The following is a 143,095-nucleotide window of genomic DNA, read 5'->3' as shown; positions in this document are numbered from 1 at the left end:
CCTGAGCTGCCTAACATCACATCAGCAGCACTGCTTTGAGCAGAGAGTTGCACCAGGTGTCCTCTGAAGGGACCCTTCCACCAGAATTATTCTATGATCATATGACAGATTTGCTTCTCACATCCGTCTACGACATGGAAAGTAGGAGCAGATAGACAACAAAAAAGAAATCTCCAAAAACAAGTTATGTATGACACTACAGACTAAAAAAACACACCTTTAAGACTCGCATACCTAGGTGTGTTTAGACTGCACATGCTGATAGTTCCCAAATAAACAGTTGTGGCAGCATCAGAATTCTTCATGGGAATGACTGCTCACAGATGATAGCCTTAAGCAGCCCTTGGGCACTTCTATTTCCAAATCAGGAACCTAACCTTCATATTTAGGTCTTAGAAGTAGTATAAAATATCATGCAGACTTGTTCTGCACCTAGGACTGTCCAGTGCAGGACTAGCCATCAGCCAGATGAGAATTTCTCCCTCCAAATGGCAAATGCAGTCACCCTGCAGTTTTTCCTTGCTCAACAGGAAAGCCACAAACACTGAGCCATTTACTATGGTTTCACTACGTTACCCAAACAGAGGTGCTGTGCCATATTATTTAATACTGTCAAAAACACTGAACAGGAACATCAAGGGAGTAAGATTAAGTGTTTTCTGCACTATAGGTGAGACTCATCATTTCTAATGAGTTCATTTTGTTAGCATTTCACATCCAAATTTCCTCTCCAAATACCTAGGAGTCTTAGTAATATGCTTTTTTTAAAAGAAACCCAAACATGTCAGTTCGTAATATTGTCGCTCACTGGCTAGAGAAGAATATTGCTAGTGTTTGACCCACCTCTCTTACAACTTCAGTTCCAAAGTTAAAGGACAACAACTTAGGCTAGCTGATATCCCTAAAGAGATAAGTCAAAGTGAGTAAGAATAGTATAAATAGCAAGAAAATGGAAAGTGGATACAAAACTGAAAAGAGAAAAAGTATAGTAAAGAACAGCATTACTGCAAGGATCAGCATCTACTCGTGTTTGAAAAACTCCACACCGGTCCAGTTCCAGTTAAACAAAGCTGTGATTATCTAGTCCCAAAATAAAGCTAGAGTGTAATATGTGTAACTCAAACTGTAATACAAGTCACAGACAAGTTACAATCTATCTTCCAAAGTTTGGAATAAAAGCTTTGCAGCTGGCAGGCAACAAATGATGATATAGATGAGGATGCAAAGCGGGAAAAACGTATCTATTCGCCTCAAACCTTTGTGGGTAGGTATGTGACATTGTTTTCTGCCCCATCTTTCCCACAGAATAGGAAAGGTATTTATTTATATGAAGGAAAATATATTCACATTCTTGACCACTTTCTCAAAAACAAACAACCCAAAAAACAGAACCACAAAACAAACCACTTGGCAACCAAAACATCTCCCCCAAAAAAACAACTCAGATGTCATTAAGACACTTAGGGAATAGCCCAATTTTCAGACTAACTCAGCACACTGGACGCACGCCGGTTGTCGAGCCGCTTTGGAAGTCTGGCCCCGTTACGGATGCCGAGCCTTTACGGACGCAGCCGCGTGCGCTGCGCTCCTGTTGGGCAGTTCCAGCTCTTCTGTTTGTACATGTACCAGCTGCCAAGAGACACCTGCAGTACCGTACCTGACGAAAAGGGAGTGTTAAATATCTGTTCACGGGGGATCTTTGTTGAGAGCATGGGAGCTGATCTGTACATCTGCTTTCCTCAGCAGATGGGCATGTTTCACCGTCATTTCCCTTTTCAAGCACGTCTCTGAAGTGTGTCATCTTTGCAGTTTTTCCTTTGCAAAGCACCATGTTCTAAAATTGACATTTGTGAATGTAAATTATGAAGGAATTTCCAAGAGTGCTTGGAAATCTACTTCTCAAAGAGATAAAAATCCTAAGGAAGTCAGTGAATCCAAGTAGAGACTTCAGAAGTCCTTTCAGATGATCAAAAGCAGGATTTTCCAACCAGGCAGCTGTAGCTCATTAGATCCGCCATGGACCGTGAAAGCCACTTGCCAATAGTGCCGAAGGACTATTCCTCATTTCAATCTGTGAAGAGGACAGCTCTGAGATGGCGTTAGCGAAAAACAGTTCGGGGCTCTGATCAGAAGAGCTGAGCGTGCAGCCGGACGCCAACACCGCGCGCAAAGCTGTCGCGAGGGCAGATTGATGCCCCAGCGTTTCGCCTTCAGAGACCAGAGCTCCCATCCAGATTTTAAAGGGAAAAAACATTTTGGAAATAAAAATAAGCTGGCCATGTGGATGATAACAATACCACACAACCTGGCAGAAGCCTATTTCTGAATAGCAAGTTTTCTGCAATCCTTTGAGTCTTGCTAATCTGCAACTGACAGCAAAAAAAAAAATTCTGGGACTGGTCAGATCAGCTAAGAATCTCTCACAGTCCAGCAGTCAAGTTAATCAGAAATGCTAAGATGGTTCCTCAAAATAAATAAAAGATTAAGGCAAACATAAGGAAGGAGTCTAGAAAATACTGATTTTGTTCCTTTCAGAAGTTACATTCCTGCATAAATAACACCAAAAATAAGGTCTTTTAACCATAATACTTAACTGGATGGGCTTGGGCCACAGAAGCATTTGGCTGGCAGATGTTCCAGTTGTGGGTGTCAACTCAAACACAATGACTCCCCTTTTAGCTGGCTGCAATAACCTAACCTAATTCTAGTAATTGTTGTCTTCTGCATTAACCTTCCTCTTCGCTTCTAATACCTACAGCAGCACTTTGGACATTTTAATAACAGACTCCTCAGTTCCAGGCAGCATCGTGCTGCGGTCAGACATCACACAGCAGGTTACGCATCGCTCACAGAAGATAAATATGCCTCATGTCCAGGCCTTTACTTGTGTATACCATAACCTATAAATATTCCACTTGCCATCCCCAAGTACATCAGCTCTGGCATCCTGTATGCAATAGTGGCTAGGAAGAGTTGTCAGAAATCCAGTAGATGAACTAGAGATAAGATGATTTCTCCATTAGTGTCTGTTAATCAAACACATACACCACCACCCCCCAAGCCTCCAGATATTAGTGTAAAATCTAAAGCAATGAAAAAGACTTAACAGAAGGCATTCTCTCTTCATCCCTGAGAATCGATAATCCACTTTGTACAGTTCACTTGGATTCTATTTTTAACACTATGTTTTTACAGATTACCAGAGAGAGACCAAATAGTTTTCATTCCTAACATTACACCTCAGGAAAGCATGTTTGCAGAAAGTTGTATAAAAGCATGATGAATATACAGTAAATAACACAAACTAATCATATCATATACTTCAGTATTTTCTTAGTATTCCAGAAAAGCAGCAGATTATATTTTACAGTGGAGATGTACCGCAACATAAGCAATGTTGTGCTCACAATAGAGCTGGCTTTCCTGTAATGTTTTGCTCTAATTGAAATATGTTCTGTGAAAAGGACTGGCAGCACAGCCACAGTCGGGATTTTCACAGCCTAGATAAGCATCAATGTCCTTCTTGCATGGGAAAGTATTTTAGGAAAAATCTTTAAGAGTCTGATGTCAGGTAAGCTACATTAAATGACCCTTTATAGACTTTATTAAAAAGCCAGACTCTACAGTACAGAAACAAGTAGCAAACAGAATGATTGCTCTTATTGTACCACTGCATACCAAAGAGAATCCTTTCCAAGAGGGTACCAGAAAAAAAGACATTTGATAGCGAATTTTATGAGAGAAGGATAAAAAAAACAGGTAGTTCAACAGATTCCTGAAATCCCAGTAGTGGTCAATAAATCGACTTCTGCTTCACATTATATGAAGAGGCTGTACTTAGCAAATCACTGTGTAAGCTGCCTCAATAACAGCATTCCTGCTATCAAGTTTACTTGCAATGATTCCAACAAAGAAATTAATTTCTTAGATGACAAGAAAAGGTTATCTAGAATGGGGAAAACACAGGAGACAAAAATTTCCACTAATAAAACAAATACCAGACTCTGAAATGAATTTGAAGCTATCTTTTCTCCTCTGGAAGATTTGAAATCCCTGTAGCCCAAACACTAGAGCTACAAAGAAAACATCCTACAAACTGCATTTCTAAAAATACACGGAAAGCATAACGAACTAGACCTTTTTCCAGTATGTGATTCACTGAAGCATCCCCATACATACTATTCCTCAGGCCAGGCCCATAACAAGAAAACATACTTATACTGCAATCAAAATTCTAGAGTTAAAAGCAAACCTTACTTTGAGCTACTGGTTGATTTACTTCTCAAAAACTTTTCTACAATATAAAAAATGCAACAAGAGCTTTCCAGATTTCAGAATATACACTGTTCACGAGTATAAAGGTGTTTCTTACGGCTTCAGCAAGTAGTTTTATTCTCCTCATACTTCTCTTACTCATACAAAGTGAGCAAAATTACATGTTTTAAAACATGCCAACAGGAAGTCAGCCATAAACAGAAGACAAGACAGAAATTTGATTTTAAAAGTCATGATACAAAAATGTGGATTACCTTCCACCACTGCCCAAAGACCTACTCCCACCAGTTCTCTTAAAGCAATTCAATCAATCTGACACGTAAGAACTATATGATCTAGATATTGGCATCAAACAATTACCCTCTCTGCTAGGTGGACTGATTACAACACTTTACTTGCGTCATCAATTTCTACAGATGTAGTTTTAGCTGTAAAAGTTTGTTGAATTTCTGTATTTTACAGCTGCAAAGATTAACATCAAAATATTAATCAATTATAAACCAAAGCAAAGTAGTTCACCTAAAATAATAACCCAACGAGATTTAGGCCTTCAGCCTTTATCCCACCTTCATCTAGCCACAGATGCCAAAAACAGTGACAAGGCCTTCAAGGTCAAAATCAACCATTTAATGCTGTCGATCTGGCCTATTAAGCACAGGACCTCTAGGAAACATCATACTGATAAAGGATTAATGCGAGCTGAAGTCCCACAGGAAGTCATATGACTCTGCTAGGACATTTATAAATTAAGTGAGTGGCTTGAACGAGGTCAAACGGGAAAGAGTTAAGATCTAGGTTTCAATTTCCATGGTGATTAGAAGAAAAGAGCTTGCCTGAAGAGCTGTTTGGACCATTAATGCTCATTTTTAGCATCCTTTAGAAAACATGGGATATTTGAGAGACTGAGAAAAAACAATAACAGTTTTGTGTTTTGTTGGGTTTGTTTGGTTGGTTTTCTTGTTTTGTTTATTTTTTTAAACCTGATGACTTCAGTAACTATAATCTTGTCTGCCTGAGACTGATCTCAAAGTAACAAATTGGTCAATAGAGGACTCTGGCTGGAAAGAAATAGAGAGGGTAATATAATATTAATGACATGAATTTTCAGAAAATATATTCTTGGACTAGCTTGATTTTTAATTATAAGTTTATTGCTAATTAATAACAGATATAGCAGATTTTTGGTAAGGCAGCTGACTTGATGCAAAATGACATTTGATTAAGAAACTCAAAATTGACATGACACATCAAGCGGGCTCGAGACTGATAGGCCTCAAAACATAATTGCAGGCAAGGCCAAACACTAAATAAATGTTTCCAGCTTGTATCAATTAAACATCAACACAAAAGAGGATGGTTTCTTTTATCCGACCTTCAAGAGCTTGACCCTATGTTATTCAACAGTTTTGTCTGTGCCCTGATAAAAAGCACAAGATGATTACTGAACAAATTTACAGATTAGAGTGATAAAAACCAAGGATCAGTGATAGAAAACCATTTAGTTTGCTTGATTCTTCTTCACCAGGCAAAGATCATTGTTTTTAATGCCGCTAAATGTAAGAAAACATGTCTAAGCCACACTTGTGGTCGGAAACCTATCGTGAGAGCAGGTATTCTAAAAGGTCATCGCAGAAAAACATTTGTAGGGAGCTTCAGTGAGATACTGCGAGTAAATAGGACTATGGAGATAATTTTACTTTCAAATTTCCTCCAAAGCTAACATTACGCAAGTGAGGCTTAGTCAGAAAGCAGCAGCTGGTGGCAGAACGGGCTACGTGCCATACGGCGGCGAGGGAGGGCCCGGGAGGCTGGGCAGGCACCCATCGAGAGCGGGCATCTGATGGGCTCTCTGCCCTTCCTCCCTCTGAAGGCAAGTACCGGGGCAATGCTTGCTCTGCGAGGTTCCAATTTCTTCTACTTTTCCCCATAGCCTCTGGGTGCAAATTGAAGCCTCAGGAGAAAAATCAAAACAAAACACAGCACAGGAAACACATAGTTAAAGAATATACTATTTTGTGTGGGTGGGGGACTGACCTAAACCGTAAGGGGAAAGAATACGGAATGACCGAGCTAAAGGCAGGAACGCACAGCTTCTCCTGACGAAGGTGGCGGGACTCCAGAAATCAGCAAATAATCACGGAAGAGGCCACTGCCAGAAGCACATGCAGCACGTTTTCCTTTTTAAACACAAAGGCTACAAAAGTGCCAATTTCTTCAGTCTTGGCCCAAGATAGGAAAATAATCTGGAACCACTGGTGGTAAACTGTATGTTGTGGGATACAACAAACGAAAGAAAAACCCCTTGTGTCCTTTCATATATTTCAAGTTACCGTCAGCACCTTTCTCGAGTTACTGGGCACCTACTGTGTTCAAATTCTCTGCCACGTGCCAGCCTTTGCTCTTGATGGTATTAACCTTATTCCCACAACATTATAACAAAACTCAGAGTGCAGAAGACTACTTTGAAATTGCTTGACATCAACTTTAGCAAATTACAGTTGAACTTCAATATAAACTCAGACATTAAAAAAAATAAACAAAAACCTCCTCTAGAAAGCTACCAGAAGTTTAATTGAAACTGAAGTAAGGAAGTATTTGGGCTTCTCATATCTTCCTGAAAGGATAAATTGGACAAAAACCTCAAGCATCTGAAAGGCAATGAGGAAGCAGTTATGATGGTACACACCTCAACTCTAATCATAGTTCTCCAAGTAAGATCCTCATATGCTAATAACATATATTCAAGCTCTCCTGCTTCTTCCTTTTGTAACTTGCCTTTGCAGATAATGCAGAGTATTAATATTCCCTTTTCCTGAAAGGAACCTCCTGTCTCAAAAAGCTGTATTTAAGAGGAGCTACCTACATATGGTACAACTAAATATTTTGCTTTCTTCAGCAATGGAATTCCACTACTAAGTTTCACAGCTTTTTTTACCTCATGTATAGAAATACCACTTAATGCTATGATCTTACCTGTTAAAAACCTACTTAGCAAAGCACTCTTACATCCCACCCAGCTGCTGACAATCCCATGACAGGACATGAAGCATACCAAGTGCATCCAGAACATCCACTTCTTTGTTTTGATCATAAATATATAAAAAGGAGATAAAGAAAAAAAAACTTAAAAAAACATCCCACTGTGCTGTTTCAGCTAATCCCTCCATCTTTCTATAGAGTTGTATTCAGTGCATCACACACAGCTAAACAACTGAAGACCTGAAACTCCAAAACTCAAGGAACATAGGGAATGCACGAGGACACGTAAGGAGCGTGACAGAGCTGAGGAATTGCACCCCTACCTCCCGATTCCCAAGCCAGGGCTTTAGCACTTGCGTCTAAACCAGTGAGACCTAAGGCAGGCTGTTACGGATTCCGAGCAGGGGACAGACCCTCCATCGGCAGCCACCCCCACCGAGGGGACTCCTCAGGCTCCCATCTGGCAGCAGCAGTCACAGCTGAACCGTGTTGAGCCATTCAGCTGTAACTCTAGCCAAGATCAAGGCAGGAACACCATTACTTCTGCAGTTGTGATTAAACAATAGCTCTGATACAAGACCTTTTAATAACAGTAAGGGGAGGTCTCTGCTCCAAGAAGTACTACCACAACAGGACCACCTAGACACCTCCAAAACAACCTCCTCTCACCACAGCTGCCTGTGAGCCAGGACCCAGCTGCAACGAAGACATTCGTGGTTTTCCTGCCTGCCACCTGCCTCCCTCCAACATCAAAATGCAGCTTCAAAGTCCAAAGGGACACTCAAACAAAGCTGGAGGGACAGAGAGGAATCAATGGCAAAACAAAAACAAATAGCTTCAAATGATTTCCGACTCTTTAAAAGAGAGTTCTTATTTTTAGACTGCATACAAGTAGCTCAAGGTGCTTTTTCTTTCGTCCCCATGACAGTAGTTAAGTGAATACACCTGCCTCGCCTCGCTCCCTTCTGATGGTAAACAGGTCTTGCATTTCAGTTACAACATGGAATACTTCAGAGCAGCCCTGCGCCAAAATAGCACATTTCTGAGGGATGCAAAGGTATTCAATAAAAAGCTTTTAAAGGCGTATTTTTAAACTTGCAGCAGGAAAGCTTTTCTGTGTCAAGACAGTAATTCTTTTAACAGCATTGATCAAAATGTCATTCTTTTATGAGTGTACAATACCTTTTAATGGCATACAACAAGCCATTAGGGTTATACACCTCCGTGCAGCAGACAGCTTACTGGAAAATCAGGAACACTGGCCAAGATACAGTCACTGGTTTTATGCTTCTAATAAGGCAGAGTTTCTTCCAGTTTCCCCAGCTCTACTTCGCCCCAATACCCACAAGTGAAGTGATCCAAAAATTAAGTCGAACTTCTCATCATTTCCACCAGAGTTATTTTCACTGTAACCCACATTTTTTCCCCCCAAGAAATGCCTCTCAAATACTCTGAATATTCTGGCTTTCTAAAGTGGGATTCTATCACCAAGGTCAGATCTACTTCTTAGTTTTCCTCACCAGTGATCATACTTATCGCCAAATCAGCATTGACTGAGAAATCAAAAGGTGGTTGAAATGCACGTAACGGTTTTGATTTTCAGAAGTGGGAAAAAACCCACCTGCCCTTTCCTAACACTCTGAGGCCTGGGACAGAATCCGTCCACAAATCACGCAATTCTTTTCAAGTGCTCCAACCCTTCAAAAAGGGCAAGAGCACTGGTGATTGCATTTCCTCTGCTTGAATGGAAGGCAAGCATGGACTCTGGATGCATTCAGCAGCACTTTATAGCCTTATTTTAGCTACAGATATCAACAGGATAGGGAATGATTTCTGTCAACTCACCTTCAGGGGTTTTCACATGATGGGTAAGAAAATATTTATGGGATTTAATCATCAGTGTTAACCGAGCAGTGGTAGCAGTAAAAGAACTTTATTTCACTCTCTGAAATACTTGGAGATGATACCAAGATCTTCTCGGCTACTTTGAAAGTGTATCTAAGCCATTGGTACAAGCGAATGAAAGCAATTCCTGATTAAAACATAAGGCAAAAATGTAAATCAAAAAAGGGAAAACTGACTAGAAAGAGGCAACAGAAAAAATTTGAGGCTCTAAAAATCAAAAGCTAGAGTGAAATTAATTACAATTAGGAAAGTTTTAAGAAGCTGCTTGTTTCTTACCTATTCGGATCTGCGATGCAAAAGCAGTTGTTGTCCCTGACTTCCAGTTATGAGAGAGCTGCTCTAAGTCTTCTCTGTCACAGCAGTCACATCTAGAATTTAAAAATCAAAATTAATATCTTTTTTCTTTTACACAATCTTTAAACACCAATAACTCAATCAAAACAATTTATACTACAGAAGATGCCATTGTCTCAGACAGAATGCCACAAAGCCAACTGTGCTTATATCTGCCCTGCATTCATTATTAAACACACAGCCAGGCACAAACAGGTCTCCCCAGAGAATCACCAGGTCACCCACAAAGAGCACGACTTTGCTAGATGGTTCAACCGATACTTCAGACCAGAATGAGACACAACCCACACGCAGTGGCCAGGCACCTGGGCGTGCTGTGTTCAAACAACAAACACGTCACACGCTGGTGAACGTTATTTTAAGAGCCCAGCTGCAAAAATCTCAGGCAGCATCTGAAGCTGAGGACTGCCCAGGACTGCAGACCTGTGGCACAGGGGCTCTGACGCTCGAGCCACGGCTGGGTGAGAGGGGCAGCAGCACCCAGTGCTTGTAAGAGCTCCTGCCCACTGCGCGGGCTGGGGCTCCTCGCAGTGTAGTTACCAAGCCTGCCTGATCTTTCACTTTGGGATTTCTTACCTAGTTTTAAGCCTCATAACTTATAACAGTAACATAAACACTGAAATATTTTCTGGAAGGCAATATAACAGGAATACAAACGCTCTCTGAAGCAAGCTACACAAATTTCATAGTTCATAGGGATTGATTTCTCACTATCATGTACCAGAGAGTTCAGAATTGCTCTTCCATGGTTGTTATAGCCAAGAGAGTAAATACATATTCAAGTGCATGTTTGGAGTTTTTTTAAACAAACAGATGATTTACTAGGTTACCTGGTATATATCAGCAAAAACACATGCATTTTGCAATAGCAACTCATTTCATAGATTTCATGAAATTTCTTGTTGACCAAACTAAATTCTGTGCAATAAACATTGTGGCAGGTCAGGAGAACTGCTGTTCCTGTCCCCAGGGTGCAAAGAATCAGACTGTGAAGTCGCTTCCCCTGTGTCTGGGACCAGGAGCTGCCTTCTGACCTGGCACGCAGAGTTTCAGGATGGAACAAACTTTTCATTCTTGAGCATGAGCATTTCTAAAACACAACTGCATCGTAGTTTCTATTTAGAAACAAAACCAGTTTATGTTCAACAGCATCCTGATCTACCCAATGCTAAAGATATAAATCTTTCTTCTCATTTCAATTCAGTTAAGCACAGCCAGTGGGTGAGGAGCACTTTCTGGGCATGAGAAATATGGCTAAAAGTTAGTGAATTGTGCATTTAGCTTCCTGAGTAATAGCATCATTTTCTCTAGAGCTTGATCCAGTAAAAGCAACTCCCTACTTCTCTATTGCTTCAGTGACATAAAAATAAACTAAGGTCTTGAATTAAGGAGGTCAGCCAGGGCCAACGCAACCAGGAATCCATCTCATCCAGCACTTCAGCTTTTAACAGCCTGGTGTGTCAGTTTAAATCCACCCCCGAAAGCTTTCGACGGCAAGTTGGGCACACGCTTCTTCGAAACAACGTAGACACGTGCGAGCCCACTTTTCCGCACGGAGACAGGCCCGGCCGTGGCTCCCGACACCCCGCAGCGCCTCGCTGGTCAGGCCGGTCACCGCGGCCGGGAACCGCGGCGGCCGACGAGCTCTGCCCGCCGGCCTCTGCCGGGGCCCCGGCGGCCGGGCTCGCCCTTCCTAGAACGGCTCGGGAAATTCCCGGCCGGCCGGAGCCCTCCCGAGCACGGGCTGGGGCGCAGCCCGGCAAGTGGCGGACACCCGCAGGCTCGCGGCAACGCGGCGCCCCTCCCTCGGCCGCGCACCGCGCCGCGGCCTGGCCGCCATCGCCCTTCCCGGAGCGGCGGCAGAGAGCCCGAAGGGCAGCGGGGGCTGCCCGGGCCCGGGCGGGGAGCGCTGCCGCTCTGCCCCGGCCGCGGGGGGGACAGGAGGGCAGCGCCAGACACAGCGGCGAGCGCGCCCCAGCCCCAGCCCCAGCCCCAGCCCCAGCCCCAGCCCCAGCCCCAGCCCCAGCCCCAGCCCTTACCCGCACCGCGAGCCGCGCGGCCCCGGCGCCGCCGTTCGAACGAGCGCGCCAAGCGCTGCCCCCGCCCCGCTCCCCCGCGGCGGCGCGCCCCTTCCGCCCGCGCGCTCGCCGGCGATTGGGCAGCACAGAAAGGGGCGGCGCTTCCCGCCGAGCGCGCGTCAGGTTGCCATGGGGACGGGCGGGCGGCCCGCGGCGCTCTGGCCGCGGCGCCCCGCGGGGAACGGGCCGCTCCGGGCCGCCCTCCCCGGGCCCCAGGCCCCGGCCGCGGCACCGGCCCCCCGAGCGTTCGGCACCTCCAGATCTGCCGAGCAAGGCGCTCCGCCGGCGGCTCCCGCTGAAGGCGGGCAGGGCTGCTGCGAGCCCCTGCGCGCCGTCCGGTGCGGCGGGTGCAGCCAGCCAGATCGCTGCCCTGCTTCGCGAATGGCCTTATGTTCTGATAATCCTCCTAAAAAATGTCCTCTTGTTTTGGGGAAAGAGATAAAAGTTGCCTGCGGCCCTGTGACGTGGCTGAAGAAAGAAACTCTTCAAGCTCCCGCTCCCACCTTGGAGCCCCAAAGAAGAGACGGTGCCAGAACTGTCCCAGGCTCTGCACCAGTGCGACCAAGAACAGGCGCAGTTCTCCCTAAAGAGAGCCACAGGCCCCACCAGCCTGTTACAGCCTGCTGCTCCACCTGCCTCCGGTCTTGTCCTGATTAAGAAAAAGCAGGATTCCCACCCCGCCCAACCCTGGGAGCTTACCTTGGCCAGACACCCAAGCAAGAAGACTGAAGATCTGGGTAGCATGTAAGGGAAACACACAGCTGAATATCTACAACCCAAGAGCTGTCTGTAGAACAGCAAGGCTTGTGTCCTCCTCTGTCACACAGAGAAGCCACGTAAAGGCAATGCTCTTGGAATCTCAGGTCAGAGAAGTAACTGCCCTCCCTGTCCCACAGCCACGGCTTCCCTCAGCGCAGCTGCTGGAAAGCGGCCCTCCTAGGTCCCGTGTCAGATCGCCTCCCAAGCGTTTGTGTCACAAGCTGTAAAAGAAGTCAGAGCTATCATGGAGGCACCTGATTTATGTCTATTACAAGCGGTTGAAGCAGTCACTGCTGCCTCTAAGCCATACACAGATCTAATTCTAGATAGGGGAAAGCATCCAAATCCAGGAGATGCTGAAGCTGGCTTGCTCTCCCTCGTAAGAGGAGCAGCCAGTTTCAGAAATGGAAAGGTGGATGAAAAAGATGGCATTGGCACAGGTGGCATATAAGCCAAGCTTTGGAGCTGGAACACCTGCAATATTCAGGCATCTGTTCATGAGACAACACAGAAAATACAATTACAAATGCTAAATCATAGGAAACAAGGAACTACAAGACTGTCTCAATACTCTTGATAGAGAAGCAGGGAATGATCAAGCTTACTGAAATCCTAAAGGCACAAATAATGACAACGGAGCTGCAGGTCCTTCCAGCCATAGCTCCTTGTTAGCAGGGTGAAGTTTTGCTTGTCTGGGGGACTGGTCGCAATGATGGAACTGTGAAACTAAGTGAGACGAGCACTGGGCTGTGATCTTAGTAAAGAAAAATAGCAATGGAGATTCACTTCCTTTCCCTTCTTTGGAACTGATGAGTGGCTGCAAAGCAAGAGAATGCTTGGAACTTTGTCTTCTGTTTGAAGAGGAATGAAGAAAACCAAATATTTTTGTAATAAAAATTTAATATCCTTTTTTTATTTGACTTTGTAATCAAAGCAGCTTTATAAGCTATGCGCGCATGCATAGTAGTCCTTCACTAATCCTGCTAGCCTCAGGCATACACAATGCTTATGAAATAACAGGGCACTTCCTACTACAGAAGAAACTTGTACTTTTCTTTTCTTTTTTTTTTGTCTAGCCCATCATAAGGTCAAGCGAAAGAACCAAGTTCAGTGGGCCATCACTTGAGAAATATAAAGGAGCTCAAATGTAAGATGGTCCTGTACCCAAGTATATTGATCAAATACAAGATGGCATGAATGGGGTAACATTGCAGTACAGTATTGGGAACGAAAGTCCAGTTTGCTATTCTTTTTCCAGAATAGAATATCATTTTAATGTGTGAAATCCAGTGAGACAGCAAGCAAGAAAGAGTACTGTGGGGATCAGAGCACAATTATGGCCACTGCTGGGCACTGGTCATTGCAATCGTATTTCATAATAATTTCCACTACAACTCTTCTCCCCATCACTCATAACTGTCTAACAATTTTCTAATCAGAAACTTTCCTATCTGGAAAAATATATTTATAACTTTTTTCTCATAATATTCCTTCAGCTGAAATGTACAAGGGTCAAAAATTTGAAACTCGGCACAGCAGTGGTCCACACTGAAAAGCAAAACGTGCCTCTACGCCGTTTGGCTTTTCTTCGCCATTCAAGAGCGTATGAAATTCAGACTGTTTTTACTGAGCTGATTAAGAGAGTCAGGGACATCTGCTGCTAGTTGCTGTAGCCGATGCCTCAGTCAGGGAAGATCCTTTTCTTTCTCTTTCAAGGACACATTAATTCAGCCGCGTCTGCAGAAATGCACCATGGGTGTGCCCTGTTCTATTGTGCCTGATGTCAAACTAGCGCCTGATGTCAAACCTTGGGTGTTCAAGCAAGGGTGTAAGGAAGCCCGCCAGAGGCCAACTCCTAGTTTATTTTATTGCCACTAATAGACTAAGACCCATCACAGTCTGGAACCAAGCCAAGGCCTGAAACTAAAATTGCTTCCTAGTAAGTGATTTGCTCCAGTCAATGAATCGAGAGAAGACTTCCATTCTCATCCTCCTAGACCTACAGTCTTGGCAATGTTAATAGGATAGGCCCTGACCAAGGAGAAGTGGCAGGATGCCAGGACAATGCATCAAAACTATCTATCTTTCCTGGAGAGAGTCATCCAACAGGTTGTCAACAGGCACTGCACCTCTACCAGCTCTGTCCTCTGTAAGAGTCCTGCAAGAACCGCAGCAAACTGCCAGGTGGACTTGCGAGCCAGCGATACAAACCCACCTGCCAGCAATGATCAGATGATCTACAATGTTTGCCATTGCCCGAAGTGTATGACTCCACTGCCACAATGTCCCCTCACTGAGGCATAACGAGCTCACAAGTGTCTGACCTCGAGCAGGGCAGAGGTGGTGCCTACAGGCTGCAGAAAGCACAGCAAGCCATGTCCATCACCACTCCGTCTCCTCAGGTTGGAAGCAGACCCTGTGTGGACAGCCCCAGCGCTGCACCCGAAGCGTGCGCTGGGAATGCTTGCTAAGCCTGAGCTCTCCAACAGAGCAGCAAAGCCCCCCTGCTCCTGGTGCCAAAGGAGCTTCTTCCACGATGACAGGACTGAGCCCGGCTGCAAGGCTTAGCGGCCACAGTGGCCAGGACAGCAGGGAGGTGAGGACAGAGAGCTTCCCCTGAGCACTGGAGGTGTTGGAGAGAAAACCCTGGCAGCTGCTAGGCTGCCTGCCAGGCATGTTCCTCCCTTGCACACAGTCCACGTGCATTCTCTCCCCACCAAAGGGTGCCGGATGTGCAAACTCACAGCTGCAAGGAGGTGCCTGGATGTGCTGGTGCTGAGCGCAGTCACAGTCTTAAGAGGTTACTGGTGGGGCCTGTTTGTAGCATGTGTGCTCACAGCTGTGAGCACTTCTTCCTCTGCCCCATCTGTAGTGCTTCAGAATCTTAATGTTTTCTACTTTTACAAAATCCCCTCAAACTCCGTTAGAAAATGCGCCTTTACAAAACCAGCAGGGTTGCACAGTTAAACACCCAGGACGAGAACTGCTACCAAGTCAGGACTGTACACACAGCCCTTAACTCTGCCCCTTGCATGTCCGCATCGTTACAACACGAGCTGTTCCTCAGCTCACACAATAGTTTGCAGTTTTTTCAATCTTTTCTATAACCTTGTTTATATGACACCTTGTAGCGCTCTCTACCACGCAACGTAGCCCAGACAAAGAGTCCATTAAAGTAATTTATGTGAAAAATATGCAGTAAATCACAATTAGACAATATACAACTGGTGAAATAAAAGAACAGAATAATAGTGAGGATAGGCTACCACATTCAGGAGTTTAGAATTAAACTACAACATTAACCACTTCAATGCCAACACTGCCACCAGCCCTTATGTTTCAGTGGTACCACTCTCTGAATATAAAAAAAAAAAAAGGGAAAAACAAAAGGTAAAAAAAACCAAACCCATATTAACACTAAATGCTTTGCTTCTGACAACATACTAGTACTTTATATCAATGCATGGAGATTTTTTTACCAGGTGTGACTGCTACTTGCGTTCTGGTGGCACGTCGGGTCATGGGTCAGATTTCCATGGCTTTGTGCAGGGTGCCAGCACGCAGAGAGGTGGCTGCCCAGGGCAGGGAGCCCTCGTGCTGCGAGCCAGGTGGGACACCAGGTGTGAAACATGGCTAAAGCAAAGGAAACTCATAGGAGTGACAGCCACCTAGGCTGCAAGACCCCACAAAGATGATGTGAATTCAGAGCATGTATTTGTAATGACTTCTAAAAGTCTCAAATGTTTTCTTAAGAATACGACACCAAGCTGTGTGGTGTGGTGGACACGCTGGAGGGAAGAGATGCCATCCAGAGGGACCTTGACAGGCTGGAGAGGTGGGCCTGTGAGAACCTCATGAAGTTCAACAAAGCCAAGTGCAAGGTCCTGCACGTGGATCAGGGCAATCCCAAGCACAAGTACAGGCTGGGCGGAGAATGGATTGAGAGCAGCCCTGAGAAGAAGGACTTGGGAGTGCTGGTGGATGAGAAGCTCAACATGAGCCGGCACTGTGCGCTGGCAGCTCAGAAAGCCAACTGTATCCTGGGCTGCATCAAAAGCAGCGTGGGCAGCAGGTCAGGGAGGGGATTCTGCCCCTCTGCTCTGCTCTCCTGAGACCCTCCCCTGCAGCGCTGCGTTCAGCTCTGGGGTGCCCAACATCAGAAGGACATGGAGCTGTTGGAGTGGGTCCAGAGGAAGCCACCAAGATGATGAGAGGGCTGGAGCACCTCTGCTATGGAGAGAGGCTGAGAGTTGGGGTTGTTCAGCCAGGAGAAGAGAAGGCTCCGGGAGACCTTCCAGCACCTTCCAGTACCTAAAGGGGCTACAAGAAAGCAGGAGAGGGACTTTTGACAAAGGCATTTAGTGACAGGACACGGGGCAATGGCTTTGAACTGAAAGAGGGGAGATTTAGATTAGATCTAAGGAAGAAATTCTTCACTCTGAGGATGAGGAACAGGTTGCCTAGAGCAGTTGTGGCTGCCCCATCCCTGGAAGCGTTCAAGGCCAGGCTGGATGAGGCTTTGAGCAACCTGATCTAGCGGAAGGTATCCCTGCCTGTGACAGGGGGTTGGAACTAGATGATCTTTGAGGTCCCTTCCAACCCAAACCATTCCATGATTCTCTGATTCTGTGATTCTACGATTCTGTGATTTTTATTTTGAAGGACTCCAGACCATTTTCTTCCCACCACTTACCTGTTCTCAGCTGAACTCTCAGCTTCCCTGTGCACCCAAAAAAACCCCTAGAACACTGCAAGCACCTTCATAAAGGGTGGAGAAATACTGCTGCCTTCCCCAGCTGGCTCACACAGCAGCACTACATCTCTTCCACCAAGATCCAGTCTGACAGCCCCAAACCCACCACCCAGAGTCACCTCTGATATCAGGTCTGGCCATGGTCGCATGGGGTGCTTGGGGCCAGCTCTCAACTTGTGTAAATCAGAACAACCCCGTCCCCTCCAGTGCTCCTGCATTTGGGGTGAGATTAAAAGCTGTAACTATTAAAATGATCTTTTCATTTTCCTTCTGCTTCCTGGGGAGCAGTGGCATGTAGAAGAAAGTTGGCCGTGATTCCTATGAGGTGTGAGACAGTAACTAATTACTAGAGAAGAGGAGATAGAGCCGTGTAATTCCCTGGAATATCTGCTAAACCTCAGGACAGTTTGTGTATGTTTGAGCCCCTCTTCTACGAAGAAAAGATAAACACAATGAAAGACAGCAACGAAGCAAGCAGCAGCTCTGAATAGTAACTGGTCTCAGAGTTAATCCAGAACCTGGTAAATAAAGCTGCAGACAGTTAATAAATTAGATGAATAAAGCCTAGAAATAATATTTTACGGTAAGATTAGTTCATCTGGAGGGTACCTGGTGAACTCATAGGAAGTGTGGGGAGAGGGGTAGAGAAGACACTAAATTACCTTCAGCTCTAAATTATTTCTGCAGATCCTATTACAGGAGAGAAAGGAGAAATGGCTGCAGAACAAATCATATGAATTCCTGTATCCAGCGGTCCGACAGTCCCTTTAAAAAGCAGAGAGAGAGAGAGAGAGAACGCCTATGTGCGGTGGAAGCAATAAAAGACACATTTGTCCCCCATTCATCACCGTGTCATTTCTGGATGCATGCAGATATTGCTTAGCAGGGCTGGGAGTGGGTGGGAGCTAACGCAGCCCCTGACTCCGGAGCATTCCCCCCGGTGCGCCCCCGACGGCTCTTTTTCGGGGCCCTCGTCAGCCCTGCTGCTGCACCAGCCTTTGCGGGGTGGGCAGGACGGTGCCTGGCTGGCACAGCACGGAGCGGGACAGGCACCAACCACGGCATGCTCTTGCATGGTGCTTCTGATCCTGAATCCAGGCACCCCACTGCCCTGTTTGGGTACAAAAAATGGCAAATCCCGAGCTACAGCATCCCCGAATCGTCTGGTGCGGACGAGCAGCCAGCGCAGGGGGCGGCTGGGCAGGCACACACTGGCACCAGGAGCGCCCTATGGAAACTAACACAGGTAACAAAGAGGCTTATACTCTGCTCCTCTGACACAGAAGTATGCAATTGCTGCATTTTAATCCTGAAATATCGGACTCGAATACTCAGCCACTGTGGAGTCAAAGCTGCCTGTGGCAGCCTCGGCCCCTCGGGCTGCCCGCAGGACTCTGCTGTCCTGCGGAAAGCTGTGGCCGTGGGCACGGGGGTGCAAAGTGGTTGAGATAACTTTCAGGAAAAGGAACAGCTCTGTTGCACCGTTTCTTCAAGTCCCTGCATTTCCAGTCAAGATTCGTGCATATTTCCAGATGCTGCTAGGGCCTCATGGTAACTTTTTTTATGAGAGTAATTTACAGCACCTGGGAATTTCATTATTCTCAATGTCATGTCCTGCTTCACGGGATGTTGGTGCTCCTGCATCGCTCCTACTGCGATCTCTTAGGTCTTCAGCAGTTCAACTGTATGCCCAGTGCAAGAGACAAAGCGATCCACCTTCACCTGCCTCTCACACACACACTCACAGGCTCATGCAATCGCCTTTGGAAAATAATTACAGCACGGAAGCCGATCCTGTTAGATTAAGACAAATTAAGAATCTAATATATAGGTTTGCTGTCAGGTTCCCAGGGTCAGGGGTCGATACAGTATATTGCAATGAGGCTATAGGTTACCCCTGCCCCAATATTTTATCATAATAAACCAAATGGGAACGAAACACCCAGCAGTAGCCCATAAATCTATTAGCAGTGAACTGTCAATGTCCCCTATACCAGGGTAATTTGTTAATTCAGAGCTGGGTCTCTTTTTTCACTAGACCTTGTAAACTCCTTTCTGAAACATCAATAAACCATCTGCTTTGACTTGTTAATCAAATGACTTTATTCAGTCCAAAGCAATTTTTTCCTAATAAAAACAGAGTATTTATCTCCATGGCTATAAAAGAGGATTGTTTTCAACTGTTCACTTATAGTTAAGAAGCACATTTAGTTTGGATTGATTTCCAATGCTTCGGTCATATCTTGTCACTTCCCATTTCTTACACACAGCATCTCAGTTTAGCTCCGTAGCGGGGAAAGCACAACCTGACCCAGTGCTGGGAGTGGCACTGGGGGAGCGGCAGCCAGCGGCAAAAAAGGTCATGGAAATCAAACTTTAAAGGGCTGAACACATCCCCTCTGGCTCACGGGCTGCTCCCAGCTTTCTCCCAGTCTCTGAGCAGGCATCCCTGCAGCTGCACCCCTCTGCTCTGTCTCCGGGCAGTGCCGTTCCCACCCCCTCCCCCGGCCAGCCCAGGATTTTACTGGGGACTCCCTCCCCAAGGCCGCCCACGTTCCCTTGCCGCAGGTCCCACCGATGTTCTCCCAGCAAAGCCGAGGCATGAGCCCCGCCAGCCACATCCGTGGCAGCAGCTGGTGGGGAGCGGTGCTGCACGAGGGCTGTGGTGAGCTCTTCGCGCCCACCGTCCTGGCAGCAGCTCCGGGCACGTGGGCTGCCCGCACGGACGGAGGCAGCAGCATGGCAGCATGGCGGCACGGCGGCACGGCAGCACAGAGGCACGGCAGCACGGTGACACAGTGGCACGGTGGCACAGCAGCATGGCGGCACGGCGGCACAGTGGCAAGGCGGCATGGCAGTGCGGTGGCGCAGCAGCACGGTGGCACAGCAGCATGGCAGCAGAGTGGCAAGGCAGCACAGCGGCACAGTGGCATGGCGGCACGGCAGCATGGCGCCTGCCTTCCCGCTCTCCGGAGCGCAGGGGCGGGGGTCGGGGAAAGCCATTAGGACACCGTTACTGAGGCATGCAATTCCCTGGTGCAGCGCAGAGGGGGAGATGACGGGCAGAGGACCTGGGGGATGCATTAGGGAAGGAAAGCATGTTTTTAGTCTGGCCGGTTGTTTTCTTTTCTCCAGCGGTATGTCGCATCTGCAGCAGCAGCTGCTGAGTTCGAGCAGCCCTCGGGCACCCCGCAGCACAGCCAGAGCAGCTCATGCAGCAGGAGAGGGGCCAAGGCCAGCCCAGCCCCGAGCCCTTCCCCTGCAGCGGGACAGCGCTGGTTCCCGCGTCCTCCCAGACCCCAGCACGACACGGGCCGGCCTCTGCTGTGCCACAAGGCTCAGGCACCCATTTGCAGCAAACCCGCGGGTCCACCTTGGCTCGAGTGGAAGATGTGTCACAGGCCAGTGGCCATGACACGCAGGCTGTAGCTGGGGTCCTCCTGGGACATCCCCCCGGGGCATCCCTGGGTTCACACTTGGGGGTGGGATAGGCAGGGTGGGCAGCTTGCACCCTGTCGTGCCCGTCGCTTTGCAGGCCATGGACAGCTGGGGGCTGTGCCAGGGACATGGGAATTCTTGACAATGCCCGTCACTTGTGCACGTTGCAAAGGGTTGTCCCCAGACCACGGACGCGTGTCAGGCGGGGACACGGTGCCCACCCATGCAGAGATGCCGTGTTGTCCGTGGAGGGCCATGAGCAGCTGTCGTGGCACTGCTGCTGTGAACCCAGCTCTTCTCTCCAGCAGCTTCGAGGAACCAGTGGGAAACCCGTTCCCCGACCCAGTCTGATCCTAACCAGATCCCGCCCTTGTCAAGTACCTTCCGCTGCAGACTGAGGAGTTGCAGACCTTCTGCCTGCAGCTTCCCTAACAAATGCCTTTTGCTAAACACAAAAGGCAGTTTCTATGAGTGTGAGATCTCCCCAGCTGGGTGCAAACCCGCTGGCTGGCTGGGCGCAGGCTGCTATGGCGTCCCCTCCTCCTGCCGGCGCACTGCGCTGGGCGATGCGGCACCCGGCACCCCCGGCTCGGCAGCCTGCGTGGGCTGCACTGCGCTGCGAAGGTGTCTATGGGACCATCGAGGCACCTTGTCTGGCCTTTCCCAGGCGTCCTCGCGTGGTGCTGGTGCTGCACCGACGCTTGGCCGAGGGAGCTGCACCGAGTTGCTGCAGGTCAGCTGTGGCTCTGACCTGCTAAGGGACACATGGACAGTGTCACCTGCGTGCCACCTTCCGCCCAGCACTGCAGCCCAGGCTGCCACGGGGCTGTTCAGGGACGTGTCACCAAACGCCCGAGGGACATCCCGGTGGTGCCAGGGCCACCGTGGTCTGATGGAGGCTCATCTGCTGTCCCAGCTGTCCCGCAGCCTGCGCGAGCCTGGGGACTGTGGAGGCCACAGTCCTCGCAGAACCGTGTGGCCCTGAGCATGCCCGGGGCCACTGGCCGACACCGGCACCCTGCAACCCACCACCGGCCAGCACCGGTACCCAGGGACCCGCCCGCAGCTCCGCCCCAGCCGCGCGCCCTCCCCGGGGTGTGCGATCAGGAGCCCCCGGCCCCGTGCGGAGCGCCCCGCGGGGGACGGGCCGAGGATCAGGGCCATTTCTCTAACGCGTCTCCCCGCTGAGCCCCTCGCCGCTGCCGCCTTTGTTCCGCAGGGGCTGCCCGGCTGTGATGGGCAGGAAGCCGCAGTCTCCCTTTGTTCCACGGCCTTATTCAGCAATTTAGATCCATCATAAAAATCAAATATGCATGTTGCAATCGCCTTGCGTACAACAGCTTCAATTTTCGCCTTTCTTTAATTTGGACTCCATGGGAGAAAGAGGCAGGGCCAGGGAGCAAGGGGCAGCAGGAGAAGCACTTTGTGTTTTTGTTCAGCGGGCTGTGAAAATAGGGAGTAATGAAAATACAGAATTTTTATCTTTGCCTCATTATTAAAAAAAAAAAAAAGAGAAAGAGCAGAAATCTTTAATAAAGACTCTCTAGTAGAAGGGTAGCCTGTGCAAGGAGCAGCCTTCGTGTCCCCCTGTCCTGGGCACGACAGGCTCAGTGGGGCTGGGGGACAAGGGGTGGCCCCAAGGGCTGCAGCACGATGGCAGGGGCTGGTGACAAAGCTGGCAGCTTCCTGCTGCCATGACGCACGCAGCTGAGCTGACGCGCCATGGCTCTCTGCTCACAGACACGTTCCTTCCAGAACGTCGAGGTGCTCTTCTGTTGCTGAAAGCAAACATATATCCTTAAAAATTCTGCCAGCACCTCCCTGCGCTGCTTCCCCGGGGGCTGAAGGGTGCGGAGCTGTGGTGCTGGCAGGCGCAGCCATGTGCCCAGCTGCTCTCACTGCCCGTCCCAGAGAGGTGCAGAGGCACCGCTGCAGCAGATGTGCTGGGGGTGCTTTGCCTCCACTCACCCCACACCCTCCTATGGCCCCACGGGGTGAGGAGATGACTGCAGAGAGCCAGAGCTGCCAACACTGAGCGTACGGATCCAGACTGCACCCGCCCACCCGGAGCGCACTGGCGGGCGGAATGTGGACGTGGGCGATTTCCACCTTGCATCCACCTTTCTGTGAGAGGGGGACGTGCTTTCTTGGGAGCAGAGCACTGAGATCTGTTTTGACTTTCATGGCCTGGGTGGGAAGGCTGCCGACACGATCCAGGGGAACCTGCTGGGTTTGTGCCAGGGATGTTTCTGTGCCACTGTGGCTGTGGGAAACCTCACAGCACAACATGGGGCCAGTCTGCTGTGGAGCGCTGCTCGGTGCCATTGGAAAGCAGGAGGAGCTCAAAGGAGCAGAGTGAGCCGAGGAAGCAGCCAGCACAGCAGAGGGAAGTGCAGGTCCCCAGCAAGGCTGGGCTGTGATGATTGTGCCATCAGCCTTGTGCACAGCCGCACTCCCGCATGGCAAGGCTGTCACGGCTGGTGCTGAACCTGCTGCAGTGGAGCCCTGCCCCGGGAGCCCTGCAGCGGGGCACAGGCAGGCAGGGCTCACCGGCGCAGGGTGAGGGGACGAGCTGCACGCGGCTGTGACCTTCACTGCTAGTGCTAATGGAGCAAATGCTCACCTGTGCCCGGTGCCACCGTGCACAGTGCTGTCAAGGGCAGTGGGTCCACGGTGCATCTCCTGGCTGCTCGGCCGGGAGCCCCAGTTGCTGGGACAAGGTCTCAGCTGCAGCTGGGGCAGGACCAGAAGCCCCTGCAGTGACAGTGATGCCTGCTGCCCCAGCCCCGAGTGTGCCATCCACATGCATGGCTCCCTGCCATAGCACAGACCCCCTGCCCCAGCACAGCAAACTTGCCTCGCCATGGAGGACCTTTGCAGTGTGCCCTCCAGCAGCCGCCTGCACACCCAGAGCCAGATCCCAGCCCCACAGATCCCTGCAAGGACAGGGCACGGCTCCTAACGCATGGTCTCGCTCCTGTGTGGGGCACCACTGACGCCTGGCAGTGCCTGCATCCCCCCGATGCTGCGTGGCCCATGTGGCCATTGCAGTGAGGTTTGAGACTGTGCCGGGAGCCATGTCCCCAGGCCCTCCCTTGCCACGGGCACACAGGAGGAGCCCTTCCAGCTGCTGCTCGTGGCCAAGGGACCCGCGGTGAAGCTGGTCACATCCCGTGTCCTCCCCCACCGCGTGCGCTGATCAAAGGCGCTGCTGGAGCAGGAGGGACACAGCGTCACATAATGGAAACTGAATTTCTGCTTAAAAAAGAAAAGGCGCCGCTTTGCCAAAACACTCAGCATTCCACGCACACATTAACCCGATTACGGGAGGAAGGGGGGGGCTTTTCCTTGTCTCTGCCCTGCTAATAATTTTCTGTCAATTCTGATTTGGCTTTAACCTCCCTCCAACCCCTGGTGTGCCCGGCTCAGCGGTGCTGTGGCATCAGGAGGTGGCTGGGACCTGGCCCGTGCCTCGGCCGCGGCAGGTTTACCCCCCACTGACCCACTTTCAGCCGAGATCCACCTCAAGAAACAGGAGCGTGTTGGACGGTGCTCCCAGAAACCTGTGAGAAAGGGGGAAGTAACTGGGAGCACCCTGCCCAGGAAGCCCACCCATCCCAGGCATGCAGGGCCCTGCAAAATGGGACACAGAGACCAAACACCAGAAGTTCAGAAAACACCAGCAATCTCCAAAGCCACGATTCGAATCCACGCAAGCTCCAGCCCATCCTTCAGTCCCCGCTGGGCTCCCTGCCACGGCAGCGGGCTGGCCGGGCAGCCGGGCTGGCCGGGGAGCAGCTCCTTGTCCCCATGACACGTGGTGGGCAGCTGGGTGTCCGCAGCCCGGCCCCGCGTGTGGTGGGGTCAGGCCCGTGGCCGCGGGGCACACGCCCGGCCAGTCCTGCCCGGCAGCCGCAGGAGCTGCTTCTCACGGTGCGTGCGCCCAGGTGCCGGGCCAGTGGAGGGCAGTGGCAAGGGGCTGGGGCCAGCCTCCACCAGTGCCAGCCCAGCTGCAGCTGGAGGGGACAGGCTGCTCCACCTGGAAGCCCCACTGCCATAAACCCCCGGGCTGGGGCCGGTGACCCCTGGCAGCACGGCATCGCTGGGGTGGGCACTGGTGCCTCAGGGAGGCTGAAGCGCTGGGGCAGCAGGATAAGGATGCTGTGCATGTGTGCACGTGTGTGCCCAGCCAGGCTGGCACAGGTTTGACAGAGAAACCCCTCCTCCATGCTGAGAAAAGGCCCTTTTTCACTGTGACAATTCAATATAATTGAAAGTTTGCTTAGGAAAGAGAGTCTTTTTAACTGAACATGCTCACAGCTGAATCGATATGAATTATACGGCACAGAAGATGCCTGGGGTATTAAAACATTAATTAAGTAACATCATGCTACCATCTCACCAACAGCACAGTGCCATTTATAGGTACCGCTCGCTTGTCTCTGGGGTGCAGTGGGAAGTCTCTCTTCCGTCACCGCGGCAGCCGCGGGAGGCCTGGAGCAGCGCTGCTGCAGCTCCTCTGCAGCTCGGGCTGGCGCCTGGCCCGTGGGGCTCAGCAGGACGGCGGGCACGGATGGGTGCCTCCAGCCCAGTGGTCCCGTGCCTGGCCCCAGCGGGCACGTGGAAGGGTTCACACGGCCGCAGGGCTCTGTCTGTCATTTCTCCAGGGATGCCGACCCGCTGCCACCTGCACCCCATGGATGGGTAGAGGAGTGCCAGCCTGGTCCTGCCAGGGCATGAGCCACCAGAGCCAGTGCCGCGCAGCCCAGCTGAGGAACCACGTCCTTGACCCATGGTTGGTGCCAGTGCCTCTGCGTTGAGCTGCCGCCCACGGAGCCGAGCGGAGGCAGTGCCCACGCGGCAGTAGTTGGATTAGCTCACCACATCAGCCCGGGGAACTAATGCACCGATTCTGCAATATACCAAAATAGAAAGTCATTGGAGTGAAATCAGTGTCTTCACCACATCCCCTCTGGCAGAGCGTTAATTAAAATGACTCTCTAGTGCTTTAGATCATCAGGTGTACGTTGTTAACGAGCTTGGAGGAGAGAACGGGCTCCACATTTGTAGTTTAAGCGCTGATGGAGTTAACCCTTCACCACTGCTGGCACAGCCTGAGCCTGGTGGCAGTTTCTCAGAGCATCCGTCTGCATTAGAGCAGTCAGCTCTCTTAGCAGACTTCAGATGCCATTTAGCAAAGACGTTAGCGTGGGACCCTGCTCGGTTCAGCACAGACCTGGCTGCAGGAGCAACGTGGCTGCAGCCACCACGCTCAGTGGAGGGCTGTCAGGTCTGTGCCAAACTCCCCGTGGGCTGCGGTGGCCACGGGGGCTGCAGCACCAGCCACCCTGTGGGGTGAACGTGCCCTGTGCTGCAGCAGGTCTCCTGCAGCGAACCTGGGCAAGGCAGGGAGGTGTCCCACAGCAAAACTGGTCTCACTGGAAAGTTGGCACCTGGCAAGGTTGTGGGCTTCCTTTTGGCCTTGTTTTAGTCCAGTGATTTGTCACTTCATGCCCCAGACAGCTTTGCAAATGCAGCTCTTCTGTCACTTGGTGGCATTGAAAGTGTGTCCTTGATGCCTCACCTGGACGCCAGGGCCAGTGGCGGGGATCAGCAGCGCTGGCCACGGCAGTGGACTGGAAGCAAGGGAGAGAAGCCGGTACCCACGGCTGCTGGTGTGGGCATGGACCCTCTGTAGCACTGACCTGTGCAGGCTGGGCTGCACGGTGGCATTGCTGTGCCTGTCCCCTGCCCCAGGCTCCCCCTGGAATCAGCTGTGCTGCCTGGACATGGTGCTGCACACAGTGGGGTGTAGGGGAGAAGGGCTCAGCTGCTGGCTGCCAGCCCAGGAGCAGGATGGACAGGACAGGACAGGATAGGACAGGACAGAATATTTCAGTTGGACGGGACCTGCAATGATCATCCAGTCCTCTGCACGGACCAGCCTGCAGCTGCTGTGGTGTCCAGCAGGGCTGTGTACTGGGAGTGGGTGCAGGAGGGAGAGCGTCTGCCGAAGGCGTACTCCGTCCGTAGCCTCCGAGTGCCGCAGGGCTCTGCCTGTTGGGTGGGATGTGGCTTGCACCCGGGCCACCTGCTCGGGCCAGCGGAGCGCTGCCCACAGGGGCCGAAGCGGCCACTGCTGCTGTGCCAACAGCAACATGCAGACCGCGCTCGCGGGCAGAAGCACCCTCCGGCTGGGAACTCTGCTCCGAATCCACCGGCTGTAAGAGTGTACTAGTAAGAGCTAAACTCTTCCTTGTCTTCTAGGTGATGGCAATGAAAGGTTACCAAAAAATCACTCGTGGTCTCCTCTTACCAGAATCACGGCACAGAAAACCCTTTTTATTCTGGTCAGAGGTTTGTGCGATTTCCGCCGACGCGCCGCTCTGGACGGCTCTCGCAGAGGGTTTGTAGCTTGCAGCGCCCAGAAGCCATTTACACCTTTCTGAGCGTGAGCGTGGTGCTTCCCCAAGCGTGGCTGTTTTAAACTGGAATTCAACCCAGAATAAATAGCAACATTACACAACAAACTTACAAAACTGCAGGTCTACGGACAACAGTGAAGTCATTAACGCGGCACAGTGCAAGCACCGGTGGAAGGGCTGCGCCGGTGACCTCATTACTGCTGCGGTCCTGTCTGCCTGTAGGAAACACAGAATGGATTTTTCCCATTAAAAAAAAACCCAACAGCTGAGAGGCAATCCAGATCCCCACCTGTTCAGGATGACGCCAGGAGAGCACCGCGTGGGCCTGGCCTGGCCGGGGCAGCCTGGCCGTGGGGAGCTGTGGGGCACGGAGCCGCAGCGCGCGGTGCCGCCGCTGTCGCCGGTTCAGGATCGCTTCCTCCCGGGGCTGGCGCTGGGGCCGGCGCCTGGCCGGCTGCGTGCGGCTATGCCGCAGTACCAGGACTCAGCAGGCCCTTGGCAATTTTGACCCACTTTATTTCACAATCCATGTATTTTTGGAGCCCAAATCAGTACAAGTGTTGGCTTTTCTCCTTCTCATGAAGGTGCATCAGGAACCCGATTATTGAGCTTACTGGCACCAAGTGCGCGTGCTGACCTGATTAACGAAAGCACGTTCCCGCGCCCTCGCTAGCTGCAGGACTTCCTCCCCGTGAGCTCCGCTCCGGCTGCACGACCCGGCCGAGCTCAGGCCTCGGCTCCCCGGAGGGGGACGCCCACACGGACCAGGCTGCTCATCCCACCTGCAGCGTTGGGTTGGTTTGTTGTTTGTTTGTGGGTTTTTTTTTGTTTTGTTTTTTTACTGTTTATTGTTGCAGTTCTAACTTAGATGAGCGGCAGCCCCCAGAGCCCTCTCCCTTTTGGATGTGATCCCTACTAACGAACTGCAAGCGTTTGCTGCTGCCGGCGCAGGTTTTGGTAAGAGAACTGCGCATCACGTTTTCCTCCCTGCTGAAGCTCTGGAGAACAGGGCACGGCAAGCGAAGGGAAGAGCGGCGAGCCGCCACTTACCTCTCTTACCTTCAGCTCCTTTCGGTTTGACGGGCAGAAGAAAACAGATGGCGATTTCAGTTCACTGCCAGTTTACAGGCGTCAGCATGACCCCAACCCATACAGGCATCATGCCTTCCCTTAACCAGTAACTACAGCAGCGTGCCCAGAATTCTCATACAATCATTTAGTAAAATTAAACGCACTTAAAATGTCTTTTTCACACACAACGCATCCCGAAGCCGTAACACGAACTGGGCTTTGTGGCTCATTGCCTCCATTTTGGCGTTAACTCGCAGTGCGGGGACACGCGCGCTCCGGGCTGCACGAGGCCGCGTGCGTGCGGCCGCGCGGTCCCGCGGCGGGGCCCGCCGGTGCTGCGGGAGGCAGAAGCTCGGGCGGCCGCGCGTCCCGCCGCGCTGCGCGGCACACACCCACCCCGACACGGACCCTGCACTGCACACGCGGGGACATCGGAGACGAGAGCTTTTGCTCATTTTTTTTTTTTAATGTATCACAATGAGCAGGAAACATACGTGATGAAATATTTCCAAAGGAGTATATTCAATTACCATCTACAGTCAACTCAACTATGACAACAAAGTCTTTTGTGACAAATTTTTTAAAGTTTTGAAAGTTCCATGTGGTTTCTGTTTCTGTTAGTCTCCATGTATTTTGGTACAGTTCGAGATCAGCATTGTTACAGTAACAAAAAAAAGCTAACAAGACTACATTATAGAAAAACACCAAGAACATCATTTTTGGTTTCACTTGCTCTATTTTTTGTACATTGCAAAGGCTGTTCATATCCCTCTTCACCTCATTTACGCTTTCTGTTCTACCCAAACTCGCCCCCCAAAATAAAACCAAAAAAATAGTCAAAGCTTTGTGTTTCACAGTGGGCAGTATCTCAGCGCTGACAAACCAACCAACAATCAACCAACCAACCCAATTTCTGCTTCTATTTAAAAGTTTAATTTTTTTTTTTTTTTTAAAGCAAAATATATTTCCACGGACAGCGCGTGTGCTGGCTTGTGTCAGCGCCACCCTCGGCCCCTGCCTGCCCCCGGGCGCGGGCAGCCCCGGCACATGCCTTACGCCTCTCTTTATTCTCAACCGTATGAAACTTTGGCCATCTTCACCACTTAAAAAAGCTTTTTATTAAAAATAAAACAGAAACCTGCTCAATGCTAAGTTTAAAATCTTACCCTCGTGCCCTGCCTGGCCCCGCGCCGACGCTCCTCAGAAAGGCCACGCGTGGGCTCGGGGGGTCCCACGGAGGCTCCCGAGCGCCGACGTCGCTCCCGCAGCGTCCCTGGAGCGACTGGGTGGGCTGCGGGGCGCTGCGGGGCACGAGGCTGGGGCTGGTGGGGCCGGGGGGTCCCGGCAGGGCCGGGGGTCCCAGCCCAGCGCGGCCAGCGGGGACGGGTGTCTGGGGGTGCGGGTCCCAGTGCCGGCCCCGGGGGCAGCTGGGCTGCAAGAGGAGGAGGCAACCTCGCACTGAAAGTCTCTAGAAACGTTTAGAAAAAATAGGAGGAAATGAATTTATAAAACCTTTTAGTGGGCGGGAAGGAGGAGGGGGAAGAAGGAGAGAGAAATTGCACTATGACCAAGCAATATAATTAAGAAACTGAAACGAAACGAGACAAAACGAAAAGGCTTCCAAAAGAGACCTGCGGAATTTGACAGATAAAGCTAGTGTTAAATTGTTAACTTGTATCACATAGAGAATCGAAAACAAAACAAACAAAAAAATTTCTATATGATACAGACAGAGTAACATACAACAGTTAAATGGCAAAAAATATATATATATATATTTCATAGAATTACAAACAAGATAAAATAATGGAAAACAAAAACTGTACAACTTTTAGAATTTAAAAAATGTTCATCTCAACACGGGGAGAAATACAAGAACTCTTGTTAAAAGAAAACAGTTTGTTAAAACAGCAAATGCTTTTGTGTACTTTTTTCCGTTTTCGACACCTTATGCTACAACTGGGTACTGGTAGGAATATTCGATGGTACTCTCTTTAGTATCGTCTACTTAAAAAACAATTAAAAAAGGAATTTGCACTGTGCATTAGCCTAGTTAGAAATATGTACAACAGTTCAGGGTCTAGTCTTTCATCGAACTAAAACCAAAAATCCGTAAAAACAAAAGCGTCCCGCTAGAAAATGAACCCCACGTTCGTCTCTCGAATGCTCCAGTCTCTCGCAGAGTCGACGAGCGGCTTCGCACAGGGAGGAGAAGCCCGGAGGCGGCGGGAGGAACCTGCGTTCACAGTCTTCGAAGTTCCCTTTTGAAGCAGGAGGAGGATGAAGATGATGGGGAGAAGAAGGCTCTCGCACTTTCGGGGCAGAGCAAACGGGAGGGGAAAGGAGATTGTTTCTGTTGACATTTGGCTACGGAAGTGAAACAGCAAAGCGCCTGTTTGTCTCCAAATCTACACTTTAGCAGCACAAAGTTTTCCTTTCAAAGTCCGGGCCGTGAGAGATGCGCGCGTGCGTCTGCGTGCGCCGGCGCGCGCCCCGCCAGCCGCGGGACGGAGCGGGACGGCCCCGGGGCCGGGCAGGCTCCTCGCCCGCCCGCGCGTGGCTCGTGGCTCCGAGCTGCGGCACGCGCCGCTCCGCCTGCCTACCGTGGGAGAGAACTTGGAAAGAGAAACCTGCCTTTTGGTGCGCTGGGTTTTCGCTAAGAGTTGTCTCTCTGCTTGCAGAAGAAGCACAGATAACAACCTGGGTACTTTTTTTATTCTTTATTTAAACTTAGACTTGTTTGTTTAAATCAGAAACAAATTCTCAAGTAAAAAGAATCCTTTTGCTCATTCTGCACCAGTGGTGAAAGGGTATGTCTTTGGATTTTATTTAAAGCATGAATTTTCTTTAGAGAAAAAAAATGTAACAAAACCTTTTTTTAAAAGAAGGAACAGAGTGCAGCCTAATTACACAAACAGAAACAAATGCTTATAGTTTAGGAACAGAGTCTTTGAAGCATTTACAAAATGAGGAAAAGAAGAGGGGAAGGAAAAGAAAAAAAAAAGGAAGGAAAAACGGAGAATAAGAAAAGAGATAAGTGCACAAGGGTAACAGACATAGGTAAATCGTATGTATACGCCTTAAAAAGTTTCAAACCCCCAACAAAAAATATTCTGCAAGGGATCCTACTGACCCCCCAAAACCCTTTGAACTTCTTTCTTTAGTTTTTATAAAATAATTATGCAACCACCCTCTAAGAAATGAAGGTAGCGACCATAAGTGGAAGATTACAGGATGGGGGAATGGGGAGTAAAGGTACAAAGGGGAGAAAAGCTCAGGCGAGTCAATGGATTGCAATCTATCTGGCTAGGAATGAACAAGACAACATCAAATGAGAAGCCGTCAGCTGGACCATACAAAAGCTAAATGTACACAAAAGGGTTTTTTCTTTTAAATCTACCATACTGCTTCAGTTCATTTCCAATGCAACAATCTACTCAACACCAAAAATGGTCATATCTATCATAAATACAGAAAGTCAGTTGTTTTAAAACTTATTTTTTAAGCTCCGAGTCCTCAACACTCTTTGTGTGGTTTTGTTTTTGTTTTTTTTTTTTTTTCTGAAAAGTGGGAGTGCTTAACTTTTCCCCTTGAAATTGGCTTCAGCAGAAAAGCTACCCTTAAAATCCCCGAAAAGCTAAAGCAGTTCACATTGTTTTTCTCTTGAATACTTTCTGCCCATTTTAAATTAAAAAAAGAAAAAAAAAAAAGAAAAAAAATCCTTTTCTGGAACGAAAACGAAACAAAACAAAACAAAAACCCCAAAACAAACGAAAGAAATTATATATATATATATATATATAAAACAATGATTCTGAAAACAGAACAAAGTGTGAGCGATTGACCTGAGAATAAAAAGACATTACATTTCTTTTTCTTTTAGCAAGCCATTGGTATCTGAATGCTAAGATAGCAAGAAATTTAAAACTGTAACGAGGTGGGCTGCTTTCCCATACAGTGCGTGCCGGCCTCTGCTGTGCTATCGACGTGGGGCGTTATCCAAAAGGGGCAAATGTACAAGGGGCTCCAGCTCCGAAGACAGTAAGGAGGCGGCACGGGCTTTCGTCTCCCAGACCAACAGTACCTTCGAAAGGACAAATGTAACAGGTGGTTTTTTTTTTTTCTTTTTTAAGTTTTATTTTATTAAAAGGAAAGGAAAAAAGAAATGTAAAACCCACCGGCATCGTTATATGGGAAAACAACCCACGCTTTTTTCTTTTTTTCTTTTTTCTTTTTTTGGTTAGAAGCTTTGGAATTGCAGTTAGTCTATTTTTGAAATTGGTTTGTTATTAACTTTTTTTTTTTTATTTAAATTCATTTCCATTGTTCATCTTCAAAGCTTACAATCTGAAGGTGTCCATTCCTACGCTAGCTAGACCACTGTCCTTAGGGCAGCCGGGGTCCCGGGGCCCCTCCGCCGGGCTCGCCGGTCCATCTGACTTTTGGCTAAGATCCGTGTCAGACTCCTCCGAGTAGTCGTCTGTTGGCATCGAGGGCTGAACCCCTGAGGTGCTGCATGAACTTGAGGTAACCGTTGAAGATGAGGAGAGAGGAGGGAAAGGCGGCGGCGGCGGCTTCCCCGGCGGGGCGCGGGGGGCCGCGGGGGGCCAGGGCTTTCTGGAGGCGTGGGGGGAAGCCGGGGGGGGCCGGGGGGGCGGGGGGCTGTCGTTTGAGTGAGCGGCCGACTGCGAGGTAGATGCGGTGCCGGGGTCGGGGGGGCAGGCAGAGTGAGGTAATAGACTGGGGTGCTCTTTGGCGTTTCTTGCTGCTCTGGTGATTGTTCGGTGTTTGTGCGGGGCTGACTCGAGATGCTGACTGAGGGCTTCGTCCCCACACACCGTGCTCTCGCACGCCACGCACTGGTACGAGCCGCCGCCCTGGCCGCTGCCCGTGGGCACGTGAAGCACCATCTCTTGCAGGTTCGCCACGGACTGGCCGAAGAAGCAGAGGGACTTCAGGTGGTCGCTGGCCGCCTCCTGGTCGCCGAAGCCCGCCTGGCACTTGCGGCAGACCAGCTTGTACTGCACCTTCGGGACGATGAAGGGGTCGCAGAGGGAGTCCGCGCCCTTGCCTTCCGCTTCGGGCTCTTCTGGGGGTTTGGGCAGGAGGGGGGACACCTCGCGGGGTGCGTTCTTCTGCTCTTCTTGCTTGGGGGGTTCTTTGGCAGGGTCTTTGTCCGGGGTGGTGGCCCCCGCGGGGACGGGGGTTTGGCTTCCTTTGGGCTGCTGCGCTTTCTGCTGCTGCTGCTGCTGCTGCTGCTGCTGCTGCTGCTGCTGCGCCTGCCGCTGCTGCTGCTGCTGCTGCTGCAACGCTTCCTGCAGGCTCTGCTGGTATTGCTGGTACTGCTGCAGCAGGGAGCCGGGGGACAGCCCCAGCAGCGCCTGCGACAGCGCGGGGCTGTAGGGGAAGAGCCCCTCCATGCCGTACATGGGCTGCAGGTACCCGCTCTGCAGGGCACCGGGGATCTGCGGGGCGTAGTAGGGGGAAAAGCCGGGGACGAAGTAGGGAAGGAACTGGCTCGTCAGCAAGGTGGTGGGGTCCGAATTCAGGGCAGCCTGCAGCGCCTGCAGCTGGGCGGGCTCCACCGCGTACTCCATGGTGGGCAGCGGGGCCGAGAGGGCGCCCGCCGGCGCCTCCCCCTTCTCCTTCTTGGGCCCTGGCAGGGGGTCCCCCTTCCCCTTGGGTGCCTTCTCCTTCTCTTTTGCCTTCTCGCCCTCCTTCTCCTTGCGCTGCGGCGGGGGCGGCTGCTGCGGCTGTGGCTGCGGCTGCGGGGTCGTTGCTGGAGGCTGCTGCGGGGCCACAGCCGCCGTGGCTGGTGCCGGGGTGGGCGAGCTCAGCGCGGCCGGGGGCTGCTTATTTGGTAATCCAGAGGTGGGGAGGCCGGGCGAAGGGACGCTTGTGCTGGGCAGGCCCATCAGGTTGGGTTTGGGAGAAGTTAAAGCTGCAAGAGGGAGGAGAGAGAGGTGAGCAGTCACTCGGCGCCGGGCGAGCAGAAGGCAGGAGGCTAAAACCGCCCCCACACCGCCGCCACCTTGGCGAGGGCAGTCACTGGCCTGAGCTCATACACTGCCGCGGCACAGGTCGGAGAGCCCATCCAGCGCTGCCGCTTCCTCAAGGATGACTGTTCCTCTCCCCACTCCACGAGGCCCGGTGCCACGGGGACGTGCCTCGCCAGCCCCCATCACCCGCAGCCCGCTCGGCCACACTGCCTGGCAGCACCGAACATGGTGTCTCTGCTGAGGACACTCACCAGCTGCCCAGGATGCTCAACATAGTTTTTGTTTTACTGACCCCCCTGAAATTCCCAAATGCTCAACAGCTGACGTCAGGGACAGGCACTTATGCTACACTGGCACTAACTGGTCCTTTGGCCGAAGGACCCCAGCAGAAGGAAAGTGCTACACCAAACAGCCGTAATGCTGGACACCATCACTCTCGTTAAAATCTGCGACGGTAACTGCTCAAAGGCGCTCTGGGCATGAACAGTTGCAGAACCAGGGAACAGCCATGGAGGCATAGAAACATTTATTTTAGGTTGTCCCTCTCCTGTGACATGTCCAGTGGGAGAGAAGAGGAGAAACCGCCCCTTTGGGGGATGATTTGGGGCATGGTGGCAGTTTAAAGTCTTTTCCAAGGGGAAGCATGCCAGCAGGGAAGCCTCTGCGCTCGGGGCAGGCGGTGATTCCTGGCAGAGACCTCCAGCTGTCATGGGGCTCCTTGGCCTTGTGAAGGCAGAGTCAAAGGGACTGAAACGCAGGTAGGGGCTGGGGCCAACAGCTCTGTCGGAGCTGCCGCTGCCCTGTTTATCCTGGTGAGGTCTTAAATCATCATAATTGATCCTGAGGAACAAGCGTAGATATCCTCAACCATCTCATCCCTGCTGCTGGCAGGCAGCCTGGCACCCAGGTCCTGGGCCAGAGCAGACGGCAGGACCCGGGGCAGAGGCTGACGGAGGGAGCACAAGATGGAAAGTCTGTGCAAAGACACACGTGCTCCTCAGGCCTGTGGACACCAAGCCCCAGGCTGCTGCCTGCACAGTTGCATTGAAAGAGCCTGTCACTTAACCATGCCCTGTACGGTTGGTGTAGCCCAGAAGGAATCCATACTCCTCAATACGCAGCACAGGGACCGCTGTCTTGCAGCATCACGCTCTGAGTAGTAGCTGGCAGCTAAGAGCAAAGTGCCCTCCAAACCTGGCCACGCTACACCCTGGTACAAACAGCTCATTTGTCTGCAGCGCTGCGTTCACCCACTGACGCTGCAAACCTGCGCCCGGCGTGGGCTGCCCGAGCAAAGGGCACGAGACAAAGGTGCCACTGCTCTGCAGAGGAGCCCGCTCCAGGCTCCAGCCTGGCAAAGGAGCCCAGCGGGAGCGCGGGGAGGAGGGCGCCCAGGAGCCTGGAGAATTCAGCGATGGCTGACGCAAAGCCCTTCTGAAACCTGCATCTGCTCCTGATGCGGTATCGAGACAATAGTGATTTGTGAAGGTATGATGTGTTCGAAGCGAGCCTCCACACAGCAGCCTTACAGATTCCAGATAAGGGCATATTATGGATACATGCCATTGAAACTGATGTTCCCCGGCTCAACAGCCCCTGAGAGGTTCAAGCGCAGGAGCAGCGGCTAATTCATAGCATTCCTGGATGCACAGCCTTATCTGCTTCGACAGGCTTTGAGCTGAGATGGCCTGACCTTTGGAGCTTTATCTAAAGGCCACAAATAGTCTGTTTGACTTTCTAAATAGCTTGGTCCTGTCTAGGCAGTCACTGATTGCTTTTAACATTCATAGTACGTAGCCCCATCTCCCCAGGACACATACTGGTCTTTGGAGAAAAATAAAGGCAACAATACAGATCGAAGTGCAAAAAAGTAATTTTAGATCTTGTTATAAATTTGGGGTACTAAGTAAACAGCACAGAGCTATATGCGATGGGCTCGCGATATAACCGGCCAAAGAGATCCTCTTGGCCAAGTTCTGGCCTCTGAAACGAGACCTTCCGTAGGAACAGAAGTATCACATGAAAAAGTCCTGGCATGCAAAGGTGCCCTTCAAGCATGTAGCCAGGACTAGATTGAAGGAGCGGGAACGGGCAGCAGCTCTGAATAGAGGAATCTCTAACAGTAACTGTTTTTAAAAATGGCTTAATTACAATGACCTACCCTACAACTATAGTCAAGAATGATTTTACTTTTGCCTTGGGGGTCATGGGAAGAGTTCTGTAACTATGCAAAAAAGCCTGGCAGAGGCTCTGACTCCCAGCAGAAAGCTTTTCCAGAGTCCAGAAAACTTACTCTGATCTTTTCTGCTCTCTGATAGGACCTTCTGACACAGACATCAGCAACGATGCTGCTCTTGTGGAAAAAAGGATCTTGACTCCAAGAGAGTGGATCATCTTTGGAAAGGCCAGGACCCAATAAACACAGTGAAATTTAACTCTTTTTCACTGTCAACAGAAGACATTTCAGAGATGAGCAGTAATGGAGAAAAAGGTGAACACAGCCACTTCCAAGGGGAGAGAGACACGCCTGTTTTGAGCCATGCATCTCGAGTGCTCTCTTAAGGGTGTTACACCCAACGTCACTGCGACCACACACAAACCTCAGGCACCAGTGGTGTGATTTACAGCGAGCAGCTCTGCAGCCAGTCCCCCCTGCGAATGTCAGACAAGCTGTTCAGCTTCCACGTAGCTGCTCACATCAGCTACTTCCTTTTGTCTAAGGCCTTGATCTGCTTATCCAAAGATTTACCTCCTGGATGACAAACGAAGACGGTAATTTTATTACCATGACACAACCATGTTACCTGGCAGCATCTGCACTGAGTTTTTCAGGCTGTTGAAAAAGGACCTTCAGAGCCAGCTTGCTGACCAGAAGCATCAGCAAGTCTTTCTGGAGACTGGTAACACTCTGGTTTCTGATTAAGAAGCCAAGAAGATGTTCAGATCCTAGTTAGGCTTCACACCATGGATGACAACTCCTCATTAGCCAATTAGTCCAGTAGAATAAGAGACAGTTACCGTTTCTGGACACTGTCTAAGAGCAGCAGACCTGTATTGCTGCAGTGTAGAAAACAAAGGTGCACAGTGGGCATGGTGTAACTGTACCAGGCGTTACGGTGTCACGGGCTTTCCAGCCTGAGATAGACTCAGCCTGCTGCCGAGACAAGATGCTGGAATCAGATCTCAGGATACCTCTGTGAATGTGGCAGCAGCCCTGGTGAAAGTCAACTTGAACAGGGAACATCAGAAGTACACAGAGAAGTCTGCCGAGTGAAAGCGAGTCTCCCAGAGAACATCGGTTACTCTGTCACGAGTGGCAATTCAGACACAGGCACGTCTCTGGGATGCCACGGATGGAGCAAGGGTGAAATAAGGCCCTTGGATCAAGTTTTCTAGGTCACTGCCAGTGTTTGCTACACGTTATGCTTTCCACCTGCCCATCAGGTACAAGGGAAAGGAGCACCCTCAAAAAACAAAGCCCAATATCTGGGATTAGGCCACCCAAAGGACTAGCTGGATTTCATTTTTATGTAGTATTGTTAAGAAAAATCTTAACATACAAAGTAGTTTTGACCCATGACTACACTGTTGTTTGTTGAGAAGGTACTTTCAGGTCATGCCCAGCTGCTGCTCAAAAAGCAGTCCAGAGCTGCATCGGGATTTGTCCCAGAGGTCACTATAAGGACGTTACATAAAGATGTTGAAGGTTTCTGTCACCAGTGCTACCAGGCACATCACACTTTTCCCTAGAAACTGTTCAGAATTATTGAAAACCTGGGATGGCATTATACACACTGAACTTAACAACAAAAGGAGAGGTATCATGAACAATGCATTCAGCACAGTCCTTTTCATGTTCTGTTTGATAAATCCTCTATTTTCCGCTTCCTTGAAGGTGCTTCAGAATTTTTAGCCTGTGCTAAAGAAACAGCGATATGCCGTGCGTCTGGATCTTGCTCCATTTCAGACTTTGCCAGAAAAACGGAGCTCAGGAATTAAAGATAAAATACCTATTGCCTATTCGCTGTCACGTGAACATGCTCGACTAAAGGGCCAGGTATCCTATCATCAGCCGTTCTCAAGGGAACGTTCTCAAGCTTGTGCTAAAGGTCTGTCAAGTGAAGCTGTGTCTCTGAGCAGCGCGATAACATCCGTACCCACCTGTGTTGGATGGAGTGAAGCCTGGTAAGGACGGGCTGTTGAGGCCTGGGAGCAATACCGGAGGGATGCCCTGTAGCGCTGGGTACGCAGCAGGAAGGTTAAGGGCTTGCAGAGGGGCGTTATCAAACATGCTCTGCTGTTGAGCTGCCAGACCAAGAACCTCATTGGCTTTTTTGATCCGGTCCAGCTCCTGCTGAGCCATCAACTGACGTACAGTAGCTGGGTCAAAATACTCCTTTTCCTTATCCAACTGGCTTCCAATGGTTTCTTTAACTTTGGAGATATGCTGTTGAGAGAAGATATGGTCACGTACAGACAGCCGAGCGCTGTACTTGATGCCACACAAAGTGCACTCTGTTTTGGGTCCCTCATAACTTGTTTGGTTTATACCAAAATGCTTGGCCATGCTGAGTTTGGACTTCTTCTCCTTTGCCCTAGCATTCTGGAACCAGACCTGAACAACTCTCTTTGGCAGTCCAATGTCATTGCCCAGGACCTCACACTCCAGCATGGTAGGTGTCCTGTAGTCATTAAAGCATGACTTAAGAACTTTTAGCTGGAGATTAGTCATCTGAGTGCGAAAGCGTTTCTGTCCGGGCCGATCGCCGCTCTCTCCAGACTTGCTAGCTGAACCACTTGCACCAGGACTGGGCGAGCAGGGGTCTGCGAGGCTGGACGTTTCACTGTAGTCCACAGTACCTTCGTTATCGTACTCTTTGCTGTAAAAGCTGGGAGCTGGGCTGACCAGGCCAGAAGACAGCCGATCTTCGTATTCAGACATTGCTATCATGGCAGCTTTTGTCAGACCTTCACTGGGTCCCGATGCCGATTTGGTTTCAGTTGCAATCCCTGTTGCACTGTCGTTGTCTGCGTTCCCTTCATCTCCTGTTGTAGTGTCTGTGATCGCAGTGTTGACAGAAGAGCAGTCATCATTGTCGAGCTTTGTTTGGTCAAAGCTCAGATTGACCGAGGACATGGAGGGACTCTCGAAGTCTTCTATCCCTTCCACCTTAATGGAGGATGGACTCAGCAGAGTCCGAGGTGACAGTTCCATGCTCTTGTTCACTGGGGAGAGAGGAACACTCTGTCCATCACTGCTAGTCGGTGGCATGTGGGAAAAGCTTGCTCCATCAAAGATGTCTCCCTTCATTTGGAGTCCCCCATCACAATCCAAGAGCATTGCAGACAACGTCAAATTGTATCCGGCTCTCTTGGCCTCATGCCAGTGACGGGATCGGATATGAGCTTCAAGAGCTGTCTTTGCTTTGAAGAGAGCTCGGCAGAAGGGACAGCGTCTGTGGGCTTGGGCAGGCCCTACAGCTCTGAACTGCCCCTTCCTTTCCCGTGCACGGGTGTTCTGAAACCAAACTTGCACCACGCGTTTCTTCAAGCCCACTTCATGTGCAATGTGATCCAACATCTTCCGTGTCGGGTTGGAGTCGAGCAAGTATTTCTGATAAAGAATTTCCAGCTGCTCTGGGGTAATGGTTGTCCTTAGGCGTTTATCCCTTTGTGGTTCTTCTCCTCCGGTCCCACTGTCGTTTTCTCCAGGGCTTGCACTGGCCTTTTCCTCCAACTTTCTCTTCAGTGTGTTCATTGTGGATGTTGGAGTTGACGGTGAAGTGGCTGAGCTTGTTGGAATCTGTGGTAGTGTTCCAGATAGCAGCTGGCTCGCAAGTAGTGGATTACTGGGATCAAAAAGCATGAACGGCATATCCAGTGTTCTGTCCAGGAATGGGGGGTGGATAAACTGGTTCTGTGCACTCAGAAAATGAAGCTGCTGATGCTCCTGCCAATGCTCAAAGGAAGGAAACGCCAGCTTACACTGGTCACACTGGTATGGGATTAGCTGAGGAGGTAGGTTTGCCAGCTGTTGAGGGGTGGATGTGTGAATGGGTTTGAGGGAGAGATGCGAGAGCTGAGATGGACTTGGGCTGGACTGTGACAAGGAGCACTGAGGGGGCTGAGGTGGGGGAGGTGGCTGTTGCAATGAAGAGGGGGAGGATAACTGTGAAATCTTTTGGTGTGCTGAACTTGTCTTTTGTTCTCCTTGGTCCTGTTGCTGCTGAGACTCTTGCTTTGGTTGCACTTGCTTCTCTTGAGTTTGGTTTTGCTGTGTACTTGGAGGTTCAGACTGCTTTGGTTTCTCATCTGTAGCTTCTACTTTAGAACTATAGGTGGAGGAATCATCTGCCTCTGCTGTGAGCTGCAGAAACGCTGAGGAGGTTGCATTGGCTGATGACGTAGGTGTGCTGTAAGCTTGTGAGGGCATTGGTGTGCTGCAGGAGGAACTGGTTGGAGTCAAGAGCTCCATTGCATCCATAGAGTCTTCATTCTGGCTATCATCCTGTCCATCCTCATCCTCATCTTTGTAACAAAGCTTTTTCTGGTGTTTAATGAGATCAAAAATGCGCTGAAAGACTAGACTGCACTTTTTGCACTGGTAGTTCAAGTTGCTTGTTCTAATGTATCTGTCGTTTGTAAGCTCCCGTCGCTCCCCGTCTTTGCCTTCTCCCTGATTCTCATAGTTTTTCCTAGCTTTTTGACGGGCATTCTGGAACCACACCACTATAACACGTGTTGGGAGGTTCAGCAAGTTAGAAAGCTGCTCAAATTCATCATCCTTTGGATAAGCATTGGCATCAAAGAAGTCCTGCAGGACTCTGAGTTGGTAGTCAGTAAAGCGTGTCCGGGAGGACCGTTTGCTTCCCCAGTACTCCTGCTTTTGAGGTTCTGGAGAAGGAGGCCGTGAGTCTATCTTCAGTTCTTCCAGGCTAGTAATGGGAGGATTACTGAAGTTGTACGGGGAATCCTTGTTGCGCTGGCGTTCTTTGAAAAGAGTGTTTCTGAACCAGTGCTTGATCACTTTCTGGGGCAATCCAGATTTGTCCGCCATCTCTTTGATCTGTTCCTCACTTGGGGAGTTGTTAATATCAAAATATTGCCGAAGGACTCTGAGTTGGTCATCGGTGATCCGTGTCCGTGGCCTCTTGTTCTGCTGCTGCTGGAGAAGGCTAGGGTTGAGCTGATGCTGGTACAGCTGGGCCAAGTCGGCAGGCAGAGGGTCTACGGGACCGAGCTGGGGCGGCAGCTGAGCAGGTAACGTCTGTAGTGGCATGGTTTGCATCATAAGTGGTGAGAAGATGGGGAGCTCCATTGGCATGGAGAGCTGGGTGAGCGGCACAGACGGCTGGGCTGGTGCGATTGTAGGAGAGGTAATCGGTGGGGCAGAAGTAGGAATGGTGGGAGTAGAAGCCGGCTGAGGAGGTGCTGGAGGGAGCGGAGGTGGGGGCGGCGGAGGTGGTGGCGGTGGCTCCGGGGTCTGAGGCCGTAGCGGGTACAGTTTGTCATAGTGTTCTCTGTATTGTTTGGCAAATCTCTCTAACTGCTTAAAGGGAAAGTAATGTTGGTGAACATGCTCTTGGTGGCTCTTCAGGATGAGGATGTTTGAAAAGAACTTGCCGCATGTATCGCACTCGAGCTTTTCCAAGTTCTCACCTTGCTCTGTCTTCCCGTTTTTCTTCTGCACCTTCTGCTTGTTCTCGTTATACTGAATGACAAGCTCAAAGCCAAAGTTTTCCAGCAAGGCTTTTGTGGCGTTCCCTCTTGCATCGGAGGCAATACGCGGTGGCAGTAAGGAGGGCTCCGAACTACTGCCTGGTGCAAAGTCCTTCTTCTCTTTGGGCTTTAAGTTATCAGGCAGAGACTCCTTCGACGCTACACTATTTTCTCCCCTCTCTGCACCTTCCCTTTCCCGTGGGGTTTCTTTTTCCTTCTCCTTCACTACGGATTTATTCTTCTTCTCAGCATGCTGGCTCTGCTGTATAAGGACGGAGTGAGGTTGTGACAAGGACAGCTGACCTTGCTGCTGCTGTAGGAGCTGTGGATGGTTCTGTTGAGGGAGCTGAACTTGAGCCTTCAGGTCCTCCAGCAAGTTTGGACCTGTCCCAGTCAGTGTCAGTGCACCACTGGTGACAGGCAAGCTAACTTCTGGATTGAGCTGGAACTCAGCACTAGGGATGTAGAAAGGGAACAAAAGATGCTGCTGTTGCTGGAGCTGCAGAAGGGTCTCAGTGGTCATCGGAAAGTGCGGCAAAAGTGCTGGGTTGAACAGCTGAGACTGCAGGAGAGCAGCTTGCTGCTGCAGTTCTTGTTGCAGGTGAGCCTGGACTTGGGCCTGGGCCTGTGCCAAGGTTTGCGCTTGCTGCTGCTGCTGCTGCTGCTGCTGCTGCTGCTGCTGCTGCTGCTGCTGCTGCTGCCTGGACGCAATCATGTCGGCCAGCTTCTTTCGGTTCACCTCTTTGGGCTCGGAGGGGGAGGAGATATTGGTGCTTCCAGGGTTACCTAAAGGAGGAATTCCCACGTTGTCACTGGGTACCTGGTTGAGCAGGCTGGGAATGGGAGCTGTGCCTGAATTACTCGTGTTGGTGGTTGTAAAAGTGTTACTGTTGGTAGCGCTCACTGGACTTGGTGTGGAGGAGCCCAAAGAGAGACTGCTGCTGCTGCTGTTGCCAGCTCCGTTACTGCTGCCGCTGCCCCCGGCCGCCTCCAGCTTGGCAGCGCGAGCCTTGGTTTGGTGCAGGACAGACCTCATGTGGATCTCGAGGGTTGAGCTCTGACTGTAGGCCACGTTGCAGGTGTTACACTTAAAAGGTTTGTTGTCTGGGCTGCTGGTCGGTTCGGGCTGCCCAGTAGCAGACTCTTGGAGGGCTCGTTTCAGTTTGTGCAGATGAGAAACTGAATTGTAATGGACCAGGAGAATGTTCTTTTGCGTGAAAGACTCCTTGCAGACCGTGCACTTGTAGGGGCGCGACGGATCGAGGAATTTCTCCATAGTGAAGTTAGGGCCCTTCCGGAAGGGCAAGGCCCTTTTCGGTTCTGAGCCAGAGTCCTCTTGCACCGACCCCGAATCGCTACCTGTCGGGCTCTGCTTATCTTCCAAGTCGCTCTCCTCCTCCTTATCTTCCTCGACTATTATGGTGTGGTCTTCTGCAAGCGAAGGATCACCCATAGCGAGGAGGTCCCCGTTGACCAAAAGACCACCGTACAGCTGCTGAATGTCGGCCTCGCTCAGCTCCAGATGACTGGTTTCCAGATGCTTCTTCAGGGCCTGGAAGGTTCGGAAGCTGCGCTGGCAGAGGCAGCACATGGTGGCCGCCCGGATGACGTGGTACTGGGAATGGAGCTGCAGCTTCTCGATGGTTTTGAACGCCAGGCTGCACTGGTTGCAGCGGTACTTGTAGACGTGGCGATCGGACACCGGCAGTTGAGGCCGCTTTGCATGAACTTCATTGAAGTGTGTCTGCAGGGCTGCCGAGCTCTTGAACACCTGGTTGCAGCCCTTCTTCCAGCACAGGAAGCCAGAGTCCTCCCTGGCAGAGCTCGGATCGGCTGGAACTGGCTTGGGATCTCCGCTGTGCTCTGTGCTTTCCGATGGCAAAAGACTCTTTCCCAAGTCCTCGGAGATCTCTGTGAAAACAAAATCAGAGCAAACCTGAAAACCACACCAGCACACAAGGGCTGATCAACACGCTCATTTTGTCCCTAATACGGCTGGTTTTTTCTTTGCAAGACGATAGGTATTTCTAACCTTTCTCCTCTATCTTAATTCATTTATTTTAATACCAGCCCATTACCCTCATCATGGCCCATTGCATAAACCTACACAATTTACTTTCTTGCCCACTTTGAATATCTTGAAATTATTCACACACACACACACACGTTCCCTTAGCGCATTTATCACCTTTAATTCTTCCTTTTAAGTGAAGGCCATTCAGCCAGCTGTCTGTCTTTGCTGCTTTTCTTTGATGTCCTGCCTATTTTCCAATAAGAAGATTCATCAAACTGAACGTAGTATTTGAGTCGTGGTCCTATCAAAGCTAGAAACAACAGGAGTGAAATTCAGGTCCTGCTGGCAGCAGCTCAAAGGGTGCTGTTTGAGGGAGGACGGGAGAAGGAACAAGCACTCTGTGTGCTGCCACTTTTCCAGGGTCTAAGAGCACAGTCCTGCTGGAAAAGATGAGGATAAGGACCGCAGCAGCTCAAAGCTCCCCAAACTGTATGCCCAGCGTCCGTACTTGGGCTATGATGGCAGCAGAGCAAGTGCAGCTGAGGTGGTAGCACAGTCCGTGGCCGGTGGCTGTAACCTTTGGTGTTTCTCAGCCCTCTACCACCTCTGCTCTTCACCGCTCACACCTGGCTGTCTGCTTTGCAAGGATTCAACACCATTTCCATGTGAATCGCCACGGCGGTGAGCTGCGCTCCTCAGCTCTGAGTCACCCTGCTCTGCCCTACCCTGGGCATCTGGGCACCAGCCTGTTTGTGCCTCAGAGGGAGGGAGACGGCCCGGCTGGGCACCGTCTGACTGTGGTTCTCAGCAGACAGCTGGGCAGGTGGAGCTCACTCGGGCGCAGATGTCCCCAGACACAGTCCCTGAGAAGGGGATGGAGCTGGGGCAGTGGTGGGACCCGCACTCACCAGGCTGCTTCCCCAGCTCCTCTGCAGCAGAGTTCCCGTCCTTCTCTGGAGCGGCTGCTGGGAGAAACATGCTGCTGGGCATCATCACTTCAGGTGTTGTCACCTGGAGACAGGGAGGAAAGGACGTGGGGAGAAATAAACCACAGGAAAATGTTTTAAACATCTTCAGTGGCAAAATTAGACACCAGTATTGTAAAGTCAGAGGTGTCACTTTCCATAGCTCACTGAAGACTCGTATTTATTAGACAAAGCTCACATCAGTCAAAAGTGTTTCTACAGTTACATTCTGGACATAATTAGCAGTGCACACTTGAAGAATAATCTTATTATTAATATTTTTCCTTTATGTAGAATTCAGACTTTGATCACTGACAATGTTTTGTCATGGGCTGTGAAACTTCTTGTGCAACCAATTAGGTAGATAAGTTGAAAGGCCCACCTTAAGCTGCTGAAAACATAATAAGGCCCCTAATTAAATCATACCTCGTAAAGTACACTGTAATCTTGAACTAGGGAGCATTGCAGCACTGTTTTCAAAGTGTATCGATGCAGGAAAAGGAGAGGCATGAGAAAGAAAAGTACAAATAAGGAAAGGTGACAAAGGAAAGGATGAATAAGGAAAGACTAAAAAGACAGCAAATTGTCTGCGAAATGAAAAGCTTTTGGTAACCCTTTCCTTCCTCTGACTGATGTGTTCACCTCTCTTCAAGTGTTTGTCTAGAACCTGCACCATCACCAGCACAGTGCTTGAACACCAGTATTTCCAAAGAGCTGGAGAGTTTGCATGTGTCAACTGGAGATGCTCTTTGAAAGAGCCAAATGCATACGTTCATCTTCTCCTGGAGCACTGTGTTTCTTTGGGTGTATCCGGGCACACACCTCACCAGCGGTTTGCACATGGTTGGCATCAGACACAGGACAACGAATACCCTTCGGAACGTCCTGAGCCAGCACCTCACAGCCCTGAAAAGCTGCCCCGCTACCCTCCTCCCCGGAGCCCTGCGGCACCGTCGCCATCCATGCCGTATGCCAGCACGTGGTCACCAGCACTGGTTGGACGCCTGTGGCCAGTGAAGACACCTGCACAGCTCCGGGCAGCTGCGTGCTTCACCCCGCTGACCCAGTGAGCGATTCCCTTTCCTCAGGGCCATGGCACCCAACCGAAGAGAAGCCAACGCTGCCTGGCAGTGCTTGGGGTGCTTCTGCTCCCAGCCTCTGCCTGGGAAAGCGAGGCACAAACACACACTCCGGGGCAGGTATGCTTCCCAGCAAAACGAGCTTCTCCACCCTTCCGTCAGGTACTAAGAGGGCGTTTGAAGGGAGAGCGAGCGCGCGAGGCTGTTCCCTGCACGCAACGCACAGCCTCCCGCCAATTCAAGGACCACAGGGCTCCGGCTGAACCGCGCCAGGGATTGGCAAACCTGTGGTGAAGCTGCAGGCACAGGACATGAAACCTGCCTTATCTACACGCATGTCGAATCCAAGCAAACACAGGCTAGAGCTTGGCTTCACTAAGTGAATGGAGGCAAACGCGGCCCGTGAAAAACCTCAGAAACAAACGTTTCCATACGAGTAGCTGCAGACATGGAACCGCACCGGGGCAGGATGCTGAGCTCCCTCCCTTCACTGGGATGGCTGGTGCATGGAGGTGAGCGCCAGGGCCCACAGACATCTGACACTGATAAATCACCAGGAGGGAAGCTGAGCACACCAAATTCATTCCACCTCTTGCTCTAAGCAGGAGATCTGACGGCTGTGGGTGGTGGGTTGGGAGACGTGAAAGGTCACTGGTTAATTCCCGGTAGCCAGGCTCAGAGGAAGGGGACAAGCAGGGACGCCGAGGCAGGAAGGCAAGAAGGAGCCATCCCTCTCGGCTTTATCAGCAGGGAGAGCGCTTTCCTAGGATCTTTAGGAATTATGAAAAATAAATCATGAGAAATTAAAAAAAACCCCAACAGAGTAGAAAAAGAATAAAATTATCTAACACCTCAGCTGCACATCATTATAGAGAACTGTGGGCTTTTTATACGCATTACAGTAAGGCAGCCATCCCCACTACCACACTCAGTACGACGGATCAGTAATTGTTTTCATACACTTTAATTAGAAAAACTCAGATGGCTATGAATAATAATGGAAAAGAGAGACTTTTGCACTTGAAAGGTTGAAGTCAATCAAGTGTGAATGACGGCAAAAAAGAAAAAAAAAAGACACCAATTCATCAGGCCTCTGTTGTCTCGCCGCGTCTTTAATCATAATTCCTGATTGGGATTCAAGAAGGCAGTAAGCAGCGGTTCTTTGTCTGCCTTCACCTTCCGTCAATTAACTCTCCCCGAAATATAATCATCAACCTCACATGCTCCTCTGCATCTTAATCTGGGTCTCCAAACCAGTAAGTCCTGCCCTATATGTGTTTAAGTAATTACCTTTATCTACCTGCATCTCCATAGCCACAGTCCTCACCCTACTTCTTCCCCTCCCTCCCCGATAAAAAAAAGGAAAAAAAAAGGGGGGGTGGGGGAGGGAAGGCTATGGTACATTAAATTGCTACAGGCGCAAAATCCCAAAAGGCAAACAGGAAACAGCTTGGAAAAAAGTGCAGGAAACTAGAAATTCTGGATACGGATGTAGGGCAGCTGCAGGCAGTGCAGACAGCCACTCGGGGCTGGCCTGGGAAGCAAACCCCTGAAAATAAGGCACTGGTCTCACTTCAGCAACTGGACTCGCTTTTCCTCTACCTGTTCCGCACCTTCAGGCTTCTCCTGAAAGCGCCATCCCTGCCCTACGCCGTTTTCCAGGGCAGGGCTACTCTGTCTCTTCATCCCCACCGACCACCCCCGGGCAGGGAGCAAAGACAAAAATAGTGAAGATAGGCTGCACGTCTCCAATCGTTTTGCGTTTACACTGAATTCCAGTCTGCCCATTTTGAACCACTTGTCCTTTTACATTGCAGACCCGTCCGAGGATACACCGTCTCCTTGTACGTGCGGAAGGTGCCTCGCACGTACTGGCTGCTTTCAATACAAACGACTGGTGGGAGCACCACGGGGCAGGAGGTGCCACCCGACGGACAAACACGGAGCGGTGCTCTGCCACGCAGCATTTCGTACTTCAGGGGTATTCACACGGCATTAACTGTTCTGGAGATAGAGAGGAACGTGTTTATCTTGCGCACAGCCCGTGCTGGCACGTGCGGCTGTTAAATGCTCTCTGCTCCCTCCCACCTGAGCGGGCAATACCTGGCATGGAATCCTGGCACCCATCCGCTGCTCTGCTCAACGCCTCTGTCTCCCTGTTCAAATGTCTCTTCAATGCCAATCGTTTCACAATGGAAACATGTCAGTCAACGTGAATCGTTACTAAAAAACCAACCCTACAGATGCAAGTCCGACAAATGTCATTTGTCTTCTCCCTTCCCCTCTTCTGTAGGTACTTGCTTTGCTCTCTCTGGCATTAAACTGTGTCCCCTTCACAGCTGAACCCACAATCTTCTGGCCCCCAGCCCACCAGCAAAGCCTTCCAGCTTGGACACACCACGCTGTCACACCTGATCCACCTCCGTGCACAGCCCCGAGAGCACCCGTCCCCCCGCTGCTCCTGCATCCGAGGTCTCCTCCAGGTCGCTCTCTCAACGTTGTCGCACAGAAGGCAAATGGTCCCCTCGGCCCACGTCGCTCTTGACCTTTCCATCCAAATGAAACTGGGAGGTGGGGAGAGATCAGCAGCTCATTCTGACTCTGCTCTTTCCGACAGCCCGGCATTCGGATACCAATACGGGGATCAGGTTCTGTTTATCGGTACTTCAATGCCAGAGCCAGTGTCCCCAAGAAAACCCCTAATGCTGGGGCAGGCACTCGGGACGCGCCTGTCGTGCCGTGCCCTGTCCCCGTCCCCATCCAGTTGGTGGGGCAGGGAACTTGCTTGGGTAAAGAGCGAAGGAGGGGGAAGTTTGGGCCAGAGACTGTGGCAGATCCTCCTGTGCCCCACTTTCAAACATCTCCCCTGTGGTCTGTACTGGAGGTGGAAACGCTGGCCAGAGAGCTTCCCTCCGGAGCAGACTGCAGACACGCCAACTATCTGCCCTACAAGATGGAAAGTTGTGGGGACAAGCCTCTCTCCCTCCCTTTCGGATGGAATTCAGATCCCCTTAAGCAGATGAAATTTCTTTACAATGACGAGATCCACTGATGTGTGTGGGCACCCCAATTCCATGGCCATTTCTATCGACTACGTGGTCCAGTGAGTGACTGTTACAAAACATCAACGGGCTGACACATCTCCTGCCTCCCCGCCCCACCAGTATCCTCTGCAGCTCGCACATGCCTGGACACCTGCAGACCCGTCACTGGTCTGGAGAACAACGCGCGGGTCCGCTCCTCACCGGTGACACCCACGGCAGTGACACGAGCGGCTCCTGCCACTACTGTGTCCACCAGATTTTTAAGACCATGAACCGCAGAGCCGCTTATCAGCGCGGGCCGGACGCTGAGAGCTGCAACGCCCCTCCCGCGCTCGCCCCGGCAGCGTGACACAAGCGTATTCTCGGCACGTCTGAAAAATTAATCTCAGATAGCGTGACCAGGCAGCTCCCCTGTGCGCACTGGACCCGCCTGCTCTGACCTTCCTCCGGACCGAGCCACCGGAGGTGTGGACAGTCTATGCGGTTCTTTCATAAATGCCCCAAAACGCTGAAATCACTCGGCTCTGAAAAGAAAACCTCTAGAAGGGGTCTGAGGAGATCCATTACTGTCCCTATGTCCATGAACCAGGGGGAAATACACATGCAATGCAAGGTTCCCAACCAGACAAAGGAGGTAATTTCCATTACAAAGAGAGAGAGAGGGTGCTGGAGTGAAAAGCTTCATTAGACTCAGAGAGGCAAAGCGATGGCAGTATACCAAGGTCACTTCTAATTTAGACCATCTAATTGGCAAACATGGCTCCAAATGGCTATCATCTCACAGGGCTCAGAATTAATGAAGCCCGATTATTTTCATTACCTTCATCCGAGATGGAGAATGAGACACAGAGTGAGAGCAAAAGGGGGGAGTGAGAGGGGGCGAGAAGGAGGGAGAGAGAAAAATTGAATGACAGCAGAAGGGAGAGAGCAATGAGAAAAGACAATAGGAAAGAGGGAAGAAATGTAAAGGTGGCGAGAGGGAGAAGCGCGGCTGGCAGGGACGGGCAGGAGTCGCTCTCAGAGCGAGGGAGAAAAGAAAGAGACGGAAAGACGGCTGGAACACCGGGAAGACGCCCTAAGCTGAGGAAGAGAAAACTGACAACAGGAATGATGGGAGAGGAATGTGCAGAAGGATAACGGTGGCCGCAGGAGGAGGGAGAGCTCCCCGCTCCCGGAGGCTCTTGGGAAGCCGTCCCTTCTCCCGGCTTGAGCCCATCAGTCTTGTCAATCGGCTGTGCCGGCGAACCGCACTTCACCCTCATTAAGGGGCTCTCTGCCGAAGCCACGCGGGCCCCAGATTAGCAAAGAGGCTGTTATGTGGAAAGATGGTGATTAGACCCGCTCGGAGCGGCTGAAACGCCACGGAAAATGGGCTCGGCTGCATGCGTTCACCGGCCGCGTGGAAGGGATGCCGCAGGAGACGGGGGGCCGGTGGGAGCCCCTGTCTCCCCCCAGGGCTTCCCCGGCCGTGCACCCAGTGGGGACATGGTGCGCGCTCCCTGCCCTCGGCTGCAGCCCAGCGCCCAGGCCAGCGGGGAGCACGCGGCACCCCTGGGACAGCCGGCCGGCGGCTCGCTGGGGTGAAAAGGATGGGGCACGAAACAGCCAGCTCTGAGATGCTGAGCACAAGCGAGCAGCCGTTACCATGGCAACAGACATATTAGACACTGCAGGTTCCTGAAAGGCGTCTGATAAGGTATTATTAACTGGAGCCTCCTCCAAACGCCGAGCGCAAAGACACTGTGTCGAAAGGGACCTGGCTCCCATTTACTGAACTGCAATTCCCTCGCGGTGGCACCAAGACCCGATTCACGCGTCAGACTGGGACGGGAATCTGAGCTAGAGCGAGCAAAATTAGGGACCTTTGATGATGCCACGTTCCGCACAAGCCATACTGATTTCTCAAAATATTTGTCGTTTAACGCAGGGAAGAACCACCTTCTCGACGCACATGCTATTCGACTTGAAGCAGGAGACGCAATCTTCCTCCCCCGACACGTCTCTGGCTACCAAAGGAAACAGCTGCCCAGGGCCAGCGGCAGTGGCACGGTGGAAAAACCAGAGACAAGCCAGGTGATGAGCGTGGTGGCTCGGCCACCGCCGCAGGGCTCAGCAGGAGAGGCCCCGCTCCAGCCCGGCAGACGTGCTCACCTCTGGGGACTGTCCCCCACAGTGCTGCAGCTGCCCTGGACACGTCCCCTGCCGAGTGTCCCGAGCTCCTTAACGAGGGGCTGCTGCCAGTCACCCGCTATCCCGGAGGCACGGACCTGCTCAGGCCGAGCGGACGGACCAGCCCAAGCACACTGGTCCCAGACCTGGCTCAGGGACGGACCGCTTCGCCTTGGCCTAACGGACACCTTCAGCAAACTGGTGACGCTTGCTGGCGTAAGAAAGGGGCTCAGCTTCTGCTCTCTGCTCTTGTAAGGCCAAAACGTTTTCCAGCAATTTAGTCAGACACTAACAAGATTCGTTCAAGCCCTCAGAAGGTGTTTTCACACTTAAGCACCATCAGTCAAAATGGAGGGAGCTGCAGCGGCCGCTGCCTCTGTGACGGGACAGCCCCCTGAGGAGCGGCCGCAGAGCAGAGCTGTGCTCTGCCGGAGCGCGCGGCCCCGGCCAGCCGCGCGGCGCAGCGAGCCGCTGGGGCTGTCTCCTGCCTCTCTCGCTTTTGTACTCAGAGTGCCAGGGTCTGCCAGCCCGGCTGCACTTTTAAGGGGTTTCACAACACGGCACCTACTTGTGGTACAGGCGGTTCCTGGGGGTGGTCAGGAGCATTGGTCCCACAGTGGCCACCACGAGCCCTCGCAGCCAGCCGCAGCGTGGGACACACCTTCGGCTCCTGCGGAGCCCAATGGGGCCAAGAGAGGGCAGAAAAACGACAAGACAGGTAGTTGGTAAAGCAAAGGGGGAAGACGGAAAGCACAAAGGCATTTGAGAAGGAGCCACAAAGGACTGGAAGGGTGCTCGAGAGAGACGACCGCAGAACTGTAAGAGAAAAGCTGGGCAACGCTGCACGTGCTCGCTCAGATGATGTCACAGGAGGGGAGCTGATCTTTAAAGAACATCAGTATTATGACAAACACAGTATTATTCACCTCTGTTGTCAGGAATCAGAAAAGAAGGGAGAAAACAAGCAGAAATGGGGTGCAAGAAAAAAAATCGCAGAGAACGAACTGACAGGAATCAAAATAAACACTTATTTTATATAGTGGCAACAAGTTCTTAAACACAGACACAACCTTGCCTTGAAGATTATACCAAAGAAATAACAGTGTAGAAATCTGACAATACATCCCACTTGTGAATTTAGAAGGGTTTTTGAAAACGTGCCTTATTAATTCTACCTGTATCTTAAACCGACATCAGTAAATGGAAAGGTGCACTCGTGAGAAACCTATGAAAAGGGAATTCATGAAAGAAACATTCTGGGACTGAAAACGTTATTTACTGAAGCAAACGCCCCGGAGCGGGAAGCGGGGTAAGCCTTCGTGAGCGCCTTCGCGCCACGGCAGCACGTACGAGCCCCGCGGAAGAGGTGCAGCCGCCGCGGGCACGGCCACGCCAACGCCAGCAGCAGAGAGACGTGGGTCCGCGGCTCCGGGGCAAAGCCGCGCGCAAACTCTGGGATCACAAATGAGAACCTGGACACTGCGCTGTTACGTTACTACTTCTCACCAAGCACTAGCTCTCGAGCTAGACGAATTTCGATTCCTCGGAGACGGTGTTGGAAGCGGCTTCCCATGCCAGGTGCTAAAACAAGGAACCACAACCTGCCGCCAGAAGTTTCTGCTCCCTATCAGAAGGTGCAGTGGCAATCACAGCCCGCACACGGCCACAATGTTGGTTGAGAAACAGCCTGAGAAGTGGAGCTGTTACAAGTTTTGGGCTCTACGTGAAGACAGCTAATTTTATCCAGCGAACTTTTCCTCTGCACTTCAGTGGCTAACTTCCAACTTCAGAAAATTTTAACTGTCTATGCTTAAATTTTAGTTTAAAACCAGGCATTTCAAAACATCTTAAAAATAGCACTTGAAACAGAAGCTCTAGTATTCAACGATCCTGTAAGGTTCCCCCTCCCGCGGGCCAACGGCAGCGTACCCCTTGCTTGTACAGGTTACCCTGAAAAAAGGCAGTTGTTACACAACAAAAACATTGTCATTTTGGATGGAGTGACTCCTCACAGAAGTAACAGGTCCAACTTATCTTGCACCACCACAATGATCCTGATTAAGTGGACGAAGTGCAGAACATGGGCAGCACAACAGGACTGTCTCCTCTCCACGAGACGAGACCACCAAGGGAAGTTGCTCTGTTTGTTCTTAAAATCATATTTTAAGCAGAAACCTGGTATCTAATTTCCTGTGATGTTACCTGAACCACCGTGGCTGTCCTTCTTGGGAAGTGCCCATCAACGCACGAGCACTTTCCCTCTGCAACAGGAGCAGCACAGCACATCAGCTCCTGCCTCTCCCAGAAGCTTCTGTGCAAAACGCGATCCCACGCGACGACCTCAGTAGTTACAGGAAATCGTATTTATTCTCATCTCTTCACAGGGAACTTACTCAACACTGCAACATCCCCAGTTTCCGCAGTGCTCAGGCACGGACAAGATAGTCTCTGCAGACGAAACATGCAGGGATGGGTAAAGCCCCAGGGGCAGAGCCCTGACAGAAGGAGCTGCCCGCCACAGCAGAGATCGCCCGCGCGGCTCAGGCCATCCCTCACCCCGCAGCCTCGCCGGGAAGGCAGCAGCCGCGCGTGGCTGCGCAGCCGCTTACCGTCATGATGAGCTTCTCGACGCAGTCGGGTGACACGCTGTGCAGATGGGTGAGGTGCAGCTGCAAATGGATCTTGTTGTTGAGCATGTCCTGGCAGAGCGGGCAGCGGAGCATGGGCTGCACGGAGTGCTGGGTCATGGCGTGCACCCGCAGCCGATTCACGTCTGTGTTACTGTACTTGCAATACGGACACTGGTACATCTGCAGAGCAAGACAAATGAATCACGCCATTGTTACAGCTGCTGCTTTCCTCCGTCCTTCCAGCCAGACTTTAATAATTCGATGCCTTCTCCTACCGCCTTTCATCCTCCTTCTCCTATTTTATTCTTTGCTTTTGGCACATATGAAACAAATTACCTGCTTGTAGATGCACAAAAAGCTGGGTTGCTCTTTCTTACCTGCTCTGATTTGGTCTCCTCTGAAGTTTTTGACCATTTAAAGGAGAGAGGCGACTCAGAGCTGCTGGGAAATGATATTCGTTTGGAGGACGCGGGAGGCTCCGTCAGCTCCTTCTCTGCCTGGCTGGCTGGTGCTGCAACAGAAAGAAATTTGTATCAGGACATCCCCAAAGAGGCTTAAGTTGCACAAAAACAGTATTTCCATTTACTCCGCTGCTGTTTCTTGAAACACCACCACCTCCAAGGTGTTGGAACATGAGTCTGTGGACTAACTTACGTCTTACAAAGCACGCCTGGCCAAAAAACGTTCCTTCGTGATTATCTTCCATAGTGAGGGAATGGTGTAATTTGTAGTTAGAAGCAGAGAAATCTCAGCTATTTCTGCGGGCTGCTTGGGTCCTGTTAGGTGCAGGGGAGTCCTGTCCTGTGCTTATGTCAGACACACGAACGCTTGGCCAGACATGAAGGCCAATGTGTCATCTCCACGAGCCATGGACTGACTTGACAAAGCAGAACTCCTGCTCCTGGCTCACCCAGGACATTCTGTATACAAACATTCTGGAACATGTTTGCCTTGGAGACGGCTGGGAGCTCTGGCCGTTGCCCTGACTGCTGTGCCCTCTGAGGCGGGCGCAGCGGCACACTGCCAGGGCGGCACCAGCCGTTGGCCCACGCGCTGCGGGTAAGAGCATCTGTGGGTACTTCCCAGCGAGCGCTCCCACCAAAATCCCGATGGCAGAGCAGCAGCAGGACCCAGACTACGGCCAGTGCCGGGACGGGACCCGGGTGATCTCGCACTGTAACGAGCTGAGAAAAGGTGATTTCATTTCGGCAAAACAGAAAAAGGCAAACGAGCCCAGAAGTCAACAGCAACACACTCTGCAAGTCGAGGCACTCCGAGAAGCACATCCCTGACCTTTACCCCTCCCCCGAACCCTGGCAGCCTGCAGTACATAAATTTGTGGGACATCTATTATTTAAAAACTGTAAGGACAAGTATATTATACACAGCCTCCGTCTCCTCCTCCCCGAACACACATTCATAACAGTACTTTAATCTGTCTCGAATCGACTTCAAACCCATTTCGCCCTTAATGGGAGTTATTCATTTTCACTTGAAAGGTAATATATGACAGCTGGATATTTAATATGATGGATCGGCTGCCGATTAACAAGGCACTGTAGCATTCTGAGCCCGGTCCCCCCATACTCTTCCCCTTGTCTCTTATTCTCTTTGTGAACCCGCTGGTATCTGCTCCCTGGTCCAGAAGATGCCGTCAGAGTAAGATTCAGGTAAACTTCTTCCTTCTCAAAGACCTTTCCATTCGCCGACACGAGCGGTATTTCAGAAGTAAGTAATTCACATCGCAGTAAGAACTACAATCTTCATGTCTAACCGCCTTCCTGCCAGACCCCACCTCTAAGCCTTCAGCTAAACAGAGGCAAAATAACTTCCAGGGGAGGGAAAATAGGTATTGCAAAGAGAATGCAATGCTGCCAGAGGGAGTCAGGGATCAGAAGAGCTCTGCTGCTACTAAACTTCTCCTGGGAGACTTGGCCACGCCAAAGCTTGCTTCCAGGCGATGTCCTTCCCCTGGTGCTGCCCTGCCGCACGCCCGGTGGTTCAGCCTTGGCTGGCAGCCTCACTCACAGATGTGAAGCCCAGGCAGTGTCTGAAACCAAAACCACAGGACACCCCTGTGCTGCCAACTGCATTAAAACGCCCAAACCTGGAGTTTCTTTGTGTAAAACCAGCCCGCGGTGTCAGGGCTCACTTCGGACGCCAACGCGGATCCTGCTCGGCCTCCCCCACAGAACGACAGGCTGCTTCTCGGGTCGATCCGCTGGCTGAACCCGGGACTCTCCCTGGGGTTCAGAACTGGAAAGTCATTAAAGGTGCCTACAGGACCAAAGCTGGTCTCCCTTACTTCCTACTAATAAAATGTGTTTGGAGCACGAGAAACACGGCACCACCTCGGACCTGCCTGCACTGCCCCTCCGCCGAGGAAAGCTGTCCCTCCCGGTGGGTGCAGGCAGTCAGAGACCACCTCCGAGCGCCAGCGCCGTGGCGGGCAGAGGACCACCCTGCATTAAAACACTCTGCCCGAGCCTTGTGTGAGGTGAGTGGCCCCGATAAGGAGGGTAATTGCTGCTGACATTGTCCACTCCTCAGTGTGACCTCAGACATCGAAGCGTCAGCCCCAATCAGCAGTCGGGCATCGGGACCAGCGTCCGGAGACCCCAGGTCTGCCAGCACTGTCACGCAGCCACACGAGCTCTGCTCCCGCCCCACACTGTGCTGGGACGATAACGCCAGCCACGACTTGGGGTCCTCTCAGACTTGTCTGCCCTGTCTCTCCTACGTGGTCCAGGCAGGGTCTCTCCATGCTCTGTGTCTGTCAACTGCCACTTCAAACCTTTGGGTGTCATCTGCTCCACAGAACTACTGACAAGGGCTGCCACGAGCTGTGCTAGCACTGCCAGCCTGCAAGAGGGGCAGAGGACGCAGGGGAGGAAAAGGGATGATGGGGAGAAATCCCTGCTCATGTATATGGATCACCTTTCCTAGTGAAGGATGACAACGCTTTTGGTTTTGGCAACAGAGTGAGAACCATGAAATACCTACAGAATCGCATTAAGGAACCCAGGTGAGCTCTGGACACTCACAAAACCCCTGGTGTCCCCACCAGCGGTGGGATCTGCGCTGGCACAGTGAGGTGCAAGGAACTCAGGGAGCCCCTGGTCCTCACCCTCTGCCGCTGACCTCATTGTGCACCGCTTCCAGCAGCTCACCGATGTGATGGTTTCAGATGCAGTGACTAAACTCAGCAGCTCAACTGTCAACCACCCAGTAGCAGCTGAACACAAGCTGGAACCTCAGGAGCCACGAGAGGTGGCTTTCTACTGGGAAGCAGCCCACTTAGAGTTAGGGAAAAGCACACGGTAATTAGAATTTACGTTTACTTACCATCTCCAAAGTGGCCAATTTTCTTAAATGCACTTGATTCAACCTATAACTTGACCCCTCCCAAACCAGAATCATCAACGATTGCCCAGACCCCGGAATGACTGGTTTGTTGCAGAATTCTGAAAAATGCTACTGAATATTTGTTGTAAGTATTACCGAGCTGACAGCTCAAGTGGAATTTTAACAAGGAGACCGAAGTTTATTGTTGATAAACAGCCAAACATACGAAGTGACACATTCAGTCCACATCGCAGATCAGAGGAATTAAGAACTCTCTTCTGCCTGGAGAAACGAGGACACGCAGCTCGGCGCCCGCCTGCAGAGCTCTCCGGCAGCTGCGTGGGACCTTTGCGTCTGCGCGGAGGGGACGGGACAAAACGTCCTCGGCCGAAAATGGCAAAAGGGCCTCGGCCCCGCACGGCAGCTCGGCACCAGAGACGGTGGAGGACAACGCCTGCGCCCTCACCGCACCCAAGACCGTGCTCTAGAGGTGCAGGCCTTGCAGAAAAGAAAAAGGAACCTGGGTTTAAAGTAAGACGTATGACTACGTACCAATTAGTATTTTTATAATTTACTTCAGATTTGCTGACTTTAGAGAAAAATCTGCGTTCTCAACAGAAGTACCCAAAGCCAAGTGCAATGGGATGGCGCTGCTGCAGGCGCGCTGGCTGGCCACCGCACTCCTCGGAGACCTGCTTGTCTGCTCGCTCTTCCTTGGCAGCTTCTGCTTTTCTGAGGAGGAGGAGAAATCCTCCCAGGTGTTATGTCAGAGGTGGGATGGGATGCTTCCTTGAAGCGGAGTTCCTTTCCTTCGCTAGGTCCAGAACTGGCAAAGGTCCCCCAAGCTGCCTGCTCCGGATCCTGGTGGGAAGGGATGGCCACCCCGCCTCCCAGCCATCAGGTTCTTTTAGCTAAAGTACCACTGACAGCCCCTTCGTCTAAACTTCCATCTCCCAACCCAGAAACATAATGGAGAAGCCAATTAAATGATTATTAATTCATGCTGCTTTCCGTAAGCCAGAGGTTCTCATCTCCCTGCATTCCGTAAACCAGCTTGCCACTTGCCCTAGAAATTTACAGTGGGGTTTCTGCGATCTCCATTGATTTAGAGAGCAGCACCCTCCCCGCCCCCCCGCCTACGGAAAAACTCCCTTCCTGCTAAGTCCAGCAGCCGGCCTGGGAAAAAGTTTTCAGTGGGACCGAGGAACTGTGTTTTCACGGCCCGATGGAAAATAAAATTCCATATTTGGTGGTGCCGCCCTCCTCCAGCCTCCCCTGACATTTTCTTGGAGCAATTACTCAGCATCACGAGCCCTCGGACCAGCCCGACCTGCTGTGCCAGCATGGCCCCGCGGCCGGCAAAGCCCGCCATGACAGCCACCACCCCGCACGGGTCTCGTGCAGGAGTGTCCTTAAAACGGCCGCAGTTCTCCTCCCGAAATCCTGGGACTGGAGCGGACTGTTTTATCTGTTCTCATGCCCATGTGGCCCCCGCGTGGGCGAGGGGCATGGCCAGCCCCTGCAGCCCAGACCCACCCGCGCGGTGCCGCTAACAGCAGCTCCGGAGCCTGGAATAACGGCGCGCAAAGTTCAGGCTCAGCCTGTCTGGCACAGACAGACGATTTGTATCAATGCGGCACGGGGAACTCCGAGAAGGCGACTCCACCGAGGGACTGCAGCGACACGGACGCGGCCAGAGACCCCCGGCCTCACCGAGAGGGCACCTGGTGCCTGGCACCACTCCGGTGCTGCCCGCTCTTCGCCCCGTGTCCTAATAACACATGGCTGAATGTTTCTTTCTGAAACACCGTCTGTTTACATTCCTTATTCCCTGAAGGTTCCGTTCGTTCTAATAAGATGTTGTAGCCCTACTAACAGGCCAGTGCATCGCCTGCTGCTCTACAGTATTTTTTCAACTCGCTATTTGATAAATAACGTGATCGCACGATAGACAGAAGGAAATACAGGATTTGCAAGCGTACTTTCGTACCCAGACCTTGACTGCTGCCTTTCGGAAAAGCAGCCCTGAAAACGGTCAGATAATTTGTTTTTCGGATGCTGTGTCATACCTTCCAGCCTGCAGCGAGCATGAACAACTGAACTACCATCAGATATTCACATCACAGCACCCAGCAGCCCCAGCCACCACCAGACCTTTTTGCCACACTCTGCACAAACACAGAGTGCCCAGAACACGCCATGGTGAGACGCTGGGCAGCACGAGGGGCACGTGGAGGCAGCGCTTTGCTTTCCATCGTGGGTACCGCACATCTTCCCCGCGGCCCTGCTGACCAGCTCATCCCCCTGGGAGCGGCTGCGTGCCGCGCTGCTCCAGCCTGCCAGGCTCTGCTGCCGCGCGGTGCTGCGAATCGAGAGCCAAGGTGCCAGGGGAGAGAAAGCGACCGGTGCAGGCTGGGCGAGAGGTACCGGAGCGACAGCACAAAGTCATGGATCGATCCCAAAGGTTATGAGAATTCTGACTCTGACCCAGGGAGCAGGAGAGTGGGTGAACAACGCGGCTGTGGGTGGCCCTGTCCCACTGGGATGAGGGTCCAGGTGCTCACAACCCGATGTGGCAGCGACTGCAGCAGAAGTTGGCTCAGGCACATGAGCAGTAAAACGCTCCAGCAAACGCACCCGCAAGAGACGGCCCGGAGCGCAGCCGAGAGGCTTCCCTGCCCCAGGAGAGACAGGTCTCTCTGCCCCTGAGACCTGTGCCGGGCAGAAGGAAAGACGGGGAACGCAGAAAACCATCCCATCTTGTGCCCAGCATGACACACGTTTGCGACGTGGTACCCTAAAGCCCTGCGCCTTTTCTTCTCGCAATGGTGTCTCAGATCATACCTTCAGAACCGTGGGAAACCTTGGGTTTTTTTGAAGAATGAAGTGGCTGAAAGGAAACAAGCAGTAATCTTTTATATTTACCTATTTCACACAGTTCTTGAGCCAGCTACCAATCTGCGTGAATATTACTGTCCAATTCAACTGAATAAATATTTCGACAAACCTACCATGAGAGTCCATATCCACTAATTTACTAAATCAATGTGTTGCGCCTGGGAGACGGTCTAAACAACAGTAATTCTGCCAACTCCTTAAAACCAGCAATAAGGGACCACCACGGCTGCCGGGCAGCACACGGCTACGCGGTAAGTGGGAACCACTGGTGAGGAAAGAGCCAACACGGAGAGTGGAAACAGCAGAAACGTTGGCAGAGACCGGCTCACCAAAGAGCACGCGCGGAAAGGATCTGAAGACAGCAAAGCAGCCGTCGATGGGCTCCGCTGCAGCACAGCCATCCGCCTGGCAGTGCCACTGAGATGGCCCCTCCGCGCTCCCGCACGCCCCAGAACGCAGGGGCTGCCGCACGGGTGGGCTTTGGTAGGTGCTGCCACTGCCGGGGAGGGAGCAAACGGGTTTTGCTGTGGTGAACATGTCACGGACGTCCTTTCAAGATTAGCCGCTGGCAAAGGTAGCCGAGAGCCGGCCGGGAGCTGTGCTGTCCAGGAGCTGTGCCGGCAGGGAGGGCTGGCTCCGGTCTCGGGGCGTGCAGGACCATTTCTCCCAGCTAGAAGTCAACTATTGTTCCACTTGGGCCAGACTGGTAATTCTGCTGCTTTTTATTTTTTAGGTAGCTGCACTTCACTAGGTATGAACAGAAAAAGAAAGCTCAAAAAAGTCATACAAAGGATCAGGCTGACTGCGAGGAAGACTCAAAGGCACCGAGTACATGGCTGGGCTCGATGTCTCCAGCGGAGCGGAGGGGTCAGGCAGAAGAGCCAGGCAGAGCTGGGCCAGGATGCCACGTGGAGGGTGACCGGGATGCTCCGGGGCCACAGCTCAGAGCAGCACCCACGGCTGGCCGGCTCCGAGCCAGCGGGCAGAACCCAGGGAGAATCCCATGGCCTGACCCGGGGAAGGGCTGAGGGGCCTTCAGGGTCCTCCCAGAGCCACCGCTGGGCACTCACATCCCCTTTGCCCCATGGAGAGCAGGAACCTCACACCTGCGGGCGCTGCCCAGCAGCTGGGCACAGCCTCCCTGGGGAGAGCGGCATGGGGGCACCTGGCCCGGCTGTTTTCCTGGGCTTGAGTTGGTGCCCAGGAGCCTTTTGTGCTTTGCAGATGCTCAGGAAAAAAGCACCACCACAGTGTGCTTTCCCATCCCCTCTCCCAGGTTTCCTTCTCGCCGAAGCCGGGGTCGAGAGCCGCTTCACCGTGCCCCTCGTCCCCTTCCTGCCAGCCTGCTCGTCCCTCGTCTCTGCTCTGGTCCACAGCATATCGCAGCCATTAACTGCTCAACAAACGCCATATATTAAAAAACCAGAAAAAAGCGGCAGTGGGGGGAGGGGCAGTAATAGATTTCCGTCAGGATGTGCCTGACCTGTTTTTTTCAATTTCAGTAATTAGAAAGGCAGTGGGCCTGTAGGAATTATTCATAAACTGCAGGAGCTGTGCAGTATACATTTATGTTAAACATGTCAAATCCGATTGAAATCATGCCTGCCAGCACCATACTCCATAAACACACTTTTCTGCAACAATTTCCCAGCTCTCGGCAGCCCATTAATACCTCCTTTAATAGCAATCTACCACGGATTCGAATCAGGGACGCTCCATTGCACTAATTGCTCTGTGTTAGGTGAGCATCATGGATTAAAAAAAAAAAAAAAATCATTAAAAAAAATAAAAGCCCTTCAGGCTAGTCCTCTAGAAATATTTCATTTCAATCTATATTTTAAGTAGAGTTTGTTTCTTGTTTTTGTGCAAAAAAATCTGATATTCTACATCTATACAACTGACGGTGCATTAAGGAGGTCTCTTTCAGCGCCGGGTCACTGCAGACGAAGCGCTTCTCTCCAGCCAGAAAATACAGATAAGCCCCACCTCAAATCTCGAAAGTCTCGTACCGATCTGCCCTGGTCTGATGCAGGCTTTAGCTGGAAACCCATGTGTTGAATATTAATCATTTACATCCTGCCTTCGGAACGGAGTCGGGAATAGCCACCATTTCTCTCCTCCTTGCTGGTTGGCTTGTGATAAATCTCACGGCAGTCACGACGAGACAATCTCTGAAGCTCAGCCACCAGCTGGAGCATCTCCCTTCTCCAGCGCGGAGGTGGACGGCTCTGGAGCAGAGAGGGAAGGCGGCAGGTGGAGGCAGCGCCGGTGCCAGGGGCTGCACCGAACCACGCTTGGGAGCGGCTCAGCCCCGCTGCCGGAGAGAGGGAGAAGGGAAACCCCAGGTCCCGTCTAGAAACAGGAAGCGTCAGCCTCCTCTCTCCAGGCAGCGTTCCAGGAGCCACGCAGCGGTGCTGGTGCCCGTGGGCACCGATCGCTGCCCGACGGGAGCCGAGGGCAGCCGAGGCAGCGCCAGCGCTGCGGAAAGCACCCGGCACCGCCGCTCTCCAGAAATCTTGTAGGAGCCACAAAGTGGTACGTGAAAATCAAAGCAAAACGAATCCTTATTTGGGATGGAGTTTTCCACATGTATATTTCAATGGAAAGTATGACCTAAAAACCGTTTCTGCTCAAGATTATTCCATTTTAAAGGAAATAAAAAACTGAATCAATAAATTTATTTTGCAGCTGAGACATTTTTACAAATTTGCAGAGAGGTTTTTCCTTTCGGTGCTAACACCGACACCGGCGCAGCCTGCCACACGCGGACGCATGTGCCGTGGCACAAACAACCCTGGCTCATCGCTCGCGTGTCCGTGCAGAGGCAGCCTGGGAGACGCACTCAACATTTTGTTAGAGAACTCACAAATCTTTAAGAACGTGGAAGAAATAATCACCCAGTGCGCAGTGAAGAAACTGAGGCGCAAGAGGTGAGTAAATTGCTAATGATCAGATTGCAGCAAGATGAACAGAGAACAGGTCTGTCAACCTCCACTCCAGCACACTATTTATTGGCTTTGAGCCTGCACTTCTCTCTCACCCATCCCCACTTTCACAGAATTGCAGGGCTCGGAGGCACCTCCGAAGGTCAGCCAGTCCATCCAAAGCAGGATATACTGTGCCTACTTCATTCCCGACAGCAGCTCGTCTAATCTTCTTGAAAGACCTCTGAAGGAACCTTCCCAGAAAATCTACTCCAGTGCTTCACAAGCAGTACCATGAGAATTTTTTTTAATTTAGTATCTAACCTCTATTTTCCTCCCTTCAATTTAAGCCCAGTACTTCTTGTTGTCTATATCCTGACCATGGAGAACAAATTATTTCCTTTTTTCCAGAACCATTTTATGCACAAGAAGACTTATGTTGTCCACCTCTTTGGACTTCTCTTTTTGGGTCAAATGAGTCTGTTAATTCCGTTTTCTACTCACGGCTGATGCCATGCAGATCACGCACACTTCTGGGTCATTTATGCTGTTTGGTCTTTCTGAAATTGCTCCTCAACTTGCTAGACACCCCAAGCTCAGAAATGGACACAATCTTCCAGAGGAAGCTTTCCAGCGCTGAAGAAACACACCCATTCCATAATATTTTCACCTACGCCACAATGCTTGAGCTTTGAGACTGTCCCAAGAAGCAGGGTCAAAAGTCTTCCCGAGGAGAAGACACGGGATACTGACTGCAAACAAGGTCTTCTTCACACAGAAGGAAATTGGGTCGTGTTGACGTGATTTGCTCTTGACAAATCCTTGTTGACTGTTACTCATCTCATTATCTTCCCGTCAGTACTTACAAACAGTTGTTTGGTCAATTCCCAGGAAAATCTGGGGCAAACGGAGCTGGCAGGTGTGCAGTTCCCCAGCTACTCCTTCGGTGAAAGACAAGCACCATGTCCGTCCCCTCGCGGTACCCCCCGTTCTGCGAAGGCACCAGGAGAGCAGCTGACAGGTCTGCAGATGCCTCAGTCACTTTCCCAAGACACCCGGTACGACGCAGCAGGTCACCGACGCGACAGCGTTCAGCTCAGCTGAGCCCTTTGCAGCCCGTCCCCTCCCAGCCGCAGGACGAGCTCCCCCCGCGGCGCCGCCGGCACGAGCTGCCCCGGTCCCTCACGCAGTCGGCCCATTTAGTGAAGGCAAAGGCGGCTTTATGCTCTTCAGCTCTCTTGGCACCGTGGCTGACAGCCACCCCGCTCCGCCGAGCGGCAGACCAGCGCTCTGCTCGCCATCTCCTCCGGCAGCGCGTGCCTCCTTCGTGCCGCCCGTTCCCCTCCCTGGTCCCCTCTCGGTTTGTACCATGGCGTTTTGATATTCCTGCACACGCGGACGCTGCTCCTCTGTGGTTGTCCTGAATCACCTGACCTGGTTTCCATTGCCTTCCACATCTGAGGTCCGGCAGGACATGGCAAGATAGTCACGTTCCTCAAGGGAGCTCGAAAGCAGAAACACGACCGAGGTGTGGTACCCGCTTCGTGTGGCCGCTGCACATAAACAGTGGATAACGATTTTTTTTGCTTTAAAGTTCAGGGGTAATGTCCTCACGTTTGAAAGCAGGACCTGGATTCAACAACAGCACGTGCGTACACCTCGCTGAGGCTGTTCTCTTCAGCCTTGCAACAGCTCTGGACAGGCTCGTCCGGAGCTCTGCGGGCACAGTCTGCGTATTCCTTTGTGTGTGTTCCTCTGGAGACCCAGCTAAGCTCTCCATCTCTTATCTGCTGTTTGACTGACAAACCCCAAAAACAGATTAGGAATTTCACTGGCAGGAAGAAGAAATAAAAGCATCCAAATCTAGAGATTTTGGATAGTAAGGGGTTTAAAAAGTAGGTTCTTCATTCTTCCTTACATGTTTTAACATAGAAAAATCATCTTTTCACATAGATCAGCTTTTGCAAATGCTTCAGGTTTGGGCAAAGGGCCCTACTTACCCTTTTAGAGATTTAATAAAAATACAACACATCTTTCTGTGATATTTCACAACATGTGCTTTTACGTAGATCACACAATCCCACACAGCAACAGACTAAAAGTCACCTGCAGCCAAGTGAAGTCTGCAGCTCTGGGCTGAAGAACGGCTCTGAGACGGGGAACGACGTACGGAGCAACACCGGCGAGTGCAGTGTCTGCTGAGAACATGAGCTTCAACAAGCATTAAAGCACAGCTTTTCTTCACCAGTTTGGACACATCTTCCAATGGTCGAGGTTAAAACCGTACTGAGCTGAAAGCCACATTTCATCCTTTTGAAGGCTGTGTAAGGTGACCCATCTCTTTGGCTGCGGCTCACCAAGAGGCAGCCGCAACCACGGCTGGAGAAGGCGGCCTGAAGGGTGTCTGTGCAGAGCGAGAGGCACCGTTCCAAACACCCATGAGTCTGCACACCGATGGGCTACCGTGCAGAAGCAGGAACGGGGAGTCAGAACTGCTCCCTCCCGGGCCAAGGAAAACGAGTGCCACCTCCAGTGCCTTCCCTTCCACACCTATGCCGAAGTGGCCAGCAAGTGCCAGCGGAGGAGGGGAACGGCCCTCTCCAGGAGGACGATCGTGCAGCTGCTTTCTGCTCAAAGGCGAGGAATATTTAAAAGGTTCCTCCCACTCACCTCTGCAAGATAGCAACCACCTTCTGGGAAACAGGGTAACCTAATACCTTCACAATTAATCCATCTAAGGATTTTGCAAAGAGAAACCTCTCGGATTCTACTGCAACGTAAGCACTGTTGCACATCTGCAGTTTCCATTTCAGGCTGTCCTGGTTCCAGCAGACAGTGAGCAGCTAACAGAGCACAAGCAGCACAGGGTCTGCCTCTCTGCGTCAAAATCTTGCTACCAGAGCCAGGACCATGATGAAAAAGCAGGCTAACAGTCTCTCAAGTCTTAACAACATAGGGTGGGGTTTCATGATATGCTTAATCCACCCTAAGTGCTGGCGGCTGCCAGAAGGGGCAGTTCCCTTCTCCCTCCTCCCCTCCCAGCTGCCGATTCCCACTGCCCGCGTCAGGTCCGGCACCACTGCGCACAGGGGAGCTCCGACCCACGGCCCCAGCGGGAGCCTGGGGCTGGCAGCGGGGACGCGTGACCGACCGCGGCTCCAACTGTGCGAGCGTGTCACGACGCTCCGCTCAAAGACTTCACAGGGCGACACCGAGGTCATGCTGACAGTGCCGCGTGGCGCGGTCGGTTAAGGAAGGAGTTTTGCAGACTGCTGGCTCTGCAGCATCCCACTTTCCTTTCCTGGATTTAAAGAAAACGAGAGACCAAAACCCACCTGTCCATTTACTCTGGTCCTTGTCCCCTCCACTCTCTTGTTCCTTGGCAGGCTCTTCAGCATCACCGGCTGTTTCATTGGGTCCTTCCGCATCTTCAGTGGATTCTTCTGAAACAAGAGAAGCAGAAAGTATAACATAAAAATGGAAGAAGTCGAAACAGAAGAGCAAGTAACTGCCATTGAGCAACAGAGCAACAGCCAACGCTGAAGCACAAGTGTTGAGTAGCAGACATCAATGTCACCCAGCCTTCTCCCAACACTACCTGATAGCTGTTCAGGAGAGAAGCTACAGAGGAAAGAAGTGAGAGATGAAATGAAGAATCTCACCTACTTCTATCACTTACAGCTACTGACATCCCCTGTGGTGTATCGCACAGTAAAACATCTGCCTGGTATGAAAAGGTTCTACCCAGCCATGCCACGGATCAGAGAAGCGTTAGGGATTGACTGGAGCCTCCAGCACCTTCAGCCTCAGCCTTCCTCCTCATCCCCATCTCAAGCTCTTCAGACTGAAGGGCACCATGCGTAGTACTGACCCTGGTCACCGAGACCCCCGAGTTCACTGCAGAAACACCACCGCTCACTCCTGCTCACACAAAGGAGTGACACTGTCTTCTGTGGACACGGCCCTGACGCAGGGCACGGGAGGGGCTGCTGGGGGGTCTTATTGTCATCCCAGTCACAGGAAGAGTGTGAGCACACAGGCAGCCCCATACAGGTGCAAACGCATGAAGGAGTAAAAATACTCTGTGAAATGAAGTGCTGAAAATTCAGAACAAAACGCAAAGTGCCACTGCCCCACCCGTTAACCAAAGCACCGGCGTGCCGAGGCCAGTGGCACGGAGCGTGTCGACACGGCGCGGTGCAGCTCCACGCAGAGGCACCCTGGTCAGGTGGGATACTGGGAGTGAGATGGCTGCAGCTGCCAGACCTCTTACACCAGGGTGTAACAGCTACATTATCATCTAATATCTTGGGTATTAATGTATAGCGCGTGCAGCTCGACAGCTACCACGTAATTGATGGGGGCTACATCAACATTGGGAAGAAAGGGTATTTTGAAGCCATTATATCCTCTTTCAGGCAGGACAGTTCGTAATTTTAACTTGCATTATCTGGTCACGGCAAATCCTGGGCTATCATGAGGTTTTTATCTGAACTACCTAACCAGTTAAAGCACCCTCCCCATCCTCCCCCTAGCAAAGATGGGGCTAGAAATCAGGATTACAAATATGTATTAGGAGATTGCAGATACTTGGCAGTGCCCTTTGAGAACGTGACAACTTAAATCAAGGGGGAACTTGTAAAAGCATCCAGAGATCAGCACTGATATCAAGTGGGAGCAGTGATTTATACTCTACGCCTCTGTCACTCTTTTAAAAGCTGGAAACTCCTAAGAGCTGCAGGGATCCCAGTGATCTTCGGCTGGGAAACAGGACCCCAGAGCGAGAGGTGTGATGGGATGGGTGGCATCGCCAGGCAAAGGTGCCCGACACGAGGGAAGACACGAACGACTGACGCAGGGGTGAAACAGGCGGTTTGCCCTGTGAGATGGGCGGTCGAGTAGGCTGGAGAGAAGGGCTGCCAACGTGGCAGCCGGATTCAAATTTCGGAAATTAAAGTTCCAAAATTTTTCCCACCCCGGGGAAAAAACGACAAACCACCCCCAGCCCCCTCTGCCGCCTCCCAAACGCGGCCCCGCAGGGCGAGACAGCAGACAGCGGCCGGTTGCCCGGACAGCCCTCCCGAAGCGGCTGCTGTGATTTGGTGCCAACGCTCGTTCTAACGGCCCCGGCGCGCCCCGGGCGCTCGGCACAGCCCGTGCCGGCCGCCCCCCACCCCCGGCCGGGCTCGGGAGCGGGCACGGGAGCGGGCACGGGCACCGCTCCGGGCCGGGGGCGGCCCCGCGGCCCCGCTCAGAGCCCGGCCGGAGCCGCCCGGCCCGGCGCGGCCGCACAACAAAGGGCGCCCGGCGCGGCCGCACTCCCGGCGGCGACCCGGAGGTGTCAGCACCGGCACGGGCGGCGCGGGGAGGGCGAGCCGGCGGGCGCGGGCAGCCTGCGCTCCAACCTGAGCGTGTGGAAATAACACACGTCTTCGAGTGCACTGTCTGGTTCGAGGGGAATAAAATAGGACATTCATAGGCAGTTACACCATCTGTCTTTATACCATCATCATCATCAACAAGGGAAAAAATAGCTCTTTAAAATGGACGAAAGCCCAGGCTGACGGTAACCAGAAAAATGTGAGCTATGAATACCAATAACGGCAGAAAATGATTAAAAAACAAGGCTACAAACAGCAAACCCTCCTGCCCCACTGGGCCCACAGCTCCTCACTCTCGCGGGCGCAGCCTGTCCCACTGCCCGCCCCGGCCGAGCCCCCGCGGACCCTCGCACCACCGAGCCCCGGCCCTGCCAAGAGCAGCTCTCCGGGGACGAGATCTGCCTCCTTGGCTCAAACGCCGCTGTGCTGGGCAGGGCTGCAGAAAGCACATGCACGCTTCAAACCCTTCTCCTCCCCCTCCCCTCCGAGCTGATTTTTTCCGAAGAGTGTTTTTTTTTTAAAGCAGGACAGGAAGGGAGCTGAGTGCACGATGCATCTGCCCAAGGAGGCTCCAAAGCAGCTCCAAAGCCCCTGCTACCATCCTTACTTGGCTCCTTGTTCCAGGGACTTTGCCAAGGACAATCCTCCTGCTCCTCTCCCCCATCACACCCTGGGAGCTCCTGGCACCCGTGGACCCGAGGACACAGCCATCTGGCGCAGAGACTTGGGGAAGCGTTAACTCCTGGCTGCCTCGTGATCCTTTTCCAGCAGACTTTTTTGGAAGGCTGGATACCACTCTGCTCACTACGCTTGGCCTGACTTGTCTTGCAGCTGCCAGTGTTTAAGCTGACCCCAGGGATGGTCAGGAGAGCGTCCTCAGCCACACTGCTCAGCTGGCCACGGGCTGCAGAGGGCTTTGGATGCCAAGGACCCGTCTCCAACGCATCGCACACAGGGCAAGCGCACGTGGCCTGGCCCAGCGTCTAGCAACAAGGTCCTCCAACCCCTAAATAAAATGCAGCAGAGCTCCCGTTCCTGGAATATTTGCACTCATGCTCTCTGGTGACGGCTCTGCAGCTGCGGAGTCGCTGTGACAGCTCCGCGGCACGATGGCAGGTCTGGGCAGCAAACGCATGTGCAGATGGCACCCAACCATCCATCGTCCTGCATTTCTTTGGGGCATTCTTCTGAGAGGACAAGGCCAGCATCACATCTAGCAGGGAAAGGTCTGCTCTTCTTCTCAATCTCCTGCACACACAACAAGGAGCTTCTGAGCTTCTGTTTTAATTGTCTGCAAATCCTGGTGTGACATTGTGCCCATGCTGTGCGCGAGCAGAGCTGACCACTGTCTTTTATTTAACGTCCAAAGAGCCCCATGGGACAGACCTGCAGCTGAGTGTGAAGACCACCTCGTGTGACCAGCTCCCAAAGGCCGGATGAGGCTGTCGACAGCAAGACATAGGGAATTTATTTGCGAACCACCATGACCCTTTTGTTACCGTTTGACCATACCTCCTTGAGGCCGTACACACTGTTAGGACTCATTCACCTAAAGGCTTGACTGTATTTTCCCTAAGGAGGTCGATAAAAACGCCATCAGTCATTTTGTAGTTAAAAAGGTACTCGGCTTAAAACTGTACACCCCAACCAGCGTCCCAGTCGGGGCCGGTACCCAGAGGGTGAGAAGCCTCTGCAGTAGTTCAGCAGCACAGCAGGAGTCTCTGCAGGCCAAGGACTCTGACCAGGACTTTCGGAGAGCACGGCGGGGTGCCAAACCTGGAGGCGTGGAGATCAGCCATAGAGGTTGTGTTGGAAGAGGCGATGGGGTTGACTCCCGACGTGGGAACCTTAGCGAGGGGCTCTGGAAGGCCAGAGATGCTATTGCAGCCCATGCCCAGAGGATGCAGGTGCTGGACTGCTGTCTTCTGTTTCCAGAATTCTGACTGCACAGGGTTTATGAGTTCACGAAGGGAAAGTGGGCTTCATCCTCCACGGGGAGCTCGCCAGGGTAAGCGCAAGAGCTGTTGCTGTGGGATTGCATGGAGGTCATCATGTCCCACTGAAATACCAACAACACAACCTGTCCATGGGTCTCCATGCTAGAGTGCCTTCCATGAGGTCACGATGCTTTATTAATAAATTTTCTTAAAGGAATTTTCCAACCGCCAGGGTTCAGGTCAATACCAAGAGCGAGCAAGTGTAACTGCGGGGCACCTGGAGTCCAAGGAGCCTGCTCTTCCATCGTAGGAAATCTGCCCCATGCAAAATCCTAGGAAGAGTCTTTCTTCCTTCATGAATAAATCATTTTAGACAGTGGCATTTCCTTTTAATTTAAAATTAAAACATTCACTATGGAGGGGGGGAAGAGAAGGAGAAGAGTCTGGAAAATCAAGGGTATCTGACATCTGCAGATGTCAGGGAATCTCTGACTCAGTTACACACTGAAAACGCATCCGAATCCCCGCACGCCGTCGCACAGGAACTCGCTGCCGCGTTTCTGCCCCTCTCAAAACCCAGAAAGTTGCGGGTTGGAGAAGTCAGCAAATCTCAGCTGGATCCAGGCCAGCTTGAACAGCCCAAGACCTCTTCTCACCTCTCCTTCTCTCAGCTGGATTTTCCTTAACAAACCCAGATCTCTTACCCGAAGGGATAGGGGGCATTTCAGGGGTGGCAGAAACGCAGGGATGGGAGATAAAGAGCGTGCACTTGCCTCCCCACCCTCCGGCAGGCTCAAGAGCTGAGAAACATTAGCTGTCATGAACCACAATCAAATCAGGTTTGAAATATTTAGCAGTGGCTTGGAAAATGCGGTGGTGCAGCTCTGACAGGCGAGATGTGCAGACACCCATTTTCCATTATAATGGAAATATCAAGCCTGTTCTGAATATGTATAACCTAGAAAAATGTATTGATTTTTCATTCGGCATTAAAAAAATGAAATACCCTGCAGCTGTCAAAAGCCTTTTGTTAAAAGCTCATCTTTCCTGGAATGAGGTTTACCAGAAACAAGTTTTAATTGTACACAGGGTCTCTCCTTTGAAACAAAAAGAATCTCTGATGCTCCCTTTTTCAGGACGAGGAGCCAAAAAAGCCTGTAGAGAGACAGGATCGAGACCTGGCTGACTTCTGCAAGCTGACACTGCGAGGAGCGGTGACAGCGACGGCCTGTGTGCAGTCAGCTGCACGGCTGCACATGCACAGACACGCGTGCCGGCACCGCCGTGCCAGCGCGCCGGCTCCCCGCGAGCTCTGGCTGGCGAGGGACCACTTCCCTTGCCGATGCCGAGGCCACACCACCGGGCTGTGGCCCAGCATGTTTCAGAAGTTCGACTGCTTTAAAGCGGTCTAAACGCGAGGTGCCCGGGCCCTGGGAGGAGGTGTGCTGTGCTCTGGGTCCTGACAGAAGCAGGAGAGGCTTCAGGTGGTCCATGGGGGTCAATGCCCTCCTGGATCCCGGAAAGCCCACGAGGAGCTCAACTGCGCCCTGAGCTTTGCCAGGGCCATGGGGCACTGTCTGGTGCTGCTGGTCCCAACAGCGGCTTTTGTTCAGCTGCCCCAAAGCTGCAGCCCCGTAGGACGACGACACTGAGTCAGAAGGGTGGCTCACCCCGATGGGAAGAGGCATGGGGAAGGTGGGCCCACCTCATGCCGTACCCATGGGCCAGGCGCACTCAGCTGTGGGAAGAGAGCACACGCAGAGCCGGGAAGGAGGGCTAACGCCAACTGGTGCCCCCGGTGCAGAAGTGGCCCACAGCGGAACGGAGCGATGGCAAACCCTGCCGCTACCCGCCCTTCAACCTGCTGAAATCTGAGTGAGAGCGCAGCCTTGGAACAGCTTTGTGCAAGAAGAGACGCTGGCAAGGGTCAGGACACAGAGCAACATCCTGGAAACGATTTGACTGTTTGTTTGTGACCAGCCCAATGGAAAAAAATGTTTTCCACAAACATTCAAATATTTGCATTTGAAGATAAGACAATCCATCCACATGGAAATGTAGGTAAATCCATTTTCAGAGGTTTTTCTGCCGTCTTGTACTTCTCACCCAGCTCAAGCTCGTCTGGGGCACGTCTGCTAAGGTAACCTTGGCTACCAGGCAGCACTGCCCTTGCAGCTCAGATTCAGGATGCATACATATGCACACATACACTCCGTGCTAGCTCCTAACTGGATTATTCTAGTAAACTTGTTTATTCCTGTCATTTTCCTAAAAGGAAAAGCAGGACTCCAAGCAGTCAAGAGAAAGCACCAGGTACAGATTACGAGAGGAACGCCACCGAGTGCCAGCTCCGATGCAAAAGCTGGTGGGTGAGTCCTAACGCCTGACAAAAGGAATCCGACATGTGTCCTGGACTAATGACGCTTCTCTCCGAGACGGCCCTGTTTCAGACGTGGCCAGAGCGTGTCTGTGCTGCTTTCATTGACAAAAAAGAAAACGCTGACTGTGAGCGTGCCCCAGCTGATAAAGCCATCCTCCGCTGCCTATCTTCTCAAGGCACGGAAAGTTTATCTGGCTTTTGTGCAGTTAACTACAGAGGCAAGCGTTCAGATAAATAAAACAAGAAATTCAACAGCAAAAGAACAGTTTGTGAACTTTTAGCTTCTATTCCTTTGCTTTCTGCTCTAACGAAAAAATTCAGAATTTTTGGCCAGTTTCCCTGAACAGATCTGAAAATCCTACAGCAGCATCCAGGCCTCTGGTTATCTCCCAAACAAGCTCCCTGCTCAACAGAAATGAGATGACCCTCTGCCAGACATTAGCATCTTTTCTTCTTAAATATGAATGCTTCTACTAACATGGTTATTATTTTTGCATTTGGTCACTTTATCTGATCTACCAGCTCCAGCCAGAGGCCCCACATGGCCGAGAAGTGCCCGTGGTCAGAGGGCACGCGGGGAGGACCGATAAAATCACGCAACCTTTGGCTTTCTGCTTTTGGTAACAAAACGTAGCAGCACTAGGAAAGAGAACAATGTTATCAAAACCAGATAATTAGAAGGAAAAACAATTTATGTCTTAAAAAAGTAGGAACCAGCGGTGGTGAAACCTGCCACTGTCTTTTTGAAAGAAAGAGAAGAGTAGGACACGGAGCAGAAAGCCGAAGCCCGTCCGTGCGGCAGGGCGCAGTTACTGCCGTCAGCTCTGCCGGTGCGAGAGTCCGGTCTGCTCCAACGCGTCTGGATCTCGGACACGCAGGGAACGAGCTTGGGAAAGCACCAACTGCTCTGGAAACCTTCACCTCCCCGGAAAGCCAGGCAGAGCCTTGCCCCGCAGAGAACAGCGTCACCAAGAACAGCTCCGCACAAAGAAGCCAGCTGCGAGCCGGGCCCATCCCCGTCGCCGACCGAGGGCTGGGTTTATCCGGCAAAAGCAGACGGAGCCGGGGACTGGGGCAGCACGTTGCGTGTGCTCAGGGCTCCTCGCAGTGTCGGTTCCTCAGCACCTTCCCGGGGGTCGGCAGCACCGTGGCCGTCACCAGAGACCCCTCCGGAGGATGCCGGTACCTCTGCGCAAAGGAACTGAAGTCCAAGAGCCCCTTCCCTGAGATGGCACTGACTTCTCCCTGTCCCTGGGAACAGGCTGTCCAATTTTTTTTTGTAAACTGGGCTAAATTTTAAGTTGATGGAACCCAACAGGGACTTGCCCCCTCGAATTTCAGCAGAAATAGAAAGGTTGCTGTTATTTTCACACATGAAATATAAAAAAAAAGGCAAATTCCTTGAGCATGTTTGTAGTGGAGCGTGATGTGATTGTGTTGTCATTTATGGGAAATAATCGCAAGCCCATCTCTCCCTTTCCCCCCATTTTCCAGTCCAAATAACCATGAAAAATTACACTTCAATGTCAGGAGGACAACAAAGGAGGGGCTTTCTCCTGCGGCTTGACGGCTTTTCAGCCCCCCCTTCTTTGGACAAAAACTACCTTCAATTCTATTCCATTTTAAACAGGATCTAACAAATGCATCTTGACAAGTTCCTTTCTTTTTTTCTTTTAAACAGTATTTTGCACAGTTTAACCTACCTCCAAACCGGAATCAGCTGGAAAGGAGACTCATGCAAAACCACAAACACGGATCACACAGCAAAACAAAAGAAAACCCATCTCCAGGTCTGCAGCGAGGGGACGGTGCGGTCTCCAGTGCAGAGACCCGCAGGAGGAGGTTGGGAGGCAGTGGGGACCAGCGGGGAGGGACGGTGGAGAGATGGGCTGGCAGAGGTGGCAAGGCAGGAGCGCAGCAACGGCTGTGGGGGACAGGGAGCGTGGTGCCCAGCCCCGGTGTTGTGAATGACGGGTGCAGCCCTGGCCCAGTGCAGATGACTCCTCACCCCACCCCACTCTACGGGTGCCCTTACTGGGACCAGACACCCCGGGTGCTGGCAGGGAGCCTCAGGACAGCCTCTGCCACAGCCACATCCCCAGCCAGCCCGCAGCCGGTACAGCAACACTCTCCTCGGTTACTCCCCTCTCTGAAGGGGTCTGCTCCCCACCAGCAGCCCTGTCCCACCACCCACTTCTCATCCTCTCTGGTCTCACTCCTCTCTGCTCGCTCACCTCCCTCCTCCCGGCTCAGTTTCCCTCTGCTACAAAAATACAGAGAAACTGACAAAGCAGAAACTGGTGGTTTTCTGGAGACAGGAGAGGAGGTGGCCAACGGTGCTGTCCTGTCCCAGGCTCCCTGCAAACTCAGTGGCGCAGCATCGCCTGGGCCAGGCTCGGTCGCGCTGGGAAGCGGCTCTGGTGACTTGCTGCAGGCACGCGGACACAAGCACGTGTTTTCGGAAAGGCCGAGCGCTTTGGGAAATTCACATTCCACCTTGCAGAAAACGTACCAGTGCTGTGCATCCGCACATCCTCACCCGGCATCGCGCACAGAGCAAGGCGGACAAAGTGAGCGGTAATGAGAATGAGTAAGTTCACTCCAGAGAAACTTCCCAGATTCACAAACAAAACCAGTGCTACGGCCAAGCTAAAGCTAAAGCCAAGCTGAGGTTAAAGCCAACTTCAGCAACTCTGGAACAACGTACATCTCAAGAATACTGTAACTACGACAAAAATGAGCTATAATTAATTCATGCTTAGCCTTAAGGTTTGCATGTGCATAGGAGTGCGCTCGACAACCTTAACTCTGCCCTGGTTATTCATCATAAACCATACTTAAATCGAACACTAAAATGTCTTTTTTCTGGTTAGCTTTTTTTAATATACAACTCCTTCAACTCCTACTTTCTTCTCACTCTCCATGGTATTGCTCCAAGGAAAAGTTAATTAATGTGCTGCTGACCCTCTTCCTCCCCCTCCCCAAGCGTTTCCCAACCTCAGCATGTTTGGAGTTCTTTTAAGCTTAGCTAAAAACTTAAGAAAGCCATAATTACAGTGCCCTGGTTTAGGGACAACTACAATGTTCTTGCAACCCCGAGTACCTGAGGTACAGACACCGGCAGAGGCCGGCTGGGGGAGCGCGGCGGGGCTGACCCGGCAGCAGAGCAGCACGACCAGCTCGCAGTGCGGTGGCTGTGTCGCGGGGGTCTGCGGCACTTCGGCACCCCTTGGCCCTGGTGAGGAAAACAACCAACTGTTCTAAGCAAATGTCTCCGAGGACGGTTTGCCCACAGAGTGAGCCCAAACGGGTCTGGAGCCTGCGGTCTGGTCTGTTCATTCTTGACCGGGTGGCAGCAACATCGGCTGCTGCGTCCAGTCGCCGGGCTCCTCCCGGAGCTTATTTCTAGGAACTAACAATATATCGGAACATGGGAAATAATAAATGGCCATAAATAAAATATAAAATAAAAAATAAAGAGGATCATCCTGGGGTGTGCTGCTGCCCACGGGACACAGCAGGTCGCGGAAGCACGGGGAGAGTCGGCAGAGCTGCTCGAACCGCCGGCGCCCGGGAACAAGCGGGGTTACTCTCTGCCGAAGCAGATGAGAAGCGCTGCAGAGGCGACACGCGCAGCTGGTGGTGGCAACCAGAGACACTCCTGCAGAGAGCCTCGCGGGCTTCCACGGGCACTTCAAAGCGAGAAGTTGAGCAGCATCCATCCCCTGGGCCCCTGGGAAGGACTGGACAGATACACCAGCAGGTCTGGACAGCGGCAGTGACCCTGGGGCTGTGGGGCTCCCGACACTGCAGGCACCAGGGACATGCCACCTCCACGGCTTCCCCACGTGGAAACATCAGCCCAACACGAAGACTCGACACCAAAGCGTGCTGGTGCGAAGGGCCGTGGCCACACGCGCTGCTGAGGGACAGAGGCTGTGGCAGCCCCTCTGGCGCAGGGCTCTGCCTCCGGCCGTGCCAGCTGGCGGCCCGTGGGCCACTCCAGCCACGTTGCCCCCCGCCAGCCTTACACTACCCCTTGCCACGGGCAGGGCGCTCTGTTCCACACGCCACGTGGGTTGGTGCAGAAGAAGAAGAAGGCAGATGGCAGCTGCAGCCCCGCACGCGTGGCCGGCACCTGCTGACGAGGGCAGGCGGCGGAGACCCAAAATCCACCGCTCGGTGGCCCCGGAGCCTCCTCGAGGCCACGCCTGAGGAGCCCCACGTCACTCTCCGGCAGAGACGGCCGCGTCCTCGGGCCGAGCTGCCCCTTCCCCGGGTTTGGGCGAGCGGCACGGCAGAGCGTCAGTAATTGCTTTTCCCCTTGTACTAACGAGCTTTCAGCAGCAGCAGATTTCAGCTTCCTGGAGCCAACAGGCCCTTTTTCTCCACCTCTCATGGCTTCGCCTAATTGAAAGCGACTGCAATCTCAGCCCTGACTCCGGTATTCAGCCGCACCAGGGAGGTCAGAGAATGTCAAGTGAAGTCCTTCCACTCGCCTCCCCACCGCCGGCGCGGCGTGAACGGCGGCAGCCTGCGCCGCAGCCCGGAGCAACGGGCAAAATTACGGGGGCTGCCAACAGCCAAGGAGACCCGAACATGGCTCTCTGCAGCAGGGGGGGAGGGAGGGCTGCCCGGCACCTCTCTGTGCCGCATCCCAACCGCGGAGCCCTGCTGACCCCTCCACTTCTTTTTTTTTCTTTTAATTTAAAACAGAAGATGGGTTTCTTTTGAAAGAAACTATATATTCATCCTTATTTTCCTTGCAGCAAGACAGAACACCTTCCCCTACGATGCCCACGTCCTCTGTCATACATCAGGGAAAGAACTTCCACTTGCCATCACATCCAAGGCCAAGGCAGAAGGTGCTGAGCGGCTGCTCTAACTCCTGAGAGAAACAGAGGACCAAGGAAAAGGGAAGAGCTTGGAGCAGCTCCCAAGGAGACGCTGCAGGTACTCGTGGCTCACACGCTGCCTGGCCTGCGGCCAAGCGGTTTGGCAGCACCGGCTCGGTGCCGGCGGTGGGCCAGGAGGACGGAGCCGTTCGGCCACACCGGGATGCTCCCCCGTGCCTGCAGTCCCCACGCTCGGCCTCCCCAAACGCTAACGGGGGCGCGCTGGGGGCTCCAGGGATTCGGAACGCTCCTCAAACCTGGAGGCGGGCGCACGCACAGGTGGTGGCTCAGCAGAGCCCTGTGATGAGAATTTATTTCTCTCAATTACGAGCGCTTGTCCCCGGTCTCAGTTCATCAGCGCGGCGCAGGCGAGTCAATGAAAGCTCCGTAATGCGCTAATCAGATGCACAGCGACTTCCCGGAGCTGCCGGCTGCGCGCGAGCGGCCAGCACCGCTCGGGAAACAAGCGGCAACTTTGGGAAGTGGGTTGCCAGCCCTGCCCACCCCTCTGCTCCCCCACCGCGGGCGGCTCCGCGGTTACAGCCGATCCAGACGCAGTTTTCCCGCGGGGTCTGAGGCACTGCCGCTCGGGACACGTGCTTGGCACGTGCCCGGGAGCGGGCAGACCAAGCGGCGCTCATCCACATGCTTTATCCCTACTGCCCATGCGCACCCTTCTTCAATGGAAGTGCTTTATACGTTTTCAGATGAAGTTTTTTTTTTTTTTTTTTTTATTGGAGTTTGATCTGAAAGACTTGTTCCCTTCAACCTGAGACCATTCTGAAATACCCTGGTGAATGTCCCAAGCAGACAGAGAATGAATTGAAATATTGCCCTCAAAAAGCAAATATAGGACAAAAACACCAGAAAGAAGATCACTGATGAGATCTCATCTGGCGTCCCCAGGAAAAGACCACTCCTGCTCTCGGCAGCCCGTATTTAAATTAAGCACAACAGGCTGCGCATGGCAGAAGAGGAGGATGGAGGGACGAAGCCGAACGCGGCTGTGAACTCCCCCAGGCCCGAGTGCTCGGCAGCTTCGCCCTCGCTGCGGGTGCCTCTGCGCTTCCTTCCTTTGGGTTGGAACAAACAAACAAAGAAAAGCACTTCCCCTTCCAACGTGAACCACAGGAAGAGGCTGTTAATTTGACACTGGGACCCCAGTCCAGCACCAGCTCCCCCACCCTGGCATCGCTGGGGTGGCTGCCACCACCGCCGCCGGCACGAAGCTGTTACCGAACTTCCCAAGCACGAACCTCTCCCGGCGAGCGGCGCGGGGGGATGCTCTCCCACTGCAGCCTGCTCAAGAGCTCTATTGATCCAACACACACTTGGTGCCTTCGAAGTTGTTTATGATCAATATGCAAATTGCCCATGGCATTGATCTGGTATTAATTTTCAATTAGGGAACCCACGAGGGGTCTCCCAGGGTCAATATCTAACGACGCAAGGTAACTCCACCGCCAGCCGCGGGACTGATGCTGCCCAGTGCCTCTGGGGCTGCTCCTGCACTTCCTGCCCAGATCCCTCTGGACGCCACGACCTCCCGGAGCAGGATCAGTGCCTGCACAGCCTCCCCAAGCCCCTCTCGCACCTGCAGCCTCGCAGGGGCATGTCCCCCCTGCCCTGCCACAGGTGTTTTGCTTCCTGGCATGTAGGTGGGCACCTCGCAGCCTCCGAGCCGGTGCAGGCAGCGCCGTGGGCAGCGCCGCAGGCAGCACCACCAAATCCCCTGGGCTGGATGAATTTTGCCTGATTAAGAATTTGCACCTCTTTACCGCCGAGGCAGCCAGCCCCAACGGTGTGCTGTCATGCCCAGGGCACTGCTGCCCCCAGCCCACCCTGCCCACAGCACCACGCCTCTGTGGGCATCGTGCCGCTCAGCAGGTCACTGCCCCAGTGCCAGTGACACCAGTAGCAGCACAAACGGGGCAGTTACCGACTCGGGGCAACCCCCTTGCAAGTGATTTTAGAGAACAGCCTTCAACATACACACCGTGTTTTCTGCACTAACGCTGTTATTAATGCAGATGGCGCGGAGACAGCGCAGGGCAGCGGCGTGCACGGCAGCTCCTGCGAGCTGGGCGGGAGAGCTCGCGGTCCAGGTGGAGCGTGCGAGGAGCCTTCCGACTGCAGGAACCCAACGCCGCGCTCTGCCATCGGAACACGAGCTATGGAAACCTGCACATTGCCGGGAAACATGTCAGAAGTGGGAAAGATCCTCATGTGTGCTATGCGAAGGTTAAAAAAATCGAGAGAAATCACGGAAATCGCCACATAAATCCAGAGAAATGCAGCCCCTTCCAGAAAGAGACCCATCCCATCAGCCGTCCTCCCAACTTTCTTCCCAGAGAAATGCATCCCCTTCCAGAAAAAGAGACCCATCCAAACTTTCTTCCTCTCGGGGAGGCCCGGAGGGAGCCGTTTGTTCCTCTGCACCCCATGGTCGCCCCGGAGAGGCGATGCCCTCTCTGCACTGGATGGCTGGTCCACGCACTCCCACGGCTCTGCCACTCACTGTGCTAACCAGCACATTAGCTACCCAGGCTAATTGGTTTATGGATAACATTAATTACCATGTTGCTCATTAATGGATGAAATCTTTATTGGTCCCATTGATCAGCGGGACTTGTTAGCCGGCCTCCTAACCAATGGCGGATGTAACAAGCTCTCTTATTGGCATATCAATTAATGCAATCAATTTCTGGCCAGCGGCTGCCATTCGCTTCCCTGCTTGTTAGACTGTGGAAGACAGAGTCATGTCAAGTAAGCATTTATTTAAAGGGTTTCTAATTCTTCTTGAGCTGACTTCCCAGCAGGCTTTCTGCCACACAAGGGTTTTCCGCCTCCAGAGACCTTCCCCGTTCCTCCTGTTGCAGAATCAGATCTGTAACAGTCACTGCAAACCAAGTAATTTCTGTAAAAATATTTACCGAGTTATGCGCCCAGGGCAGCTAGGGGTGTCGGGCTGAGAAGCCAGACTGTACGACTACCCCCATTTAACAGATCGGAGAGACGGGCAGGAGTACGAACCCGCTCCCGAGGGACAGGCAGGAGTTTGAGAGCCGTGCCAGGAACCCTCCCTGCACGTGGAGTAATTTTATCTACAGGGTCAGTTCCCCACAGTTAGGACAGTTTTGTCAGAGAACACTAAGTCCTTAATACTTCTGCCCTACCCCACCTTCCAGAGTGAACCTGGACCGTTTCGTGTCTTTACGTGGCCCTGTCATGCGGGTCTGCAGCCACCCCCGTCCCAGGCGGTGCCTGCATCCGTTCCATCACCCTCAGCCTGGAGAAGGAGAGCAGGACTTGATCTGCTCGAGTGCAAAGCTGATGCTGGGAAACAGGTGGAGAACATGACACGGTCTTGCACGAGCTCGGCAGTCTCGGCTGCAATGCTGCCCCTACCACTGGGGTAACACAACGCGCTCCCTTGCCCAAGTCTCTGGGGAAGAAAGGTGTAAAAGTAACACAGGACCTAAACCTCCCCCGGACAGAAACTGAAGCGATCAGCCTGGCTTTCCTGGGAAAGGTGGCAAAAGGGACAACCCGATAAAAGGGCATAAAACTGGTAGTGGTCTGAAGAAGACCGAGAGACATTTTCTGAGCTGTTTCTCCCATGAGCAAGAAGAAGGGACTTTCCCTTAACTTGGCAGGAAGCAAATGATGTTCATGAGGAGCGAAAGCCCCTACTCCAACCTACAGAGACTCTGTCCTTGCCATTCATTGTCCACGGCCCATCGGCCAACCAGATGTCAACAGCACAACACGTTCAGGAAGAGCTTAAACAGCATCCTACTTGGGTTCAGTTCTTCTCCGCCTGTCAGAGGCCATGCCTGCAAGTGACCGTAGCTGATTTCAGCATCCAGCTCCTAAACTTCCAGCTGATGCGACCAGACGGCTGAGGGTCATCCTGTGCGCCCAACTCACGATGGGATCCTGTAGCCCAGAAGGATGACGGTGTTCTCAGACATCAGCTCACTGCCAGAGGGGATAACAAGGTGCTCCAAGACGTGCCCCATCAGCTGCCTCGATGCACTAGGTTTTGGTTTCCTGTGGAGCAGCATTTGCGCTGCAGCAGTAAGCCTGGTAAACCCTCCCGCAGCCGCAGAGGCAGACGGAATATCAGCATGCCGCGCAACGCTCCCGGCCTCCGTCCCTCTCCCCAGCTGCTGACCTCCTCGGTTCTGCCTGTGCAGCTGTGTAAATGCAGGAAACCCAGTGGCTAATGGATCCGCAAGACCTCGCAGGTGAAACAAACACTTTTTCCTATAGAATTAGACTTGGTAATTAGATTGTGGAAATCACTGTCACAGGATGTTGCTGTGGCCAAGAATTCAGCAATATTCACAAAAGGGATTAGATAATTAAGGTTAATGAGAATACCTAGAGATATAATTGCTAAATCTAACAAAGGAATTTGGAAAAAATATAAATCTACAGGCTTTAAAAGGGCATGAACGAACTGCCTTCTCACCGTGAGGGCTTACACGGGCACCCTCCCCAGCAGCAGGCGAGCCGGCCGCTGACGGCCAGGGGCTCTGCTCTCTCCCCGTCCTCTGGCACGCCATCACCTCCTGGTCCCTCTCAGGCCAGCTGGGCACACCCCGACCTGCTCCGGGTGGCCTGGAGCCTCCGTGGCCCTGGCGACATGGCTGGGCAATGGCTCACAGCTCACGGGGCGAGGCCACAGCACGTCTCTAGCAGGGTCCCCGGCCACCACGCTGCTGGCGGCCCCGTGCTCCTGCCTGCGTGGCTCAGCACCCCGGCTGCGCCCCCACGGCAGGGCCCACAGGCAGGGGGTGCACCGGGCAGGGGGTGCACCGGGCAGGCAGGACGGCGGGGAGAGCAGCACGGGACCGCGCGAGACGCGGTCACTGTGGCAGGGAAGCACAAGGACGAGGCCTGACGAGCAGCACAGAGGAGAGGTGGCAAGTCAAGAAACAAAACCTGAGCACACAGCTGCACGGACGCCCGCTGGCTGTGGGCACGGTGCTGTTCTGCAGCGCGGATCCTACCTGCCCGTCACACACTGCCCCAGGAGCAGTGCCGGCAGGACACCAGGGATGCGATGCAGCGTGCCAGGCTGGCAGCTCCACAGGAACACCGGCACGCGGCAGCCCTGCGTGCCCACAGCAATCCTTCCTGGATTCCTAGTCCCTGCTCTGCATCTTCACCCAGGTGATTATGTAGGAAGGATCTTCCCTGCCAAACACAATAATAAATCAAACCTTATCAGAGCTGAACTATAAATCTGTGAAGACTCCGATAATTTCTAGCCATGGGAATAACACCACAAAAGTACTTTTTAAACTAATTACTCAGATTCCGAAGTGCTGCCCTAATGAGCCTTCCTTCTGCCCAGAACTTACTAAGAGAAAAAAAATCTACCTTCAGAGCAGTAATTACTGCTTTCCCCTTCAAACTTCTAACTGGAGATCAATGCTGCATTTTAAGACTCATTGATTTACAATTAGCCTGGCTTTCCTGCTAAAGTGTTTTTAAAGCAGAGTTTACTTTTATTTTATTTTGAAATCTCAAAGATCTGGTTCTTGGATTTTACATCCTCATGAGAGATGTGCTGCAAACTACAAGAGGAAGGCAGGCACACATCTGAGCAAAGAAAGGAAAACGGGCTTTTTTTTAGGCTGAGACTAGAAGAAAAGAGCCTCTTAAATATTAACGGTATAAACATGCAAAAAAGAAAAATGGAGAGAGAGAATCAAAGCTAAAAGAAAGGAAGAGAAAGTGGAATCAAGGAAATGTAAACGCAAAGAGAAGGAAAAACGAATTGCAGGCTAAGAAAGCAGCGTGGCTGTCGGGCGGATCAGAAAGCTCCTGCTGTCTCTGCTGTTTATCGGCATCCTTAGGAAAAAAAAAGCAGCAGCTTTGTGCATCTCTGCAAAACAAAGCGCTAGTTAAAAATAGTGTGTACAGCAGGGACAGTGCACTAACACGAGGGTCCTGGCAGCTCCTGCGTTTGTACAATCTGTCCCACGAGGAGCGCAGAAGTAAGTGAAGCAATTAAGAATTCCATGCTGATTGCTTCAAACATGTTTTCCTATGCCATAAAGATAATAGCATCACAGATACATCCGCCTCCTCTCTCCTGCCTCTTCCCATCCCCACATCAGCTCCTTCGCATTCCCTCCCTGGACGGCCGGCTCCCAAGGAGCTGATCCCTGGCAGGGGCCCACGGAGCCTGGGGACTCTCCATCCTTGGGAGACACGTCAGACCTGGCAGTGCTGCAGCTGGCCTGGCTCTGAGCCGGGCTGGGGTAGGTGACCTCCAGCCGTCCCTGCCCACCTCCGCTGCTCCAGGACCCTCGGGCTGAGCCCCGGAGCTCCACAGCAGCACTTGGTTCTGCATCGTTTTTGTGTCGTTTCTGCAGGAAACGAGCTATGCTGGACAAGCCACCCCAGCACCCCTCGCCCCTCCTTCACCTCCTACTTCATCCTCCAAAATAAACATTTGGAAGGTCTTCCAGGCTTAGCAAAAGCAGTGACACGACAGGAGCCAGACTGAGGAGCAGGGAGGCAATGAAAATTGTCTGCAAGGGTGCACAATTTTGGAGCCGCCATAGCGGTCCAGCCTGCCATTTTGTTTGCTGCTCTCATAAATTTTGTGCTTTACTACTGTTGGGTCCCAGGAGTCAATGCCAGATGATGATCCTAGAGTGATGAAAGCAAAGAAAGAAAACAGGAGAGCCAGTAACATCTCTCCTTTTTTTGTATTTTATTTTATAGAAAGCTGCTTAGCCCCATTTCAAAGACTAATATGAAAAAAGTGCAATTAAATCCTCGAAAAACTGACAGATCAGCAAAACAAAACCACCCGGAGGAGAGCACGATTGAGCCTCATTAAGAAAGAGTTCAGTCTGTTTTTAAAACCTTTCTTAACACTTAGCTGGGTACCTCTCAGCAGCAGCCGCTCCCAACGCGCCTGGCATAATTAGTGTCAGAACGGAAAGGAAAAAATCAACCTAGGAAACAGAAATTAAACCACCAGATTCAAGTGAGAGAAAAGGGTTCAGCTGTAGTGAAACCATCTAAATTCTAACAATAACCCCTCCTCTCAGGCTGCGGCAAAGAGCTCCGGTTCCACTCTGTGCATAGACAAATACGTGCCAATTACAGAGGAAAGTGGCTGGGGCAAATCCGTGCTGTAAAATTTCTCTCTCTAACCACTCCCAGTCCCCAAACAATATCTGCATGGCAGTCACATCCACCGCCGGGTCAGCGGAATGGCAGATGGACAGTAAATTACACTGACCTCGACAGCAATTAGAACTATCGCAGTCGACAATAAGCAAATTGAGACAGAGGGACAAATTCTGTGCGCTGGCGGTGGCCGGACCCGCTTGCAGGCTGCGCATGCAGACGCTCGCACCCGTTCCCTACACGCTGAGCCGCCAGCCCGGAGCAGGACGCTGCACCGCCGACATCTATTATTTTGCAGTGGGGGTGGGGATGAAACGCATGGGAGACAGAAAAGATGGCAGAGAGATGAAGCCATTTTATTAAATCAGGCAAATTCTAATTTATTCTGGGGAGATGGAGGAGAGAAAATGGATTCACTCTCAGCATGCTCACTCTGTATCGTCTGATCCAATCCCTACCGCCTCACCGGAGGGGGAGGGGGCCTCGGCGTTCCACAATTCTCCCACAATCTGAGAAAAAGATTAAAAACTAAGATGATTCTCCTTTCGGGTTTTGCAGCAGCCACGGGGAAAAAGCTTTTCCTGGGAACGCAAGGTGCCAAGCCCTGCTGTCAGCCGTGCCGGGCGGTGTGCAGGAGTTCGAGGGGTTTGCTTCTCGGGGACATTGAATTGGCAGCACAAGGTCCAGGGCTCACCCCAGTGCTCGCCCCACACAAGCGAACGCGTGGGCAGATACACGCGTGGGAAGAACGTCTCGTGGCGGTCCTGCTCTCTCAACCCTTCTTGGTGTACGCCACAGCACACGCCCTCAACCACCACCAGGATCATCACCACCATCGTTCTTCACCGGGTAGGAGACATTGAAATAAAAGTGTCATGTGGGCAGCACTGCAGAGCTCGGCGCTACCTTGGTTATCTGCAGGCTTGCACACGACCGCAGAGCACCGCCCCGACACCACCACCACCACTGAGCACCACCACCCTAACACCACCACTGAGTCCCACTGCCCTAACACCACCACCACCACCGAGCCCCCCCACCAGCCTCGGTCAGTCGGTGCCTCTGAGCACCAGCACTTTGCGCTTCACACCGCAGCGTCAGCGCTGCACTTCCACAGCCCTCAGCAGAAACTGGGGTCTGACCCAACTGCGAAGCTGGGAGCTGAGCTGCTCCACTGCTGCAGCCAGCGCCTTGGGAGCTGAGGCACGAACGCACCACGGGCTTCTGCACCACTTGTGGCCAAGTGGCTCAGGTTATTTGAAATGACACAGAGGACCTGGGGGCCGTCACGAGCTCACACGCTGGGGACACCGTCTGTTGTGACAGCCGGGCGAGGACAGCTCACGCAGACACGTTTCCGAGTGAGGCTGATACCTGAGCTTTGTGTTTTATGGACGAGGGTGACGGGCACAGCTGCCTGACATGCAGAACAAAGCCCCGGAAACTCCCTGCTCCAGAGAAGAAATGCCACCGAATGGTCCTTCATGGGTTTTGGAACAGGGACAAACACAAGTTTGGTTGGAGTTTACACCACTAACAAAAAGCAACACAGCTCCTGCTGCAGAGAACAGCGATCGCTCGGACTCATATTCCCTGGTCACCGTCCCAAAAGGAACAGATGACTGCAACACCCTTTCTGCATTTGCCTGGGGAGACGATAATTTGGGATGGACGACGCAGACACACCCCGGAGAGACAAAGGTAAGATGCTGTTGCACAAAGCTCCACAGGCACAAGAACATCTTCCATTTCAGAATTAACCAGAAGGAAACAAGAACAACGCATAATTAATTACCAGTGGCCAAAGAAGTCCAGAAAAAACACACAGGACTGTAGGTGATTAGAAGAATGCTAAAACTGGATGGGGCAGAACGTCCTGGGTCACCATGACGCTATCTTCCTGCGTAGAAACCGTTCTAGTTAAGCTTGCAATGATTAAATCAACATTTTATACAAAACTCTTCGGCAAACACCCCTTGCAGGAATCCCCCTCCCCTGAAACCATCAATATTTGTCCGAGTCCAGAACAGAGCAAGAACTGTGCTTGCACGTCGTGCGGCGTCCCGCGGGTGAGCACATGGCCCCCACGAGGACACTGCGCCGCACGAGCCGTCGGACGCCGGCAGGCTCAGGGCTCCGCCGAGCCCAGCTCCATCCCGCCAGGCTGAGCCGTGCCCCGGCACTGCCAGGGCCCCCTCCCAGCTCCAGCCCCCGTCCCACCGCCCTGCCCGTCCCGGGGCCGGGGCTCATGGGCATCAGCAGCAGCTCGGAACTAATCTCTGCGCTGGGGTGAATTCCCACCCTGAGCCACCCGACGGCCCCGGAGGTGCCGCGGGGCAGCCCCGAGCCTGTCCCGGCGCCCAGGAAGAGGAATCGCACCGGGAACAGGGAGAATCAGGGCCGGCCGGGGGCGCGGGAGGCAGCAGCTTTGTGGGGGGGAAAAGGCCCAAAGCACAGAGGAGCAGGGCTGAGCAGCAGCACCTGGAGCACAAACCCCTAACAGAAGAAATTCCTGTTTTGCATCCAAGTCCGGCGCAGGCAGTGAAGCTGATTTTATGACTTATTTATTTATTTCGCCTTTGATGAACAGAAGGTTAATATAAGAACAACTCCTTGGCAAACCTTTAAGGGTAATTCAAGCGACACTGATGTGAATCAATGTTCCCTTTGTGAACGCATTACTTGGCAGAAACTGGCTTTTTGTAACCCCCTTAAACCTAGCTGGCAAAACAAAAAGAGAAAAAAAAAAACGTCCTTCAAACAAAAGGATGAGGTGAAAATAAAGAGAGAGTCGACTGCACTTTATTCTCTTTCATAGAAGCAAATGGATTTGGTGCTTTTTATACATTAATCAATCAATATCACTGACTGTACATCAGCGGCGCAGCCAAGTTATGAATGACCTTTCTGGCAAAGAGGACACTTTTAATGCTCATAAGACTGCTCATAGCTTAGCAACTTTCCGAATTTATGCCTGCATGATTACCCCTTGGAGGCAGGCGCCCGTTAGCGCTGCGCTAGATATGACAAGGTTAGTCCTTGCCAATTTGTGCAGAAGAAAGGAAACTGTTGACTGTGCGCGCTCCGTAGATGCAGTTGGCTGCTGCCCCCCGGCCGGCGCAGGACGGGCTCGCCGACGCCGGGCAGCCCCTCGCCCGCCGCGCTGCTCCGCACCAGGCGGAGGCTCAGCCGGGCGCCGTCCTGTGCCAAGATCTCAGCAGACAGGAGGGGAGCTGGGCCCAGAGCAGCTCGTCCATGGGCTGGAAGCTGCTGCGGGCGCTGGAGAGCGTTCCTGCCAGCGCACCGACAGCAGCCCAGCGAGAGGCACACGGGCGCGTGCCGGAGCGGAGGCTGGTCCGTGGAGAACATCTTCCGCTCCTTGCTTCGCTGGCCGTATCAAACTGGAACCGCTACTCTGCGCAGAGCCAGGGCAAGCACTGCCTCACGCCGTCAGCAACGGGCTGTGGCAATGGCTTCCACTCCTCTGTTCTTTTTGACATTATTTAAGAGAAAACAAAAAAGGATCCAGACCTCAGACTGCCACGGGGTCAGCACTTCCCGTGAGCTGTGACCCACCTCTAGCAGGAGCACGGTTGACGTTAGGGCACTGCCACACAGGAGACTTTTATTTCACATTTCTGACTTTCAGGCATTTTTGGATTTGTGCCCGTCCCTAGTCAGCCCTGTGAGGTCTCCAGCGAGACCCAAGCTTTCCGTCTGGGGTACGCTGGTCCCAGTGCCACATGCTTCCTCCTCAGTGCCGCTCCCTGAGGGCGCGCAGGGCTGTCATCCCACCCGCTGTAAGAAACGGAACAGAAACCACCCTGCTCATTTCGGAACCATCCTTCCTACCTTTTGGAAAGCATTGTGCTCTTCCACTTGATTTTGATCTTGCCATTCTTTTCTTTTTTGGAGTCCTTCCCTCTGAAACTCGCACCACCAGGAGCAGCCTTCAATCCGATAGGAGCTTAACATGCCTCTTATTTTGCATTAACTACCTTTTGGGGCTAGAAGTGGACTTTCTTCCTTGCTCTAGCTCTCAATCCTTCCTTCCTCTAGCTCTCAGTCCTTCCTCTCTGAGGGTACCCAGTTTTGGAGGGCTTCCCGCTCCGTGCCAGCGCGAGGCACTGCAGAACCCCACCACACCTTTCCAACAGCACACCCTCCACATATGGACGTTTTCTGCCCTTTTCAGCATTCTCCTATTTTTGCCATTTTAGGATGATCCTGGTGATTTTGGTGAAACCTCTTTTCTTTCCTGCCCTTTCACCAGTGCTGCGCCCTTGTCTGAGATGGTCCGAAAGCGTCACCGTCACTGGCCCCGAGCCCTGGGCACTGCACCCCAAGCTGCTGCTCTCCTCCTTGCACCCAAGCAGCCACGGGGCACGGGGTGGCATGCTGCGCCCCTAGGCAGCTGGCACAACAGTAGCACAAGTGCAAACAAAAAGCTTAACACCAACCAAAAAACTCCAGGGAGGTATCAGTCACCACCACAAGCCACTCATGCACCGTGGCTGGGGCTGTCACCTGCAGGTCCAACCTGGCAGGTTGGGATTGCTTGCGCCAGGGCCCCCCACAAGCGGGGAAAGCCAGGGGTCCCCCGTGCTCCCAAAGGACACAGCTGGGAGGAAGAGGATGGCACACTGGGTAGCAGGTGCTCAGTGACCCTGGGGAGCTGCTGCCGCGCTCCTGCCCTCGTGCACACGTCCTCCCTTGCCATCAATCAGTGGGAAAGCAGAAACGCGGAGCAGAGCCAGCAGCGGCCGCGCGCTGCCAAGTGCCTCCAGGATCTGGCACGAGTGCACCTGACACCCGGCAGCCGCCCTCTTCTTCCACCACCAAATGCCCCCTGGGAGCGATGCCCAGGGTGCAGTGGCCCGCGGGGTGCTGGCAGCGCACAGACTGCGCCCATGCCCTGCACCCAGCCCATGGCTGCCTGAGGGACTCCCTGGGCAGGGGTGGCACGGGGCTCCTGCTGCTCGCAGGGGCACAGCAGAGGAGAGCAGCCGGACTCCCTCCCTGGCACAGCCCTGCTCTGGCCCTGCTCTCCCACGGCTGATGCTGCACGGGGCCCTGCATGCTCGGGGTCCCCCGATGGGCACATGCCAGGGCCCCCCGTGGCTCACGGCCACGCTCCTGTTGTACAGGGCATCACTGGCATCCCTCTGTACTGCAACCAGGAGCTCTCCACCCTCCTCTCCTCTTGCCTTCTCACCACCCTGCTTGAGGCCACAGAAAGGGGACTGTCTGGCGAGGGGGTAACGGCAGGGCACGACCCGTCTCCCACTCCCTGAATCTCATCAGACCCACGATGGCTGGCGAGGCGCTGGCTCAGGGAAGGAGGCGCAGCAGGCAAAGGTCTGCTCGCTCCGTATCGCCCACATGCCTGCTTCCCTCTGCTCGGCATCCAGGCTGCGACCTCTAACCTCTTCCAGACTGGAACAAAATAAACTCTGAGCAATCCTCCACACCACACACACACAGAGGCACGCACAAAAGGGGAGGAAAAAAAAAAGAATAGGAGGAGAAAAGTGAGTAGGTGATGTGGAAAGGAGAGGTGGCTGCACAAGTGAAGTGGAACGGACAGGCACTGTGCGCTGCCAGATTGCCTGCCTGCCTGCAAAGGCCAAAATTAATGCCATTGTTTTGCCACAAAGGAGGCAGCAAAGTAGCAGCGGAGGCCAGAGAACAATCCTGAACACCGAGCCCTAATTCACCCTTCACAACAATGAAGAGGAGGATAGAAAAGGCCAGAACGCTTCAGCTTAATTGGTAACCAAATGAGAGAGTCGTTCCCAGAAAGGGAGCAGCAGCTCTGCCCTGCATGAATACCAGCAAACCGGGAGAGCAACGGGCAGCACTGGCAAGTCACGCTGCGTCCATCCCCGCGTTCCGTCCCTTCGAGCCGGGGCTGAGCGCCGCGCGGGGGCCCCGCACGCACCGTCCCAGGAGAAAGTCTAGATTTAAGGGCTCAGGGTCCAACGCAGGACCAGGGAGGGCGTTAAGGGGGATTACACAGCACATCGTGCCACCTTGCGAACAGGCCAGGACATCCCTGCAGGCAGACCGAAGGAAACCTACATCTGACACACTGCATGGCGGGAACAACACGTTAGGATGCGTGTGGAACAGCACAGAAAACTTAAACACTGTCATTTATTTAATGAAGTGGCCACGGATGAATGAAAAGGCTGAGAAGAGGGGCAGGAAGAGGCACCTACGCAGAAAAGGAAGGAGAAGGTTAGGGCTGCTGGGTCTGAAAAGAAATAAGGTGGCCTTGACAGGAGCATCCAAATGAAGGTCGGTTCAAGGGAGGTGGACCAATACCGCTCCTCTCATCCTCCAGTCTCTGGAGGACTGACAACGAACATGGAAAAAACGCAAATTTGAAGCAAATATGGGTAATGCTTTCTCATACACCTCCCAATTAACCTTTGGAACTCGTGGCCTCAAGAAATCATCAAGGTCGAAACAAAATATATGGCAAGAGCATCAAGATGTACAACTTTGAAAAGCAAACTGACTGTTTGGAAGAAACAGAAACCCTCTTGCTGAAGGGCATGAACTAAATTTCAGTAGGAATAAGGATGAAACCTTTAATTGAGGTACACTATTGTTTGTTTATGGGCCCCCAAATTTCCTTCTGAAGCAGCTAGAGCAAGACATTGGCATTGGCAGATGTGATTAAACCATGTCAAGTTTTTAGTGGAAAAATAAATACGTGTGGGAGCTCCTTCTTAGGCAGTTTGGAGGACTTTAATGCCGTCACCAGAGGATCAACAGGCCTTACAGAAGGAAAAGGAAGCAAGTATGTTTGAGAAATACAGGACCACTCGCAAGGAGAGCGTGCACAGGTGAGCGTTCTCCTGACGTGCGCATCGAAGTGCACTTCACGGCAGTGAAAATGCTGGAGTGGGTCAGGCCAGGGGTTACTTCTAGCCCTGTGCCAGCCGCTGTAAAGCTGCCTTTCACAAATGGTCCCATTGATAACGTATACAATCTCATTTTGCCTATGGCTCTTAAAGAAAAACAAAATCAATTTCAGAAACCAAGCTCTGTATCTCTTGGAATTAAGTCTATAATCCTAACAAATGAGTTGCAGGATGAAAATACTTTCTGTTTTCCTAATGCCTCCTCTGAACAAAGACCTCAAAGCACTTTTTTGTCTAGGTCAGATACTCTCCTCCTCCAGTTCTACCAGTTAGATAAAGACCATCAGACATGTGCTCCTGCAGCAGAATGAAGTATGAGAGAATCAGGACAGGGATAAGTCAGAGACAAACAGGAAAGGAACTGATGCTCTGCAGGGATAGTCCCTGAAGGGAGGAAAGGTGCAGGATGTTCTCTTCCAGCATTGAGCGTGACCTGCGGACTTGCATCAGCTTTTATAAACAAATGGTTCTCTTGTACAGGGCAACGAAGCCTACACTGTAACCCAAAATCAGCATCTTCAGTGGCAACGAGCTTCAAATTCACCTTCCAAATGGCACGGCGCGTTGGCGTGCTGCTGCTACGGGTCGGAGCACGCAAGCTCTGGAGCAGCGCTCCTGCGCCTGCCTTCCCTCTTCGCAATCGCTCTGGCTGCGCAGGGCGAGAGGAGCCTGGCGCTGGGAAGGGCAATTTTCTGTCTCTGAAGATCTGAAACAAAGACCATGAGAAGGGACTCTACCTCTCCCTTCCAAGGATCGAAAAGCACATGGCGAACACCAAGGAATTCAGTTTCACAACCACCTTGAAAAGTAAGCAGATAACCTTCTTGTTCCATGGATGAAAGCCTAAATTGAGAAGTAACTTATTTCTGTCAATCCATATCAGAACTGTGAAGTTGTCCAGATTTCTGGAGTTTCAGTCCAATTTTTTAACATCTCTGAGAACTGCTGAAACAAATTAGCAACATTTTTATAATCTGCAAATCAAAAATGTTTAAAACATCGAGGACAAAGCTAATGTGTGGTTAACGTCTTTGCTATTCCAAGGCCCAGAGGTTGCTTCGGGACCCCGACTTCCATGCTCCACAGGCTCATGCTGTGACCTTCCCATTACTATTTGTGTTAAACATCTGGACAGGAGTTCTCACTGACAGCCAGAGGCGAACGTAACTTTGCTTATCTCAGAAAACACACAGGCAGGTTCTGCTACAACCAGTGGTGCAAAAGCACCGCAGAAGGAGGTATGAAGGGATCTTGTCCTGCAGTTTCCTCTCTGATGAAAAGATGGAGCTGGAGACCAGAAATCCAGTGCACATGTCCTGCGTGAGGAACAGAACAGTTCCGTAAAAGCACCCTTTGCACCCGTCTGAGCCACGCAGTTTCCTCTCTGGCAGGGCGTGTGGATCTGCTTCCTCCAGGACGCCTGGTACTGCCTCTGCCCGCCTCAGGGAGACAGAGCTCCATCTGTAGACTGGCTCAGACATCCTTTTAAAAGAACTTTTTTATATAAAAAGTGCAGCATTTTCAAGAGAAAGGGAAAAATACAGAATTGCAGCCACACTGAGAAGGACTCCATCCAGTCAAGAAACACAAACCATCCCACAGCCTCTTTCCCTGTTCTTCTTACACTGCAATGAAACTGTGGAAGGAAAATAAGCTTGGCATTTCTGCCTAGGAGCATCCTGCCGAACGGGACCGTGTGAGCTATCAGTTACAGGGTGAGACCTTCAGAGGTGGGTCTGGGCCTCCTTGAGCTGGCAAGCTCTCGCCCACCACCCTCTGACACCCTGCTGATGCTTCCTCCAGAACAGAAACTGCGGTCCTTGGCCAGGGCTGGTGCTACCGCAACGCCTCTTTGGCATTAGCGTCGGAGACGAGCCAGCCCTGCTCCTGCCCCTGAGCAGCAGCCAGGAACACAACCACCAGCCTGGAGAAGATGCCTGGCTTCAGGCACAACTTTGGTTTTTATGCTCCGTCACAGAAATCAACCAGAGAGACGACACGTGCTCTCGCTCCGTACCTGACTGCGCCCAGCAGCCCCCACTGCCCGGCTCTGCAGCGAGGGCCTGGCGCCAGCCCGGGGGCAGCTCTCCCTCCGCACCCTACTCCGCTGCTCACTTACAAACACGTTAAACATCCTCGTCGCCTTTGAGCGCAAAGCCTGTGCCCAGCTGAACACCACTGGACTTTTCTTTTTGCCGCTATCCCCACCTTATGTGTTACTGGGCAAATCAGCAGGAAAGAAGCTATTAAGGAACCAGCAAACCTCCGTGCCGGAGCTCCAGTCCCTCTCGGCTCAGGTCACTGGCAGAACAGGAAAAGAGACTCCGAGTTATACACCAATATATAGTTGCAAGGGAGGCAACTCTCTCAACTCGTTAACCTGTTAACATAGAAGAAGGCCTGTTCATTCCAGGTGTATTTAATTTGAAGGCCAGTAGTGCAGAAAGGGAGAGCACAGCAGTGCAGCGATGGCTAGAACCATCACACCTGCAGGAAAGATACTGGAGATGAGCTGCTACCATGCAATACCACGGAGATGAACATCACAAATCAGGGTTGACAGTGGAGGAACAGTAGCTGGAGCACGTGTGTCTAAGTTATTGGAAGGTTTCTTTTTCTCGTCACCACCAGAACACCGCAGCAGGGGCTCGGTCAGACATGGCACCTGCTCAAGTGGGAGAGCTGGACAGAAGCAGCACGGTTGTGCTGACGAGACTTTAAAGATAAGCTAAATTTACTGCTAGTATGAATCCTGCGTCGCTCACACTGACATCCAACCCTTCTCCAACACATCCTGAGACAGGGCTGCAGCACCTACTGCCATTCAACCCGCAGTGTCTCCATGGTTTTACTGATTCACCCCAAAAAGGGAGAGGCTGTCAGTCTGGAGTTTCACCTGCACCACTGCAACCACCACCTTGAAGACCTCAAGAGAAGAGTTCCCTGTTCTGAAACTGAAAGGGAAAGAGGGGAAAGGAGAACAAGGGAAGAGACACAGAAGGGGCAGCTGGCACCGGCACAGAGCTCTTGGTGACCAAACGCAGCACAGAGGGCCAGACTGTTGGGAGAGGGACGCAACTCTTCTGTCCCAAAGGAAACAGCAGCTGCTCGAGCTCAGGCAAGATGCTGCGCTCTAACAACCTGGTCTCAGTCTGGCTCCAGAGTTTGTTTTGATGGGAGAAAAAATGTAGAGCAGGAGAGGGACCAGGAGCTTCCCAGTGTTTTACTACAGCATCTGGTGATGTTTTCCCCTTTACTTTCCTTAAGTGGAAAGAGCTTTGGGATGCAGCCGAACAAGAAAAACATTCTGGAACAAGTCAGCCGTCAGAGCTTCCTCTCTTTCTGCCTAATGAAAGCCACGAGCTCCCAGTGACAAGTGTCTGCTGGAGCAAGATGGGGAGTTTATGAGATTCCTGCCACGTTTCAGTGATATTCCAGCATGCCTTTGGTCTGCCTGCCCCAGCCCAGCTACCCAACCACTTCCTTCCCGCCAGGCGCCTCCCATTAGGCTTTCATTAAGCGAATGCTCGGGGGTTTGTGCAGATTGCCGTTACCCTGCCCGCTTTACCAGGGGCACATGAAAAAAGTCATGATAAACTTTAATAAAAACAAAATTAAAATGATTAAACCTTTCATATCCTTTAGAGATTATCTATTCGCTGTTGGTTGGTCAAAGCAGAGCTAGGGCACAACTGCTTTATACTTTAAACTCAAAACCGACCCAAAAAAGTAAGTAACAAAGGAAATCTGCCTCTGCCAGATACTAAGGGGGAACAAACTTCACCCTTGCGTTGTGCAAAGCCAGACCTCAACAGATCCATAGTGCCCCGTATGCACACAGACAGGAAGATGCTGCTGGGACAGGAATAGTGTTCTCCAAAATTTGGATGGGGGAAAGGACACGAGGAGGGAACAGTTACAAATTATGCTACAGAGTAATACTGGAACAGAGAAGTCTCCTTTTGTGGACTTTGAAGTCCTCTGAAGGGACTGACTTTCTTAAAGCGTGTGGCTCTCCTCAAGCCTTCAGACCTTGCAAAGGAGGTAACTGTCGCCAGCAACCCTGGCCCAAGGCTGCCAGCTGATTTTGATAACCCTTAAAGCGATATGAAACCAAAGCAGAACCAAAAGTTTCCACTAGCCCCTCTGTCCAGCCACCAAGGAGGCAGCGTGCCATCCACCCGGCCTCTGGACAGCCTCCAGAGGAGATCCTGCGCAGAAATACCACGACTCCCATCAGGAACTGGCTGGAAAAGTAAAAGGGCCTTAAGCCCTTCAATCCACAAAAAAATGAAAAAATTCCAAGGTCCAGCAGAACAACAAAGGGGAGAGCAACAAGCTGTCCTCCTGCTTTAAACGAACACACATGACACGAGATCTTGGAAAACAAGAGGATAATCCTGCATGTGGGGGTATCTGGCGGGGTTGGCAGCGACATCAGAAATGCTGCCGTAAAGGGGGGAACTGCGAGTTTAATCAGCTTAACACACATATCGCCAGGAGCTGTTTTCCTCCGTGCTGCTATTCCGCTGCGTTACTGCACCGTGGGTGAGTGTGTTCTCAAAAGACGACAACAGCTCGTCCGAGCCCCGGCGGCTGAGGGCGAGACGACAGAGATGGATTTCCTCTTCAGACAGCAAAGCTGCTGCACGCCCCGGCTGTACAAACGAGCCCACAGCAGAACGCCGGGCGCGTGCCACAGGGCACCCACCGGCCTCCCTGGCCCCCTCCAGCACCCGCCGCTGCCGGGCTGCTGCATCGCGCACGGAGCGCTGCGACGGTTCCTATCCCGATGATTCGGTTGGATTTACATGCAACGCTCTGGAAACAAAGACTGAGCGGGCTGCTGCCTTCGGGGGTTACAGATAACATGTTGGGAAAAGACAATATTGGGTTGCGGGGAGCGAGAGGGAGGTAAAAAGCCTGAGAGAAGCTAATGAAGCCGGGCGGCGTTTGATGTTTGCACGCAGGAGCTCAGATTGTCATTCGGGTTGGCAGATTATTAAATGTGTCAATCAAGGACAAGCCTGGAAATGGCAAGGGGAAGCGTGTGAAACGAGGTTAGCTGTTAAGCACCAGAGGAAGGAATCTCGTTTGGAGGAGGAGAGGGTGACTGGCAGCAGCACAAGACCAGGGAAGCTCCTCCAGCCACATGAGGCAGGGCCAGCGGGAGGAGATGGCATGAAGAGCATCGTTCGGAACTCTTGCTTGCACCAGGTGGGAAATTTTACACCTCGTCCCTCAGTGTGCACCTTGCACGTTGCTCTTCCCTTGCCCTCTGCAAGGGCCACACGTCCCAGCCAGATAAACGCGTGTGTCGCCAGCGGAGCCAGAGCTGCCGCGTGCTTCTGGTCGGCAGACACTACATGCTGTTCTCCTGCAGACACTGCACAAGTAATCTGCTTTGGGAAGTTTTTAATTGTTGTGTGCAATTAAGTCCCACAGAAAAGCGGAGAGAGGCTTACAAAAGCAAACTAATGATTCCTTTCTGAAACCCTCCATTACCTCTATCAGATGCAGGAGAGCAACACGCATGTTTCTCCAGCGTTACCAATGACCACATCTCCTTTAATTGAGACCAAGTGGAAGACATCAGATCTTAATAAATTTGAGTTATTTCAAGCAGGGAGAAATATAATTTGGCATTATCCATTTTCATTTGAAAAGTCCTAAAGTTCCACTGGAAGTATGGAGCCTGCAATCATGAAAAATCCATTCCAAAGGAGCGTCTCACATCCCTTTTGTAGCAAATTACATTAGTAATTACTCCATGCTTGATGACTGTGAGTGACAAACGCCCTCCCTGCATGGCTGCCCATTCTTCAGGGTGGGACAACAACAGGACAGTTCCCTCACAGGAGATTTCTGTGGGTGAACCTCTTCCCCTTTCTCCAACGTTTGTTTCACTTCACGGGCGATCACAGTTCCGAAGTCCCTGGCATGGCCACCAAGGGAAGGGAGGAACTGGAGAGCCCGGACAGGAGAGAGGGGAACCCCGAGAGCAATGCCTTGGCCTCATGGAAGAAGGTAACGCATTCTGCGGGAATTCCAAGTCACAAATTTAAACCGACGAACGCGGCTGACACGAAGCCTCCCTCCTGCTAAATAGAACCTCTTTGTTGAAGAGAAACCTTTTCATACTGCAAACCACATCCTGAGTGTTTCACGAACAAACCTGCTCCCGATCACACGGCAAATTGCTTCCGTTCCCATTTAGCACCCCCTCTCCCGACGGCGATGCCTTCGCATCCCTGCTGCAGCTACAAAACCGCTGGTAAGCAAGAGGAGCGTTACGGAAGCGTTCCACAGGACTGAGAGTGCAAACAGAGGTGCAAGCACCACGTGAGCGCCCAGCTGCCTGCACGCACCGCGGGCAGAGCCAAGCCCAGTTTGGGAACTACTATTTTTAAACCTCAGGGGGTTTTCTCATCTGGCAACATCTCCAGCTGTACCTCAGGTCTGTTTACACGCTTGGTTTCATTAAAAGCTCACATCTTGATTTCAGTCTACAGCTCGCAGCCCTTCAGAAGGTCAAACACTGAAATACAGGGAACACTTGGATGGGCAGTGCACCCACCTCTGCCCAGGGGCACAGAGTGGGGACACGCAGGAGCTGCGGGGTATCCCCTCCTCCCAGGGAGCTCTGGGAGGCAGAACAGAGCTTTATGGTACAGGCACTCCTCTAAATAATTGTAATTACCCCGTCTGCAGCGGGGAGAGCGGCCCGTCCCTCGCTGCTTGCTGGCAGAGCGCGCAGCACGGACGCTGCAGCACGGGTGGGCAGGGGCTGCGGGGTGGGCAGCGATGCTCCCGCTGACACCCGCCCCAGCCCCTTTCCTGCCCGGACAAAGGGGCTTTTGACTGCGCTTGGCCGAGTTTCACAGCAGCTCCCGGGGAGCCTGCCCTCACCCCTCACCCACCGGGGCCCAACAATGGCGTTGTGTGTTGGCAGGAGATGGCTGCTAAGGGGCTGGCAGAGAGCAGTGCGACTGCTGAAACAGCGCGTCCACCACTGGGCACCGGTTCTCTGCGGCGCAACAGAGAGGCGGCGGCATCCCCTCACCGAACGCGTCTGGCAGAAGAACTCTTCAAAAACTGTGAGTGGTATCTCTGGCTTAGCCTGGTCTTAGGGGAACTCGCCCATCTCCACAAGGTCAAAGAGGTGCTCCAGAAATATATGGTGGTAAGAAAAAAAATCTAGAGCTGTGCTGAATAGAAGATATTCTTTTACTTTATTTTTAGCCTTCCTACAGATTTTCACAGTGAGGATACAAAGCTTTGTCAAATAGTCTATAGGATGACTCACAGGGTTGAGAAATGGTCAGCATTTCCCAGTAAATATTACACGACTTTTCCACAAGTCATCTTATTTGTCCCACACAGCTCTGTAACGGCCTCCAGCACAACTCTAAAGATCAGCAAATTGGCTTTTTTGGGCTCCCTTGCCACATTTTCTGCTGTTGTTTTTTTCAAAAGCATTCTCACAGTCCCACAGATCGTGTCCACACACCCGACGGACCTCTGTCCTGCGGAGGGGGAGGCGCGGGACACCCCTCGCTGCCCCTCTCACTGGAGGACAGCTACGGAAAGGGAGAGCAGACCGAGGTGGGAACCAGGAAGAGCCAGGAGAAACAGGTAAAGGAGGAAACAGGTTAATTAGGAAGAGCACGTGTGTAAGGAGGAAGGGGCTCCGCACCTCACGCGGGCGGCACGTGAAGAGCGACGGAACGGGGCTGGGGGCTGCGTCTGCCCCTGCGCAGCGCGCGGAGCCACAGCAGCCGCCCCGCTCCCGGCCAGCTCTGCGCGCGGCTGCCCGAGCGACGGAACAGCCGCCTGCACTCGCGGCCCTCTGGAAGGAAACACTTTCAAAGCAGAGTGAAAATTTGGTGCAGGTTGTTTCACTCTTATTCTATCATTATCTAATGAGTCATAAGTGCATCCATCCCTGCATCTTGAGAACATTTTGGTTTTTATTATGGGTTGGCTTTTTTTTTTTCCCTTCTCTAAACCCCCATCATTAAAAATCAATTAGCTTATGGGTAACGTTATACAGATGCTTATGCAGCAGCAGGCTGACATCTGCAGTGGGAGCAGCCCAGATACTACAGCAATAGATGTCCAAAAATATAAGACAGAGGAAAATAAACCCCCACCCCTAACACTGTATCCTTTCTGATCAACAAAACAGCTGAACGTCCAGCCTGGGCCCACTTCCCTGTCCCCTGCATAATTAGCACACTTCTCAGAGCAAGCAGAAAAGTTTAATTGTCTTTAATTATCCAGTTCAAGGAGGATGGGGTTTCTTGCCTGACGTCTATGTAATTTCCCTGCCAACGACTTCGTCTTCCCTTTACTGGAAGCGGAGTGTAGCTTCGGAAGCTCTGGTCCGTCAGACGCAGCCGTCCCAGCGAAGGCTGCGCTGCTGGCGCATCCGGAGACAAAGGTCCCTGTGTCTGCAAGGCTGCTGCTCAGGCTGCTGCACATGTTTTCTGCCGGGTGGGAGGGAACGAGTTGCAACTAATGTGCAATCAAGAACCACCACAATTACAAATGTAAATGAACAGGCAATTGGCACTGACCTTTGTAGACTGTTAGAGGACTAATTAAGGTATGATCAGACACTCTTCCAGCAGATTGAGATGCATCTACACAAGCAAATATCTACGCACCGCCCCAGAGACAGCGACGCTTTTTCCTACACGCTTGCACACACCGGCGAGTACGTACGCACGGACCGACGCGGCGTTTAACCCCGGCACCTGCTCTCTGCCACAGAGCAAACGGGACGGAGCGGGAAGGGGAACAAGGCAACTCCGCTCACGCGGTCTGCACGGCCCCACTTAACACAAGGCTACGGTACGAGGTACTGCAGCTTCTCACCCAAATCCAACTCCCACCACTAGAAAAGAACCAGACCTGCCCCTTGTGCCCGCGGCTGCCAGCGTGCCAGCGCGGTGTGCCTGCTCCATCTCACTCAACAATGGGCTGGAAGAGTGCTTGGAATTAGGTCAAAGCGACCCGCAAAACGGATCAGAGGTTGCTCCCTCTTTGCATTCTAGAGAGTCCTAATCCTACTTGTGTTTTTAACCTTTGAAATAAAATATGATAAATAAATTCTTAAGAGTCTCATTTGCTGTCTGTTTTTGTTAAAGAACCAACAAGCTTAAAGGAAATTATCTGAAGCCATTTGAAAAATATTTTTGAACTGAGATTTTTGAACTGAGATTTTTGAACAGTGACTTGTCAAGCCTTTTAGTTAAAAAAAATTACATTTTTTAAAAGGGTCAACAAATTCTTTTCCCTCTCAGCTGGTCAGCTTCTGCACTCTCAGTACCTGCAATGTCATAATCCTGGCGGACGTACAGGGAAAGATAAGGTTTCTAAAGTAAAAGACAAACTAAATAAAAATTTCTAAAGTAAACAAAGATTTTCGAGATTGTTCTGCGTATCACAAAAGGGCACAGACGGTTTCCCCTCTCAGTTCATTTTGCTTTCAAGAAAACTCACGAACGATACAACGCTGGTCAGCATTTCCTTTCGAAATCTGAATGTTCTTCTACAGCAGAGCATCGCAGAGAAGCGGAACGGCTGCAAGAGCCGCTGTCCCCTCCGGGATGGTGTGGCAACCACAGCACGCTTCCACTGTCACTGTGACCTTTGGGAAAGCATATTCCATGCCCTCGACTCTGCTGGGCTGCCGAGTTCACAGATCGGTCACTTTTTTCCATGAGAATGAATTTAACTCTTAATGAAAAATCTCCTGCATTTGGGTGTTTTGCGAGTATTTCAGATCCTTGTTACTAACGTGTGTAACAGCAACACAACCCAGGCCTTAATTCAGGAGAGGTTTCTCAGACCCACACGTATTCTCCTCGCACTGGTGCTGCTTTCCGTTCTCAATGCCGTTAAGCCAAGATCACGTTCCCTGTCTCTATGTGCATTAATTGCAGAACGCCAGTTACTCAAAGCGCTTTTCCGTAAGATTTAGCCATTTCAACAGCAGACACGGAGGAAAGTCCTGGCTGAAGCTGAGAGGAGGGTTGTGAGGGCTTTTCCTGGCATCTCCCCAGCTCCAGCACCACCCTGTCCCTGACAGCATGTTTCACAGCCAACTCGGGCAGGCACTCCTCCTCCTCCTTCCAAAGAGGACTTCACGAGATCTTGCTTTTTCCTAACAAAAAACTCTTCTTAAGCTTTTAAACGAGGAAACAGAGTACAATTTCTGCTTTGCCCAGCCTAACTGTCCCCTTCAAGGCACATTTTCTCTTGCTCGTTCACAGCTGTGATCCCTTTCCTGTTATCGGTCCTTTCTGTATGAGCAAATGCTTCGTCCTTGCCCTTCACCTTATCCACCTTGTCAAGTGGAGACATGGAAAACAGGCGAACGCTCGCCCCTTCTCCTGCCCACTCAACCAGCTCCTCCTCCCGACCCAACGTGGCTGAAACACTAGAAATCAATGAACACGCTGCGATAGGTTCGCAGTGCTGAAGACACTACTAGACACGTTGCAAAATACCTACAAAAGTATAGTACATTAGTTTGTTAGAGTTGTCCAAACGTGATGGTATCTTTAGACGCTCACACGGTGTTCCACTGTTTAAGACACAAACTGAACTAACACACACACTTGTACACGTCAAACTTGCGCTTAGCCCCACTGGAACAGAGAGCACCATGGACAAGCACGAAGCGAAGCACGTGCGAAGTATTTGGTGCTTCAGAGCCACCACCCACAAGCCCCAGGAGGCAGAGCTGTGCCGGACGCTGCAGGTACAACAGGGATCTTGTCCTACCAAGGGGCAGTTGGGACTTCCGTACCGCGTTACTGGTAAGTGTCATCCCCATGGCAGGGAAGAGAAACAAGAAAGTCCCCGAGCTCGCCACGAAACTGCACAGAGGGTCTTATGCTGCTGGTCAAACCCCGTGACGCAAAGGAGCCAAGAGCCTGACCCTGTTCATGCAAGGGAGGCAGCACTCACCAGCCTCAGCAGCTGGACACTTGCGGATGGTGAAGATCTGTCCCAAGTCTTCCTCTTCTTCAGGGAGACCTTTCTGGAGGCGCTGCAGCTTACGTAGGCTTTCACTCCGCTGGTGTTTCATGGAGCGCACGTGCTGGATGAGGTTCAACTTGGCCTTGGTGGAGTAGTTGCAGAGGACGCAGTGATAATAGCAGCTTTCACCCTCAATCCCGCTCTCGTGATGCTGAAGGTGCTGTGAAGAACAAAGTAGAGAGATGTGAATTGCCTGTATCATCTCCAGTCTCCCTGGGTTAGTCCACTGTAAATGGCTAAAAGCCACCTGGGAAAATTAAGTAAGAAACCACATTTTGACAAACAGTAAGATCAAGCCTGTTTATTCTCAAGGTGCCATGCACTCTCCTGCTTAGAAGCAAGAAAAACGTAACGCATTGAAGCGAGCACAGAAGCAAAAGTCGAGATAGGTAAGATCATCTCCTTCAGTGAAAGAAAATACCAGATCCAACATTAACAACTATTCACGACCTACGCATGGCTAATTCTTTCATATTTAAAGCTTATCCTGGGAGGGGATCCAACTTCATGTCAAACAGATAAAATTAAATTCGATAAATTCTCATTGAAAACGAAGAAGAATAAAACCAAAGCAATCCTAGAACACAATGAACCCATTAGATCAAGAGGTCCTGAAAACAGCGTATGGAAGCGGAGCGCAGAGCACGTGCCATCCTATCCATCATTCAGCATGCCGTTCCCTGGCATCTAAGTTTTATTCCCTTGGATCTGGAAGAAAGCAGCAGCCCGGCCTGGAAAGACGTCCGTGACAGCGATCCAGACTGAAAAGCCAACGGCGAGCACGCAGCTGGGTATCACTGCAACAGGTTAGCACTTGGAAGAAAACTCTCGTCACCCTCTGAAGCTGTGCTATCACAGCCAATATAGCTCATTCGAGAGCATTACACCTTGATTATTTGACAAAACCTATTAATTGCCTGGCACAGAGGTCCATGCCGCTAGGGAAACAAATAGCTATTCTACGTCATGGATCCCAAGGACGCGGCAATTAGTTCTTAAAACCAGAGGGAAGGATTCACCGCGTGCAGCCGTGTCGGCTGCCACGGCACGGCCACTCTCTGTTCAGTTCAGGCAGCAGCAGGGCTGAGAGTCCACAGTAACCTTCCCAATTCCCACAGAAAGGGCTTATCACAAGTTGAGGAAAAACGGATACCAAAGTCAAATGACAGGGAAGACTCCTCAGTGAAGGCTGGTTGGTGTTTCCACCACACTCTACATTTCAGCTAAGCAATAATCCCTGCCAGCCCCTACTGTCCAACCCCAAGACCTCTTCTTGTCATCTGGGTCATCTCCTGAAAATCCTTCCTCACCACACACTTTGCCCAAGGCACGTAGGTAAGGTGATTTAGACGTGATCTCAGGGTTTGTCAATCAAAAATATTGCCTACGTGCAGCCTGGACCTTCTGGTAAAAATTCTGACGTGTATTATCTCAGTTACAGCTAAGATAAGATTAAAGACACATATTACCCAGCGCTGTGTGCTTAGCTAGCGCGGAGGAAGGAGAGCCCTCTGAGTCTAGGAATGATTAAAAATAGGATAGGAGCTGATGTTGAGGCTTCTGATTGGAAGGGCGAGGGAAGAGAATAAATGTATTCTAGATCTGGCTAATTAGACTACCCTCTTTTGGGATCGCCATGTATTTAATTAAATTCACTGTAATATTTGAAGAATCCACCAGGGCACTAATCCCACTGGTGCCCTCAAAAGATTTTTTGCTGTTTTGCCTCAGAAGAACTTCTTCTGCCTCTCATTTCTATTGTGTGCATGCGTTACCCTCTTCCTGAGCCAGAAAAAGAGAAACAGCTTAAGACATAAAAAGCCAAGGTTAGCGAGCCAGCGGCAAGCGCCACGCGACCGGCTCGCACGGCCCGGCTTACCCAGCCTTGCTCTGCCCTGCTCAGACCCGACCTCGGCAACAAAACCTCCCGCTGCCCCATCTCGCCGCGGGCTGGGGGTCTGGCTCGGGGAGACACACGGCAAGCGCCGTCCTCCGCTAGTCGAGCAGCGCACGGGGAAGTCCCAGTCCTACCGACACCGCGTTCGAGCTCAGAAAGCGCCAACGGGCTCAGCAGCAGCTTCTGCGAGAAGGCGAGGAAACCCCCAGTGAGCAATTAGAGAAAATTCTGGTCACGGGTTCAAGGAAATATTAAGGACATGGTCTCTGTGGGAACCAGCAGCACAGTCTGTACTGCTCTCATTTAAAAGCAGATTTTAGGAAAACATTTGTTTTAAACAGTTTAATAAGCATGTCTTATTTTCTGCTCTGCTCTTGTTCCCACTCCGTGCGTGTTCAAACATCCCTTGTGCTTGGGTCAGCTCCACCTGCCTGGCGCGCTGGAGGAGCCCAGACCTGAGCGTGCCAACACCGCCGAGCCCACCCCGGGCACGGCGCGGCATCGGGCATCACGCGCCTACCTCTGCCTCACGTCAGGCTCCCAGCGCAGGACAGGAGCGGGCCGGAGTGAGACAACATGACGGACGAGCAAGTATGAGCTGCGAGTCGCTGGAAGCGATGGAACGCTGGACAAGAATGTGCAGTTATTGTCTATCATACTGTTGAGCTTTCCCCTTGTGAGAATTTAGCCATATCACAGAAAACACATTCAAAATATTAAACCAGAACCTCGTTAGAAGACAAATCAACTTGAAAATCAAAGGAATATATTGTTCCTAGGAAAACCAACCAACTTCTGTCAGAGAACATTGATTTTTGTGAGTCTGGGGGGGTGTTTGCCCCCTTCCTCTCAACGATAGGAAACTTCCAACATCTGGTTCTTCACGCATGGCATGCAAAATATTGATCAGGTTTAGTCAAAGCTCCACTTAAATCAGAAACAGACAGAGGAACGCTCTGATGGAAACCATACGGCTCACGAGTACAGCTTCCCGGGGGACGCGGGCTGTACCCGTACGTACAGTAACCGCGGCGCAGCACCGTGCCGCTCACAACACCTATTCCTACGCACAGATCAACCAAACCCGGCCCACGTGCTGTTTGGGAAGCGCTTGGGTCTCTGGGCAAAGCTGCACTCTCGCTCCGCGGCGCAGTGCTTAGCGCAGGACGATCCTGCTCAGGGACCTCGTCTCCTCCAGCTGCCGTAACCCCTGCGCTGCCTGCCCCGACCTTTGCCAGAGACCTTCCCTGGGGAACCAGTCCCTCGCCAGTTAGAAACATCCTAGCTTTGGTAATTTCCTCTGAACATCAAGAGCTACCCACTGCGGCTCTGCCCTGCGTGCCCCAGGGCAGCCTTCCCCGGGCACAGTCCTACTGGAGCGGGATGGTGCACAAACCTCCTGGGCCAGGGAACAACTGTCAGAGAGAGCTGCTGCGGCACTGCCAGCCCAGCCTCGCGGAGCCAACCGCCCTGCCGGCTGCCAGCAGCGGCCGGAGTCTCTTCTTCAGCTTCTTGCAAGAAAAACGCTGTTTTGGGGTGACTGTACCAAACGGCACTCGCTGGGCAGCCGTGCTCACCCCGGCAGCCAGGACGGATTCAGCCCTGACCTGCAGGAGCTGCCTGACGAGCGTTTCGGGCCGGTTTAGGGAGCATTGCGTATCGACCTCCCCCTTCCCCTGGGTTTGGCTTGAAGAAGTTGGCACGTTGGGAGGGAATGAACACAAAGACAGTTTCAACAGGCAAGAGAAAAACTGTAACTTGTGCTTATGGGCACCGCAGGACGCAGGGAGCCAGCAGGCAGCAACCAATGCCTTTGGGGTCACACCGCACACAGCCCCCAGCCCCGCAAACATGAGAGGAGGCAGAGGCAGGCGACTGCATGCAGGCAGTGCCCGCACCAGCACTGCCCACAGCCCACCAGCGCTGCCCGCACCAGCGCTGCCGTTAGCAAGGGCTGGAGACAGGGGTGTGGAGGGCGCAGGCACAGACTGGCCGGGGCAGGACAGGTGCCCACGCGTGCGCTGGGACGAGCTGACCCGCACCGGACCGATGGGCTGACTGTCCAACCGTCGCTCTCTAACATCTGGCTAGGAATTGTTTTCTGCTAAGCAATCCGAGCATAATGAATGCTCCCAGTGTACAACTATGGAAATTTAATTTTCAACAAAGTAAGGAATGACCCTACATATATTCAGTTCTTCTTTCTCTCCACCTCCATCCTTCACATACCCCCAACTTTGTTTATTTTACCATCTATCTCCTCCCCATCTAACACTGCCTCACCCCCAGTATTTTTCAATAATCACGGAATTCAACGCGACAGCTGTATGACCCTGGCTGACCGCAGGCAGTCCTCCCCACCCCCATGCCATATACTTGGACTACGTTCTTCAGAGCTGAGACTGTTGTAACCACGATGGAGAATCCGTGTTCCTACTATCGCACCGGTAATGACCTCTCTTGCTGAACGCCTTTGTAGGTGTCACTGCAGTCAACGTTCACCATTTAATCTGATTTCTAAAAACTTTTGCATGTCTTTTAAATTTTAAAGGATGTTACACCTGTACCTGCTCAAAACCTCTTCTGTATTAAGTTTATTACAGCCACCGCGTAAAGAGCCCGATTCCTACAGTAACACGGACAGATAATCCTCCCTATAGCGCTCCGTTGCCAGAAGGCACAATGTCACTTTCCAGACCCTATTTGCTATGTCTAGTGGGTCAGATCCTGTTCGGGGGGATGTCTGAACTGTAACCCCAGGTCACTAGGGACACGCTTTGAACTATCTTGTGCTTTTGCAGAAAAAAGGCCCCATTTCCATGTAACCTTGACCTCATCTCGTATAACACTTCTCCTTTGGAAGGCCCTAAAAGCTGCTCAGGACAAACCCACACTGAAAACCGCGAGAATCTCACCAGCCCTTGGTCTGCAAGCCACACGACCAACCACCTCTGCCAGTGCTGAGATCCCACCTCCACCCTCAGAAGTCCCGATGGTACAAAAGGCAGCAGGACACGTGAAAAAACCCTCTGAAGGCTCAAGGAGAGCCCCTTCTCCTGCAGACCTCAAAACGACAACAGGCGGCAGAGAGAAACTCCAGAACCGTTCCCCAACACCACGCAGCCCATGCTCTCCTGCTCCCCTCCCCGGTGCGCAAGGGCTGCCTGTGCGTATCGAGGTGTCCGTAGGTAGGGAAGGCAGGTGAAGCAACAGGCTTGGGGGCCAAAACCCAAAGTGGGAAAATAATCTCATGAACTCCATGCAAGAAGCAGAGAACCAAGGCTAACAAAAAGAAACCTCTCACTCACCACCAGCGGGGTCACGGGATCGCAGCCAGGCCTGGACCCTAAACCAGCTGAACCCCAGATCCGTGCAGGAGCGCTAATGGGGACAGGCAAAGTGAGTCCACCGCCCTCTTCTTTACACCAACATCCTTCTGCTTACCAACGCCCACTGCTCAGTAAGGCCACGTGGTGGTACTGGTAACGAGGAACCACCTGGAGAAAAAACACTGTTGCTCACCTCCTCCAGCTGGCTCTCACGTTACAGGACAATCCTGCCACAAAATCAGAAGCCACTGAACTACTGAGAGCTCCTTTAAGAAACACTCCATGGAAGTTATAAGTCTTGAACATCTTTGGAGGAGGATTTTTCCACATATAACACTCTTCTTACCACTGAACTCAGCACGACGTCTGTTCTGTTAGAATGGGTAAAATTAGTAGCGATTTAAAAGAATTGACAGATGCAGCTGGGGAAGATGAAGCCAAAAATCTGCTGGAGGGTTACAAAAGCTGTGGAAGGGAGCACAGCCGCAGGCTTGCACCGCTCTTACTTCTTCCCGTGAGCACCTACATCCGACCAGCACCAGCGACGAGACCCAGAGCCCACGAGACCCCTGTTAAGCCCACGGTGGTGGCACACAGGACCAGGGGAGCGCTGCAGACATGATGTGAGATTTTAAGGCACACAAGGTCACTGCGAAAGCCAAGGCCAGCACACTGTCCCGCGTTCAGGAGGAGGTGCTGGAGGCACACCAGCCCCTAGGAGCACAGCCTCAGCACAGAAGGATGCCCAGGGATCGACTCTTCCTCGGGGAGAAGTCAGATGTGGGTAATTAGTAACAGGCTTAGCAGGAAACATTTCATGTGCCAGCAAGAACCGTGCCTGTGACAACGCGCTCCCGGGGAGCGAGACGAGACGCGACCCTTCCAGCAGAGCTGGAGGGGAGCCCACGGGTCGCTGTGGATGGGGACCAGATCCTGCAGCAGACCTCAGAAGCCTCAGAAGCGTCTCTGGGGCCCCCCCGTGCCTCTGACCTGCTGTATGAGATAAACCACACAATCCTGGAAGAGGAGAATCTGAATTTTTAATGAAAGTCATGTGGATGCAGCTGTCTGATCCTGGTCTGTTCCAAGTACTCCATAAAAGTCAGGCTGGCCCATCCGTCTTGCTCTCCTTTCACACCTGCAGCCCCGGCTGGAATTTCCTGGAGCTGATGGAGCCGCGGGGCGGCCGCAGCATGCAGCGAGAACACATGCTGGCTGCAACGCTGGGAAGGGCTGGTGCGCAGCCGCCCCCTGGCCCAGATGTCTTGGAAGGAGGAAAAAACTGATTCTCCGTACAGCAGGTTCAAAAGATGAATCTACGCACTTCCGTATTCCGCCAACGTCCTGCGATTGTTCGCTGCTTCTGAAGAAGTGCCGTTCAAATCCCTTCCCTCCCTCCAGCCTCCGGCTCCCCGTGTCACGGCTCGGACTCGATGGCCGCACGGTTCGGAGCTGAGCTCGTGCTAACTCGAGCGGCGCAGCGGTGAGCATCGCGCCCCGCTCCAGCCATCGCTGCCTCGCTGTCAGCCGAGCCCCTAAAACCACCACCGCGAGACCAGGACAGGGAGACTTTGCACAACAAACCCGGATTTTGATTTACTTTCTGGTTTCTGATACTTATTTTTCTTCCCAAAAGGCTGGAAATGCAGCACTCCCTCCTGCCCAGCCTGAGCCTGAGACACTTGACACAAGTCCCTGAGGCACACGGAAAGGCTGAACAGCACCGACCACCCCAACCACCAGCCAGTCCCTACACACCCCCCTTTGGAACCTCTACTTTCCATGCCCTCCAGCCCTGCCCGGCGTTACGCCAATGCCCCGGTACCACGGCAGGGCTGTATCACCACAGGGCTGACACCGATGCGGCGAGCCCCACGCGGGCACGCACGGAGCCGCCGAGCAGAGCCGAGCGCGGCTGCGCAGAGCCCCCGACCACAAGCCCCCAACCACGGGGCTGCCAAGTGGGAGCGACGCAAGACCGAGAACTTCTTCCCCAAAACAGAGCCCAGCAGCGACGCATGGGGCAGCTGGGCAGAGACCTGCCGTACCTGGGAACAGGTCAGCGATAACGTACAAGGCATAAAACCTCTTGGCAGCTCCAAGGAACAGCTGACCACCCTCGACATGGGAAAGGAGCCGTCCCCACGGGGTCCCAGCCGGGCAGAGGCCACGGGCCACTAACAGGGTCCCTGCTGGCCACCAGGCTGGGACTTGCTGTGCTGAAACGCTTCTGGATTCCCCTATAAATGACCCCGAAAGCCACCCAGCAAACTGGGTTTGCTCCACCACCCCTTGAAGTCTCATTAAAAGCCAAATATTGCTCAGCCTAAAGATGGAGAGCTCAGCATGGATTTTACTGAACGTTAAATCAACCAGCAAGCGTAGCCAGCAAACTCTGTGGCACTTTAACTTTAAATAATGCAATAATTATTGAATTTCCTTTTTATAACCGAAGTGCTGGAATGTAAACAATGGGGCTGTAATTGCAGGAAGGGGGGATCAATAGAGGCAATCGTTTTCAGCCATGTTAATTGTAAATACAATTGCTCCAAGATGTCAGCCTCGTTCTTCTCGCTCCCAGAATCATCCTAACGGATGACAGAGTCCAACTTTCCCATTACAGCTGTTCGTTCCTTTAAGAGGTTCTCAATCAGGTCTGATCAATCTGTCAAGATAATGCATGGAGTAAGTAAGACTCTTCCAAACACGAGCTCCCAATCAATAGCCCGGACCTGCTTAATGAGGAGGGGCTAAAGCCCAGAGGGAGGCAACAGTCCCAGCTCCTGCTCGGCGCTGGCAGATAACTTCTTCATGGAGCCTTGCTAAGCCGTTCAGCTCTTAACGAGGACATTGTTTATGCAGACTGTGACGAGCAGCATCCCCACATATTTGCAGTCCCCTGGGGTCAGTGGGCAAAAACGACAGAAATCAACAGAAAACAAGAGCCAAGAAAGTCTGAACTTGTATTTGCTCCTCCCTCCTTTTAAAATGTGTAACAGACCTCAAAGTACTAATTAATAACTTGTTAGAAGAGACCTCCAAAGATGAAACTCTGTGTGGGACCATTGAAAGCATAAGAGCATCACCAAGATTCCTCCCATGTGCTCGAGGAAGACCACAGTCCGTGGGTAAAACCGCGCTTGCCCAGCTGTGCCTGCCATTCCCTTTCACTTGCCCAGGAGAGGAACTGAGAGTCCGGAGCAAAGACGACGGCGTGCCATCGGAAACCTCCGAGCGGGAGGGAGGAGATGCGAAGGGAATTAAGGCAGCAGTCAGAGATGCCATCCTCCATCAGTATTACTCAATTCCGGTAGCACGCGGGTGTCCCTCTGTACAGCCGGACCACGCTGGACGCTTGCGGAGCAGCCAAGAAAGGGAGAAAAGAGAAAGGTCTCGTGCACTGGGGCTCCTTCCTACAGCCACGAAACTTTCTTTTCTCCCACTACGGCATTACGAGAGCTGCAGTCGCAACAGATCTACTCTTGGGCAACTGCAACTTCAGAGAATTTTCCAGATCCCTGAAATCTTCACAGCTCTCCCCAGGGAGGCACAGGCGTAAGCGCTGCTATATGTGGAGATGAATACAGGAGTGTGCGTATTGATCTTGCTAATTATAGTGATAAAAACAAGGCACAATTGAGAGTACATTTCCTATCAGCTGTTCTGAAAAGTGCTGCCCTCAACCTTGTGTGCTCCTGCTCCGGCCGTGGCTCCTGCCGCAGGACCCGGCAGCCCTGCGAGTCTGCAAGGACATCTACTGCCACGTCCTGGAGCACCTCTGACAGACAGGAACCCAATACACTTCCCATGAAACGTACTGCCGTTACAAACGAGGGCACGAGGGATGCCAACCACGAGCGGAGCGGAGCTTCACGCAGCCGTTTCTGCAGAGCAGCACGGGAGTCTGGCGACGGTGGGGCTCCTCCTGCAAGTCAACCAGAACCATTTTGCTCCTCAGGAAAACGTACAGTTTTGTCACTTTGTATTTCCCATGGACGCTGCCATCCCTGGAGAAATACGAGAGAAAAGCTGTACTTTGTTTTTAGAAGCAGTGCCTGCAAAGTACTGTATGGACAGTTATAAAAACAGATGAAGTTATAAAAACAGCAAGAAAATTTTTGCCATGACTCAGCAACGTCACTGAGGAGGAGGTCAGGTCTCCCAGTCTGCTCCTTTCTCAGTGCTGGGAACAGCCAAGAGCCAAGGAATTCAGGGAGCCTTCTCTTTCCCAAGGTTAGGAAAAGAAACGGGAGAAGAACAGCTGAACATGAAGACAAGACAGTGACGAAAAGCAGGCTCATGATCCCACTACCCAGTCGTTTTTCTTCAACATATTTTGTACAGATGCTTCAAAATTAGTAAGTTCAGTGTGAGTTGTTAAGCTGTGAACACTCAGGCGAACTACAGCAGCCTGCGAATACGGAAAAGCACTGGATAAGAGACAAATGATACAATAAAAAGGGCTGGGGGGAACCTGAAAAGCCAACAGGATAACAATCTGTTGTCCATACTGTAATTCTATGGCTGTTGAGTGATTGAAAAAGGCTTTTCGTAACACGGAACAAGACCAGGACTACCCGTACAGGTGACGTATCGTTTCCTCTAGCAGCAACAGAATGATCCCGGTTACGCTGCGAGGGATCTCCGAGGAGGCTCCGCGTGTTCGAAGGCACAGCACGTAACACACACTTGGTCTTGTGTTGGTAACGCTGGCTCAGACTTAAAACCCCAAACCCTCTCTCTATGTCTGGAGCCTCCTTCAAGAATTTAAATTAAAATGGTATTCTTTCCTCCGTGTTAAATCTTTTGGAAAAGAAACCACAGCTCTGAAGGAAAAGCTTGAGGACTGTTTTGCACCCGCTGTGCTCCTCACCACGGCCCAAAGCCGAGAGGCACCCATGGGTGCTGCGGAGTGGCACAAGGAGACCCGTGCCAAGAGGGACACAGCCCCGATGAGCAGCGGCTCCCTTTAGCTCGAGGGCAGCCGGCTCTCGGCATGCAGAAGGATGGACGAGAGGCTGGAGGCCCCTCCAGCGAGCCCTCACCGGTCCTTCCATGTCCTGACCTGGCTCCTGTGTCCAGCAACGCAGCTAGAACCCCAGCAGCACGTTGGAGGAACGTCGCAGAAGCGAGGTCTCTGCAGAGGCGCTGCAGGACAGGCTGGACAGGAGGGCACTGCCGCCGCTCCCCGCGGGCAGCACTGCCCCGCTCCTGCGGCCGCGTGCGCAGCAAGGGACCATTGTAATAATGCTCCATAAAACCATGTGGGAAATTGAACCAGCCCCAGAAAACCACACTGAGTTCATGTTATTTAATAAAATACTACAGACACAGATTAACTTCCCTCGCCCAGTATTTATTGCTTCATCTATCTCTAGAGAAGTTACAAGCGCTATGATAGACTGAAGATTTCCTTGTTTTCATATAGCTTCTTTATAACTTCCTACAGCAATGTACCACATTGAATCCCAACAGATAACCATACAATAACAACGATACACAAGACAGTTTTTTAATCCTCTCCATAAATCGAAGAATATCAATATCGAAGAGATGGATGACACAACATCCCCTCACAGAAGCCAACAAGGACACATTTAGGAACAACAGACCGAGCTCGTCCTTCGGCAACAGTCCTCACGGAGAAACATTTGCGAGAAACGCTTTCCGCTTTTTCCGATCAACTAGAGGACTCCATGCAACCTTGGCCAAGGAAAGCTCGAACTCTGTCCTCCTGCCTCGCCACGGCACCCCGGCAACACAGAAACGCCTGCCCCTAGACACAGAGCCACCAGCCCTTCCAAAACTGCACCTGCTGTGCCGTACGGTGGTACCTGCTCAGCAGGCAGGTCATCAGGATCATCAACAGCCCCTGCTCTGCTCCCTTCTCCGGCATCCCACACACTATCAGCCCCCTCTTCACCCAACACCCCTGCCCGAGCTGGGCTTGCAGGGTCGGCCCAGGACACAGATGAGTCCTGGACAAAGACAAGGCACCGTCTGCACTCTGGGGTACATTAAGCGCTGCTACAACCAAAGGAAAGTTGGACAGCAGTGGTGGTGGTGGGGCAGCTGTGACAGGCAGAAGATGTAGGTGCCACAAGGATTTTCAAGAGCAGGTGATACTGGAGAAGGGAGAACCAAAGGAAGGTGCGGTGAATTAGTACAACAGAGAATGGAAGTGGAAAGAGGAAATACGTAACATTCCTGGGTCTTAGAGGTGAAATGAAAACCGGTAGAGCGAGACTAAGCCAATGATGTCCTCCCAGTAGAGCAGCCCTTCTCCAGAGGTGCAGGCTGCAGGGCCAGGCACCGGGCTGGGCCGCCAAGACCACCACCACTGACACGGTTGCGCTGCAGTTACACCCAAAACAACGGGCCAGGAGAACCATCTGACTTCAGACAAGCACTGTGAAGGTAAGTCCGTGAAGTGTCTGTGAAACACACAAACAGAACACAGAGCACCACAGAAATGCCCATGAGAAAATAAATAATTCTTCATTCAGTGAAAGCTTTGGATTGTATTAGACAAAGCCCGGGGCAATGTAATGAAAGAGGAAGATAAAAAGAAACGAATAATTACTCATTCACAGAACGAGGCAAGAATCCTACTGGAAAAATATGTATGGAAATATTTATAATTAAAAACTATAATAATGCCTGCACACAAAGGGCTGAATTAAGGCAACCTGGAGTGTGATATTTTCTATGTTTAAGAAGGTTTCTAGGGCTTCCATTAACTGAACGGACACTAACGTGTCTCAAGAATTGTGTACACAAATCCAGGCAATTGTTCCATGCCCCACACCACCGAGCAACTACTCTGTGAGGAAAGCCACCAAGTTCTTGGTGAGGAGAAGCCTCCCAACTACAGCCTCTTCCAAATGCAACAGGAAGATCATCTCAGCCCTTGAACAGACAATGGTTTGTAGCACACGTTCTCAGGGCTGGTTTCCACCAGAGAAAGGGCACGTCAACGACTCACAGTTCACAGCAGCAGAACTGTTGGGCTCATGTACGACAGACACGTTCTCCGAGTAGTTTGTGGTCTATGAATGGATTGGGTTTGCTGCTCCAACTTCATCCACAACACGCTCTTAGCTTGCAAGATGGCCAGGAACAGGGGCAATGTTCTCCTCAATCCCAACAGACACTGGTGTGGTGAGTGCAAACCTGTCCCAGGACACCTGGAGAGGCGAGGGCTGCTGCAGCCCACCGGCCTGCTCGTGGGCTTCTGCAAGCCCTCTATAGGCAAAGTCAGCGTCTGGCAGCAGCAGTAAATCTTTTGCTTTTTATTCTGTCATCATGAGCTGATGCCCACACAAGACATTGTCCTTATCAGAAGGGCAGAAACTAAACAACCCGCGTTCCACCGCTGCGGAAACAGGAGCAGACACGGCTGTCCGGGGCGGGGGGCAGTGGGGGACGACGGCAGATCTGGCGGCACTGTTGGTACAACCGACTCGGCACCACGCGAACGGAAAAACGGACCTGGAACAAAAGGGGCAGGCGGAGAGACCTGCAGCCCCTTCCCCAGCTGTCGGTCTTCGTTCCCAAGCAGATGACGCCCGAGGAAAGCCGTTGGGGCACGCGAGGGCAGCAGGAACCAGGGACGCGGTCCAGGGCCAGAGCACCCGCTCGCGCTGGCTGCAGACCCTGCTCACCGGCTGGGGCTTTGTCCGCAGGACAAAATGGCTTTGTGCAGCTCTGGAAATAAACTGAATTTGCAGCTAAAAGCCTTTAACTAGCTAATATGCTCCAGTCTTGATGATGAATATAAACCAGCCCAAAGTTTCCCTCAAATCATTAGCAACCCCCCACGTGATAGTCTTTTCCTTCCCCCATTCTTTTTCCTTATCAGTTTCATGGTAACATGAAACGACACCAAGAAAACGCTCGGCAAAAGCTTTGCCAGAGTGAAGATAAGGTGTAAGGGCTTATTTGGCATTGAAACGTTACGGGCATATGTTGTGTTTAACCCCAAGACGTGCATCCTGAATTAAAGAACTGCTGAGACAACTGGCAAACCCACAGGCAGGGCTCTTTGAGACCACCGTGGCCCTGGGTGCGGCGGACCCTGACACGCAGGTCAATGAACAACAGGCTTTTATCGTCGCTCCCGGGTTTATGGCCTCGGAACAGGGTAGAGCCAAGGAAGCCTTACAGTGAGATCTTTTATCTCATCCACGAGAAATTAAACAACTAATACGATGATGGTTGGCAAGCACATGCACGTGAAACTTCCCAGAGTAAAGGTTTCTTTTATCTGTTGGAAAAGCCAAAGCAAAATCCAGTGCTCACAACCTGAAGCTAAAGAGACGCAGACATGAAACAGCGCGTGTATTTTGAACAAGGCCAGTAGTTAACTCCTCAAACAAAAGGATTCCACGAGTTACCACTTACCAAGGACTTTCTAATATGAGACTTTATAACTCAAAGTAGAAGTTTGAGACACAATTCAAAGTACATGGTAAGATACCACAGCTTCTCTTACCATCAGACTGTAACGGTCCCTCCTGGTTTTTAAAAACAAAGAACCACCCCCTGCCCCCAAACCGGTTTGCTCTCTGGCACACGGCTCGCCCAGCACTGAGCACGACGCAGTGAGGAGGGTTCACTGCCCAGCCCTGCTCAGGCTCCTGCTGAAGGCGACGTTCCGGCTTCCCGAGCTCCCCTGGTGCTTGCTTTCCGTGCAACTGTAACACTGACGGCAATGTCCGTGTAAAATTCCCTACGTGTATCTAACACCTAAGTCAATCGCTGTACACTTCTGGAGAGGGGTCTACAAGAGACCAGAATTGCTCAGAATATTAGTTGCAGCTATTCCCTCCAAGATAGACTACAAAAATGGAAAATACAGAGCTCATAGAAGTACTCTGAAGCAAACGGAATAAAACCTGAGATGGTAAATGTCTCTGCTCTTTGGTGCTCCCTTTGTTCAAGTGTATCTGCATCCACCTGTATTTGCCATAAACAGGTAGGGAAGCTCCTGGGAAGAGCCAGGCACAGTATGTATCGGTTTTGGCAATTCTGGGTGTGCAATGCACAATGCAAAATCTGTAGAGACATACACAGGGTAAATGATAAATACCACGACGGCAGCACTAACCAGCATTAAGAGAACTCACTGACGACTGCAATTCAGAAATAAAAGGGAAGCAGCAAAAATCTTTGTTGGGAGCAGTGTCCACTCACGGCAGAGAACGGTGAAGAGTTGACAGATTTCTAAATCCTATTTATGAAATTGCACATGTAGCTCCATTTACCCCAGTAGCCCCGAGATTCTCATTTCTGTGACTGCGTGGGATTAACTTCTCTGCCAGGATACCCGGTCAGGGTTAGCGTACGCTATCCAGAGGACAGCACGCAGGTTTCATGTCTGGCAAATCCACTTGCCCAGCCCAGAATTAGACATTTGAACAGGTCTATCTGGGCAATGCAGTACCTACACCAGAAGATCCAGGTAAGACAAAACCAAGGAGGTGTGAAAGCAATAGAAGAAAAGTTCCTGCTTTGTGAGAGTACAGGAAATGCACACAGGTGGACAGCAGCTGTCTGTAAGACAGACCCATGACGTGAGAATACCTACAGCAGGACACGAAAGTCTTTAAATCTCTCCTGCCTTTGGTCAAAGGACACTCAAGAACCAGCTCTGGGACAGCTGGTCTTCTCCAAGGGACTTCTAGCAGAGCACATGCATCAGCATCTGCTCCATTTCCAGCAGTGCAGTGGGTGGTCAAGAGCCAAGCCTATGCAGCAGTACTGTCCTCCTTTGTGCCTCCACCTGCGGGCATCGACCCTGGGTTCATCAGCAGGTGCCACAAACAGGAGCACTCCGCGACCACCCACGGAAGTACAGCCATGGTCCTAACGTGACATACCTGTACGCAACACCCCCAAAGTTACGGAACAGTCCCACGAGCGCTATGGGCGTTACAATTTACATCTGCAGTTCTCAAACTGGGACATCCTCAGGCTCTTTGCTGGAGAGGATACAAGTCATACCTGAAGGCAGGAAGGCATTAGTCACCCTGGGAGAGCTCCCAGCTACTCCTCACTCCCTAATCCTGCCCAAGGACCCTCCTTTCCCTGGCACATGAAGACCACAGCTCTTGGAGCCAGTTTCAAAAAAGAAAGGATGGCTGGTCCAGAAAGTCGGGACCTGTTGAATTAGGGATTTCTCTGCAGCACAGGCTGAGGGACAGGAGGACAGACAGACGGGGACAAGGCTGCAAGGAGACATGGCAGGAACCCAGACAAGGGGCCAGGACCTGCCTGCTGGGAACGTGACTCAGGTGGCACCCAGAGGCTTTGCCGCAGCATGAGGCACCATCTGCAGCCCCGTGCCAGATGGGTGCTCGTGTGATCCTCTCTTAGCCTCCTCACCCACACGAGCCCTCCCTACCTCTTTCTTCCACCCCCTCGCTGTTCTGCTACTTTTAGTTAAATCCACCTCCCAGAAAGTTTTTGGCATGACTATGCAGCTCCTCCCCTACCGGCACTCTCTTTTTTGCTCCTGACCAAGGAGCCAATCTGCACCCCAACAGCAACTGTTGGCACGAGCTCCGGCTCGGCACGGCACCAGCACCACCCTGGTCATTGCAGCTGGCCCGGAGACACCAGCAACGGGGAGCACAGAAGCTTCTCACCCCTCGCAGACGTGGGCAGACCGAGGGGGGCTGGAGGAAGCACCGGGGCCCCACGCACGGCCGGCAAGCGCGCTGCCACAGGGAGCCCTGCCAGACGCGGGTGCTCCGAGGCTGCGGTCGCTGCACGTGCCCGGAGCTCCGGCAGCGGAGCTGCGAGACGCCGTGCCAGGCACGCTCGCTGTGAGAGACGAGCGCCGCGCTCCTTCCCCACCAAAAACCCCGAGGCCTCCCGCGTGTACGCTAACCACAGCCCTTTGAGAGGCTCGTGTATTTACAAACTGAGGCATGTTGAAATCAAAGGGGATACCATATGACATAATTCACATTAAAATGTCAACGGGCTGACAATTTATAGAGTCAATCCGCTGAAGGTGGGGAGAACTAAGACGCAGTAATTGTTTAATTCCCGCTTAAACCAACAGCAGCTCTACCTTCAAACGCCGTACGATGTGCAGGGCCGCTCGGGCTGCTGTCAGCCAAGCGATGCCAGCCGCTGGCACCCGGCCAGCAATTAGATAACAGCATTAACTATTTATAGGCACTTCTTGCGGGTGCGGGGCTGGGGAAGGCGGGATGCTCCTGGGAGAGGCACAGCTCCAGCCCACCCCACCGCAAACATCTGCTGTCAGCACGCGGCCAACCTGTTTTTTGGGAAGGCAGAGTCGCTCTCGTCAGGGCACTCGCCCCGTGCCTCTGCAGCTGCGGGTCCTGCTGCTGCACCTCGCCGGGGCACGGCACACCTTCCCCTCGGGAGGGGGCAATGCCGGGCTGAGCGTGCAGCGGGCTCTGCCTAAGGAACCCACCCGCACAGTGCCTGGCACCGCATGGCACCTGGCGCCGCACCTGGCATTGCATGGCCCTGACCCAGCTAGGACCCACAAACATCACGGCACCAAAACAACAGAGGGAAAAGCGCCCCAGCCATAAATTACTTTAGTGCACCGATGAACTTTTTACCCCAGGTGTCGCAGCACTTTGCCCATATCAAATGTACGGCGTCGCTTTGTGAGACACGATGCCAGGGCCAGTGCAGCTCCTGACGGCCCTCGCGCGCAGACAAGGTCACTGGTGACGTGTCTCGTAGCCCGCGACAGCACGTAAGGAAGGCACGAGAAACATGCACCGCTGGGAAAAGTTTTACCTGGATAAACCACAGCCAATAAATTTTCTACAAACGCCGGCTAACGCTGTCCCTTTGAGAGCAACGGGAAGGGACTGCGTGGACTCCAGAGTCCTCTGCACAGACTTGCTGTCTGTACATAAACAGTAACACCTCATTCTCTCTTCTACCTCATTAACTGAAACGCATTAAAACAAGTGTGCATTGGGAGCAGAAAATGAGACTGTTAAACCAAGCTGATATAATCCTCATCAGCTGTGGGAAATAAGAACACATCCATTACGCTGAATTGAGTGCACCAACTGTGATTTACCGACAACGTTAAGACCCCAAGAAAGATGCTCTTCCCCCGTGACTGTGTCTCCTGTGTCCTTCGCACCAGGCAGTCCGACCTGCCATGTCCAGCACTGCCGCGTGTGTTGCATCCAGAGCACTGGGGTCGCTGTCCTGTTCCAGCAGCCACCCTCCAGGCACAGCACGGTGGGCCTTGGTCCAGCACTGCAGTCAGTGCTGTGCCAGTCTCCTGCCCCAGGAGGTACTTGCTCAGCAGGAAGTAGGGAGTCTGACTCTGCTCGTATGGAAGTGGACTAAAAGGCCAAGGCAGCAGAGCACACACCCAGAAAATGGGACGTTTCAGAATCACGACCTCAAACGGGGACACTCGCAGGCAGCGTGACAGTGTTTGACAATGGCAGGGTTCACCTCGGGTGACGGACACGCTGCTGGGTGTTTGCACCTTGCCTCATTGCAACAGCCTGCAGGACAGCACGAAGGGGAGATACGCAGCAGCACCCACGTATGAAACCACCAGCACTACCATCACTGCCTCGTTACAGGGGTCCCCTAATCCCCCGGGTTGGTGACCAAATGCAGCAGGAGACCGAATCGGGGAGGCTCAGCAGAGGGGACAGGAGCCGTCACGCAGCAACAGCAGCAAGGTACCAGATCTGCATGAGGGTAAGGGCAACCACGATCCATCCCCACCCTTACGAGCAAAGACTTGCTCAAAACGCTGCAGAAACGCTCAGTTTTTCTTACCCCAGGGAGGCAGAGTAAGGGAACCCTCCCGATGGCACAGGAGCTGCGGGAACCGGACGGACCACATTCACGTCAGACAGACGAGCAGCTCCGGGCGCTCCACCAGCCCCGGCTTTGAACCGCTGACCTCGCCGCAGCAGCTCAGGTTTCCAAATCCTCTTTCCCTCGCGCCAAGCGGCGCTTCTGGTGCCGCGGGACAGGGTCTCCTCTGCCTCCCCTCCGTGCTCAGAGCAAGAACGTACACAACCACTGCCCCGCTCGCACCTGCTATTCCAGAGGTTTTGAAGCAAACACAACTATTAAATAGCGTTGCTGTCCCGGTGCAGTCTGCGTGGAGCGCGGCCTGGGCTCAGTTCTCCGGGACTCGCTCCTCCATACGCCCCTCGAGGAGCGAAGAGGACGCACCAGGGCCTAAACCAGCAGCTTCCAGCAGCCTGTGCAGGCATTTGGAACGGGGTCCACGAAGTCTGTTTAACCAGCATGATGTGTGCAACAGAATCACGAAGAAACAGGCATTTAAAGTGACATCTGTTGGATTAATTAGCTGTGTAATTAGCCTCCCCTCTGTGGAGACAGGCTTTGTTACTGCTGCCTGAAACTTCCCCAGGTGATTTTCTTTGTAACCATCGCTCTCCAAGCATGAGAACGAGCGGAGTGGGTGGGACAGGACTGCAACGCCTGTTCGGAAGGGGAGGCAGGGATAACGTCTGGAGGCTGTTGGGCAGCCGAAGGGCAATAAATGGCAGCAGGTCAGAGGAGCCCAACCGCCACAGAACGCGGCAAAACCCAAACAGGTCACGCGCATCAACCCTTGCACGTCCCGTGCCCGGGGGCAGGCCTGCACGAGGGATGAAGGGAAGGGACACAATCCACATTTTTACACTCTGCCCCGTGAGATCGGGGCAGCCGGGCCTCTGCCTCCCGCTGCGCTCCCCACGCTGCCCACCTCGGGAGCGGCTGCGCCACAAGGCAGCGACTGTGCTTCCACCCGCGCTGCCGCAGCCTGATCTGCTGGGCAGAAAAATTCTGAGCTAATGCTCAGGACAAAGAGGAAACCAGGATCCTGGGATTAACTGTGCTCCTCTGGCGAATCAATGGCCAAACATAGGTACCTCCTAGAAGTCCACCTCCCTGCTTTAAATGCGGAACGAGACGGGAGGAAGGAACGGGGGCCATTCATTTCTGGTGTCAGGACAATGTAACAATGGAGCTGGACAGCAACTCCAACATAAATCAAAGTAGTACCTAAGCAAGTGTTTGTACTGCAAGTTGATCCCAGCAGCTTTTCCATACTGTGCCACAAAACCCAGGCTGTTAATTCCTCACAGCTCGTGGCAAGGGAAATGTTCAAAATCTGGTAGCAGGAAGGCAGTTTTGGAGAATGGTGATACAGCACTGTGAAAAATCAGCCGACTCCAATACCTGCTTATTATCGTCACCCTGCACAGACACGCCGAGTCCCTGCCAGGGCCACGTGAGCTCCGCGTAACACATCGCCGGCATCCCGGCAGAGGGATCGCCAACTCCGTGACGGCAGTAAGGGACAACCCAGTATCACTAAGCTTTCACATAAATATTCACCCACTGACTCAAACGCTGCCGCCACCCCCCAGGTGACAGGACAGCAGAGCACAGCGGCTCCAGCTGCTCCAGCAAGGGTGCCCGCACACCCCAGCAGCAGGACAGGATGGAACGGGACGGGACGCTCACGCTCTGCAGCGTGGGTAGCAGTCTTCGGCAGAGAGGCAAAGTAACCTGGAGACAAGTATCTTCAAACAGCTGCAATAAGGTTTACCGGAGCTTGTCCAACCCTACCCAAAGGCACAACTTTCAGAGAACCTGTTGCACAAGTGTAACTTATTGCCTAATTTGAATTGCAGAACCGGATTGCACACATTACAGTGCAAGGCCAGAACTTTTAGGACTGGCAAGCAGGACTAAAAGAACATTATGGTATTAAGTTATGTATTATGCATTCATTATTTATTGTAATTTCATGAATTCTCTAAGAGATTGCAAACACAGAACCTCCCGTTCTTCATCTGCAGTAATTTTGGGGACTTTAACTGTTACAAAATTTTATTCAGAAATCTCTCAGTTATCTCAGGAGAGAAGACGACAAAGCGCCTTGTAGCCTGGGTGCACCAGCACAGCCTAACAGAAACCAGCAGTCCACGCCATGGCACAGGCTGGGGAAGCACCTTATGGCTTCTTTCCCAGTTTGCAAATCAACCCGCTGCTGGAGATGGATGTTAATGAACGGCCATCCATTATTTAATAAGCTCGTCGTCAAAGGGCCTGCGGCTGCGCTGCTGTTACCTGGCCAGGACTGTTACCCACAGTGCCGAAAGCCTGACCCTGCCCCAACCAGGGGAAGGAATCAAGAGCATTTCCCAGGTCTTCGCGGCACACTGCCCAAAGAGAGACCTGACCGTGTGGATGGGAGCAGAGGATCGTCAGGTGATCACACAGGTTCCAGCAGACACTGGCAAGCAGGGGCTTACAAGCCCCACGCTGCAGCTCCACTCACCAGCTTCAGCCTCGTACAAAGCTGCACCCCATCTCCTCTACCTGCTGGCTTCAGCACTCTTACACCCAGGCTTGTCCCGGTCCTACCCCCTTGTCATCAACCACACGTGTTAGGTGCCTGCAGGAACATCGAGATAAGACCTCTGACAAGCACACTGGGATAAGACCCCTGAGGAGCTGGCCCGTTACTTGTCTTGGGACAAATCTCACTTCAGCTCTCCTGGCCAGAGCTCCGGTCGCAGCGCTAAGCCTGCAGGCAGGACAGTAAGTGGACACACACCCCTCTGCACCAGCCTGTGCCCATAGCAGCTGATCACCCAGAAAAGAAAACGCAGACTTTTGGATCCAGAGCAGTGTCTCTGACCCACATTCACCCTCCACGCTCTCCTCTGCAGAGCAGCAACCTCCGGCATTGGTGTGGGGGGCAGCAGGACCCGACGGCTTCCACCACCACGGCACGGTCTGCTGGAGCGGCTGTCCACGGCCCTACGTCAGAGCAATGACCATAACCACCTTGTCCTCACCCTGAGTCTTACAACAAGCACCATCTCAAATAGGAAAAATTCCTGCTTTGAAATGTAAATATTCATCCACACATTCCAAAACTACTGGGATAAAAAAAAAAGAACCCCCTAAACACAGACAAAACTGGCATCCGGCATGGGAAAAGGTCATACAAGATTCATGCTGCCACCTCATCAACACGATGAGGAACGGGTGAGGCTCGGTGGGACCTTCCGAGCTCCCCGGTGCTCAGCCTCTCCCGGCAACCTCGGAGAGCCAGAGGGAAACTGAGCCCCCACAGCCGTGGGCACTTGGTCACCAGTGACTGCGCAGCTGCTGTGAAAAACGGACAATTTATGCAGACTGGGATAAAAGCTCATCAAGGTGTGTGGTTTTTTTTTCTTGTTTTGTTTTTTTTTTGTGGTGTTTTTGTGTTGGTTTTTCTTTTAATTGTTTGGGTTTTGTTTGTTTGTTTTAACCTCAGTTCTGAATCCTGTTTGACAGGGATCTTTCAGCCATGTGCTCTGGCTAACTCCTCGCTCCTGCTGCGGTCATCACTTGCTCCTGTTCCAGCTGCAGTCTCCCTCATTTGTTATTCAAGTTGCTTTTACAGGGTGGTTTCTTCACTAAGCTGTTGGTTGCACATGGCTCAGTACTTACTGGAAAACTGTTAAAAGAAAAATCTAAGAGACTGAAGTCCATAAATAAAACATTCAGCAAGCAGTGCTGTGTATTCTCAACAGTTTTGATTTCGACCCTTTCAAAAGCAGCACAGAGAAAGCGTAGGGTTTTTTATTCTAAACTAACGTACTTTATTACTAAATACCTAATGGAAGGTAAAAACCCACTTTAATGCCAGGGTGATGTGGCGGAGCAATCTGTCACTCAGAAACGTGCAGTCCCAAGAGGGAGGGTTCTGAAAGGGTTAAATGGATAGCGAGTGCTTTTTGTATTAAAATACTTGGCAATCCCAAAAGGATGCAAAAGGGGAACCAGATCGTAGGGGTTTGTTCCTCCTGTAATCGGCTGTACCGTGAAGAACAGTCCGCAGTACACTTCTCCCTGCGCACAGGTGAAGTACTGCCGGAATCGCGGCAAGCCTGGAAGAGGCAGCGTGCACGGAGCCGGCCGAGAGCTGCCAGGGGCCACCGATCCCGCCAGGCACAGGGTCCGGCTCTGAAACCCCCGACTGGGATTCACCGTACGCGCGGACCGGGTGTATCACAAAGCTTCTCTGGCTCCCAGTTCAGCAAGGCTCAAATTCCAGATTTAGGCACGCTCTAGTCCTCGGAACCGCTTCCGTTCCTAAGCTTGCCTTTCATTACGAGTTTATCCAAGACCAGAGATGGCACATTTGAATGAAAGGTTTCCGAGACCAGCTTTAAAAAGTTAAAAAGTTAAACCTTTGTGGGGAGGCTTAAACGGCTACTCACTTGTGAAGCTGCCGTTGGAATTTTAACTTAAGACCTTGTAGGAAATCAGCTGAAAGTCCCTAATACTCCATAATTTAAACAGGCTTCTGGCACAATTTGTGTTACTCCTAAGTGTAACTCAGAGCTCTGATGCCACATCTGTAGTTCAAAAGACAAAGTTGCAAAAATGAACCCAAAACAGACAGCAGGCAGACAGCGAGTAAATCAAAGGTTAATACGGCTCTAAATCCTCTGCAACAAGCACGACAGACCCTTTGTGGGCAACTTTACCCTAAGAACCTCAAAAGGCAGAGATCGAAGGAAGCCTTTGATAAAAATCAAAACCCAAACATGTTTCCTTTTTGCCTACGTTAAATCGTTCGGGTATTTCAGAGCTGAACCACGCCGGTTACTCACAGCTCTGGCTGTGCCGAGCGGAGCCCCCCACGGCCCCGCGGGCAAGGCTGGAGCTGGGCTGGTGCTGGGGCCAACGGCACAGCCACCGTGTGCTGGCGATGGCCGGGGTAGAGCCTTCTGCCGTGCTCGAGGAGACAGACCTCTACACCAGCAGCTGCAGAAGGAAGGACTACAGAGAGTTTTCCAAACTTCTGGTAGACTGATCAAAATGCATTGATGAGAAAAAAAAAAAAAATTAAAAAATGTCCACTTCAGTCTCTTGTATCTTCAAGCCAAACGCCAAGAACTCCTTTTGTTTGTTTCTCATTGATGCCATTAATTGTCTGACTTTTTCTTTTTAAAGCTTGAAAACCCAAGGCACTTCTTTCTTTCAAACTCTTTACCTGACAAAACACAGAGCTTTCATACACTGAAGTCCCACAGGAAACACCTACTGTCAGCCAAACGGTGGGATGAGATGGGGGATCAGCTCCACCTCACCGCACAATTACGGCACGCTTACCTTGCACTAACCCAGAGAGGAACAGCAATCAGACTTCAATAAACCAGCAATTTCCACGAGCAGTGAAATTTGTGAAAGGAAACGGGGCAGATCTAACCCCATCCCTTTCTACTACATAACCAAAGCTTCCAGCTACCACCTGGCTTGTGCCTCAATGGCCATCTAACGAGCTCCGACATGCCAGCTCCTCACCTGTCCGCTCCTCCTTCAGTCCATCTGCGAGTCCGCTCTCTACCACATCCCGAGTCTCACAGGTAAATAATACACTGTACAAAAAAGTGGGGTTTTTTTCCATTTTAAGCCTATTGCTAATTGTACCAGATGCTCCTTATTTTTGTGTTAGGAGGAAAAGGTGAGAACTGCTGCCTATTCCCCTCCTCTGCCCCGTTCTGTATTCGTGTGCCAAGCTAACTCCGAAGCCTGTCTATTGCCTTCACACAAGTCGTTCCAGCCAGCTATCATCCCTGCCACTTTCTCTGGGCTTCTTCTAGTTTTTTTTAAATGAGCTAAATTGAACACAACATTCGACGACCAGCGAATCAAGCATTTACACAGTTCCCATGCTCTACCCTCGCCTTTCTGCTGGCCACTGATCACTGAGTTAACGTTTTCAAAGAGATTGGGAATGACTCCACATCTCACTTGCAGGAAGAGCAATTTTAACTCTCTTTTGCTCTTCTTTTATTTACTTTTTTCCTTTTTTTTTTTTTTTTTTTTTTGCATGATGAGGGAGCAGGGAGAGACACCCAGACATCCATGTTAGGGCTGTCTGCCCTCCGATTCTCTAACACTCTGTGACACCAAATTTCATCTATCATTTCTCATGAAAGCACTTAGTTTTGTAAAGCTCTTCCGCAACTCTCATCCAGCTTTACATCTAAGCAGTCCACATATTATTACTTTATAGCAGATTTTTAAGCTAGCTTTTTACTCCATTTTTGGATCACTTACAATCACAGAAAAGAACCCACGTACCTGTCTAACATTTTTGCTCCATTGTGGAAAGTTAGTTTTTATTTTACCTTTTATTTCTCATCCTTCACCTCACTATCAATTCACAGACCTCTTCCCCCAGTGACAATAACCACATCTTTACTTCAGAGCTGTTCATGCAGAATCTTGGCAGACTCTGGGAAAGCCACTGCCCGTACGGACCAGCCCAGCCCTGCCCGTAGGCTGGCTCACTCCTTCAAACAACCGACAGTGCTGGGAGAACCTTCTCTTCCAAAAGTCTGGTTTTAGCCCTTTCTAATCCATATGTCTACTAAGACTCTTCTTACTACAGTTTCTATCAATTTGCTGACTTAATGCTTTGTACTGTCTGGCACGCGTTTCTGCCAGACCTGCCATTTCACCTGCAGATTCCTGCAGAACCTCCTCAGTCCTGGTAACCCCAGTGACTTCTTCCTTCACTGGTACCTCCGTTTGAGACCACCTCTTGGATTCATCCTGTGTAAAGGGGCATCCTTCAAGTCTTCTCTGAAACGTGGGTGAGAACTCCTCACTCCTCCTTCCCCTCCCCACACTGTGGTCCTTCTTCCCTTTTTCTGCCTTCCCTTGAAATACTTTCCTATTTAAACAGGTTGGACTTTCTGTGGACTTTGGCAGGGTTTCTCTTGGCTCTGTTTTCAACTTTTTCTCATGGGTAGTATACATTTAATACAAGCACCTAGTGTGGTTTTAAGTAAATCCTCTGTGACCCGCACACATCACACCCTTCTGATTTTTCTAACAGTAGCTCACCCATTTTCACGTAGTTTTAACTTCAAAGCTAGATAACTATTAGGGTAAATGCTCTTTTTGTCTGTTTCTATTATGGAAGGATATTGAATTTGAATGTGTTATCATTATCATTCAGTAACTACATCTTAGACTAACATTCCATGCATCATCCGGGATTAAAACCTTTTGGGGATTTCCTGTAAGTTTCTTCAAGTCGACACTTGGAGCCTCCAGAAGTTCAGTCACAGCATCACACGCTGCCACGATGCTTTATCCCATTTGCAGACCAGTAGCTAAAAAAAAAAGTCTATTGCACTTTCTACATTGCACTGTTGAACTTCCCCTGGCACATCCCAGCCCTCATTCCGGTCCGGCAGCTGGTGACACGGCCATGTACACTCTTCTTCATTGTGCATCGCTGCCGGGGATTTGATGGTATTTTACTGGAGTCAAGTAAGTTAATGCACGCTGTCAGCCCAACTGCTCCGTCACTCCTACACGTTCTGCACCCTCACGCCGCAGCGTGCTTGGGGTTATCTTCCTCTCCACCAGCCTTCTCGATTGCCTGTTTGATCAGTATCTTCATTTAAGACCAACAGCCCCTAACACTGCACAGGCCATGTGCTTTTGGTTTCGGTCTGTCTCATGGGTGGCACTTCGCTGGAGCTGGAGAGCTGCTCCCGACCCCAGCGCAGCTCAGCCTCTGGCTGCGGTTACTCCAGCTCAGCCTCTCCGCTCCCCAGGGACGATGCTCTCCTGCTGCGCCCACGGCACAGGCAGGACCAGAACCACGTTACTGCGCACTGGAACTGGGAACTCCCACCACCTCCTGCTGGGTCTGTAGCTGCACCTCCTGTTTGCCTTTGCACAGGTCATCTTCATTTCTTTCCAAGTCAGCACAGATGCACCAAGTTTCATCTCCACCAGTATCTCGAGTACTGATATTAAGGAGTTGTTTTCCCACATGCACTGCATCTCCTCGTTAACAAAGAACCTCTCTATGCAGGGTATCATTTACATGATACCAAACCCTCTCCCTCAAACTCCCTATTCCCTAAAATGTTAGCTCAGCACTTGGAAAGACTGAAAAGGAAGACACTGAATGAACTAATTGAATACACTCATTTGGCAGTCTGGCCAGCAATGTGTTTCTTCAGTAGTTCTTTGTTTAAACTTCTTCTGAGCTGCAGGTTTTGAACTAGGGATTTTCAGGAAGTTGTAGGAAATGTCCAAACTTGGCTCTTGCTCGAGCAGATTAATTCCTTCTGGAAATGCCACTTGTGCAATAGACACTGGGAACTCGCACCCGACCTCTTCCAGATGTGGAGAACGCTGGTCTGCTTCAAGTCTGGTCTAGTCCTCTGCGGTCACGAGGAGACAGGACTCAGCTCCTGTTACAGTCAGCCTGCGCTGGTCGGGCGTTCGCACAGTCTCTGCCTCTCTGCTTACAACCGCCACTGCAACCCAACCCCGTCCCACTGCATTCGTCAGGCTGCCCCGGCTAAGAGGTGAAGGGTCTTCAAACCTGTCATCTACCTCGAGACAGCACGTACACCTCAAAAATTTACGCACACACGTTTATAACAGCACTCTTGCTTTCCAGGTCGTTTCTCAGAAGACAAAACCCACCAGCCACACCAGGGAGGTAAGCAGTCACGGTGAGGGGCACAAGTACCGCATTCCCCCAGCGAGTGCAAGATCAACGACAGGATTTCCAGTTTAGTCACGGGATTTTAGGGGGACAGTAGGGATTCGGGAGAACATAAGAATAAAGGAAAGATTATCAGACCCTTCCAGTTTCTTGTCTTAAGCAAAGACCCCACTGCAGCATCCCTGCCCCTCCTCACTGACGTGGGAAGGGGTCTGACAAGAGCTATTGCAATGCACAGGACGAAGATGGCAGCAGAAGACCAGACCTTCTCCGGCACTGGAAGCATTGCAAGAGACTAAAAGGTTCACCAGGCTACGAGCTAACGGTGTCTCCAGATCACATTTTTTGGCAGCAAGTAGCACTAACAGAAGTGGCTCTTGGGCAACACAAGCAGCCAGTAACATGTGATTTAAGAGGAAAATGGCAAAAAAGCAGAATAAGGAGGATTGTGTGTGATAAGCCGAGTACGCGCTCTCACCCAGCAGCATCTGGAGAGGATTTTCTCCAGCAGGCAGGGAAGAACTCGATTACATCCAGTTAACTGTGCTCTAAACTGATTATGCATGTGCCAGGCTAATGGATTACATTAGCAAGAGGAAAAATAACATCCAATCAATCTCAATTTACTGCAGACCACACCAAGGCCTGAGAGAAGAGAAACTATTCTGTGAACTACCCCCACTCCCGCTGCACCTTTTCAGCTATCGAGAGAGACATGGCATTACAAACCACCCCGAACACTGGAAGAGCCGCACTGAGGGCTGCTTGATCCACGGACAGGTTTTTCCATGAAGTCAAACACCGATTCCAGCTACGCTGGAGCGAGACGCCGTGAACCCAGCCATCCGCTGTCCCCTGCTACAGCCTTTACATAGGCGTACTAGAAAGCTACTATATGGACCATACAACAGACTTCATTACTCAACCATGTTATTCTCCATCTGGTGTCTCACTGCCTTCGCGTCGGAAGTGCCGCAGGGCTGTAACAGCCCCGAGAACTGCCCGGGCCCCTTACGAACCCGAAAACTGACAGTTGCTCTTTGCCTGCTGAGGAGAGCATTTCAGGAATCTTTACTACAAGCACCTATGGTTGTCCCCCAGCCTGACTTTGGTGGGTGTTCCCCCCACTGCTCCCCGCAGACTGAGAGAATTCTGGTCCTCGATTGCTTCTTCCCTGGTAGAAACTGCTGTAGGTGCAGGGTCTAGATAAAGAATTTTTAAACCTTTGCAATGTATATTTAGGTGAACAATATTGTACGTCAAAACTCACAATAGGGCTTTCAAACAACTCTTTTGTCCCCCAGACTGAATTCCGCAGAGAAGATTCAATTCCTCCGCTGGCTTTTTCTGCTCTCACTGGGACTCTCCGGCTCCCAGTTTCCAAGCTGATTTTATTCTCTCAGGTCTCCTGCTCATCTGAGAGCAGAGGCATGTGTGTAGAGCTGACTGTTTTTAGAGCCAGACTCTGTCACGCTGGGCTGGATCCCAGCTGATGGTGGCAGCTGCAATCGTCACAGCAGTCTTGGCCTCTACAGTGACCTCAGCAGAAACGTATTCCTCCTCCGAGCAGCTCCCCGTCAACATCAGGCAGGTCCAACAACCATAGCTCAAGGCAAACCTTCTATGAAGCTCCTGGTTGTCTCTTTCCTCTCTGAATTTGCTGGAACTGCTCATTCCTAGGGAAAATCTGGGAGTTCTGAAATTTGATGTGTCTGCACTGTGACATGGGTGGGCTATGGTACAGTTCAGTATCACATTTTAAATTCCCATTACGTACAGAAAAATATTCAAAGAAATAATTAAGCAGCACAAAATACAGCCCGTGTGTATATATAGTCATAGATATATATATTAAAAAATGTCACTACATTTGGGGGAAAGTGGGAAGAAAAGGATGAGGACAGAAAGAATATAAAAACCTGAGAGAAACGAGAAGACAATGAGTGGGACAGCACGTGCGAGTGGAAGGTATATGGCTGCTTAGATTTATGGCAATTCGTACCTGATTGTTCATACTAAAGCCATTATGGGATGATTAGAGAAAAAGGTGAAGCTTTAAGTCCAGTGAAAATCAATAGAAACGTCTGGAGCAATTCTGCTGCACGAGTGAAAGGACTATTTACTGTATCCGGAGCTGCTCTTGGGTTACAGCCCACGGGGCTCAGGCCAGCGAGGGGAGGGGGGCGCGAACACGAGAAACACGCCAGGAAAGAGAAGATGGTTATAAAGAAGGCACAAAATGAAAGGGGGTGGAGGGGAAGAGTGAAGGAAACGACGGCAGCCATGGGCCAAACCCCGCCGTGGATGAACACCTGCAACGCCTCCCAACAGCCCGTCCGCACGCACGGCCCAGCAGACGCACGCGCACGCCGGCTGCTCCTCCAGCCTCCTCCCTTCCCCGGCCGCTGGCCGCGCTCCGCTCGCGGGTCCCGGCAGTAACGCGCACGTTAACTCTCCCTACAGCCCTCCCCGCGCCACCCACCCCGCTCCAGGCCAGGACGAACACACTCTGACAACAGCGAATGCCTGCGAGTGCTCCTGAAGAACCTCGTAGGGGTTAACAAACCACCCCATGGAGAAGAGCCAACAGGAGCGTGGCAAATACTGCCTCGCACAACGTCTTCATCGACGACTGTGGAATTTCTGTGCGTTTCTATGCAGTGCTAGAAGACATGCAAGCCCCCACTAACGCACCCTGACACGAACAGCCACTGGCCTAAGGCTGTAACAGCCACCACTGCTGTCAGAACACAGATGGAAGAGCTGTACCGCGCAAGTGAGACTGGGTCCCGCTGGAGAGATCTGAGCAGCTCGTCTCCAAAGGATCGCAATCCACTGCGGTTCAAAACAGACTTTCTTTTGTTCCAGCACTTGGGAAATGAAGGAAGATGAAGCAAAGCCAAGCCTTACCTTATAGAGCTTCAGGCTGGCCTCATGCCTCGAGTTTACTGTGTGAAGACGCAGCTTCTCTAGACTGTTGGTGTAGTAGTCACAAGCATTGCATTTCAGATGTACCGGATTCCCAATGGCCACACACTTCAGCCTCCACTCATTGGCCTTGCCACCCTCCTTGATATGTGCTACCAGCTGGTACTTCTGCACATGCTTGTCCGTCTTACAGTGGAGCTGGAAGTTTGCCTTGAGCTGTGTGTTGTAGCGGCACAACTTGCACTGGTACGAGTCCCCCATCACCGCCTTCCACTCGTCTTCAGGGAGGCTACGCTCCACGTTCATGTGGAGGCCCAGCATGTCCAAATTATCCGTAGTGAACTTGTTGCACACAGCACACTGGAAGAGCTTCAGCGATGGGTCATTTGTTTGCGTGAAACTCTCACCCAAGTTCATTAGCTCCTCAGACACCAGCTGTCCGCCACCTAACCGCATGTCCAGGGGGATCTCTCCACCCACTGCACAAAGGAAAAAGGGAGAAAGAGGTCAGAAAACCTGAATTCTTTACTTGCCAGAAGAGAAGCACAGAGCAGAACACGCGCTGTGCTCAGTGCAACTCTTGCACCCACCAAAGGCACAGTGGAAGCCAAGCACAGCTGTCCCTTCGCTCATTCCTCTGCGCTGCTGGCAGTACCAGATCCAAAGAAAAAAGCAACCGCGGCCAGCGCGTAAGGCTGGGAAAGGACCGCAATGGCCCTTGCTACCCACCCTCTGAAAGAGAAGTATCCAACCCTCTGCCTGTGCAAGGTGGCAAGGAAAACCCTGCTTCCTACAAAGTTTCAGAAAGCAAAGAATTCCGTAGCACTGCACTGAAAGTCTCTGTGGCCATTTCAAGAACAGCGTTAACACATTATCCTGTTTTTATTTTCCTACCTGGCAAAGTAAGAACTGTTACCTTATGCAGCATCCGAGTACAGTCCCTGCCAAATAAAAAAACCCAAACATTGAAAGTCACAAGTCCAAGTGATGGGAGCATCACATCTGGGTCACCGCAGCACCGTCAGAAGTGGGCAACACTGCAGAACGTGGCAAGTACAAAAAACAACCTGAAAAGCGCCACTCCCACACTATCAGATCTCATCTCTTCTCCAAGAGTTCATAACGGTGGACCGTCTTCTAAAACCAGCGTTGACAGAGGCTTTGTATGCCCCAGGAAAAGACAACCACTATTAGTAACGAGAGTGCAAGAGCGTGTCAAGGAAAGCGAGCAGGACGCTCGCCGTCTTTCAAACCAAGAGCTCAACTCTACTCACTTACAGTAAACGAATACGGCGAGCTCTTATTTTCATCAGAGCGCTCCGGAGATGTTGGACAGAGACACTTTCTTTTTCTAACATTAACTTCTTATGCCAAAGCACAGAGAACACCACAGAGACCAATGACCAGCCTCTTCCTAGGATCTTTGCTCCACCTTGCTCTCCTTTCCCATTTTTAAGACATTTATGGTCCTCCTGCAGCTTTCTGGTATTTTCCCTTGCTCTTACGTCATAGCTCAGCTTAGCAGTCTTACTAAAGGAACCTTCAGGTCAACAGTTAATCAGTCAATCAAATGGAGATTTTATTTCCCTAACTCTTATGTTTCCTATGCTTCAACCTGTTTCCTGAGAAGCAGCCCACACTGCGAATACTTCCAAAGTTCAGGCAGAACCATACTAACCTTTCTGAAAGCACAAACTCACAGTTGGTGCAGACCACGGCTCTGGGCAGTGGATGTGCTCCTGTCTTTTCTGCAGAAACGCAAGACCACGATGTCCATTACAGTCTTAAGCAGGACGAACGCCAGCTTACAAGACAACCTGAATGCTGAGTTCGTTAGAGGAACAGCACCTCATTGTCATCAAGCAGATCTCATGCTTGCACAGAGAAGAACTGTCTGGAGAGGGGAAGTCCCATCTGCACACACTGCCAGGAACACGTCTTTCCATCAAAGCAGTCAGCAATCTCTTCTCTTGATCCACTCTCCCTCTCCTTGCCATGGCAGAACTACACCCTCCGCACACGTGCTCCTGCCACCCTGCTCACTAAATATCTGAGGAGTGGGGAACCCACCAGTGGCCTTCTATGGTCCACATCTCCTAATCGTAGTGATTTTGCTAAGCCTCCCTTTTAGGATATATCCTTAAATCTTTAAATCAGCCTCTCCTGAACACATCATGCAGTAAAAACCCAAAAGCAGACTCTTCTGAATTATTAATATTCTACTCAAATCCAGTTTTGGACTGAAGTGTAAAAATGGGAAAAATCTGCTTCACTTCTAGCAAAGTTCATAGTGTGTGTACACGAGTCTAATGAGCTGAGCTCGTGTCAAGTGCTTATTGACATGGAAGGGCCTCCCTCCATAATCCGCAGCTTGAGATTTGCAACCATCGAGTGCTCGATTCACAAATCACTCTCCAGGCGAGCTCATGTACGTCCGGGGCCTTGTCACGCACTTCAGGAGGCTTCCGTTAAAACGCTCCCGGCTTCCCTGTGTCTCGGGAAGGAGGGGCTGTGAGCTCTTCCCAGAAACCCACCACAGATGACACTAGAAGCCATATCACAAATGACTATCAATTACATCCGTTGGCAACTTGGAGCTATTGAAAATACACTAAAAAAGATTGTGTCCTTGACCTCCCAAAGATGCAAGCTGGGCCACCACGTAAAAAAAAAACAAACACAAACCCAAAAGATAATTACTTTAATTTATAGTCACTTGAGTTCCTCCGTTTTCTTTTTCATTTTTTTTTAGTGTCTCGTGGTGTTGTTCTCAATGACTTTCTCGTCCTTCTGGACTAACAATAAACTGCACCACGAACAGCTGAAGGAAAGGAGAACGTGCACGAGACCAACGCACCAGTAACGGAGCGCATCAGTAGCAACGGCACCGACGGATGGACAAGGCTGGGGAGGGCAGAGCGCAGCACGGACAAACGGGTTCGGAGGAAAGCAGGCAAAGGGGCGGATTTCTCTTCACATACTTTCTCAAGGCTGCGAAAAATTCTCAGCAGCAGCGAACCAACGCCGAGACAGCCGTGATTCCAGCGGCATCTGCCACGCCTGAAGCGCGGCGGGGGCCTCTGCTCTGCCCCGGCGCCCATCTGACGGCGCTGCCGAGTTCGAGCACGCCAGCAGCACGTGCGCGCTGCTAGCGGCCGCCACCGGCCCCGGGCGACACGAGCAGTGCCAGGGAGGAACCTGACAGGGCCTGACCCTCTGTCCCCACTCTAAGCCTAATTCTTGGGCTAAATTGTTTGGGCATAGAGTGTGCCCTGCACAATGTCAAGCATGGTGCCAACACCGACAAGAGGAACACCAGGAATTTGTCAGGAAAAATGCATTTGGTAGCTCATCTTTAAGTGCTTTTGTTATCTGATGAGAGAAATAATCTCCTCTGTCTCTAGCTATTCCCCCCTGGTTTAGTAGTTCTCATCTGGTCAAGCCTCAAATCTCATGCTGGCACCAGAGGAACAGTTTCAGCTCAGTTTCTTCAGCAGAGGAACACCACCTCTTCCACCGAATCCAGCACAATTCTCCAACCTTACTTTCTTTTTCTTCTCAGGGCAACACAGCCAGTAACAAACCAACCCGAGATCTGCCTTGGAGAGTGCCAGCAGCTGACCAGACCCTCTCGCAAAGCCACCCGCCAAACTACTCGCGCTCCTCATCAAACCAAGGGAAAATCATTAGGAAACACTGTCGGAAGGATGCTTTCCACATTGAGGAGGAACATGTAACGCATGTCAGCAATAATCAGCAGCTACTGGGTGTACCAGAAAAGTAACGTATTTTCCCAGGATGAGGAAAACCAGCCTGGGGGAATGCAGAAGAGAGGTCTCCACTGTGTAGTCTCCATCCTCAACCACCACACAAGGGCAAGTGACCGCACCGCGGCTGCGCTACACGGGGCCGCAGAGGCAGAAGGGAGGGACGCGGCACGCAGCGCCCAGCCTGCGCGCGAGGGCTTTGCGGGAACGCAAACGCAATCCCTCCCTCGCGCACGGGCACAGCGCAAAGCCCTTCAGCCTCACCTAGAGATGGAGCCATCGTTGCCATGGGACTGGTGGGATCCAGCTGGAATCCGCCCATCATGAACTGTGCATCGGAGGAAGTGCTGTCCATCTTCAGGTTGGGGAGGTTCATGTTCTGCGCCAGGTAGTACTGGTAGAGCTCGGCCTCGGCGGGGGACGGCAGGCTGCCGAGGCCCAGGTGCCGGTTGTGTTGGATCTGGGACATGTTTTGCTGAAGCAGCATCATGTTGTGCATGTGCTTCTCGCTGGTCATGTGAATACGAAGGTTTCTGGCTACGTTGGTCTCATAGTCGCACACCTCGCACCGCCACGTAGGTTTGGTTTTTGGTTTGGTGGGGGAGGGGGCCCCGCAGGCGCTACCGATGTTGGCTGCTGCCGCCGCCGCGGCCGCCGCAGCCGCCGCCGCCGCCCCGGCAGTGTGGCTGAAGACTTGCTCTCCCCCTCCGTTCTGCAGGTTTTGCATGTTGTTGAGATGCTTGTCAGACTGCATATGAATACTGAGGTTGCCTTTGGTAGTAGTGGAGTAGTTACAGACCTCACAGCGGAAGGGCTTGTAACCACAGGTGTAGCTCTCGCCCCGTGCCAGCCGCGGGTGCGGCTGCCCACTTTTGCAGTAGACGCAGGAGCCGCCCGGCTCGGGATGTTTCTCCTTCATGTGCGCCTCAAGCGTCTGCTGGTACTTGTAGTGCCAATTGCACTTGGGACACTTGAGCGTCTTACACGAGTTGCGAGAATGCATCATAGTCATGTGGCCACCCAGCGACCGCGAGGAGCCCAGGACCGTGTCGCACTTTGGGCACTCCACGCCGCTCCCCGAGGGGCACTCCCCACCCCCGAGTTCGCAGAGGGGGCCAGCATGCTGGTGATGGGAGATGTAGCTCCCGTCCTCGCCCTCCGCGCTCTCATTTGGTTCTGGTGCTGTGGCATTGTCTTTATTGGCACTTTCATCGATAAAGTCCAGCCTCCTGCTGCCCTCTGCCACGCTGGCTCCGCCGCCCTCATTGTTAAAGCTTAAGTGATTCCTCCTGTTTGCACCATCAAAGACAAAGGAAGAAGCAGAATTAGAACTAGTAGAAGCTGTGCCCCGCGACAGCGTCTGGAGCACGTTAGGCATTAAGGGAGAGTTAGAAATGCTTTGGTTTGAGAGAGCAAGGTCCTTTTTGCTGCTGCTGCCGCCTGCCACAGCCCCGGCCTCCTCCTGGGGCCGGTCCTCCAGTTCGTCCTCCAACTCGCTCGGAAACAGTCCTTTGCAACCCTCATCGTCCTCATCTTCTTCCTCTTCCTCCTCCTCCTCTTCCTCCTCCTCCTCCTCCACATCCTCCTCCTCCTCCTCCTCCACCTCCTCGACCGGCTCTGCCTTTTCCGAGAGGCTGTCCCGGTCGCCCCCCTCTTGCTTCTCCCCCTCTGCCGCCCCGGGCTCCTTCCCCTCCGAGGATTTGGTGGGACTGGACGCCAGCGGGCCCAGGGGGACTGAGGTAATGGGAGTCTTCAGAGCCGAGCTGGTCAGCCCGCCCAGGTTGAGGAGCGCACCGGGGGCCAGGACGCCCGCTGGCGGGGGCTCCGCTCCACCGGCCGCGCCAGCCTGGAGGGCCTGCTCGCCTTCCATGCGAATGCCGCTGAATTTACCGTAAAAGCTGTGTCCAGGGCCTATGAGGTTAGCTGCGGAAACGAGAGGGTGCTGAAAGGTTTTGTTTTTTGGTTCCAGAAAACTGACAAGGGGTTCCTTGTCCTTGCCTATCCCTTGGATGATAGCGGAGATGTTCTTATTGCTAAGAATTTTCCGCTCCTCCTCACTCAGAGTCATTCGGTGGTCGTGCACCGCGTGGGTCACGAACGAGCGGACATACCCAAAGGAGAGCTTGCACAAGAAACACATCAGGATGGGCTTCCTCTTCCCGTAGAGCACAAAGCCATCGAATTTGGACAGGTCCACATTGTTAGGAACATCTTTGGATACGCAGGAGCTTTTGGCAGAACCGTCGCTGTTCAGGTAATCCTTGTTGCTTTTGTGTCGCACATCGAAGACGCGGAAGCTGTGCAGGACGGGGCTGATGCCCGCCAGGGCTGAGGTATTCGGGAAGGCTTGGTCCGAGCCCTCGAACCACTTCCCGAAGGATGAGGCTATGTGGAAGGTGTTGATGATCTGCGGGTAGACGGGGGCGGCGGCGGAGGGCTCTCCCTGCTTGGGCAGAGAGTTCGGGAGCAGCGCGGGGAGAGCCCCGCTGCCGCTGCCGCCGGCGGCCCCGCTCGGCACCAGCTGGCTGAGGCTCTCCACGATGTACGCCGAGCCGTCCGGCTGGTAGACAATCTCGCCGGCCAGGTTCTCCACGTCGCTCTCCTCCTCCCCGTCCTCGCTGCTCTCGCTCCCGCTCTCCCCCCGGAGCGGCGGGGGCGGGCGGGTGCCGGCGCAGCGGTGCTCCATGTAGCTCTGCAGGCCGGCAAAGGAGGCGGCGCACTGGCCGCAGCTCACCTCCTTGCCGGCGGGCTCGGCGCCGGGGCCGGCCGCCGCGCTGCTCTCGGGGACGCGCTCGGGGAAGGGGACCCTCAGGCTGTCCAGGGGGCCGCGACTCTCCGCCGCGGGCTGCTCCATGCTGCCGGCCGTGTCGGGGAGGTGGGCACTGTTGAGATCAGTCCATTGCTGGTGCTGAGGGATGCCGCACCCATTGTCCTTCCCGGGGATGACGGGCGAGTCACAGCCTTCCATGGCAGGGCCGGCACGGAGCGCTCATTGCACCCGGTACGGCTCGGACCTGCAGGCAGGGAGAGAAGGAGAAAGGCAGGTGAGTCGGGGAGGAGGGACAGCTCCCATAAAGACCCCCCACCGCAAAGGCCGCCAACCCCGCCCTTCGGGACCGGAGGGGAGGCTGCGAGAGCCACGACGGGCTCCAGGAACGAGCAGCTTGGCCTCGGGGAACGCACCACTGGAAACAAGCAATGGAAATGCAATGGAAGCAGGAACACAGGAAGCAAATGGAAGGGGACTGGAAGGTCGTGAAAACCTCCTCCACCGCCTTCCCTGAAGGGGGACAGGAAGATCATGGGACCTGCGTGGCCACCCCCGAAGCCATAGATCTTCAGAAAACAAACAAAAAAGTCAAAAGAAAATGTAACAGAAAAGCTTTTGACAGAAACAGAGTTAAGACACTGCAAGGGAACAGTGCTGGAGTTTTGGAACTGTGTACAATGGCTCCCTAAGCCAGATACCATTATTTCGGGGTGATTCCCGTCCATTAGTAGTTCAGGGAGCACAGAACCAGAGCGACAACACGTGCACCTCCGTGGCAGACCATGAGACCCAGAGCAACTCTCCGAGATTCCAGAGTAACAGTGCTTGGTATGCACAGGAGATTTAATTGCTGTGTTCTGGACAGAGTTTAAACGGAGAGACATCAGGAGAGAAACCAAACAGGAAATTCCAGATCTGACAAGGGTCCATCCTGGGGATCGGAAAGCGGTCAGCCCACCACACTCCAGGAAGCTCCCAGAGATCCTGCAGCGCGCGGCCTCTGCTCACAGCCGGCTTCCCATCCGCCCCCGCGGCAAAGGGCCGACGCAGGTCCGAGGGGAGAGGGAAAGACGCCCTTCCCACTAGTTCTCCTCCACCGCATACGACGAGACCTGGAGAACTCCCGCTGACCGCCAGGCAGCTGATGAGCAGGGGCTTCTGGGCACGGCTGGCGTCCGCGGTGCCCCGCCACCTCTGCCCTCTCGCTGCGCTCTGCCAGTGTCTCTTCAGCTGTGGTCCCGACACGGCCCCTGTGGCTGGATGCACCTTTCCACGGGTTACAGATCTACGGAATTGGGCAGCGCTGCCGTTCGGAGCTGGAGCTCTGTAACGCAGGCCACAATCAGCAGATCGTCAGTTCCACTGCAACCCTCCCACGGACCCTGTCTGCAAAGCATTCCTATAGTCTGCTTCCTACAGAGAGCTCCTGTGCACGCCATACGCGAGGAAACACCAGCAGAAACTAAAGCACCATCATCTCATCTGTAAAAACGATTTTTTAACCTGTGGTTTCCTTAGGTATACAGACACGGAACACCCATAGAAAACAAGTGAGGAAATCTGTACAGCAGAGGCCAACTTCTCCATGTTCTTACAGTCTGTGAACCAAGAGACAACAAAAGACTCCTGCTCTGGGTCCGCTGCCATCAATGGCACACAGGTTTTTTTCCACCGAATTTTATCTTCTACCAACTAAACCCAAGCACCACTTTGCTTGTCAGACTATTCTCCAACTGAATAATGCTTGGGGAGAGATCTGCCTGACACTCGGTATAAGGACTGGGAGGCAGGGCACATTTTAATTTAACAATACGCTGTCACTCTTAAACTGACTCAGTGGGATTTACTCTACATAACATATTTAAAGTTATAAGAATTATTTTAAGTCTTTCTTTAAACCTCTCCTTTACCACAGATTTCTCAAATCTGCTCTTACCTGCGCATGCTCCAAACTGTTGCTGCTTCAGCTCATGAGATGCTACGAGCAGTGCCCAGTGCTGGAGCTCTGGCGAGACCAGAGTGCCAGTGAGGACCTCCCACCCCGTCTGCACATCCGTGCACGTGTCAGCTGAGACCGAGGGGCTTCACGGCCTCTCCCTTCAAAGACTCCACTCACAGCAGCAGCCCGTGGCCACCCTCTGTCTCTTTCAACAGAGACGATCAGTGTTTTGGCAACCTACACCGCTACCTAAACGTTACACATTATAATCACAATCAAGTGTTTCCCGTGCTCTCCAGCCCGATGTGAGCCCAGGAGACGCGGGAGACCCTTGGGAGCTCCTGCAGAGCAGCGTGCCTGCGGCAGGCAGCAGCCCTTTCCCCGTGCACCCACCTGCCCGGCACGCGCTGCACCCAGCGCTGCCTGCGCCAGGGGCCTCGCTGCTGCCCGGGCACGCAACCGGCACTTCGACAACTGGGAAAGGGATGAAGTAGTATGAAGAGAACTGAAAATTCGCCAGAGAAGACCTGATCAGTTGAAAAGCAGGTGACATGCCACAGCAGCACTGAATGAGTTACCTGAATTAGTTCAAGCAAAAGAAAACGCAGCAGCATTCAACGTTATCTCTTTTTTTCCTGGTTTCATTATGCACCAGTTTATATTCCTCTACTACATGAATTCATCCATACTTTTTCTGATTTGCCTTCAGGTATTCCTATTTTCCCATTATACCGTTTCCTACAAAATTATGTGTTTGTAATGATGGATGCATGTCAGATGCATGTACGCTTACACACCTTCTTTTTCCAAGCCTCTCTTCATCCACAACACTGGAAATTTATAATTTCTGTGATATTGTAGAGTAACATCAGTAACAGTATGTTAGAACAGATACGATCCCCCGAGGTGAGAAGAGTATCTCTCTCCTGTCCTCCAAATACTGCAGCTCCTTTTGGGGGTTACTCCTGCACACTCTTTGGGAATACAACCCCTAAATGCCTCTGCCTAGCAGCTATCTCATGGCTTCTGATGTCCTTTCCCCGGCTCTGGCGAGCCTCCCGCAGCAAAGGAAAGAAAAAGCTCTCACCTCTAGCACCAGAAAGCACTCCAGCAGTGAGAGGAAGCAGGGAGATGTGTCTCCTGTCTGTCCGTCCTCATCCCTGCATCACCAGCAACACTCCCCTACACCCAAACACTACTCCTGGGCCGTGGGAAGCAGAAGTGGAACAGGACGAAAGCAAGTCAAATCTCGCACACTGTTGACCACCAGGTCTGAGCAGGCCTGTTTGAAGGTATCTGGGCAGGTTTTTGTCCTGTTTTACTTCTGGTGAAGCTTGAGAAAGAGTATTTACGACTACTCGTGAAGGTAGAAAATAACATTTCTCAACGCGAGTTGAGGTGAGGATGCCTACGGAAGGACAAGGAGGTGCAATGCTGTGATGATCTGAGGCATTCACACGCAACGTTACCTTACGGCATTTCCAGTCCCACCTCCCTTGGATTCTATGCCATACACAGCTGTCTTTGTGGTTGCACTGGGAATAAATAGTGATTGGATCTGCAATAAAAATAACCTGGTGCACTGAGTGGAATAAGAAAGAGTAGTATCGTAATCCTGTTGCCAAAAGGCTCAGTCTTCCTAATCAGCCAGTTTTGCTTACCTCAGCTAAAACGACGCTTCAGCACTGCACTGTAACAGCTCTGACTTGCACCAGCTCTCTCGTGCTGAACATTTGTCCTTTCTTTAAATTGATCCCAGATCCTTCTGCATCGAGGCTGCATATTCACCTTCGCACAACATGACATACCCTCTCCCTCTCGCTGCTACCCTTTGCGTTGGCAACAGCAATCCAAGTTAAACCAAAACAAATTCATGGTGGGTGAAAAAAAATGAGTAGAACAAGAAACTCTATAAGTCTCATACTTCTTCCAATAAAAGTTTTGGGAATATCTACACAGACTTCGAAACAGCGGCACCCCACAAATGCTTTTAGACACAAAGCAGAGTTTGCCAGCACAGCTCCCCAGGAGACACGGCCAGATGAGACACAACCCAAACTGAAGCCTCTCCGTTATCCAGAGCTCTTGACTGGCAGGAAGATGCCTGACTGACAGTTGGGCCAAAAGGGTTAGCGGGGCTGGTGGGGTGGGAGGGTTAACAGCCTGATTGTAAAATCAATGTAATAAATGCTTGGTAAGTTACAGGAACATGCGGGAAGAGGAGGCCGCGATTGATAAAGGACTGCGGCTTTGATGCTGCACTGGGGACTTGTTTATTGACAAGAAAGCCAATCTCCTCTCCCAGCCAGGCCAGGCCAGGCAAACCTGCAAGCGCTTACCAATTAATTGGTGGGCTTTTC

The 143,095-nt window shown here is 52.1% G+C and overlaps 1 protein-coding gene across 2 annotated transcripts; it reads right to left on the bottom strand.

Annotated features, from left to right (window-relative positions):
* Nucleotides 1-32,377: 32,377 nt before the first annotated feature.
* ZFHX3 (zinc finger homeobox 3) lies at nt 32,378-138,994 on the bottom strand. 2 transcript variants are annotated; one of them, XM_086620891.1, is made up of 10 exons: nt 136,291-138,994; nt 132,242-132,738; nt 102,490-102,721; nt 66,192-66,266; nt 54,266-54,271; nt 54,034-54,167; nt 53,636-53,836; nt 44,678-44,780; nt 38,198-43,666; nt 32,378-33,978 (listed from the first exon to the last, which is right to left on the bottom strand). In XM_086620891.1, exons 1-10 carry the CDS (start codon nt 138,992-138,994, stop codon nt 32,378-32,380), a joined length of 11,022 nt encoding a protein of 3,673 aa, XP_086477017.1. The 2 variants fall into 2 exon arrangements, with proteins under 2 accessions (XP_086477017.1, XP_086477016.1); XM_086620890.1 differs by lacking the exon at nt 54,266-54,271 and having other exon boundaries at nt 66,159-66,266.
* Nucleotides 138,995-143,095: the final 4,101 nt, after the last annotated feature.

The sequence above is a fragment of the Tauraco erythrolophus genome, chromosome 15, assembly GCF_009769465.1.
Source record: "Tauraco erythrolophus isolate bTauEry1 chromosome 15, bTauEry1.pri, whole genome shotgun sequence".
In the NCBI taxonomy this organism is placed as follows: domain Eukaryota; kingdom Metazoa; phylum Chordata; class Aves; order Musophagiformes; family Musophagidae; genus Tauraco; species Tauraco erythrolophus.
This window is presented reverse-complemented; position numbering and strand designations above follow the sequence as displayed.

What these genes read in the sequence shown, in the direction of transcription:
- ZFHX3 (XM_086620890.1), bottom strand. Translation starts at nt 138,994, where the DNA reads ATGGAAGGCTGTGACTCGCCCGTCATCCCCGGGAAGGACAATGGGTGC. An exon ending in CCAGCCTGAAGCTCTATAAG is followed by an intron (nt 102,722 to 132,241) that starts GTAAGGCTTGGC and finishes TGTTCTTCACAG; the next exon opens with CACCTTCAGCATCACGAGAG. An exon ending in GGAGCTGGGGAAGCAGCCTG is followed by an intron (nt 43,667 to 44,677) that starts GTGAGTGCGGGT and finishes TTGTTTTCACAG; the next exon opens with AGATCTCCGAGGACTTGGGA.